General features: G+C 32.4%; 2 protein-coding genes across 2 annotated transcripts; one reads left to right on the top strand and one right to left on the bottom strand.

The window, feature by feature from the left end:
- Positions 1–1828: 1828 nt before the first annotated feature.
- On the top strand, positions 1829–25260 carry LOC114333961 (uncharacterized). Its single transcript, XM_028283961.2, has 2 exons — positions 1829–1990; positions 24186–25260. Exons 1-2 carry the CDS (start codon positions 1939–1941, stop codon positions 25157–25159), a joined length of 1026 nt encoding a protein of 341 aa, XP_028139762.2. The 5' UTR covers positions 1829–1938; the 3' UTR covers positions 25160–25260.
- Positions 25261–26946: 1686 nt separating this feature from the next.
- On the bottom strand, positions 26947–94135 carry LOC114333959 (tyrosine-protein kinase Dnt). Its single transcript, XM_028283959.2, has 6 exons — positions 93840–94135; positions 86180–86310; positions 78043–78608; positions 69307–69735; positions 56472–56768; positions 26947–44321 (listed from the first exon to the last, which is right to left on the bottom strand). The coding sequence occupies exons 1-6, from the start codon at positions 93949–93951 to the stop codon at positions 44210–44212; spliced, it is 1647 nt and encodes a 548-aa protein (XP_028139760.1). The 5' UTR covers positions 93952–94135; the 3' UTR covers positions 26947–44209.
- Between the last annotated feature and the right edge of the window lie 9025 nt (positions 94136–103160).

A 103160-nucleotide genomic window follows, 5' to 3' on the forward strand; every position in this document is an offset into this window, starting at 1 on the left:
AAAGCCGGTTTTTTGGCCGGTTATAACCGCCAGGTCATAAAGCCTTACGTGATATTTCGATCCTGATTATTATCTCTTCATCACCGTCGCAATTTCTATTTAATCAACTGCCAAGGTATTTAAAATGGTTTACCCATTCTATCTCCTCTCCATCAAGAGAAAATACACCTTGATCTACATTAATCTTTCCAACTGTCATCCAGTGTGTCTATGAAATATTGATATTTAGGCCTCTCCGATAACTTTCCGATATATTCCGATTTAGAATTGCGAGAATTGGGATATTCTAATGATTTAGTAAAGAATTAACAAACTGCTATATCTAATAAAACAAAAATTCGTTACAATTCAACAATTTAACGTAAATTAAAAATATTTGAACTATAACAGTTGCTCAAAATGTCCGCCATTTTGTTCGATGCATTTCCTTGCTCGTTTTAAAATATTTCGAATCGATTTTCTAAGTACATTGGGATTGTTCTTCATTTTTCTGGTAGCTTCTTGTGACCTTGACATAATTAATCAATATGATTTCAAAATTGCCGTAATTAAATTATCTGCGCAAAAATTTGACATGCACCTTTTAATGCAGTTTTTTGTGCTCTTTTAAAATAGACAAACAAATTCTCAAAATTTCAATATACAGGGTGTTGTTTCGAGGTCACAATTACTTTATATTTTTTTCTTAATCCGGACCTGGATTTTTCTTGTCATTAGGAATTGGGTCGGTCCAATGTGGTAAATATGTATTGGTTATTTTTAAAATTAGTATTTATTCATTAATTTTAGTAATTTATAACTAAAAGTTAATAATATCTGCTTTTTAATGTCAAAGTTCTTAAAAAATTCAATATAATTTCAAAATGAAAGTCATAAAATTGTCTGGCCGAAGAATTGAAGCGAACTATTAAACTTACTTTTTTGTGCCCTTTTCAAATATGCAAACAGATTTTCAAAATTTCAATATACAGGGTGTTGTTTTAAGGTCACAATTACTTTATAATTTTTTGTTAATCCGGACCTGGATTTTTCTTATGGTTAGTATGTCGGTCGTTTGGGTTTTGAATGAGACATATGTGTACCAAATATCAAAAAAATATACAGGGTGGTTCTAAAGTTATGGCTTAGGAAAGAAATGGGCAAAATCGATAAAACACCCTGTAACTCGGTTATAAAAGTCGTAAGGGCAAAAAATGTACTATATCTAAAACCGGCTCGGTGACCTCTATTCACCATTAAAGTATTTCCGTTTCCCAATGAAACACCCTGTATAAACAAATATGAGCGTTCAAAATTTGAAATTCATTGTTTATCTATGAAGCATAACGTAAACAATTAAAGTAAAAAGTGGAAATTATGTATAGTTCATATCATTAGCTACAAAAGGTAAAAGTTTCAAGTTTCTACATTGTAAAAAACAAGAGAATTTAAGCATTTTCCATTAAAATCGTTTTTTTTTTTTTATTTAAACAATTAATAAACATAAAATTTTTTTATTGTTGTTGATATTTATATTGTTGATTAATTGGTAAAACTACATAGTATCAAATAAGCTTAATTGTATCCGTTTAATTTATACTAATTAAATAAATTCTAATCCAGAAAAATTAAACTATGTTTTTTAATATCATACATTAGTCATTCAGCCAGAAAAGTGTGCTGCATATTGGTTTTGGTCCAATTCTCGTGTGCGGCTGGATTGATAGAAGGTTTAATGATTGTTATTTAAAATTGTGAAAATTTAATGATTGTAATTACAATCAAAGAACATTTGATTTGTAACCTTGACAATAAGATGAAGGTGACCAACATCTATTTTATAAAATTATAATCGTCTGAATATAATTGCTTGATCAGGATTTGTCACGCCAGGTATCTTCACGCTCCTACTATATCAGTGTCAAAATAGGGTTTAACCAGCTTAGACCTGGAAAAATAATGGAATTTAAAGTAGTGTGGATATTGGCTGTGTTTTTGTTTTGTTATAGATGTAAGTACTTTCAATCTGCCCATCTATAGGCTTTAAAGAAAATATTAATAGGTACTTCATAATATGATTCATATTAATATATTTAATCTATTTTTCTACGATGCAGTCAGTTTAATAAATTTATCATTTCTTCAATTTACTAGTAGGTATTATCGAATTTATTTTCTTTTTATATAATAAACCTTTTTACCATATAATGGTGTAAAATTTAATTTACTTTTTAACAAATTTATTCTTTGTGATTTCGTGTCATATCTTTGTGTCTGTCCTTGTCACTTCTCTTCTTTCCAATATCTTTCCAATTACTTCAACCCAAGTTTTTTAATATTTGTACTTCCCATAATTTTCTCTTTTCAAGAATCCCTTTCCTTTACTAATCTCCACATGTTATCCACCCTTAATATCTCTTTATCAGTTCTCACTTCGTCTATCCACCTCTTCTTTGGTTTTTTTACTGGTCAACCTCCCACCATAATTCCACTAAGCGCTCTACTACTAGGTATTTTGTTATTGTCCACCGCAATCTTCTTATTGGTATGGTATCTTTCATCCGGTGTAAATGACACCATCAGCTCAGCTGTATCTGGTATCAGTGGCGTACTGATAGATCAGCGGGCCCTGGTTCCAGTTGGGACGCGGGCCCGCTCGCCCAATAAAAACACACATTGTATATCAAAAGTTTTTAATAAACATTAAATATACAAATTATCATATATCATCATATATCATAATCATCATTATAAAATATCATATATTGTATCATAAAATATAAATATTATTTATTTATAAAAACTCAAGCTAATTTATAGTCCATTTACTCACGGCTTTTGTATATTTTAAAGAACCGCTTCGATTGACATGAAGAGTACAGGGGAAAAACAAGGAATCTCACATTTTATACATATTGAGATAAACACCAATAAAAGTTTAATTATGTATTATTATTTTTTTTCTTTTCACTGTATGTAAGCTTTGTCCATAAAATTGTAAAATTTTGTGTATTTCTATTCTATTCTATTCTATAATTCTTATGATATCTAAATAGTCCAGGGCCCATCTGTTTTGAGATGGACATTGAGAGGTGACTCAAATTTTTTTGCAGAAATTGCTTGAAAATAACTCAAATAATAATTATTGAGTTATCCTCCCTCTCAAAAAGGTCCGGAACATTGTTTAAATAATCAAAATGTCAAAAAATGAAGGAAAAATTCGATTTTTTTTCTTCGTTTTTTGATCATAACTTTAAAAGTATTCATTTTCGAGAAAAGATGTACTAACATAAAAGTTGCGTAATTAAATTTCCTACAATATAGAATTGGTTAAAAATTTAAAAAATAGTCACCCTTGTTGCAAAATAGCAATAATTGCGAAAAAACCATACAAAAACAAGTATTCGCATTTTACGTTTTTCAACCATTTTTGCTATACTTAGGACCTTCATATTTCACCCAGAAAAACTTTATGATACAGTTAAACAATACTGTAAATTTCATTAAGATCGGTTTAAAATATTTTGCAAAATAAATTTTGCAATCCAGCTTTCGCAAAAAAAATTCATTTTTTCAAAATGTTACAGGACTGAAAATAAAGCAGATAGCACGTTGAAATTTCTATTGCGTATAGAAATGTACTGTAGCTTTCATTTGCAATTTGCAAAATTAAAATCGATTAACTACCACAGCGTCAGGAATTTTTTTAAATAAACATTCATTATTGGTGCTACGCGCAGGACAGCGGTGTTCGATTCACACAAGTTGATTTCCACCAAAATTTCTTCCAATCTTTATCTAATATATTATTTTCTTACTCTATATTTTGTTGTATTTTAATATTTTAATTCCACAATAATCAAACTAATTTTATTATTGTTTGTGAAATATTGTTTAAACAATTGCATATGTTTAAAAATAATAAACTTTTATTCTCTAAATTAAAATAAATGAAGAAAGAAAGTTTTTGCTAAAAAAAGTGTTATTTTAAAGTATAGAGTATGTGTTTTTATTTTGCAATAAACAAATTTATTTATTTATATCGAAATGTAATAAAAATTAAAATGTATCAATCATTATCAAATGTCATTGGAATGCCCAATCAGAGCAAACTATCCGCTGTCCTGCGCGCAGCACCAATAATTATTGTTTATTTAAAAAAATTCCTGACGCCGTGGTAGTTATTCGATTTTAATTTTGAAAATTGCAAATGAAAGGTACAGTGCAATTCTATAAGCAAAAAAAATTTCAACTTGCTATCTGGTTTATTCTCAGTCCTGTAACATTTTGAAAAAATGAATTTTTTTGCGAAAGCTGGATTGCAAAATTTATTTTGCAAAATCTATTAAACCGATCTTAATGAAATTTACAGTACTGTTTAATTGTATCATAAAGTTTTTCTGGGTGAAATATGAAGGTCCTAAGTGCAGCATAAATGGTTAAACAACGTAAAATGCAAATACTTGTTTTTGTATGGTTTTTTCGCAATTATTGCTATTTTGCAACAAGGGTGACTATTTCTTAAATTTTTAACCAATTCTATATTGTAGTAAATTTAATTGCGCAACTTTTATGTCAATACAACTTTTGTTGGAAATGAATATTTTTAAAGTTATAATCAAAAAACGAAGAAAAAAATCGAATTTTTCCTTCATTTTTTGACATTTTGATTATTTAAACAATGTTCCGGACCTTTTTGAGAGGGAGGATAACTCGAAATTTCTGCAAAAAAAATTGAGTCACCTCTCAACGTCCAAATGTACTAATATTTTTACAGATGCGCCCTGGTCTAAAAAACTACTTGAGAGATTCTTAGCAGAATTATAGCAATTATTGGTCTATAATCTTAATATAATATTAATCTATATTAAGTTATTAATTTAATAATGCACCAAAAACCTGCTAAAATTCCTTATTTTTGTCCAGTGGCGTGCGGACAATCCTGGTCCTTCGCCTGGATACAAATTCTTAAAAAATTTATATAGACTGATCTTTCTGGTTATTATTCTGAATCGATAGTCTAGTCGATATTACTGTTTTTGCTACCACATGGCGAGAAAAGCCAAAATTCATGAAAAAGTGACATTCTTTGTTTTTCCCCTGTACTCCTCGACATGACATACACATGCCAAAAAAAGTGATATTGTGCCGATGTGTGCTTTTGCCCTCGAGTTGAGTTTCACCCTTCCCCCCCCCCCTAATTCTAAGCAACTTTAGGTTTATAGAGTTTTTCACTAGTCAATACTTCTCGAATTATTTGGGAGTGAATATGTTCATTTTTCAACAAAAAAACCACGTTTTCAGGGTTTTTTTCAAATAACCCAAAAAGTAAGTATTTTATCTAAAAAAATATTCTTAGTAGAAACATAGCTTATAAAAAGATGAAAAAAATAGTGTACCTATATACGAAGTCTGCAAACTCAGTAGGAGCAGAGTTGTAGGTAACTAATGAAAAGTAGGTTTTTATTCGTCAAATTTCAAACCGAATATTTCAACGTGAAATAACTAAAAAATGAAGGAAGCACTTTTCGGAAAACACTCATCATAACTTTTTAAAAGTGTTTAAAAGCTTTATTTTTTGGTTGTTTTTAAAAAGTTTGTAGCATTAAAATTAAGCATGTAACGCTCAAAATAAAGTTGGTCCCTTTTAAGATATTGGTGATACCAAAAATCGCAAGTAGTAAAAAAGTATAATATGTTTTGCTATTGCGTATTTTGGACTTATTGTTTTCCTGAAGACAAAAATTGGTTAAGATATGGCTGTTCAAAATTTGCATACACTCGTGATTAGTGACTGGTTCAAGCCCATTTAACTACATCCTTTTCAAAAATAAGCACTTTGAACGAAAGAATCTTACAGATCTTAGAAACAATACATAAGTAAAATAATTTGTGAAGCGGTAATGATTATTTTCATTTCGGATGCTAATTATTAGGAGGTGATTTTCACGATTTTTTTTTACCAACAAAAAAAGGACCTACATTCTTTTGATTGTAACTTACTTTTGATGTTAAAATAATAATAAAGCTTTTTTTAAATACTTTAAAAAAGTTAAAATCAGTTTTCACGTTGAAATATTCAATTTGGAATTTTACTAGTTAAGAACCCACTTTCCATTAGCTACAACTCTGCTTCTACTGGGTCTACAGACTACCATTTTTTTCACTTTTTTATAAGCTATATTTTTGCTGATAATATATTTTTTGATAAAATACTTACTTTTTGAGTTATTTGCGAAAACCGCCTGAAAAGGGTTTTTTTTTGTTGAAAAATAAATATTTTCACTTGCAAATAACTCGAAAAGTATTGACTTAGAGAAAAACAGTATAGAAAAGAAGTTGCTTAGAATTAGTTAGTTCATCCAATTCCGGACTTATCCAGTTTCCTGTGTTCCTTAATAAATTTTGTTTTTTGATGAATAGGTATTCTTCGTTTTTATTATTAGGGTAAGTACCTACAAAAAAATTAAAATTTATTAAGCAGTTACATTTTCTAGTGTGTAGGTACTTGTGTAGTTCGAAATGCCCCCATCAAATTAGAGACACAAGAAGCAAAAAATGCGTTAGAGCAGGCTTTTGCGGGGCCCGGGCCCTGGTTCCACGGAACCCGCGGAACCATGCTCAGTACGCCACTGTCTGGTATCTCCAATGTAGACTGTATTTTCAGTCATTTTCTTATATCTGTGTTCCTTATTCTATCAATTTTGGTAACGCCACCGCGCCGCCGCACAGTGTTCAAAATTGAACGAAACGTGATTGAAAGTCAAAAAAAAAATAAATCTGAGAATGCCGAAATTAAGGTGTTTGTTTGTACTACTCTTGATGCAACTTTTCAGCAAAAATTGATATTTTTTCAGTTTGTTAGGGCCAGATGTATTAATGATCAAAAGTACAAACTTCAATATAATTTTATACATCAAATTTAAATCCTCAGAATATGCCTTTTACTTTGATTATTACTTCATTTCTGTGGATAGCTAATGTAAAACTAATTATTGGAGATAAAAATACATACTTTAAAGATTAAAATGATATAGTTAGCTTCACGGAAAGGTGATTATAATTTTGATATAATCGGCTTTTTAAAAACGTATACAATTTTTGATAAAATTAATGTTTGACAGCGTATTACGTTTATTGTGCCATCTTGTGCCACGTTAAATCCTTCACTAGATGAAAGATTACAATGTAAGGAATAAAAAAATATATAACACAAACTGCGGAAAACTGCGCAACTGAGTACATGGCGCATTGCATCGAGCGCTGCGCGCGTTTAATCTGAATTAATTGCATTCGTACGTATTGTTTACATGTATGTCAAACACATGATATTTGTTGGGGTTGCGAAAAAAAAATTTTAGTTTTAATGAAGTAGTGTTTTTGCTTAATAGAGAATATATTGTACATTAGTTTTATAAATAGCTATATTAACAATTTATTGAAGTTACCTATATTTCTTTAGGCGCCATTGGGAAAATGTTGGGATTTGGAGTAAATGTAAATGTGCGCGAATTCATCAAAAATTGTTAGCTCTACGCGCAGATACGTTATAGGGTTTTTCAACGCTTCTTATTTGTTTCGAGCTTCCGTCATAATCTGTCGCATAATCCGTGTATATTAATACACGTGATAGCCATTTTTGATGTCTCGAATTTCCTAAATCTCTTGTCCGCTTTAAGTTATTTAATATGTTATAGCCTTATTCTTTAACAATATCTCCGTAATAATATTGTTGCTAGACGGGTAAGATGTCATTGTGTACCGGGTGTACCAATAATACTGTGTTTTTTTTTCTAAAATATTGAGTATTTCTTACCACTCATAACACTGTTAAAAATATATATACAGGGTATTTCATTAAGAATGTCCAATGTCTGAGTTGTAGATTCTAGACCTCGAGATATTAAGATTTAACCAAAATCACTTAAATAAAATATGGCTCCTTACAGAGTTACAGAGTGTGTTATTTAAAAATTTCAAAACTATGCTCAGTATTTTAAAACTATTCTACGTATCCTTCTCATACTTGACAGACAGTGTAGGTGCTATACACCCTATGAAATTATGTTAAATATTCGTTTCTAGTTAGTCCCAGAGGAGTACGAGATAGGGGACAATGAGGGGTTGACCCTTTCCAATTCCTACTCCACTGGCGGAATTTCCATTTTAGCGCAATTTTTCGATTCTCCGATACTCGCTATGTAAATAACATACTCCTCACACCTAACGATAAAATTATTCGTTTTCGAGATATTTGAACTTAAACAAGTAACGGCACAGAGATTTTGAATAATGTATTGTGTCGCTTAATTTTCAAACATTTCGAAAACTTATGATTTTATCATTAATAATGAATAATATACTCTTCAGTCTTAACGATAAAATCATTGGTAATAGAGATACTTGAATTTAAAATTAAGCGGCAAAATACATTAATTAAATATCTGTGCCGTTACATGTTTAACTTCAAATATCTCGAAAACTGATGACTTTATCGTTGCGAATGAAGTGTATGTTATTTACATAGATAGAATTGTAGAATCTAAAAATTGTGCTAAAATGGCATTTCCGCCAGTAGTGTAGAATTTGAGAAGGCTCAACCATTCACTGTCCCCTGTCGTACGCCTCTGGTAATAGGCAGAAACGATTGTTTAACATAATTTTATGGAGTGTACAGTACCCACACTTTTTGCCAAGTATGAAAAGGATACGTCAAATAGTTTTAAACCAATGAGCAAAAATATTTTTTTAATTTTTAAATAAAACACCCTGTAACTCTGTAACGAGCCACATTTTAGTTAAGTGATTTGGGTTAAATCCTAATATTTTGAGGTCTAGAATGTATAAATCAAATTGGACATTCTTAATGAAACACCCTGTATAATGATATTTTTTAAGTAATTCACCCCCTAATGAAGGGATGAAAACTAAAAAAAAAACGACCCCTGTTATAATGTACTCGTTATACGGTATAATACCTCAAATATTCCAAGTTTTCAGCCGGATCCCTTTTACAGTTTAAACAAATTTAGTTTCGATCACGTTTTGACCAATTTTGAACACTGCGCCGCCGTTAACTTATCTTAAAAACTTCTGCTCATCTCCGCTATATTTTTAACACAAATGTGCCTGACGTACAATAAATTGTACACCATAAACATGTTTTGACTTGTACATATACAGGGTGTCCAGAAACTCTACCGACAAACGAAGACAGGAGATTCTTCAGATAATTTTAAGTTAATTTAACCCAATTCACTTAGTCCGAAAATGCTTCCTAAGGGAGCTAGAGCTCTTTGAAGATGGCGTCTTGTAATTAGTTTTTCTTAAATACCTCCAGAACGCTTCCATTTAGAAAAACAAAAGTAGGTACGCGTATTTATCTTCAAGATATAAATCTAATCCATCCATTACAAATTTCTAGTACCGATCATAGGCGTCCGTTTTGGGTAGAGCAACGGTTATTTTATCACATAACTTTTTATCTTTAACTTTTATGCATTTCTGACACTGGATTATTAAATTATGGAGTATTCTAGTACTAAAAGGTACTCTTGTTTTAAATCTGTAGGACACACCGTTTTCTAGAAAAATCAATTTGAAAATTTTTCGCTCTTTGAATTAAAAAAATTTTTTCAAAAAAAAACTGTTTAGAAAGACCAAAACTGGTACATTTATTTATATTCCAGAGATAAATCGATTTCATTAATTGCGAATTTCTAGTACTGGTCATAGGCGTCCGTTTTGGGTAGGTCAACAGTTATTTTATAGCATAACTTTTTTATCTTGAATTTTTGAGCATTTTTGACACTAGATTATTAAATTATGAGGTATTCGAGTACTAAAAGTTACTCTTACTTTATGTTGGTAAAATACTTCGTTTTTTGTTGAAAAGTTCTTTTCATTTTTTTTTTCAAATTCCAAAAATGAAAAACTTCAAATCGATTTTTCTAGAAAACGGTGTGTCCTACCGACTTAAAGCAAGAGTACCTTTTAGTACTAGAATACCTCACAATTTAATAATACGGTGTCAAGAATGCATAAAAGTTAAGAACAAAAAAGTTATGCGTTAAAATACCCGTTGCTCTACCCAAAACGGACGCCCATGACCGGTACTAGAATTTTGCGATAGATGGAATCGATTCATCTCTGAAAACTAAATATGCATACCAATTTTCATTTTTCTAAATCTAAGCGTTCTGGAGGTATTTAAGAAAAACTAATTTCATGACGCCATCTTCAAAGAGCTCTAGCTTTTTCCATTTTCGGACTAGGTGAATTGGATTAAATTGTCTTAAAATTATCTGAGGGATCTCCTGTCTTCGTTTGTCGGTAAAGTTTCTGGACACCCTGTATACAGTATGTCCCTGTAAGTTGTATCCATATGGAAAACTTTGTTATTATTAATTTTACGAAAAAAAGTTATTCTTCATAAAAAGCTCTGCATGGTCCAAAACCTAAGATTCAACCATCAGATATCAAATTTTATGAATATTATACGAGGTATGTGAAAAAGTTTGAATTTCACTCAAGAGTAAAGTAGCTTTATTTTTCACAATATTGAAAATTGCTATTATGAAAAGTTGTTTGGAATTAAAAACTATATTCTAATATGCAATTACATCCTTCTAGTTAATTTTTTTTTTTTTTTGAAAAAGTATGGATAACTAACATTATTTTCAGTAATTTCAATTCTAATAACTCTTTTATTATTAATTTTACGAAAAGTAATACAAAGTTCTGCATGGTCTAAAATACTCTAAAACCTAAAATACAATCATCTTATGTCAATTTTATACGAGGTGTGTCAAAAAAGATAAATTTATATCAAAAGTAAAGTACCTTTATAGTTCAAAATATTTGAATAAGAAGGATGTAATTACATACTGAAACATGGTTTTTAATTCTTAATAACTTTTCATAATAACAATTTTCGATATTGTGAAAAATAAAGGTATTTTACTCTTGAGCCAAATTCATATTTTTTGACATACCTTGTATAAAATTGATAAAATTTGACATAAGATGGTTGTATTTTAGGTTTCAGACCATGCAGAATTTTTTATTGGGAATCACTTTTTTCCGTAAAATTAATAATAAAAGAGTTATCAGCATTGACATAACTGAAAATAATGTTAGTTATCCATAATTTTTCAAAAAAAAAATTTCAATTAGAAGGATGTAATTGCATATTAGAATATAGTTTTTAATTCCAAACAACTTTTCATAATATCAATTCTCAATATTGTGAAAAATAAAGCTACTTTACTCTTGAGTGAAATTCAAATTTTTTGACATACCTCGTATAATATTCATAAAATTTTATCTCTGATGGTTGAATCTTAGGTTTTGGACCATGCAGATCTTTTTATGAAGAATGACTTTTTTTCGTAAAATTAATAATAAAAAAGTTTTCCATATGGATACAACTTACAGGGACATACTGTATATGCACATTATTTATCTTGGTAACGTCTTAACCAACTATACGGTGTAGTTGTGAATTACTCACTTTGTGATATCTGGCGATAATGTTGTGATAAAGATTATTAGTTTTATAATACGGCTGAATTTAGAAAACGATTTGCTAAATAATTAAATATTTGTTATACTTATACAGAAAATTTATATATATTTTTGTACCGGTGCCGCCCAAAATCCCGACAGCCAAAATCCCGACAGCCAAATCCCGACGGCCAAAATCCCGACACGCCAGAATCCCGACAGGCCAGAATCCCGACACGCCAAAATCCCGACAGACCAGAATCCCGACAAATAAAAATCCTGTCAGATTTTCAAACCTATAATACATAGTATCCATCTATTTTTGTTACGTTACAGTATTATTTCAAACATGAAATTTATTTATATTTTAACTGGTACTAATATCATCTACTTTCAAATAAATTAATACTGATTAATTCGCAAACATTTTTCCATTATTGTTTTGATTGATTCCATAATAATTTTGGAAAAATGTGAAAACTTTGAATTATCCACGTCCGTCTGTCGGTCCGTCTGTCCGTCTGTCTGTCTTTCCGCAAACACAACTCCTCCATCATTATACCAGGTAGAATGACATTTGAGGTGTCAAATAGAATATATAAAAGCTTATAATCCGTTTTATTAATCAGTTTTAATTTATTTCCAAGTATCTAGGTGATATTAGTATAATTAGCTAAATATAAATATAAACTGCTCGTCAAAAGTTAGGGATATAGAAAATTCTGCTGAATTTTATAGTAGATTTTTTCGTGAACAGATTAACGGATTCCGCTAATTTTTTTTTATTTTAGACTTTTCTTTAGTATTTACACAGTTATGCAAAGGTTTACTCAAACTTTTTTTTTTTTAATTATACCGGGTGGAAGAAGAGAAATGTTTTTCTTATGTTAAGTTTGAGACGCCCTGTAGGGAGGACGAGGTACAAATGGGAGTATATATTGAAATCGTATTGTAGTCTTATGTTTTGTGAACATTTTGTTTTTTGAATGTCCCTGATATCTTTAGAAATAAAAAAAATAGACGGTTTTTTAATTTAACATGTGTTTTAACCGAAACCAAAGTTTGAGACACCTTGTAGGGAGGAAAAGGCAAAAAGGTGAGTATACCTTGATATTTTGTTGTAGTCTCATATTTTGTGAATATTTTATTTGTTTAAATTCTCTGATATCTTTAATAACAAAGAAACTAGACGATATTACTCTTTAATATGTGTTTTAACTGACGACATGCGTCACATCACACATGTGAAACATAGAAAAACATATTAAAGAGTAATACCGTCTAATTTCTTTGTTAGTAAAGATATCAGAGAAACTAAAAAAAAAATATTCAAAAAATATCAGACTACAACATAATATCGGGGTATACTCACCTTTGTGCCTTTTTCTTTCTACAAGGTGTCTCAAACTTTTGTTTCGGTTAAAACACATGTTAAATTACAAAACCGTCTATTTTTTTTGTTTCTAAAGATATCAGGGACATTCAAACAACAGCATGTTCACAAAACATAAGACTACAATAATATTCTGATGTATACTCACATTTGTACCTCGTTCTCCCTACAGGGTATCTCAAACTTAACACAAGAAAAACATATTTTTTTCTTCCACCCGGTATAAGTACAAAAAATAAGTTTGAGTAAACCTTTGCATAACTGTGTAAATACTAAAGAAAAAGCTAAAATAAAAAAAAATTGCGGAATCCGTCTGTTCGCGAAAAAATCAACTATGAAAATCAGCATAATTTTCTATATCCCTAACTTTTGACTAGCAGTTTATATAATATAAATAAATTTCATGTTTAAAATAATACTGTAACGTAACAAAAATAAATGAATACTATGTATTATAGTTTTGAAAATCTGATAGGATTTTTAATTTGTCGGGATTCTGGCCTGTCGGGATTTTGGCGTGTCGGGATTCTGGCCTGTCGGGATTCTGGCGTGTCGGGATTCTGGCGTGTTGGAATTTTGGCCGTCGGGATTTTGGCTGTCGGGATTTTGGGGTAGACCCGTATTACATTAGTAAGTAACACCTATGGTACCTTTTTGGTATTGCTGAAAAAAAGGAAAAAATAAGCTTTTTTTAAATGACAACCTAGGTTGAGTCATAATATATCATATAAAAGTATATTTTTTTCTCTTTTCAGCAATACCAAAAAAAAAGTACCATATTACTAATGTAATACACCATAATATCGTAATTTTTTCATTATTGTTAAATTACTGTTAAACACTGCAGATATCAAATACAAGTAAGACTAATTTAAAACTTGACATTTTATTGTATACAAAATGGTTTTTGACATTTTTTCAGTGCGTACTACTGGTTTTAGTTTTAGATTATCTGCCTATTAGTGGCGTACGCGTACCTACCAAGAATAGTGAAAAATAAAAATGGATTAATAAAATAGCAATGTAATAGAGTTTTTTATAAGTAATATGGTACTTTTTTGGTATTTCTGAAAAGAGGCAAAAATAAGCTTTTCTATGATATATCACTCGACCTAGGTTGCCACTAAAAAAATCAAAATGGCGGCGATACTCTAAACAGTGACGTCACATAAATTTGAAATGTTTTCTAAAAAATGCGGAATATCTTCTCATTTATGATTCTTGAATTTCATAAATATATATTTATTTGTTTCAAAGAAATTACCGTGGTTCCATACTTTTTCGCTGCCCTGTATTTATTGTTACCTATATCTAACTATATCTTAATTAATAATAATAGCAAATTCATTGTTTGAAATTTTGAGCAATACTGCAAATTAAATCACGTGTTCGTGACAGATGTTTGTTAGAAACTATAATATAACAGCAAAGCTCTACACTATACCTACCTTTGTTTGAATTTCGAATGGTAAAGAGCTTTAAATTAACTTCATTAAAATGATTTCACTTCTGAAGCTCTAGAAAGACAATGGTGTTCAACAATGCGCTTATTCTCATTACAAAGACGAATTTCGTTTAATTTATTTTTACGGAAGATTTATCATGCTTTGAAAACATCGAAATCACTTGGGGATAAAGCTAAAATTAATTATATCATCTTATTAAATTTAGCTCATGGCGAATTTAAGAAATGAAGAGTCATTAGCCGTTTTTAAAATACATAAATAACTCCTTTTGCCATTAACTTTCCAATAAATATGGAGATAATCTCAAAAAAGCTGTCTTATTGCTAATGAGATTTTCGCAAGTGAATGATTTTGATAGACCAGTCTATAAGTGAAAAAATCATTTATTTCATTGATAACAAAATATTTTTTGAATATAAATCGTTTCTTATACATTTTAGAGAAAAATACTTAAAATAAAAGTTTTGTAAATCCTAAAAAGCTTTTTATTTTTGATAGTTTCCAAATTAAAAAATTCCATAAGTATGTACATAAAAAATATTTCACCGAGATTATTGCAAAAACCTTTATTTGCTATTAAAAACAGTTTGAAAAAGGTCTGACTTGCTAGCTTATAAACATTTATAATAAGTTTGGCATTTTCATGTGATACTCTTGTCAGTAGGCTTTATGAAAGCTGGTGAAAAATCGCACGTTTCAAAACAAACAGAAGTTTCTATAATCAATAGGAAACCAAATAGCATTTTTTTTTCTTAAAATCATATTTCCATACGTTGTTAACATTAACAATTGAAAACTAAAAGAACTCTAAATGAAGATCACAAGTTCATCATCCAACATATACACACACCGAAACTTATATGGAATCACCATGTATTTGAAAGTAATATTTATTTCTTTTGAAAAAAACTTATTACTGTTGCGAAGAATAAAGGTTTTTATTGAAAATAAACAAATATATAAGACAATCGGATAGTACAGCTCGGTACGTATAGGTTATTTGCTTGAGTTGCAAATTGAACGAGAATAATTAAACTAACTTTTGCGTCCAAAAACGAAAATATGCCTAATGTGGGGTTATAGAACTTACAACGAGGAAAGATTATTGGTCTTGTGGAGAAAGTAATGTTCTCAGAGGGACATAGCTGTAGAGCTAGGAGTAATATAGGGCGTTCTGTCCAAAACCTATGCTAGGTAACAGGAACTAGGAAAGCTCAAAAATAAAGCAAGGAAAAGTCGCCAAAAGTAATAACGACTCTCCACGATCGTTTAATTGTCCAATCAGCTGGAAGACACTCAACCATTTATCACCTGCAGCTCCAAAGGCAGCTTTTGGAAGCTACAGGTGTAACTGTTTCAGTTGAAACGATAAGAGGAAGAGTTCGTACCAAGAAGTATACAGCAGGAGACAGTTATTGGTTCCCGAGTTATCCAGGCAGCACAAGATTGATCACCTAAATTGGTGTCTTCACCACCAAAACTGGAACATTGGGAATTGACAAAATGTGCTATTTTCAAAAAAAGTCAGGATTTGTGTAAAATCAGATGACTCATGAAATCGTGTACTTAGAGGTCGAGGAAGACAAGCAAGGACGAAAACTGTCAGATCTGTTCACAAATATACAAGGGGAAGTGTAATGTTCTGGAGAGGATTTGAGGGGGCCAGACGTAAAAGGGTTTAAGTGCAGTTTTTATAGTTATGAGATACCTAATCAGCTTCAAAGTTGTTTGAGTTTTATAAATTCTAGGAGTCATTAAACTAAAATATGTCTAGTGTACAATGTACTATAAAATGATAAAAATATAAGGGTATACTATTACTCTTACTATATCCTTCCTTTTTTTCCTTTATTAAAAAAATGTACTTGATATGTTGATAAATGTTACTGGTAAAACGGTTCAAGTGCAGATGTTAACTACATATTACTAATCATTTTTGTCCCAGCTGTTACCCACAGTGTAACTACAACTGGCACGTTGCATAATACTTAATTAGTCTTCAAAATTGGTCACAAATCTAATATTTATTTACTTGAAACTAATCCTGTATTAACATGTGTTTACACATTACAGAATACTAAAAATAGTTTTGTGGTAAAATGGTTCAAGTGCACTTAAACCCGTTTATTACTATTTGTTTTTACAGAATACTAAAACTAGTTTTGTGGTAAAACGGTTCAAGCGCACGGTTAAACCTGGTTACTACCAAAGCAAACTGCAATTGTTTTCAGTGAACTAAATGTAATGGCGATAGATGGCGACTGTAGGGCGAAATATGCTTAAATCGTTTTACAACCAAGTTCTAATACCATTTAAGTATGCGAATCTGTACTTAGAGTAAAATTTTAAAAAATTGCACTTAAACCCTTTTACTTCTAACCTTCTCAATTATGATCCGTAAAAAAACTCCTTTAATTTTCATCCATTCAACTTTAACTGCTCACAGGTATGTTGATAACCTGTAATCAGGCTCTGGAGAGGTGCAACAGGAGAACATTTAATTTTATTGCATGATAGTGTACCTCCACATACCATTAGAGTGACTACAGACATCATTGAAGCAGAAGGTATGCCTTGTTTGGAGTGGCCTGCTTGCTCACCCGAGCTCAATCCTATAGAGTATTTGTGGTATATGCTTCAAATAAAAATTAGAGCTCGCCGGGATAATTCACCGCACGGCTAGTACAAGCTGCTCTTAAAGGATGGAGCAACCTACCACAACGAAATACAGTAAAACCTCGATATAACGGACCTCTATTTAACGGACTTCGGATATAACGGACAAAAAATCCGATCAAATGTAAAAAAAATTGAATGCAAAAAAATACGAAAAATCGGATTCTGGAAGAAAAATCAGCAAGGACAGGATCTCGGCACTGCTTTTTGCTAACGCCGATGGATTGCATCGATTGACTGCTATAATTGTTGGCAAATCTCGAAACCTAGAGTTGTTAAAGATATGTATATGTATAATGCATCATCTTCTCGTTTCATATTATAGCTCTAATAAGGCATGGTTCACCATAGATATTTTCAAAAATTGGTTTATTAAAGAATTTGTACTTGCAGTGAGAAAATTTCAAGAGAAGAAACAGGAAATACCGCCGAAAGAGGTATAATGGATTTTATGGATTTTAGACAACGCTCCTTCTTATCCTCGTGAAAATATTCGACATTCATAAGATGACAACTTTGATTTTTTGTTTTTACCAAAAAATACATCGTTTATTCAATTCATGGATCAGTGAATAATTTTGGCAACCAAACGAGAATATTGTAGAAAGTTTTTAGATGAAGTAGAAAAGTAAGAAAGTAGCGAACAAGACTTGATAACTTTTTTAATTTACAGATGTGTACACTGTATCTAAATACAGTGGGTACATGTTATCAAAATAAATTTTTTTTATTGATTTGAAACCTATTTTTTATAGCGGACTTTCGGCTTTAACGGACATACCGTCTCCCCAATTAGTCCGTTATATCGAGGTTTTACTGTATTGATAATTTTATTGTGAGCATGCCCACGCAAACTGAAGGTTGCATAATATAAGGACTAGAGGTGATAACACTTACTACCACAAAATACTAAAAAAAATAAATAAAAACAATTTAAACATTATTCGTTTTACATTGAAATATTGTATGCTATTGACTTTAAAACAACTACTTTCAATTTAAAAATGTATAAACATTCTCAATTTCTTTGCAAAACGAAAATGCAGCAGCTGCATAATACTCTGGTTAAAGCGGAGAGTGCAGGAAGAGTCTATACCGGTTTCGGAGATCTTTTTCCCCTCATCAGTAAACCCATATCCTCTTCTCTCCGCTTTAACCATTTACCATAGCTTAGGGCCTTCCCGAATTGCAAAGAAAGAAATGTCACGGATGAACTAGGGCCATCTACCGGAAAACAAACTAAGTTATCAATCGAAGCAGCGCAGAAAACGACAATAAATATCGCCTCCGTACCACCAGATTGACAACAGGTGGAATACTTTCTTTGGTTACACCTCCTGAGACTTTTACAATTTAAAAGTCATACAGGTGCCGAGAAAATTAAGATGAGAGAATTTTAAATAATTCACAACTCATCTACTCAGCATGGTAAAGCTCCAACAAGAAAGATTCCTTAATACTCAAAAGAGTAAATGAATTAAAAATGTATAAACATTCTCAATTTCTTTGCAAAACGAAAATGCAGCAGCTGCATAATACTCTGGTTAAAGCGGAGAGTGCAGGAAGAGTCTATACCGGTTTCGGAGATCTTTTTCCCCTCATCAGTAAACCCATATCCTCTTCTCTCCGCTTTAACCATTTACCATAGCTTAGGGCCTTCCCGAATTGCAAAGAAAGAAATGTCACGGATGAACTAGGGCCATCTACCGGAAAACAAACTAAGTTATCAATCGAAGCAGCGCAGAAAACGACAATAAATATCGCCTCCGTACCACCAGATTGACAACAGGTGGAATACTTTCTTTGGTTACACCTCCTGAGACTTTTACAATTTAAAAGTCATACAGGTGCCGAGAAAATTAAGATGAGAGAATTTTAAATAATTCACAACTCATCTACTCAGCATGGTAAAGCTCCAACAAGAAAGATTCCTTAATACTCAAAAGAGTAAATGAATTAAAAATGTATAAACATTCTCAATTTCTTTGCAAAACGAAAATGCAGCAGCTGCATAATACTCTGGTTAAACTTTGCTGCATAATACTTTCAATTTGTTTGTTAAATACTTTATTGTTTTATTTTATTGTTATGTATTTGTTATTAAATTGCTTTAAAATAAATATTGTTTGGTTTCGTGTGTTCGTTTTTTTAAATTCGCACGAAATAGTAAGATATATCAGATGATTCCATATAAGTTTGGGTGTGTGTATGTGACATATTATAGGTACAATAAGGAAATAAAGATTCGTAATCCGTTAAAGGTCCATGGTTAAAGGTTAAAGTGATCGTACTCGCAGGGCCGCGGGCTTTTAAGCGCCCCGGGGCAAGAAATTTTAGGCACCCCTTTCCGCCTCCATTTGTAAGTAGTTTTTGCAACTTAGTGAATCGGCATACCGTATTCGCTGCGTGCGTGATTATGGTGGGGGTACCTTGAAACAATGCCAACGTGAGTACTGGCGAAATATGACAATATTGGAGCTATCTTTGTAATGTAATTGTCATTGTTTGTACACAAATTTTTGTCAAAAATGGTACATAACTGTTACCTATTTATCATATTCTTAACGTCAAATTGTGAGATCCAAAAATGTCAGATGAAGGCACTATAGGTGATGTCACGTCAGTCATGCACAAAGCGAAAACCTACAAACTATTTGTTTCATCCTCATTATCTTTGCCTTTATCTCTATGCGGTGTCAGCTTCATTATTTGCATTTCTCCATAAGTTTCTGTCTTGGATTATATCAATATTAATCCTCTTTACCGACATGCCCTGCCTAAGCCTCTCCGCCCAGGTCTTCTTTTGTGTTCCTCTCTTACTCCTTCCAGGTACCTGCAGTTTAAGAATTCTTCGTATTGGGTGACTGACGTCGCGACGTTGAACATGACCAAATCATCTTAACCTATGCTCTCTCATTTTGGCATCTATTGGTGTCAACCCTAGACTTCCCCTAATGTACTCATTCCCAATCTCATCCTTCTTTGTCACTCCAGTCATCCATCTAAGCATTATCATTTCTGTCACATGCATGAGTTATTCTTCTTTCTATTTAACTGTCCAACATTCATTTCCGTACATCATAGCTGGCCTTATAGGTGTTTTATAGAATTTTCCCTTCAGCTTCACTGGAATTTTTCTGTCACGCAACAAACCACTCGCTTCATTCCACTTCATCCATCACCTATCCAACTCTAATCCACTACATGCATCTCCATCTATTTTTCAACCGATTTTAAAGCCGTCACCTTTTAGTTGACATCCACTGATCCCGGACGTATTTCCCTTTAAAAATAATGAGCGGGGGATCTTTCACACCACTCCTGCGGTACTATAACTGTTGGTAGAATTGTCACATTCTCTTTTCCCGGACCACTTGTTACGCGTGAACATACTGCACCTTTTTCGTCCAACTACTTTTGTCTTTGCGGGATCCATTGATATTTCATATTTGGGTAGGATTATAGTTGAGTTGCAAGTAACCTAAGGTTGTCTTCAATAATTTGAAATAATCTCCAATAACAAATGGATCTGTCATGTTTTGACGAGCAAACTCCACGGCTTGTGGAGTTTTTATTGACAGATTATGGGGTACTTTAAAGGCTGTGAACCAATCAGACCCTGGGATATTGTTTTTAAAAGGAGTGTTTAGTTTATTTTGGATAACAAACTGGGACACTAGAAGAATCACTTCTTTCTGCGAAAGACCAAAGCCCCATCGCTCTAATGTTCGGAGACCATCCGCTAAAATTGCTTCTTGGACAAGTGGAATGGCCAGGTTTCTACCGAGTGATTGACTTTTAATACCAGTTTTTCCAGCTATAGGATCATGCAAAGCACTCTTAGGTGTTCCATATTTTCGTGAAGAACCATGAATAGTTAACACGGCTCTGTTTACTTCATCGATGGCAGCATTTAGATCGTCTTTAGTATACTTCTTAGCTCTTTCTGATTTTCGGACATATACACGAACCATTATGACTGCTATAAGAAAAAAAGTATATATTAGCCATTTTATTTTGAGAACTGTTCAAAAGAAATGATATATAATGCACACAGGGCAAGATCGGACTTAAAATATTTCCACATGCATATAACAAGTTCGATCTTGCCCTTAATGGGGCAAGATCGGATTTTTATGGAAATCTACGAATATTGTAAGGTTATGTTTTGTAAGCACATGGGACAACAGCTAAGTAACAAGATAGTCGGTATTAAATAGTTAAATGTGTGTACTTACCTCGAATAAGTATTTATTTTCTGTGGGGCAAGACCGAATAGCTAAATTTAATTTAAAAAAAAAACAGACTAAATCTAAGAATAGTCACTTCCTAAAATAAGTGTAAGTAACCACTCTCCAACTTTGGTACCATCCACATCAAACTAATCCATAAAGCAAGCGAAAGCACTACCGGTGGCATCTAAACATTCCGTATATGTATTTGGAACCTAGGAGTTTTCTATTGGTTCTAATGTTATTCGGTTCCAAATTCATATACGGAATGTTAAATATTCGTACACCGACAAAGATAAGTTTTTATTAGACTCTGTTTTTTTTATTTAATGGCATAGACATTATATAAAAGGAGATTAATTTTAAAATACTTGTTACTGTATTATTAAATAAAAATAAAACAATTATAGTATTTGGAATGTTATTTGGTGCGAAAATTATATTCTTCTTCATTCCCTTTGAGAATCATCATCATTATCTTTGCCTTGGTGCGAAATTCATATACGGTATGTTAAATATTCGTAGAACAAAAAGACGATTTTTATTAAAGCCAATTAAAATGAGACTGGTTATAGTACCTATATTATGCAACGAGCATTTAATGATGGTTATTATGAAGGGAGTATAAGGGATACGAAACGAGCCGCCTAGCGGCGAGTTTTGTGTAGATTACGAGCTTCATAATGATAATTAAATGCAAGTTGTTTACACGATTTTTTCTATGATAATTCACAAAAAAATATATTCAAATTTATTAATTTTGTAACGCAAACAAATTAAGTAGTTTGTCAGTCTGACAGTTTGTTTACATATTGAGAACTATCAAAGAGTATTATTTGATTCGCCATTGGTTAATGCGCGTGTGCTACCTTTATCGCGAATATCATATCGCGATTCTATTGGTTAAAAATCTGTATCCTAATGAAAATATGTATCATAATGAAGTTCATTATGATACAGGTAGTGACATCATAATTGATATATTATAGTATGAGAATAGAAAAATATTATTGTTAATGTATTATTAAAGATCCACAAGGGAAAATGTTTTCCTGTAGTTGGCTGTATACCATATAATACAAAATAAACGAATAAAGTCCTTTATAAAAAATCTATATTTAAAATTCCTAAAAAGGGCTACATCACAGAACTAGTTTTAGATTGATTGACCAACCATCATCAGTGCTTTCCTAAAATGAATGTAACCTGATAAAATGAAGCAAAGGTTTTAAAATTTTGACTACGTTTAAAAAAAGGCGTAGGTTATACCTACTCACGTGTCCTTATCATGCTAACCACCAAAATATAATATTACAAATTTTATTTACATATATTACATAATTATAAATATTTTGGTGGTTAGCATGTAAGATCACGTAAGTATAACGTACAACTTTTTTTAACCGTAGTCAAAATTTTAAAACCTTTGCACCATTTTATAAGGTTATATTCATTTTAGGAAAGCACTGATGATGATTGGTCAACCAATCAAAAACTAGTTCTGTGATGTAGCCCTTTTTAGGGATTTTAAATATAGACCTTTTATAAAGGACTTTATTCGTTTTTTTGTATTATATGGTATACAGCCAACTACAGGAAAACCTTTTTCCGTATGGATCTTTAATAATACATTAACAATAATCTTTTTATAATATTCTCATACTATAATATATCAATTATGATGTCACTACCTGTATCATAATGAACTTCATTATGATACAGATTTTCAATATGATACAGATTTTTAACCAATAGAATCGCGATATGACATTCGCGAGAAAGGTGGCACACGCGCAGTAATCAATGGCGAGTCAAATATATACGCTTTGACAGTTCTCAATATGTAAACAAACTGTGTCAGACTGACAAACTACTTAATTTGTTTGCGTTACAAAATTAATAAAACTGAATATATTTTTTTTTGTGAACGATCATAGAAAAAATCGTGTATACAACTTGCATTTAATTATCATTATGAAGCTAGTACTCTATACGAAACTCGCCGCTAAGCGACTCCTTTCGTATCCCTTATACTTGCTTCATAATGACCACCATTAAATGCTCGTTGTATAATATACTATTAAAAACCAGTCTCATTTTAACTGGCTTTAATAAAAATCGTCTTTTTGTTCTACGAATATTTAACATACCGTATATGAATTTCGCACCAAATAACATTCCAAATACTATAATTGTTTTATTTTTATTTAATAATACAGTAACAAGTATTTTAAAATTAATCTCCTTTTAACAGACTCTAATAAAAACTTATCTTTTTCGGTGTACGAATATTTAACATTCCGTATGTGAATTTGGAACCGAATAACATTCCGTATATGCGTTTGGGACCTCGCCGCCTATTGGTTAAAATATGACCGCGTGCTGCAGCGAACCAATAGAAAACTCCTAGGTTCCAAACACATATATACGGAATGTTTAGATGCCTACCGGTGACGTGATTTCACGAAGTAACCCGAATTACAGCGACAGTGGACGGTCTTCCCCCAGATTCGATCTTACCCATAAGCACCTTACATAATTTCTTGTAGAAATAAATATTTGAATAATCATCGCTGCAATAAAGATTAGATCTTTCAAATGAGGTATCATGTGACCTCGGTTTGTATTCAAAAAAATCGTGGATTACGTCATTTCGCCAACACTGATGACGTAATGTCCAAAACCTATATAGCAATTAATTGCCATTCAAAATTTAAAACTAACGTGTTTTAAGGCTTTTTAACAGTCGTCTGTGTCTAAAATAATGAATTTATTCGATACTTTTGCATCATTCTGTGTAAATAGAAATTAGAAATAAAAATATGAGTTCATTTTAAAAAACCTTTAAAATAAAAATCTTTTAACAAAAGAAATTAGTATCTACAAACAAGACGATATAAATGAAAATATGTAATTCTTACATTTTTATTGTAGGTTCTGCACTCTCTATTAATGACAAACTGGACTTTGGAGGCCGCTCATCAAATCATGCTTCGTTGACTGATAACCATCATGGAGTTCATATAAATACTTTTACACCAGTCACAAGGTCTTCAACGTCTTTAAACGTAGACAATAAGGATGCATTAGATAAAATATCTAGTGCTTGCACGTCTGAAGGATGTAATGTAACCAAATCCACGAATGATCCAAATGATACTATTAAAACTGATGTTGTAATACACATAGAATCAAATCTAGATTTAAAACCCAATAATGATAAAGCTATATCGTTAGGTAATATACCAGATGATACACCAGATGTACCGATAATTACAGGTACTGACAGTTCTAATCCCAATAACGCATTTAATACAGATCAAAAATCAATCTTTATCCCAGGTAACCAACCAAGCTATCCTTCAAATGTTTATAGAAACATGTATGGGCCATCATATTCATCTAGTACATCCCCCAATTTGTTTAATCCAAACAGAAGGTATGATTATCCCAACAATTACCAAGGTGGAAACTCTTGGAATTCGCCCACCACAATGCAAATGGCTGATCCTAACAGAAATATGGTAGTTCCGCATTATAACAATGGAATAGAAGTAACGATACCACGCTTTGATCCTACTCTACATAATCACTATTTTGGAGAACACCCACCTCCCCAGTCTGCCATTTATTCGAGGAGAACTAGTATAATGAATCCAGTTGAGTTTAAAATCATGAGACCTGTATGGCAACCATCTTCCTGGCAGCATTTGATGAATAACTATAGATACAACACCATGCCGCGTGCCATGAGCAGAGGAATCCATTGTGAATGTGGACATACCGCTGGGAATGTCCAGTTACAGTCAAATTTAAATAGACAGCTTAATTTACATCATTCTGGTGTAGGGAGTTCTATTACCGATCCAGGAGCTCAGATTAACGATAAACTAGGTTCATTAAATTAAGATCACAAAATAAACGCAACAAAAGAATTAAAACAAATGTTTTGTTAAACAGTATTAAAATATTGGAAGTAAAATTAAAATAAAGTGTAATTAAAAACTTAGATATTTATACATTTAATTAATTAAATATAATAATTGATGGATTCGACCGTTACTTGATGGAAGTTCATTTTATCTAACAATAAAACACTGAAAACGTTTGTTTTCTATACTTCCACAAAATTTATTATAACTATGTGACTACAGCTGTTTCGGCAGAGTGCCTTTCTCAAGTGATTTAATTTACTATGGGTTTGCCTTTTTAAAGTTTTTAACTGAAGAGGTTGAGGAGTGGGGAGCTCTTTGTCTCGAGTTGGTCATTCAGAATTATATCTGTATTTTTTAATTTATTAATTTTCATAGATTCTAATAAAGATAGCTTAAGGCCTTTATTTTAAATATGCAAAATTTGGAACTCTTCATTAAAATGATCTAGAAGGTGAAGTGCGTATGTAGAAGTGTCTGTTTTCTATTGTTGAAAGCCTTTTTGTGTTCTGATATCCGTTTCTCAAAGTTTCTGCCAGTTTAACCGATGTAAGTTTTCGGACAGTCACCACAAGTTAGTTTGTAGACACCACTCTGTAGTTGTTTTCTCTTCGGCTCTTATTGTTCTTAATATATTTGCTTAAGTTGCTGTTAGTTCTGAAAGCCGTTGTTGTTAGTTCTGAAAGCCGGTGTTGTTCCTTTCTTTTTTATGTATCTGCCTATTTTTGTTGTTATTTGTCAGTATATGTGATAGAGCAGAAGGTACTGGGTTATTTCTGTAGTGGTGGATAGACTAATTTCAGGGCTTTCTTATGGAGTTTTTGGTTTAAAATTTAATTAATTGTTTGTTCGTTATAGCCATTGTTTACTGCTATTTGTTTAATATTGTTCAGTTCCATTTTGGAAGTTATTTTTTGACATAGGAATTTCTGTCAGTCTATGTATCATGCTATGGTAGGCTGCTAATTTGTGTTGTGTAGGATGGGATGATGAATTGTGTATAGTTGTATCAGTATGGGTAGGTTTATGATATACACAACAAACATGAGTTCTCCGTACTTTGAACTAAATTGTTAATAATTAAAAAACGGACGCGAGCTCTAGGCAGGAAACAGGTAGGTTTTCTTCCTATAGGTCTACAATAACTAAAAAAGTAGTCAGCTACCTGGATCTTTGAGTGTCCTGAGAAAATCCTTATTACCCTGGACTATACCAACAATGCCTATACGAATAATTGTTGTGTATTTTTAAAACCATAAAATGAAAAATAATCTAAAAACGACATAAAAACTACGTTATTGATATCAAGTATGTTAAAACGTTATAAAAATGACGTCAATTGTGGTGGGACAACTTCACGTGACTTTCGACGTCGAAAAAACGTGATAACTGACGTGGTTTGATGATAATTATGACGTCTTTTCAACGTTGTGTAAACGTTATTTGGTTGCCTGGGTTGTGATCGCTTCCAATATTAGTTGCACTTAAAACATCTTGTGTCTAGTACTTGAGAGTGGTGGATGATTCTGTTCGTCAGTATATAATCAATAATAAATTTGTGTCCTCTTGTATTTTGTGTCCTATATTTTTGTTGATCTTTGTGTCTTAAGAACGTATTGTTTAATGGAAATTCGTTTTGAGAGCTAAAGTTAATAAGTAGTTCTCCTTTTTCATTTTTGAAGTCTTCATTGAATCGTTGCTTTATTCCTGGTATACTGATGTTACCATTCTGTAAACCATTTTGAAAGAGCAAAACAAAAATATATTATTAATATTTTATTTTTCTCGATATAAAAATACATTTCACAAGCTGCATCTGGTATTGCTATATTTAAATTCAATACAAAAATGTTTCCATCATTGTAGTTATTTTCAATATACGGAGATTCATATAAAAAAATCGAACAGTTAAAAAATCGCTAGCAATACCATGCTCATACTACATTTAAATAAATATTAAACGGCTTTAAAAGGTTTAAAGCAATACTAGAAATACACAGTCAAATTCGGTTGTGGCAGCAAAAAAAACATAAAATCATTTTTAGTCAAGAGTAACCTACCATTTTTTTAATTTCGGAAATTGTTATAAAAAAAATTGGTCACAGCTATAAACCATCTTTAAATATGCAATACATCTACTTTACTTTTGAAAAAATACATATCGCACGTTAATTTCAATAGTGACACTAAAACAAAATATTCGAATTTTAGATTTTACCGCCATTTATTAGCAAATTTCGGGCACTAAAGTGCATTCATATAGCAAATTCCCAACTATAAACAAATGTCATAGCCCTCTCATTCGTCAAGAGGCTATTAAATGTAATTTATTGCCCTAAATGAGGCGGATTCTCATTTTACAGGTCCAAACGTGTCAATCCGCAAATTCAAATCGTATATAAGGTGTTGGTTTTTAAGATAATATTTTGTGTTATATGTATTTTATAATAGTTATTGTTGAGTTATTAATACTGGTCGTGTTTTGGCAGTATGGTATTAGTCGCTCAAACGTTATACGGGATCTTATTGGGTGTTAAAATGAGCTGTCAATAATTGTTGGGAGATTATGGATAAACAAATGTTGTGTATATTAGTTTTTATTGTTGTGATGGCAGAGAAAAAAGCAAGTTTATAATTGTAGTGACTTTTTAAACAGTTTTTAAAAGCGACAGGTACGTAATAATTGTAAATGTTTCAGTATCCTAATAAAAAATTACATAGGTAGGTACCTACCTATTTGGAAAATTTAAAATGAACCTACCAAAATAGTATGTAATGCTTTGATTTACATAGTTTGATTACCATCAAAATTTCTGTCAATATTTACCTAATATATTGTTTTCTTACTCTACGTTTTGTTGTATTTTAATATTTCAATATTCTACAAAAATCAAAATAATTTGGTTAAATTCAGAACTGTCAAAAGTTTAAACCGTTTAGTTCATCGATCTTCCCACATGATGCATGTGTCTCCTGAATTCCAATACTAACTACGCAAACATAAGCGGGTTCGAACCCCAATAGAAACTTTTATTTTTTTATACATTTTAGGATTGTAAGTATATTTATTATATAATTTTTTTTTTTCAGAAAATACGTATTTAATTAAAAATTTGTCCAACAATTATTGTTCAGAAATCATTTGTGGCATTTTTCAATGTGTTTGTGTGTGTTTTATTCTTTTATTTTTTTAATTTTTGGTAATGTTTTAATAAAAATTTTTGAAACGTAGTAAGTATTAAAATTGGTTTAATTTTTAAATAAAATATAAATAACCTGTTTAAAGTATATTAATTTTGTTGAAATCATATAATAGAAGTATAACTTCTATACGTGCGTACAAAGTACACACACATTCTTTTTTTATAAGTTTTATAGTGTGTAGTCTGTTTAATGAACTTTTAATATACATAAACAAAGTATTTATTGTTCTAAAGTAAAAATAGCTTGTGGTAATCACTTTTATAAAGGTGAGAAAATCCAAAATTTTAATTTATTGATGTTTCAAAAAGTTTTATTTCCTTTTCTGGACATGAAAAATATACAGAATGCAGTTTCATAATAGTCCTTTCACTCACGGTAAAATATAATGATACACATCAGTTCAGTAGGACCCTGTTTAGCTTCCATGTGCACTTGTTTACAGTTGGGAATCTGTAAAATGAATACAGTTTACAACCTAGTAAAATTCGGTAAAATAATTTGCTGACGTGACTCGAGAATAGGTATCAATGTCACTATGACCTTTATAGCAAGTTGCCAGAGGCGTCAGCAGGGATGTTAACTCTACGGATTTTTCCGTAGATCTACGGATTTTCGAAATTATTTCGGATTTTCAGATATCGACCACATTTCTACGGATTTTTCAGCTGCAGCCATAAGAAGCTAAAATGAGGTTTTTTTTACTCTTAAGGTGTCATTCTTCTTCTTTTTTGGTCTGTCAAATGCCATTCTTCTTCTTTTTTTGGCGTATCAAGTGTCATTCTTCTTCTTTTTGGTCTGTCAAGTGTCATTCTTCTTCTTTTTTGGCCTATCAAGTGTCATTCTTCTTCTTTTTGGTCTGTCAAGTGTCATTCTTCTTCTTTTTTTGGTCTGTCATGTGTCATTCTTCTTCTTTTTTGTCTGTCAAGTGTCATTCTTCTTCTTTTTTTGGTCTGCCAAGTGTCATTTTCTGTCAGATTTCTGCACTACGGATTTCTACGGATTTTTGAAGCGCCATCTACGGAAATATTCAGTTGCGTTGTTAACAACCCTGGGCGTCAGTACTAAACTGTCATTAAAACGATAAGCCGTGACGCTACAGACCATCGCTTGTGAAACTACGTACATTTACGGTCACTGAATAGTTTACACCTTAATTTTTATATTGTAATACTGTAAAATTGCAGTGTCGTACGGATTTGATAAATGTCAAAGTCAAAAAATTTTAAGTCAGTGCTTGTCAGAAGTTTCGCGAGTGTTGAAAAATAAAATAAAACGATATCAAATTCCTCCAAAATAGTTAGAATGCATTTAAATGATGCTCAAAAAGCAACAGCAATTGCCAAACACGAAGAAGGTTTGGTCTAGGGTTACCGATGAAAAAGTATTTCAGTCAGATAGCAATGGCCGAGTAAGAGTTTATAAGATGGGAAGCAATTGAGCAGGCATGTGAAGAGTTTGGTGACTATAATATGAGGGAATTGGTGTTATCTATCTATGAACAGAAGACTGCAAAGTTGTATTGCAATAATGGGGCTTCCACCAAAAATTAATTATTGATTATTATTTATCATCGTTTGTCATTATTTAATGTAAAATAGATGTAAAATAAAATGGTTATTTTAAAACCAGACTTCCTTATTTTCGTTATTAAGACCATAATCTATTTTAGTCAAAAGAACTTCTTTCTATACTTTCGATTTTGTTAAGTTTTGTAAAATATATTTACGAGTATAATATTTAGGTTTTTTAATCTAATCAACCTATTCTAGGTACACCACTGGCAACGTCACTTTGACGTAAAAGGTGCGTTCAAACGAGGTAAAAATTTAAAAAATCGGCTCCTAGATACGTAAGCCTGTAAACTATTCAATGACCGTAACTGTACATGCTGCGTTGGTGATACGATTTTTTTCTAGTGCCGACTCCACAAATGAAGGTTGGTTATAACCATTGCAAATTCGTCTCTATCTTCTGCTTTTCTTAAAAGCGTCTGTGTTTAACCCGGTCCAGTCGCGAATGTTTTTCAGCCAGGATATTTGTCGTCTACCAGGGCCCCTTTTTCCTTCGATTTTACCCTTCATAATCAGCTGTAACAACTCGTACTTACCATTTCTAAGTATGTGTCCCAAATATGATATTTTTTTCCTTTTAATCTTCTTCTTCACGTGTCATATCCGCGACGGAAGTTGGCAATCATCATGGCTATCTTATCTTAGATGCTGCTGCTCTGAATAGTTCGGTTGATGTGCATCCGTACCATTCCCTCAAGTTACACAACCACGAGATTCGTCTCCTTCCTACACTTCTCTTGCCCTGGATTTTCCCCTGTATAATCAATTGAAGTATGTTGTATCTCTCATTACGCATAACATGCCCCAGGTACTGCAGCTTTCATGTCTTGATGGTTTCCAATATTTCCAGTCTTTTGTTGACTCTTCTCATGACTTCGTTGTTTGTTATATGCTCGGTATCTTCAAGATTCTTCTATACACCCACAGTTAAAATGCTTCCAACTTTTTAGTAGTCGATGCGTTAAGTGTCCGTAAAGCAGGGTCGAGAAAATATAACACCTTGCCAGGCTAACCCTCAAGTCTAATTTCAGTTCTCTTGCACAAAGTACCTTTCTCATTTTATTGAAGTTTGTTGTTGCTTTCTCTATTCGAACTTTGATTTCTTTGGAGTAATCGTTTGTGTGATTAATCATTGTGCCAAGATAGTTGTAGTTTTCAACTTGCTCTAAAGTTTTACCTTTAATTGTCAGGCTTTCATCATTATTTTGGGTTTTTGATATCGTCATAAATATATCTTCTCCACAGTCAACTATCTTGTTCGTTAGCTTTTGGAGGTCTTTAAGGTTGTCTGCTATTATCCGCTTCATACTTTCTGAATATTCTTGCACCTATGAAAATGTTTTGTGACATTAATCTGGTTAATCTATAGTCATTAAGTTGTAGGATAAGAGACAGCAACCAGATTTAGCCATACGGCTCACACTCCCTCTAAGGGGAAAATTGATTCATCCCAGATAGCTACGGTATCAAAAGGATTGAGCTCTGGTGGGACTCTTTCCATGTTATGGAGCCCTAGGTGACTTGGTATGCAGGTACCCTGCAAAAAAAATTTTCGTACACTTCTGGCCGTCGCGAGTAGTAAAGCTTTCTGCATGGTCTTATAAAGATGTTCATTGAGACCCAGCTTTTTTATGTTTTCGAGAAGATTTTTCGGAATGACTCCAGTAGTAGACATAATAATCGGTATTGTCTGGGTATTTTGCATTCTCCATTGTTTTCCTATTTGAATTTCCAGATTTCTGTACTTGGCGATCTTTTCAGTAAACTTATTACGTAGATTATTGTTAGGTATCACCACATCAATTAATGTTGTTTGTTTTGTTTAACTAGTACGAGATCTGGTCTATTATGTGCCACTGTTTGGTCTGTGAGCACAGGGCGGTCCCAGTATAGCTTGTAGTTACCATTCTCAAGCATACTCTCAGGGACGTATTGATAATATGGGAGATGGTCCGTTTGCAGAAGTCTCAGCTTGATAACTATCTCTTGATGAAGGATCTTTCCTACTGAGTCATGCCGTTCCTTGTATTCAGTTGCAGCAAATGCCTGGCAGACCCCTGTAAGATGTTGGATGGTATCTTGGGCTTGACATTCATATCGGCATTTGTCATTTTGGACCTGAGGGTCTTTGACGATATATTTGAGGTAATTTTTGGTTGGTATAACCTGATCCTGAATGGCCAGTAATGAACTTTTTGTTTCGGGGAATATCTTTCCTGATGTCAGCCAATATAGCCTTGGCTAACCTCATTGGGAAAGCCCGTGCAGAGGTTTACCCATCCAGTTGCGCATTTTTTCGTCCTTTGTAAGGTGGTTTATGCGCAAATCTGGTTCCCTCAGTTTGATCGGTGTTGTGTCATCTACTGCGCAGATAGCGCGATGTAGAGTAGACGTCCCAGCTTGCATCTCAAAATAAGTTCGTAAATTAGCAATTTGTTTATCTAATTGCTCACCTATATCCTATATCCATAAGTCCTCTTCCTCCTAAATTTCATGATAATGTCGTTCTTCCTACTGCACTTCGAGGATGGCGTTTTTGTGCCTTTGTGAGGTGTGTTCTTACTTTTCGCTGAAGATTTTCTATATCCGTTTTAGTCCATTTAACAATACCAAATAAATAGCTAAGCGCGGAACATGCGTAGGTGTTTAGTGCCTTAAACAAATTTCTACTGTTAAGGTGTGAACGAAGCAGCTGTTTTACCCTTCGTATAAACTCTGTAGTTATCTCAATTTTCATTTGCTTATGGTCAATTTTCAGCACTTGCTTTACTCCGAGATATTTATACATATCGTTTTCACCCATGGCCTCGATGTTCTTGCCATTTTGCATATCTAATCCTCCGGGCTGTACTTTTCCTCTGACTATATTTAAAACACGGCACTTGTGTAACAGGTAACTTTGTTAACAGGTTCTGGTAACAGGCCGCAACTATTATTTATCGTATTATTGTATTAAGCATACAGATGCCACGTACCGCGTTACGCTGTACGCAGCGTATGGCGTTTATTGAAAACCACCGCAGTAGGCTTTAGCAATGAGTTACTTTATACACATTATTTTTGTATTCTGAATGTAGGATTATGATTTAGACCAATATCTAAACCTCACCTTGTATATTATGTGTATTGTCACGGACCCAGGCCGGCCCTGTCAATTCGGGAGCCTTCTGGCGCCGGACTGTCTGAGACCCTTTCTGTGGGCGAGAGAAACTTGTTTACGATCGGCGTATCTAGAAGAACATCGATACACCTTTTTTTATTGCTCTGTAAATAATATGTACTTTTCGATGTTTCTGGAAATCACTAGACTATATAACTATATAAATAGTGAATTTAAATACGTTGCGTCGGTGTATTTTGATATGTAACGAGTGCGGTATATCTTTCAATTTGTAATTGGATAAATTAGATTTGGTGTAATAAATAAATTAGATATCGTAGTTTGTAAAATAAAATATATAAATTCAGTGTCTTTCATTTGTTTAGACGTAAGTTATTAAAAATAAATAAAGTCAGCTAAAATTAAACTTAGTGCTAAAAGAACATAAACTAAATTAGAAAAGTCAAGTCAGTTTTTATAACAGTATATAAAATAAAATACATGCGTGGTAAAATAAAAACTAGAATCAAAACGACTTTTTTGGTGGTGATTTTCGTTACCAAATAAATATTATTTAAATAATTACTTCAGTAGAATACCATCATGAGGGCAGTTAATATTAAAAAGTACTATTTGCTACCACAACTAATATAATATACATATCTAATAAACTAAAGTATATAAATATACGAAGAGATCACAACAGTTTAAGTACAGAATAAGCCCGATCGAGTGAACACTAAATAAAATAACGTATATATACATGTCTGTTTTTTGGTAAATATTCAATTGCCTTACGAAATCAGACTTGGTGGTCTGATTTTGTAAGAAATATGATTACAATACCAATAGCTGCTATCTCAACAATAAAATTAACTCGGATCAACCAAAAACTTTGAGCAAAAATAACTCGGTCATGTTTAAAATACATCAGCTACAAATCTAGAAAAACTAACGGCTTGGCACAAATTATCAAGAGGCATGAGAAAGCATTTTTTATTATCCAGCAATAAGGCCGGTTAAATAAATAAAGTTCTATCATTGTAAATATAAACTTATTTTGATTATTTTGAATTCGTATATATTCTGAGATCAAGAAAACTAGTTCAGCTTATAAAATATTAAGAAAACTAAGAATAAATAACTCCTTCTTAAAACTAACACACCAATAACATTTCTTAGCTATTTAAATTGAAAATTAGCTAAAATATTTCAAAAAAGAAAAATGAATTATAATTCTAAAGCAGGTCAGTTGGTGCTGGCATCAACTTTGCTGAATGAATCAAACTTGATGCATTGTAGTCGATTCACCTTGTTAGATTATTTACAAACAGGAACTCGCATAATGATTTTTTAATAATCCTGTAACGATGGCCTCGCCGCTGCTAGACGGCGCGGCGACTTGTCATCTATCCTCATGCCTGCACTACTCTAACGACCTACCACTACCATATAATTTCAGTGATTTTTTGGAGAAGCTTGTATGTATCTTCAATAAGGCATTTCCTTTAATTACGATTAAGCCAAAACGTCGCAAACCCTGGACTACCAAAGGTATCCGCATATCAGCAAAAAATATGCGTTCACTACTTTATATCAAGAAATTTACTACCAACGTCTCTGTCACTCAATATATCACCAATTACAAAGTCACATACCTAAAACTCATCAAATCAGCTAAAAAAGCCTACTATCAAAATCGTCTGGGAAGCTCCAAAAGTGTTGCAAAAGAAACTTGGTCCATAATAAACGATCTTCGAAATAAAACCCACGCAGTTCAAACATTTGCCCTTCCAAACCCTGAAAATCTAAACGAATACTTCATTAACGTGAGTAAAAATATAACATCAACTATTCAGTCTCAACAAGATCCCATTTCCTATCTCCCTAATTCAGAAATTGTCTCGAATTCATTCTTTATAAGACCAATCTATAAATCTGAATTAATCCAAACGATCAATAGTATCAAAAGCAAATCATCTTGTAGTACTGATGGACTATCCATAAAAATCTTCTCAAATCTCACAGATAATGTGTTAGAACTCCTCGTGTCACTAATTAATGATTCCTTTGAAAACGGTAAATTTCCAGAGTGCCTAAAGACAGCCATTATTATTCCTCTTCATAAAGGTGGCGAAAAATCTAATGCCTGCAACTATAGACCTATTGCCCTACTACCGGTGCTCTCCAAAATTATTGAGAGGCTCATAAAAACCCGACTTATGTCCTTTCTCTTTGATAACAATATTTTATCACAAAATCAGTTCGGCTTCTTAACTAATAAATGTACAACTGATGCCATGTTTTCTGTACTTCACGAGGTTTACCAAGCACTAAACAATAATCTTTATACTGCCACTGTTTTCTGTGACTATTCCAAAGCTTTTGATTATGTAAATCACAACATTTTGATTAAAAAACTTAATTACTATGGAATTCGAGGTATTTCTTTGAATTGGTTCAAATCTTACTTAGATAATAGGAAACAATTGGTTAGAGCAAATGATACTGACTCTAGTCTCAAAAACATTATATGTGGAGTACCACAAGGTTCAGTATTGGGTCCTCTACTTTTCCTGATCTTTATAAATGACATCACTAATTTAAAAATCGATGGAAAAATTTTTCTTTTTGCTGATGATACCAGTATCACTTGGAGCAACTCAACTATTGCAACTCTTCATGCAACTATAACTTCTGATCTTCTTACGATAAAAACCTGGTCTGACTCTAATTTACTCTCCTTTAACGTGGATAAAACGGTAGCATTATCATATAAAGGTGCTCTTCAACCCCTGCTTGTGAATAGCAGCCAGATCTCTACCGTTGATTCTGTAAAATTTCTTGGTATTCTTTTAGACAGCAACCTCAAATGGTCCCTTCATATCGATTTGTTAAGTAAGAAACTCGCCTCGGCCTGCTACGCCATAAGATCTGTTTCGAAGGAACTCAATTTAGCATCTTCTAAAATAACATATTTTTCTTTATTCGAGTCTCATCTTCGATATGGTCTTCCTTTTTGGGGGTCTAGTACAGCTGCCCAATTTGATGTTATTTTCAACTTACAAAAAAGAGCAATAAGATATCTGTTTGGCCTCAGAAGAACAACCCATTGCAGAAGTTACTTTAAAGATCACGAAATTTTAACTCTTCCATCTTTGTATATTTTAGAAACTGTTTGCTTAATTCGTAAACACATGCATGTCTTTCCAGCAAGGCCTCATCATGACTACTCCACCAGAAATTCAACTTTTGATGTCTATTTACCGATCCCGTCTTCTGAGTTAGTAAAGAAATCTATACTATATTCCGCAAAAAAACTATACAACCATCTCCCTTTACAACTCAAATCTGCAACATCCTTTCTCAAGTTCCGTAAAATGACAAAAGCTCATTTATCTAAAAGACCATATTATTCAGTAGAAGAGTTTCTTAATGACTAACTAAGAAATCACAGTAATGTACAAGTAACAAAAGTGTATTTATATATATTTGGGTGTCACATACAGCAGCTTAAACTTATTAGTTCCTTTGTTTGTGTTTTATTATATTATGTTGTATGTTAAATTTTGCAATATATTGGTTTTTGTTTTTTATTTCACTTTTTTAAATTGTTTATATTTTTTTTATTGACGATTTATCTAATTTTATAAAATTGTATTTGTTATTGTTATGTATATCTTTTTCGTGAATCTATGTTAAGCTTTGTCCATAAAATTGTATAATTTTCAGTGACAATAAAGCATATTTCTATTCTATTCTATCCATGCGCTGGAGATGGAACACCGCCAAAGATATAAAAGGCCGTAAATCAAAACCAGATCTTCCTTCCAAAGTCTTTTTTTTTTTTGTTGGTATGTGAACCTATCTTTGAGTATTGATCAAAGACCAACCGTTGTTGCCGTTCCTCATCTGCAACCGAGTATTGATCGACTATTTTTTTATTTGGAAGATTTGACCCATGATACTATAAATAACAAGATAGGATCTTCCCGTAGCACAAATACGTCCGAATCCGCGCATCGCATGACGTAACTGGAGACTGGAATTTTAATTCTTGTTGTTAGCTTATAGTCGAGGCTGTACGTCGCCCCCGTTAGAGAACATATTCCGATTCAATTTTGTTGCACAAACTCACATAAAAAGAGTTCCTTATAACAAATACACAGAGTGCCGGGAGGTGCCGCGGTCGGAAAACTGTTTTAACAATTTTTTAAAACAAATTCAAAAAATCAAATTTTTTCATTTCGTATAATTTTTTTTGATTCTTCGGGTCTTTATGAGCCAAAAAGGTCTCTTGTAATTTTTCTCTAAAATTGACTGTTGTTAAGTTATACCTACTCGATTTAAAATTTGAAAAACGCGAAAATGACCATTTTCAAGGCTTACTAACTCGGTTAAAAATTATTATTATGAAAGTCAAAAAGTTACTGAATCAAAGTTGAAAGCCCCCTACAGAATCCTAAAGAAATTTTGTCATTATTTTATTACTGAGCTGTTATTTTTAATTGTTAATCATGAGCGCTCATGATACAATAACCCAAGATATGATATGTAGCGTTCCTAATTTCGGTCAGGTCGCGCATGACGTCACGTTGTGAGTAGATCCTTTAAATTTCGAATGCATTGCCATTATGATTTGGAGATTTTAGCTTTTAATATCAGTTGTGAAACTTTCTAGAAGTGCTGTTTTCTTTAGTATGATTAAATATAATTATTGAGAACATATTCTAATAATAAAAATCAATCAGAAACATGATTTTTTTATTATTAGGCAACATACGTCTAATTATACAGTGTGCAAGGCACTTGTAGAATAAAATGATTTCTGTCCTTGTTTCGAAAAATTATAAAAAACGCTGATACTTGTCGATTTTTAAATAAATATCTGCACTTTTAAACACAAATTTAAATTTACAGGGTGATTCATAAAAGTCAAACAGAGTCCATAAGCTTTATTTTTAATAGAACACCCTGTATATTTTTATATTTTTAAAAACTGCTTAACAACCTGATTTCAACTAACTATATAATGTAGGGTGAATTATGAACAATACAGGATGAAATTTTGAAATTATTAACTATGGAATCCACTTATGGAATAAAATTGTTTGTGTCCTTATTTTAAAAATTATAAAAAATGCCGGAACAGGTCAACTTTTAAATTTAAATGGGCGCTTTACAAACATAGATTTAAATTTACAGGGTGATTTACGCAAGTACAGCATAGTCCATGATATTTAGTTTTAATGGATCACCCTGTATATTTTTATGTGCTTAGAAGCTAGTTTATAACTTCATCTCAAAAAAATGTATTCGGGTCCATTATGAATAATACAACGTGAAATTTTTAAATTATTCATAAATTTCGTTCAAGACATTAAAAATACAAAACCAAAAAAAATAAATATTATTTATACTTAAATATACTGTTTAAATTTACATTTAGGTTTAAAAAGCCCACATTTATATATAAAAATGAATGGGTTTCAGCGTTTTTTAAAACAAGGACAGAAATAATTTTATTCCATAAGTGCCTTCCACCCTATATATAATACATGTATTATAGACCCTGTATAATACATGTACCAACGATGAAATAAAGGTAACAATAAAGTTGTAATGTGTTAAATGATAAAAAAAGTTAAAGCTGCGATAGTCATGAAGCCCATCAGTTATATTTTTTTATTACTTAAATTCTCTTATTCATTAATTATATTTATGATCACACCCCCTAAGGACTATTCAAATCTAACTATGAATATAATATTTTTGATAAAAGTGTAACAAATTATAAGTAAAATTCACCTTAAACACAAAAATAAACAGTGTTTACTATACGACAACACTGAATATAATGCTGATCTACTCACAGAGTGACGTAGCTACGTTGGCCCCGCCTACCTGCTCCATGTCATATCTTCTGTTATTGTATCATGATGAGCGCTAAGTGAGGCGGCCGTCAATGTGAGTGTAAGTGAGATGCACCATTAGACGGCCGGAATGATGCATCTCTTTCGCACTCACTATTGACGGCCGCCTATATGCAGTTAGCGCTCATTGTTAATAATTAAAAATAAAAGCTTAGTAATAAAATAATGACAAAAATTTCTTCAGGATCTTGTAGGGTGGACTATAAACTTTGATTTCGTCACTTTCTAACTTTCATAGTAATAATTTTTAACTGAGTTATTAAGCCTTGAAAATGGCGATTTTCGCGTTTTTCAAATATTAAATCGCGTATAACTCGACAAAAATAAATTTTAGAGAAAAATCACAAGAGACTTTTTTTGCTTATAATGACCCAAAAAATCTAAGAAAATTGAACGAATTGAAAAAATTAATTTTTTGAATTTGTTAAAAAAATTGTTACAATTTTCTGACCGCTGCACCTCACGGCACCCTGTGGATTTGTTATAAGGAACTATTTTTTAGTAAGTTTGTGCAAAAAAAAATCGAATCGGGATAATTTACCTAACGGGGGCGACCATACAGCCTGGACTATACAACCGCGAGCAATTCAAACTAATCGGAAATCATTCGGACATTACGAACCATTACGAACTTGGGTCTCCACTTACGTCACGACTCCCTTCTCTTCGAGATGCGCAATATATTATCTTGTTATTTATAGTATCATGGTTTGACCTAAAGATAATTCACAGAGTAGTTTTGCCTTATTCCATATTTGGCACTGGTGCACAGATCTTCCCTCCAAAGTCATTTTTTATTGGTATGTGAAGCTATCTTTGAGTATTAATCAAACACCAGCCATCCTGGCCGTTTCCCATCTGCAGTAGAGTATTGATCGACTATTTTTATTATTTGGACGATTTGAAGTAAAATTCGGAAAGATAATTCAGAGTAGTTTCGTCTTATTCTATATTTGGCAATTATGGACAGATCTCTCCAAAGTCTTTTGTTTTGTTGGTATGTGAACCTATCTTTGAGTAAAGTAATACAGAAAACGACAATAAATATCGTTCCCATACCACCAGATCGACAAAAGGTGGAATATTTTCTTTGATTACACCTCCTGAGATTTTCAAAATTTATTAATCATACAGAATGCCGAGGAAATTAAGATGAGAGAATTTTAAATAATTCACAACTCATCTGCTCAGCGTGGTAAAAGTTCTAACAAGAAAGATTCCTTAATACTCCTACAATAGAGTAAATGAATTAAAAATGTATAAACATTTTCAATTTCTTTGCAACACGAAAATGCAGCAGCTGCATAATGCTCTGGTTAAATCGGAGAGTGCAGGAAGAGTCTATACCGGTTTCGGAGGTCTTTTCCCCCTCATCAGTAGTCCCATATCCTCTTCTCCATGGGCTGCGAACTCAATGGAAAAAATTGGTTCCATATATATAGTGAGCTTCCGGAATTAGAGATGGCGACACATAATGTGGATCGCTAATATATGTGGTACAAGGCTAATTGAAAAGAAGAAGAATATTTGACAATTGAATTTTGAGTTTGACAGTTGTGTTTATTTTGTAACAGCGTTGCCACATTCAGCAGATTTCTACTTTTTGGATAGATTTTTGATATATTTTTTTTAATTCTAGTAGGCAATATTTTGTAGTAGGTTTTTGGTATAAAGTGATGAGCACGCTAATAACCGGCCAAAAAGCTCAAAAGATGGAAAACATAATACATTGCGAAACAAAAAGAGATGAAACTAGTGGAGGTGGAAATTATCGTTATAAACGTATTAATTAACATTACATTACATAGTTTTCCACCTGTAGACGTCTGTGACAGGAGTATTTTATAAAATTCTACTCTCACAGTGACAGTTGTCATACCTCTGATACGTCTAAAGGTGGGAAACTATGTAATGTAATGGTATTTTAGACGTTTATAACGATAATTTCCACCTCCACTAGTTTCATCTCTTTTTGTTCCGCAATGTATTATGTTTTCCATCTTTTGAGCTATTTTGCCGGTTATTAGCGCGCTCATCACTGTATATCAACATTTTCTGTGCTATGCATTATGACTAAAATGAAATTAACTCTAATAGTATTTACATTACATTTGACATTTTGTTACAATTTCCTAATGTCATTACCGAAAATAAGATTCAGGACGTAGGTATGAATACAGAGATTAGAGAAATGAAACTGGAGTCTGATACCAAACTTTCTTGTTTCAAGCAGCAGTGCAGTAGTGTTTCGGGTAATATTTATATAACGAAGAGTTTTGACATTCGGTGAGGCTATTAAAATTAAGCTAACGACGGAAAACTAAAATATGTATGTAAAATGTAACTTTGCAAAAATAATGTGTTTACCCGTTTCTATTAACGTAAAATGAGAAAGATTTTTTTCCGGTTTTAATCGTATTACAACTGATGATCGCAATAAACTTTTGAATAAATAGTTATTTATGATATAAGTGTTAAAAGTACACGTTTAAGGCACGCATGTGAAAGTTTGCAGAATGAGCGAAGCGAGTTCTGCAAATTCACATGAGTGCCTTAAACATGTAATTTTTAACACGCATATCATACAATATTTTTTCTACAAACGTAATTACAGGACAATATCTACAAAAACTTTTACTTGAACTTGACTGACATTCCATTTTTATATTTTTTTGACATTACATCAAATTGACTATAGGGTCAATACGAACTGCAGTGCCTTAAAATTTTTAAAGCACAATAGTTTATTTTTTAACCAGGAGGAGTAAACTAAAAAGACAGATTCACACCTAAGAAAGTCACTAGAATAATAACCAAATACATCTTCTTTTTTGGTTGATGTAGTCGGCCCTCAACGGCAATCCATAAATATTATATTAAATTAATACGTCGCGAAAGAGTTAAAAAAAAACTGCTTTTAATATAAATGCAGACTAACAATCTAAAACTTAAAGGAATAACACAGAAAACACAAAAAATTGCCGATATAACTTAATTAACCTATGAAATGTCACTAGTGTCAAAATTTGACAAATGTCACTAGTGTCAAAATTCTATAACAGTGGAGTAAACTTGCCTGCGGTTGGACCAATTACAAACAAGCAATACAGCGCGGTAAATTTGAATCACTCCTCTTGGTTAAAAAATAAACCATAGTTCCTTGAAGTAGCATTTTTAACGCTCGTATGGAGTGCTAAAAATTGCATTTTTAACACGGTTGTAGAAAAAAATGTATTTTCATGATTATTTGTCAAAGAAGGTATGAATGAGGTTGGGAATTGTACCAAATTTGATCCAGACATGCATATGTTAAAATCAATGGATGACAAAATATTATATAAAAATATTAAATATAAAACTGATAAAAATTAATTAAGTACCTAGGTCATTTTGTTTCCCTGTTAAAATGTAAAAAAAGTTTGGTTTTTTTACATTCACGTTATACTTATTTATTTCTAGTTGAGTTAGCTGCTGTTTTTATTATAAAAAAACCTAAATTATATTCAAATAAGTTAATAAAGTTTTAATTCTTGATTTAGTAGATTTTAGCCAAACATGCAATATATTTCCTAAATAAAATACGGCAACGTTGTCTTGTATTGAATTGAGTGCGTCATTTTGTAATTGTTGTGTTGGGTATGCGTTTTATATCAATTTTATTTTTGTGTATTAAGTTTTTATCCCGTACCCAAGTGATTAGTGAAGTGAATGTTTCATATTTTAGTTATTAATAGACATTTTTTCAGTGTATAAATTATTTTTCTTCCCTCAACTGTACCTAGTTGTTTCCAGGTAATGTTAATAATTCCTAAGGTAGAAAGACAATTATTTTACATTATATGTTATGAAAACAATGAATTCATGTCAAAATTTATATAAATAATAATTATTACTGTCATTTGTTGGTTTCATTATTGTTCTTACATACATACTCATCATTTTTTAAATATAATCGCTGCTCATGCTAAATTCTATGTTTGTGTATGTTATTAATTTTTTGTTTTTGCAATAATTATTTTTATTTTTATGGTTTCTGTAATAAAAATATTTTTATTGCAAAAACTAAAAATTAATAACGTGCACATTATAGAATTTGGTATGCCTAGCGAAGCTTCCAAAACGGTACAGATATCTTCCAAAATGTTACAGAGATCTTCCAAATCGTTACAGAAATCTTCCAACTGTAAAAGCTTAGTTGGCTTCCAAAAATATCGACGGCGTTGGAATACGGGACCAATTTGGCCTATAGAGTTCCCTATCTACCCCACCCCCTCATCTATGCTCTTCTCTCCGATTTTTCCAGGCATCACACTTTGGGCCTTTCCGAATTGCAAAGAAAGAAATGTCACGGATGAACTAGACCCATCTACCGAAAAACAAAGTAAGTTATCAATCGAAGTAGCACAGAAAACGACAATAAATATCGTTCCCATGCCACCAGATTGACAACAGGTGGAATACTTTCTTTGGTTACACCTCCTGAGATTTTCAAAATTTATTAATCATACAGGCTGCCGAGGAAATTCTCTCATCTTAATTTCCTCGGCAGCCTGTATGATTTATAAATTTTAAAAATCTCAGGAGGTGTAACCAAAGAAAGTATTCCAAAAGAATAAATTAGCAGCCCTCATTGTTCTAACAATCAGAAGCCTTTTAAATGAAACGGAATGAAAGTAAAGAATGCCAGCAACAAGTCATTACTTACCAGAGAAAATTTAGATTGCTGTAACTATTTAAAATGGTGCTATAATTTTTGTCAGGAGTTTCTAATATCTTATAAAATCTTTAACTTTGATTTTAGTTTTATGTACATTCTGCATACTCTGAAATAGTCTAATTTTTTTAAATATATTGAATTTCTATAATTCCTCTATCATTAAATACGATATATTTTGCTACATCACTTAAAACTTGGAGCATCAATTTGGCCCCCTAAGATGATATAGTGACAACGTTACACAAAAACATGTACACAAGTTTCGATAAAAATGGAATAACGGTTGTTTTGATCGTATCTGAAGTATCCACGGTAAAATCGGAAACCTCAAATATCAAAATAATAATAATAACTTGTGCTTTTATATGCTGGTGGTAGTGCAATGAACTAAGCAATAAAGTTCAGCACTACCAGTTGCATCTTTCAGCATATTATTAACCAAAATGGAGTTTGTAACGTTATCACTATTAAAGTTTGGCAAAATTAACACAAATATTTAAATCACACATATCTAGTTAATTGTGTATAGAATTCTTGCAAGCATACATGTAGTTGGGTAAATGTTGGCCTTTCTTCAGCACTCATCGCCCAACAATAAGCCATTACTGCAAATCTAAAAATAAAAAGATTTATTAATTACATATAATTTCGGGCATAGGTAAATTGAGTCCCGTATACCTGAATTAAGAAGGGTCAAAATATTTAGATGGTCGAATTGAGTCCCGGGCATCGTAATCCTTCTAATTACCTTTTAATAGCTTTTTGATTTTTAAGTATTTATTGGTTATACATTTATGGTAATCAAATAAAAAGTAATATGTATACCACAAAATATTTAGTATAGAGTGCGATCTATCTGTATACGATACAGTGTTAAGTTGATTGCCAATGAAAATCGTTCTTAGTGAAAAAGAAAAACAATAATTGATTGTGTTGAATGGCATCAAACATCGTTTTCAAAATTATTTAAATAAAAAAATATGAAAAAAAAGTTTTTAGGAAACGCTTTTCTTTAGTTCCGGGTGACTAAAATTATAAATATTAAAAAATCAACTAAAAAGCAAAAAATTAAAAAATTGAAAAAATCCAACACATTTGTCGAAGAAAAGCGTGGGGCGTCTTCATCGAATAAACGGGTTTCGCCCCACGCTTTTCTTTAACGAATGTGTTGGATATTTTCAATTTTTTTATTTTTTGCTTTTTAGTTGATTTTTTAATATTTATAATTTTAGTCACCCGGAACTAAAGAAAAGCGTTTCCTAAAAACTTTTTTTTCATATTTTTTTATTTTTTACTTTTTAGTCTTACACTTTTCAAACATTAAAATATATCGTCATGTTTATTAAAATATGTATATAAAACATATGATATACAAACATAAAAAGTAGTCGGAATCGGCAAAAAATTTGAAACTTTATTGTTTATTTGTGAAGCATAACGTAAACAATTAACGTAAAAAGTGAAATTATGTATAGTTCATATCATTAGCTACAATCCGTAAAAATTTCAAATTTCTAGATTGTAAAAAACAAGAGAATTTAAGCATTTTCCATTAAAATCGTTTTTTATAAACAATTATTAAACATAAACAAATTTTTTTTATTGACTATTCGTGTATTGTTCCCGCGAATGCATATGTCTGCAAATTTTCATTCATTTGCATTGATGAAAAGGCAGGCAAATTGACCTCTAAAGATTTGACGCAAACTATTGAACTAAAGAAAAGCGTTTAAAAAAAGAAGAATGTGTGTAACTTATTAAATTTAAATTAAAATACATTTTACTGCTGTCATAAACCTGACAAAAATGTTTATATCACAAATAATCATTGCCTTTCGCTTAAATTGAATGTTAAAACTTCCAAGAGGCAGGTGGCTGGCGGGAGCTGGCTTGAATATTTAATTTAATCGAAAATCAATGTTTATTTCTGTAATACACATTTTTTCTGTTTACGGGCAACTGTAAAATGTATTCTGAGTTAAATAAATTACATACATTCTTCTTTTTGTCAAATAATTTAATTAAAAAATTATTATTGGACACCCTGTACAAATAATTATATAAATTTTTACATTACTGATAAAGAATTGAATTGCCTTTCAAATGAGCTATCGCATGTCCCCTATTCTCATTTAAAAAAATCGTCGATTACGTCATCGCGCCCAGATGGATGACGTCACTAGTACGACATATATGCCAAAATATCGTAATTTCAAAATAAAAATCGACCTCTTTCGAGATTTTTCCTTAAAGTCGCCTTTTTACGAAATAACGAATTTATTCCTTTCATTTGCATCGTACTGTATAAACAAACATATGAGTGTTCAAAATTTAAAACTTTATTGTTTTGTAATATAGTTGGGACAACCTATATAAATTAAGTTGTAAATATCTTTATCAAAATATAATGTAGTGTATTAGCCATGCTCGAAGACAATGACTCCTGACCGTGAATTAATACGTGAGGTTTACATATTAGGTAGTGTATAAAAATGCAGCATAGGTAAATTCAAGAGTTGTTATAATTAGATACTTGATATGTACAAATGTGTGGTATAGGTAATGATTTGTATTTGTAAACAATTATGGTTGAATCACCGTTTATACGATGTAAATATAAAGTTATCCAAACAATAGAGTTTTAATTAATTGGGACCAAAAATACATTAACATCACACTATTTAATACATGGCGACCCTGCCAGGATTCTATCTAAGTTCTATTCTAAGCAGGATCTGTTCAGGGAAAAATTGATTGATCTGAAATGTACCATGTTACAGTTAGTTAGCATAGTTAGGAAATTTAATTTTTCAAAATAGTATTAGGTAACCATAAACATTTTGTAAAAGGGAAAGAGAAATATATCTCATTTTAAAACAGGGAGATGTAATATAGTTGGGACAACCTATATAAATTAAGTTGTAAATATCTTTATCAAAATATAATGTAGTGTATTAGCCATGCTCGAAGACAATGACTCCTGACCGTGAATTAATACGTGAGGTTTACATATTAGGTAGTGTATAAAAATGCAGCATAGGTAAATTCAAGAGTTGTTATAATTAGATACTTGATATGTACAAATGTGTGGTATAGGTAATGATTTGTATTTGTAAACAATTATGGTTGAATCACCGTTTATACGATGTAAATATAAAGTTATCCAAACAATAGAGTTTTAATTAATTGGGACCAAAAATACATTAACATCACACTATTTAATACAGTTTATTTATGACGCATAACGTAAAAAATTAACGTAAAAAGTGAAATTATGTATAGGTTATATCATTAGCTACAATCCGTAAAAGTTTCAAGTTTCTACATTGTAAAAAACAAGAGAATTTAGGCATTTTTCCATTAAAATTGTTTTTTTTTATTTAAACAATTAATAAACATAAACAAAAATTTTTTGTTGTCTATTCGTGTACTGTTCCCGCGAATGCATGTCTGCAAATTTTCATTCATTTGAATGGAAGAAAAGGTAGTCAAATTAACATCCAAAGATTTGACGCAATCTATTGAATTAAATAAAAGCGTTTAAAAATCATCGATTACGTCATCGCGCCCAGAAGGACGACGTCACTAGTATGACATATATGCCAAAATATCGTAATTTAAAAATAAAATCGACCTCTTTCGGGTTTTTTCCTTAACCCTGGATTGCTACACTTATTTTCTAAACTCAATCTGCTACATCGAGGTACAGTGGTACCCCAAATAAAATCGACCTAAAATATTTATATATGTATGTTTTAAGAACTTATGACAAAAACAATCTTAAGATAACATGCTAAGAATTTATTTTGTATACAAAAATATTTTATTATATTATTATTCACAAGTTTATTTTCATATTTTCTACACCCACTACTGCAAATTGGTGTAACTTACAAACAAGGTTGGGGTACAAGTGTACCCCAGGTAGCATTCCAGGGTTCAAGTCGCCTTTTTACGAAATAACGAATTTATTCCTTTCACTTGCATCGTACTGTATAAACAAATATACGAGTGTTCAAAATTTAAAACTTTATTGTTTATTTATGACGCATAACGTAAAAAATTAACGTAAAAAGTGAAATTATGTATAGGTTATATCATTAGCTACCATCCGTAAAAGTTTCAAGTTTCTACATTGTAAAAAACAAGAGAATTTAGGCCTTTTTCCATTAAAATCGTTTTTTTTTTATTTAAATAATTAATAAACATAAACAAAAATTTTTTGTTGTCTATTCGTGTATTGTCACCGCGAATGCATATGTCTGCAAATTTTCATTCATTTGCATGGAAGAAAAGGTAGCCAAATTAACATCCAAAGATTTGACGCAATCTATTGAACTAAATAAAAGCGTTTAATAAAAATAACGGCAAGCGTTAGATTTGTTGTGCGCAGACGAAAGAAAAATGTAAAGCATTTTTAAAAACCCAAGGGGACAACGTAGTGACGGAAATTATGGATGACCACAATCATAGTTAATTAAACGAAGATGTACTCAATCGTCAAATGTTAGTAACTCCTTGAAGTGAAAGACCGTAGAAGATATCAGTGAACGACCTATGAAAATGGGGGATATGAAAATTTTGCATGAGGAATTAAGAAATGGCAATATTAGTACCTTGGCTACCAAAGATGTGGAATTGGTTAGAAAAATATGTATAACGCCCGACGATCTCTTCTGCCTAAATTGCCAAAAAGTATGGAAGAAACTCATGAACATTAAAACATTTCCAGTGAATACCAACAAAAAGGAGGATTTTCTAATGGTAAACGACATACAAAAACCAAATTATTGTTTTATTACAACAGCAATTGAACTTTTGAATATTGCTCAAAGTTTTTTATGCAAATGTTCTCCATCCATGATCTAAAAGAAGATCATTATATACCTTTGGTTTTCTTCTTATTGCCAAATAGAAAAAAAAACATACATATACATAGACTGGCATTTAAATACCTTACTTAGCACAGATTTAGCATGTAAATGTGGTTATATTGTTTACTGTAAATATTTTAGGATTGCATTTTTGTAATAAAATTATATGTTATAAAATAAATTATTGTTTTCTCATTCCTATATAAATATATTAGCTTACATGCAACTTACTACAGATAGACAAATTCAACCCAATTAACTCGACAGTTAGGAAAATAAAGGGAACCTATTGCACATGTTATTACCTGTCTTTTATGTAGTTTGGGTTATCTATTTGATATATTTTGGGGTTGGTGTTTTATTGTAAGTCGTTCCCCTGCCCCAAGGCAAATGTTCCGTAATTGTTAATGAAGTATCCTAATAGGTCGTTAGTTAACACTACATAAAATATGATGCACCTAAACAAAATCAGCAAAATCTTAACGTACAGATAGTCGAAGATGACATAAACCCGATTTTTCCGTAGAAGATTATAATTTATATTTCGCGTTTACCTACTAATACGTATGTACTTTGTTTTTCATTTCGGATTGAGATCAAGTCCATTTAATCTACTCATATCTGATATGCTGAAGACTATTCTTTGCAAATCATTTAAGCTAATGGCAAAAACTACGGCTTCGTCGGCATATCTAATGACTTTTAGAGGCACTCTATTCTGCATGCGTGAAAACGTGAGATGTCTTGTTCTGCTCTAGCAGCACTTATTGTAATCCAGAGAAATAAGGTTTTTTCCACCTACCTCTACCGAAAGTATACTTTTCCGGACCTGATTGTAGGGAGCAAAGTTGTACTTTTCCTCCCTAGGGAGGAAAATATTTTTCCTCCCTAGGGAGGAAAAGTAAAAGTGACGTCATAATATTTCATTCATGAAATATAACTTATTGACGCCCTGTATAATATCTATTTTCTATTACGGAGTATCTATACATTTTAACGTTTATTTATAAAACATCCTGTATTTTGCAGAATGGTAAAAAACAGTAAATTGTTATTTTTATTTAACAATGTTTACATTAATAATTTGACTTATATTTGACAGCTGACAGTTATATTGTACCTACTTGTTGTTTTAGTTCTAATAAATTTTGTTGGTTAGTTACATAAATAAATTAAGTAAAAATGACAAAATGACTTGTTATTTGAGGAAGGTGGAAAAACCATATGTATAACATGGGAGTAAAGTGCCTTTTCCTCCCTTGAATGATTACTGCCCTCCGCTACGCGTCGGGCAGTAAACTTCATTCTCGGGAGGAAAAGTTACACTTTCCTCCCTTGTTATACAAATAGCTATTGTCGGGACACTTGAGCAGCCAGGTTGCAAATGGGTTTTTTGGGTACTATATACTTAATACATTATAAATACAAATTTTAGTTATTAACAAATAAGTTTAAAAAATGGCAGTTTTTTCGTTTAAATCGCTACAGGTAAAAATAGGATAATTAAATATCTAATTTAGACCATTCATCTTTTAGTAGATGAGCAAAGGTTCAAAATGGCAGTTTTTGAATTTTGGACCGATCATTTGTTGCTTCGCTATTGCGAAATAAGACTAAAATTTCGAAAATAAAAAATTTGCTATAACTTTTGCGAAAATGAACTTAAGACTTTGATATTGCATGAAAAGTTGAGACAATCAGTATATATCGTGCACAAAAAATTTCAAGACGATTCGTCAATTAGTTTAAATTTTATTCAATTTGTTTATCCCAAAGAGCTTTTTTTGCAATGTTGTTCTTCAGAAAATAATAATGATACAGCAATTATGTGGAGACTACATGAAAGAAAAACACTATGTTTTCAAATAATTTAAAAAAATCAATCAAAAGTCATTTTTGTCATTCCGAAAACATTTTACTAAAGTAGAGCCATTTTTGGCTTAAAAAAATTTGAATAAATTTGGTAATATTAACTGGGATAATATTAATTTGGTAAATCCACTTTGGGATTTCAAAAGCTGGAATTTTTACACGAATTTTCAAAAAAAAAACTTTTCGTCTAGGTTAAATGCGGTCAAAGTTAGCCACTTTTATTATTTAATTCACAGTTACTTCTATATATGTACATAAAATTCTACTATAACAGTATTAGTTACCATACTCCTCCGAAACGGCTTGGCCGATTTTTATGAAATTTTACACGAATATCCTGTAGGACTGAGAATAGGTTTTAATCTATTTTTCATACACATAAATTATAAGGGGGGTTGCCCCCTGACATTTTTTTGATTTTTTTGGACAAAATTGTCTACCTTAATTTTATCTGGTGTAGAATTAAAAAATACATACAAACCTTAATTTTCACTCTTCTATCACCAACCCCCATTTTTTAATAGTCGTCTATATATTTACATCTATAAAATTCTCCTGTCACAGTGTTAGTTGCCAAACTCCTGTGAGGCCGCTTGACCGATTTTTATGAAATTATATATGAATATTCGGTCCTAGAATCGGTCGTAATCTATTTTTCATATCCCTGAGTGATAAGGGGGGTTCCCCCCTAACAATGTTAATGTTAGGTGGGGATATGTGTACATAACGTACTCTACAAGACTACGAGTACATATAAATTGAAAACATTATGATCAAAATCCATCAACAAGCTCCAGAGATATTAATCGCAGTATATGTTTGAAGAATCAATTTCATTTTTTGAGTGCACGGATTTTAATAATTCCCCTCCACCGACCACGAATCGATTTCATTAGGATGTAATTTTTAAAGCTTTATTAACCACTTTGTTGAAGTTCAAAGTTTACTCAGACTTTTACAGATAAACTATATACCTTGAGCTTCAAAATGGCGCTAGTTATGTTGCTTAATTGTTATAAACAAAGTAGCTGTGAATTAAATAAAAAAAGTGGCTAACTTTGATCGTGATTAACCTAGGCAAAAAGTTTTTTTTGAAAATTCGTGTAAAAATGCCAACATTTCAAATCCCAAAGTAGTTTTAATCTAGAGTCTATATTAACAGTTATTCAAATTGTTTATAAGCCGAAAATGACTCTACTTTATTTTAATTTTTCGGAATGATAAAAATGACTTTTGATTTTTTTTTATTTGTTGAAAATATAACTATTCTTCTTTCACGTGGTTTCCACAGAACTGCTATATCTTTCTTATTTTCTGAACAATAATATTGCAAAAAAAGCTCTTTGGGATAAACAAATACTTACTTACTTAATCCAGAACTCGTCTACCTTTCATTGTGAGTTGTTACGGAGTTAGGTTCTCCGTCGTTTTCTTCCACATTTCCTTCCATTTCCTTCTATCCATGGCCAATGCTTTTGTTTCCTCCCATTTTATTCCTCTTTTGTCGGCCGCTTCCCTCACTTCTTCTGTCCACGTCTTTCTTGGTCGTCCTCTCTTCTTTCTTCCCATATCTCTCGCTTCATATATCTGTCTTACTATTTTTTCGTCTCCTCTTCTCAGTACATGTCCGAGCCATCTAAGTTATCCTTGTTCGATTGTTATTGTAACTGGGTGTATTTTCAGATTTTGTCTAAATGTTTAATTTCTAATTTTATCTTTCCTTGTTTTTCCCTCTATTGTTCTCAAAAATCTCATTTCTGTGCTTATTAGTCTATTCTTTTGCCTTTTTGTTAATGCCCAAGATTCACAGGCATAGGTTAGAGTGGGTTTCACAATCTTTTTTACTATTTCGGTTTTTATATTCTTAGGTATTTCTTTCTTTTTTAAAAAGTTACTCTTAATACTATTGCTTACCAGTACCAGCTTAATACTATTACTTAATACAGCTTACCAGTCTTTCCAATTCTTTCATTTATCTCATCTTCTAATTTTCCATTCCGGCTTATGATTACCCCCAAATACTTATATCTGTCTACCTGTTCAATTTTGTGTTTTCCGTTTTGTCTTCCAATTATCATTGTTTTTGATTTTTCTTTATTTTCATGTATCTGATTTTTAGCTCTTCATACAATATGTTTATATTTTCTTCTAATTGTTTTTCTGACTCCCCAATGATCACCAGGTCGTCTGCGTAGCATAGTTCTGTCATTTGTATCATTCTTAACTTCCAATATCCTACATTATATTTTCTCCATTTGTGTTTGCATTCTTTTATTACGTCATCTAGTACTAGGTTAAAGAGTAGTGGACTCAGGACACAACCCTGTTTTAATCCAATGTTGCTGTCGAATACTTTTGATTTTTCATTTCTTGTCCTTACATAGCTTTTCGTTTTTTCATATAAACTCTGGATGCATCCTACTAGACCTTGTTCAATTTTTCTCTTCTCAAGTATTTTCCAAATATCTTCTCTTTTAATTCTGTCGAAAGCTTTTTCCATATCTATGAAACATGCATGTATTTCTTTTTCTGTTTTAAGAGCTTTTTCTATTATTTGTCTGATTATGAAAATCTGATCATTCGTCCCTCTTTTTTTTCTGAAACCACTCTGGCTCTCCTCAAAAGTGTTCTCTAGTTTTTCTCTTAGCCTGTTTTCTAGTATACTAGCATAAAATTTTCCTACTGTGCTTCCTAGTGTTATTCCTCTATAGTTTGAGCATTCTTTGCTATCTCCTTTTTTATACAATGGTGTTATAATGCCTATCTGCCAGTCTAGTGGTACTTTCTTTTCTTTTTTAGCTTGGTTAATGATGTTTAATAATTCTTGTTGTCTTTCTTCATTCATATATTTGACAATTTCTGCAGTTATATCGTCATGTCCTGGTGCTTTTTCCAGCTTGATTTTGTTGATCGCATTTGTTAATTCTTTTTGTGTTATATTTTCTATCTGTTCTTGTTGCTCTTGTGGGGTGTGTTGATTTTTGTTTTGTTCTAACTTATTTCCTTCTACTTGTTCCACTTCCAAGAGTTCTTCAAAGTATTCTCTCCACCTCTCCATAATCTCATTCTCTTCTGTGAGTATGGTTCCATTCTTATCCTTCACGTTTTTCAATGTATTTGGTTTTGGTTTTCTCATGCTCTTAAGTGGGGATAAACAAATTGAATAAAATTTAAACTAATTGACGAATCGTCTTAAACTTTTTCGTGCATTATATGGACTGTTTGGCTCAACTTTTGTTGGTCTATTTGGTTAAGTCTAAAGGCAATTTTCGCAAAATTTGTAGCAAGTTTTTTATTTTCGAAATTTTAGTTTTAATTTGAAATTTCCGAAACAACAAAATGATCGGACCAAAATTCAAAAACTGCCATTTTGAACATTTGCTCATCTACTAAAAGAAGGATACTACAAATAAGATGTTTAATTACCCTATTTTTACCTGTGGCGATTTAAACGAAAAAACTGCCATTTTTGACACTTATTTGTTAATAAACTCGTCCGAACTGTGACGGGTAATTTTGTATTTATAATGCATTAGGTATATAGTACCCAAAAACCTATTTGCAACCTGGCTGCTCAAGTGTCCCGAACGTGGTATATTTTTGCCTTATTTCCCTGGCGTATTGTGGTAGTTCCTCAATTTTATGAAGGCGCTTCAGTAGCAGTGGCGGAACATTTGCCTTGGGATAAGGGGCGACTTCCAATAAAACACGAACCACCAAATACATACAATAGATAAACCCAAACTACAAGACATGGATAATAATAAGTTTGTTCCAACACGACTGAGAACCGTCATGTAACGATCACATTACTATACAGGGTGTTTCATTAATAATTGTCCATATAGTAACTGGAGAAACCTCAGCACAAAATACGAAGATTTAACCTAAAACACTCAAATAAAATGTGGTTCCTTACTGAATTACAGGGTGTTTTATCTAAAAATTTAAAAACTATTTTTGCCCAGTATGTATTTTAAAACTATTCGACGTATCTTTTTCATACTTGGCAGAAAGTGTGACTACTATACACCCTACTAAATTATGATAAACAAACGTTTCTAGCTACTACCAGAGGAGTACGGCAGGGGATAGTAAATGATTGACCCTTCTCAAATTCTACGCCACTGGAGGAATTACTATTTTAGTGCCGTTTTTAGATTCTCCAATACTTTTTACGTAAATAATATGCTCCTCATTCGTAACGATAAAGTTATTAGCTTTCGAGATATTTGAAGTTAAATATGAAACGGCACAGTTATTTTGATTAATTTATGGTATGATTCATATGATTAAAATTTAAAAATTATTTGTACCCAGTACTTTAAAACCATTTGGCGTATCCTTATCATACTTGGCAGAAAGTGTAGGTACTGTACACCCTACTAAATTAAGATAAATAAACGTTTCTAGATACTACCAGAGGCGTACGACAGGGGATAGTGGCAGGTTGACCCTTCCCAAATTCTACGCCACTGACGAAATTGCTATTTTAGTCTAATTTTTTATTTTTCAATATTTTTTACGTAAATAATATACTCTTGATTCGTAACGATAAAATGATTAGTTTTCGAGATATTTGAAATGAAAATTGAAGTGACACAATACATTAATCAAAATAACCGTGTCGTTTCATTTTTAACTTCAAAGATCTCGAAAACTAATGACTTTATCGCTACGAATGAAGAGTATATTATTTTCATGGAAAGTATTGGAGAATCCAAAAATTGAACTAAAATAGCAATTTAGCCAGTGGCGTAGAATTTGGAAAGGGTCAACCATTCACTTTCCCCCGTTGTACGCCTCTGGTAATAGACAGAAACGTCTGTTTAACATAATTTAGTAGTTTGTATAGTACCTATACTTTCTGCCAAGTATGAAAAGGATACGTCGAATAGTTTTAAAATTCTGAGCAAAACTAGTTTTTAAATTTTTAGATAAAACACCCTGTAACTCAGTAAGGAACCACATTTTATTTAAGAGTTTTAGGTTAAATCTTCGTATTTTGTGCTAAGGTTTCTCCAGTTACTATATGGACAATTATTAATGAAACACCCTGTATAATTATCGTTCCATGTGTTCCATGGGAACAAAATAATACGTTCCATGGTACTGCGCAGGACGGTGATCGTTACATGGACGGTTCTCAGTCGTGTTGGAACAAACCTAACATGTGCAATAAGTTCCCTTAATTTTCCTAACTGTCGAGTTAATTGGGTTGAATTTGTCTGTCTGTACTAAGTTTCATGTCAGCTAATATATTTTTATGTTTCAAAAATTTTTCCTTTAATTCTGGACCGTGTTACGGGGGGAACAGATACGCCGATACCCATTGGCAGGGTTGCCAATGGGTATCGGCCTTTCGGTTGCTGTAAACTATACATTGTCATCCAAAGTATACAAAATATAATGTGCAACATCTTCACGTCTGCCCCACCCTAAAAATTTTTATATGGGCGCCCATGCGGGCGGAGGGGAATTACTATATTCTCAGCTACTGCAGCTATGCTGGTATTGGATAAGTCTGAACCATTCATGAAAACATGATAATTCTTATGTCCTGCAGCAACACGTTTTTATCGCACTTCTTCAGTTTTCTGAGTCCTTTTCGAAGATTTTCTGAAGACTAAAATACGATGCATCTATTTTTAACCACGAATTCATGTCCAACACGCAAACATGTATGAAGAAAAATCTCTTCTTTAAATAATAGATATTTTCATTCACTTGACCGTGAATTCGTGCACTTAACGTAAACCGAGTACCTGAATTTAAGAACTTCAGAAGGCTGTAGCTCGAGAATAATAGTTTTTCAGACCTAGGTGCCATGGATTTTTTTAATCTACTCACTGAGAACTATCATTGACCAAAGTTTCGTTAAATTTGACCGGGACCACTTTTCCATAAGGAGTGCAGCGGGGACCTTTTTTTTTAAATATGATAAGTCATGTGCCACGAATAATTCTACTCTCGAATAATCAATAAACAACGTAATATCCTGAAATACCAGAACTTACAATTCATCAGGACAGTTGATCGGCTGAGCAAGTCGGTAGCCATCCTTCAAATAAGCTGCTATCTCAAAAGGATCGATCTCTATGTAAGGTTGCTGGGCTAGTGTGGTCAGTTCCCAAAGCAACACGCCAAAAGACCAAACATCGGAACTCGGCGAAAAGGTCTTGTGTAAAAGACTCTCTATTGCCAACCATTTAACTGGTCTATTTTCATTATCACCAAGGCAGTGATAGTCGGAAGGGAATAAATCCCTTGATAAGGCATTATCAGCAACTAGCACGTTTAATTTGTCATCGACCCTAAAAATAAAATAAAATAAAGTTATCTATCTATTTTGCCACCCACCATTAGATGGTATAAGTGGCTCCTGATTATATATATATATATATATATATATATATATATATATATATATATATATATATATATATATATATATCTATTTTATTGGACAAAAGGTATTGCTGGAAATGGAAAGGAACTACACTTCTGAATACCATAAATAAATTAACAGCAATAATTAAAACAACCGATTTTCAAACAGTGTCGAACCAATGTTAAGGAAGGAACAAGCCGGGTTCAGACCAAACCGCTCATGGATAGACCAAATAGGGGTAAGTTTTAATCCAAATTTAATGCTGTTAAATATTCAAAGCATAAATAGTGATAAAATTTGTGATGTTATTTTAGAACTTAATTCTCATAAGAGCTTAAATATTATCTGTTTAACGGAACTATGGGAATCAAATGATTCTATTGGGAACGTCAGCATTGAAGGTTTTATCCTAGCAAGTTATTTGCGAGGTAACTCAATAAGAGGAGGAGGCGTAGGAATTTGGGTTCGAAAAGGTCTTAATTTTAATAACAAACTCAATTCTAGGATAAAGCAATATTGGGTTGATAAACATTCTGAATTTTGTATTATTTCTTTCAAAGACAAGAAAATAACTCATATTATGTTATATTAAATTATTACAGATCACCATCTGGTGATTTAAGTATTTTTTTGAATAACCTCGAAGGTATTTTAAATTATTTATATAAACCATATATGTATAAGTTTTGTAATATGTGGTGATTTTAATGTAGATACCAGAAATATGACTAACGACCATGTTAATCTACTCAATGTTTTACTGAATTTTAATATTAATTTTAATCTTGTTAATTGGCCAACTAGGGTCACGGATACCAGCGTTACAACATTAGACAATGTATAGTTGAGTCCGCGAATCTTTACCCGTGCGTCATCATTTAAAGCATACGAAATAAGTCGATGATAAGTCGGAAATTGAAATTTACTAAACGCAACAGCAAGTGACAGTAAGTGATTTGCTGTTGCGTTTAGTAAATTTCAATTTCCGACTTATCATCGACTTATTTCGTATGCTTTAAACATGATGACGCACGGGTAAAGATTCGCGGACTCAACTGTATTTGTGAATTTCTCGAACGTGTACTTGACAACACTGTATAAGATCACAGAACAGTTTTGGTGGAACTTGACTTTGAAACGGAATTGTCATACTTTATACAAAAAAGACAATTTGGTGAGGACTCGATAAATCACTTTATCGTTAACCTCATTAACGAAAACTAGAATAGTGTTTATGGAATCTTAGACACTAATCTAGCATTTCAAGCTTTTATAAATATCTTTTTGTATCATTTTAATAATAGCTTTCCATCAACAAGGAAAAAAAATCAAAACAACTAAAAATAAATGGATTAATAGCGAAGTGCGAAAATCGAGTTTTGAATTAAGAAATTTACACGCATTATCAAGGGCAGTACCAATTCTTAGAGATTTTTATCAACAACAAAGGAAAAACCATAGAAAACTTTTGACCAAAACAAGAAAAGATTATTACCAGAAAATCATTACTTCGTCTGATATTCCTAATAAAATCGCGTGGAAAATTGTCAATGATTTTTCAAAAAGTGCTAATAACAATGCTAATACTTGTTTAATGTATGATGACAATAATATAATTACAGATTCCCAAGAGGTAGCATGCACTTTTAACACATTTTTTAAAAATGCACCCATTGATATCGTGTCGAAAATTCCATGTAATACAGTAGACAAAGACAGTCAGTCAATTATTACAGATCATGAAAATTTCTTTCAGTTGTACCCATTTACTGAGCAGGAACTAATCGAACTCCTGCAGAGTAAACTTAAAAACAAAGCCTCTAGTGATTTTGACGAGATACCTGCATTTTTGGTGAAAAAGGTTTTACCTTTTATAATCAATCCTTTAACTTATCTCACCAATTTGTCTTTTTGCAATGGGGATGTTCCTAACTACTTAAAGACATGCAAAGTAGTTGTTTAGACATTTTATAAAAATTATTTTGTTATATATTTTAATGTAATCTTTGATTTTATGATGGATGTTGCTATGGTTGACGCTAACAACTGAAGATAATACAGTAGAGCGTCGATAATCCGAACTAATTGGTACAGGGGTAGTTCGGATTATCAAATTGTTCGGATTATCGAACATATGTTCAAAATACATACAAAGCTCATAAAAATAGTACATATGTACATACGTTTTCGTTACAAGGAATAAAACACCTGCATAATAAAAAAACATATTGTATGAATTTCTGCATAAACAAAACAAAAATCCGCGGTCATATTTTGTCCATATTGTCATATTAAATCCAAAAATTCGGTCCGCGATCATATTTTTTAATTTTATAATTTTTTTGCGTTCGGATTAGTGATCGTTCGGATTACCAGGGTTCGGATTATCGACGCTCTACTGTATTAGAAAAACTAACTCTTGTCAAAGCAGCAATAAAAAACTCAAAATATATCATCCCTTTTTGCAAATGAAATTTTTATATTAAATTGATTAATTCAATAATATGGTCAATCACCATTGATTAGCCCGAAGTTTATACATAATTATTTTGGTCCAATTCGAGCGGATAAAGAAAATTTTTGCAGCAAATAAGGTTTACACGAGGTTACGACATTCAGTGCGAAGGAAGCCGATGTCCATTTGAAAAGGTTCACACAAGGTTACGACATTCAGTGCTAAGGAAGCCGACGTCGATTTGAGGTTTAAAAAAAACCGTATACGGTAGGTGACTTTTGATTCATTGTATTTTTTCATCTGTGCAACAATGGCTGAACAAGAGTTAAAGAGTTTAAAGGCAAGAAGGGGAGTAGTTAAAGGTAAACTTACAAGGTTTAAGAATTATTTTGATAAAATTGATAAGGATGATGTTTCTAAAAAATTGATCACAGATGTAGAGTTTAGGTTAAGCAAGGTTTTACCCTTGTATGAAGAGATTCATGTGATTCAAGAAAAAATTGATGAACTAGAGGTGAGTAAGGATAATGAGAATGAAATTAATACTTTTGAGGCTTAGTATTTTGAACTTGTTAGTGATATGCAAACATTTTGCGATAATTTTAAAATAGAATATAATGCAGATATTGTATCAGTTCATAGTGATTCAAATAAAGAGGTTAATAATAATAGTTTTCAGGCATTGGTTAAGTTGCCCCCTATTTCTTTATGTACTTTTAACGGGCACTATGACTCGTGGCTCGAATATAAAGATTGTTTTCTGGCATTGCTTCACAATAATGCTTCTTTAACAGATATTCAGAGATTTTATTATTTGCGATCTTCTCTTGAAGCAGGTCCTCAACAAATAATAAAATCTATAGAGGTTTCGTCAATAAACTATAAAATAGCTTGGCAAATGTTAACAGAGCGTTATGAGAATAAAAAACTTATTATTCACAACCACTTGAAGGCAATTTTTGATCATCCTGCTATTAATAACGAGTCTCATCTTGAACTAAGAGATTTATTTGATAATGTCACTAAACATTTACGGTCATTAAATAGTTTAGGCTTAGACACACAAAGTTGGGATAGCATAATAATATTTATAATGTGTTCTAAATTTGATGCTACCACTAGAAGGGAATGGGAATGTTTCAAACATAAAAATGACTTACCCAGTATGACAGATTTAAATATATTTTTAAAGGAAAAATGTCAAATGTTAGAGAAGCTTCAAATATCTTCTGGTTATAAAAATAATAAAGAAAAGGTTCGCAATGTAAATTCTCGAAGTTTTGCTTCTATTGAACGTCAGTCTAGTGTCAAATGTTACTTTTGTGAAAATGATCATCCGATATATAAATGCGATGCATTTTTAAAATTAAATATAAATGACAGAATCTCGGCTGCCAAAAGATTAAATTTGTGTTTAAATTGTTTAAGAAATTCACATCCTACATGGAAATGCAAGTTACAAAATGTATAAAATGTCATAAATTGCATAACTCATTATTGCATTTAAATAATCCCAACGCAAATGTTCCTAGAAATATGGTTACTACTGATATAAACGATCCGAATCAACATAGAATAGGATCGAATCCAAATATCGACATAATAGATAATTGTATTGAACGTTCAGACAACGATCAACGTCAGCTAAGTTCTTCTCTCCATATTTCCAAAGACGTTGCCAATTCATACGAGATTTCTGAGGTTTTATTGTCGACGGTCTTAGTTCGCATTGTAAATGGAAATAAATCGATTGTTTGTCGTGGATTATTGGATAGCGGTTCTCAGAGTAGTTTTATTAGTGAGAAAATTTGTAAATTATTAGATTTAAAATGTCAAAAGGTAGAACATTTGGTCAAGGGTGTTGGAGAGGCGCTAGCAAAAATTAATAAAGAAGCGATTGTCACTAAAAGTTCTTGCCAAGGAGATTTTATTATGGATACTCATTGTTTGGTTATTCCCAATATTACGGGAAAGTTACCGATCAGGTCTTTCAATAAAAATTATTTAAAAATTCCCTTAGGTTTAAAGTTGGCAGATCCAGATTTTCATGTATCTGATGATATAGATTTATTGCTAGGTTCGAGTATATTTTGGTCTGTTTTGTTAGGAGGTAAAAAATCTTTAGGTCCTAATATGCCGATTTTGCAAAATACAAAATTTGGTTGGATAATTGCTGGGAATTTATACCTTAATTCTCTAGAACCTAAAAATTCTCATACATTTTTTAATGTTAATTCTTATAATGAATCAATAAATAATCAATTAGTAAAGTTCTGGGAGATTGAAGAATTGGATTCGTCAAGAAAAATATTGTGAAATGAAGAAATGTTTTGCGAAAATTATTTTAAGGAAATGGTTAGAAAAAATTTTTCAGGAAGGTATGTAATTAAAATCCCATTTAAAGATACAATAAATGAATTAGGGGATTCTAAAACTATGGCGTTGCATAGATTTGACTTATTGGAAAAACGTTTAAACAAAAATAAAGATTTGAAGAGTATGTATGTTACTTTTATGAATGAGTATATGGAATTGGGACATATGTCGGAGACGGATTTTAACAATGATAACGGATATTTTTTACCGCATCATGCTGTGATAAAACATTCTAGTTTAACGACTAAATGTCGTGTAGTCTTTGATGGTTCTGCAAAATCAAGTTCAGGTCTGTCTATAAATGATGTGCAATATATAGGTCCATCTCTTCAACAAGATATATTTTCAATTCTTCTAAGGTTTCGTCTACACAAGTATGTTATAAGCGGTGACATATCAAAAATGTATCGTCAAGTTTTAGTGGACGAAGATGATTGTCAATTTCAAAAAATAATTTGGCGTGCAGACTCAAATGAAGAACTAAAATGTTATAAGTTAAATACTGTTACATACGGTACCGCATCTGCTCCGTATCTTGCTGTTAGGAGTTTGTTACAAGTAGCTGAAGATAATAAGCATGATTATCCATTAGCATCAAAAATAATTCAGCGCGACTTCTATATGGATGACTTGCTCAGTTCCTCAGATACTAAAGAAGAAATAATAAAGATACAGAAAGATGTTTCGAAAGTTTTAGCTGATTCAGGGTTTGAATTACGAAAATGGCTTTGTAATGAACCAAATATAGTTAAAGATTTTAACATTAATAATGATTTAGATGTTGCTGTACTTCCATTAGGTGAACAAAATAAAATGTTAGGGATCTATTGGGATCCACAGAATGATTTTATTGGATATAAAATAAATATTGATTTTTCTATTGAACCACGTCAATGGAATAAACGCTGTATTCTGTCGGTAATTTGTCAGATATACGATCCATTAGGACTATTAGGTCCTATTGTAATAAATGCAAAGTTAATTATGCAAGATTTGTGGAAAAGAAAAGTTGAATGGGATCAAGAGTTACCACAAGACCTTATTAAAGTTTGGTTAGAATTTTATAGTAATTTAAATTCTTTGAATGAATTAAAAATACCACGTCATGCTAGTATATCAGATTATATTAATATTGAATTACATGGTTTCAGTGATGCATCTACACGGGCTTATGGTTGCTGTATCTATATAAGATGTTTAATGTCGTCAGGAACTTTTATATGTAATTTGTTATGTGCAAAATCACGGGTTGCACCATTGAAATTGTTAAATCTCCCTAGATTGGAACTTTGTGCGACAGTTTTACTAGCTAATTTAATAAAAAAGGTTTCGGATTTTATATGTATTCCAGTGAATGGTATTTATTGTTGGACTGACTCCACAATTTGTTTGTATTGGATTAAGGGTGATCCAAGTACATAAATGGAAACAATTTGTTGCCAATCGAGTGCAAGAAATACAAAATTTGACTAATATTACTTCTTGGAATCATGTTCGATCAGAACACAATCCAGCAGATTTGTTGTCACGAGGAGTTTCGGTAGATAATTTAATGAATAATAATTTGTGGTGGTCTGGGCCAGAATAGCTTCTTCAAGATAGTAAAAAATGGAATATTTTAAATCCTGAACAATGTCAGAATGTACCGGAGGCAAAGGTTGTTTCTTGTGTTGCTGTTAATTACTTTAATTTGGTTAACTATTTGTTAGAGCATTTTTCTTCATTGAACAAAATTTTAAGGATTTTAGCATATATTTTACGATTTTGTAATAATTGTAAAGTTAATAATAAATCAAATAGAAAGACTGGTGTACTAACACCAGAAGAGATTGAAGCAGCTCTAGCATTAGCAATAAATTCTGTTCAAAGAGAATGTTTTCCATTAGAATACAAGCGTCTAATGAATAATAAAGAAATACCAAATAAAAGTAAAATTATTTCTTTGACTCCTTTTATTCATGAAAGGTTACTAAAGGTTGGTGGACGGTTAAGAAATAGTAATATTCCGTTTGACAGCAAACACCAAATTATTTTACCAAATAATCAGATTTTAACAAAAAGAATTTTATTAAATGAACATGAACGTTTGCTTCATTGTGGTGTTCAACAGTTAATTTTTTCATTGAGGCAAAAATACTGGCCTATTTCAGCTCGTAGCTGCTGTAAATATGTTATAAATAAATGTATAGCTTGCTTTAAAACTAAGCCAAAACCTCTAAACTATTTAATGGGTGATTTGCCCCAGAATCGGGTAAATAGTTTTTCAGTTTTTCAAAATGTAGGTACTGATTATGGTGGTCCTTTCCTTATCAAGGATCGCAAAACTAGAGGCGCTAAATTAACCAAAGCTTATATATGTATTTTTATTTGCATGTGTACTAAGGCTGTACACATTGAGTTAGTATCAGATCTTACCACTGATGCGTTTTTAGCAAGCTTCAAAAGATTTATAAGTAGAAGAGGAAGACCTTGTAATATTTATTCTGATAATGGTTCAAATTACATAGGTGCAAACAAGGAAATAAATACTGTTTATGAGTTTTTAGAAAAATCATCTGACTCGATTTCTCAAAGTCTGTTACATGAAAAAATAAAATGGCATTTTATACCTGCAAATTCTCCAACGTTTGGGGGTTTATGGGAAGCGGGAATAAAAAGTATTAAGTCTCATCTAAAAAGAGTAATGGGTTGTCGATCTTTCACTTTTGAAGAATTTAGTACATTGTTGCATCAGGTGGAAGGTATATTGAATTCTAGGCCTTTGTCCTATTTCCGGCGATCCTGATGATAGCACTGCCTTGACGCCAGCGCACTTTATCATTGGACGTACCTTAACTATGTTGCCAGAGTGTGATATCACTCATGTTCCTGAGAACCGTCTCGACAAATGGCAATCTATACAATTAATGGTTCAACAACTATGGTCAAGATGGCAACTAGAGTACTTGAACGAGCTACAAATGCGTCAGAAATGGAGATCTAATTGCCACCAAATGTTAAAGCTAGGACCTCTGGTGCTGATCAAAGACGATAGGGCTCCTCCACTTCAATGGCCTCTTGGACGAGTGACAGAAATGCATCCAGGTCCAGATGGAGTTACTAGAGTTGTGACTGTTAGAGTGCGTGGTCATGAAACAAAAAGAGCACTCAATCGTGTATGTGTTTTGCCAATAGACTGTTAATTTTATTTGTGTTTTGTATGTTAATTTGTTAGTTCTGTACGTTTTTGAAAGAACTGCGTCTTTTCAACGGGGCCGGTATGTTTAGACATTTTATAAAAATTATTTTGTTATATATTTTAATGTAAACTTTGATTTTATGATGGATGTTACTATGGCTGACGCTAACAACTGAAAATAATATTAGAAAAACTAACTCTTGTCAAAGCAGCAATAAAAAACTCAAAATATATCCCTTTTTGCAAATGAAATTTTTATATTAAATTGATTAATTCAATAATATGGTCAATCACCATTGATTAGCCCGAAGTTTATACAGTAGTTCCCATTTTTTAAAAAAAAAAGGAGATCCAAAACTGGTCAGCAATTATAGGCCTATAAAAATTCCCAGTATATTTTCAAAGGTATTTGAGTATGGATATTTAAAGAGATTAAAATGGTTATCTAAAAAACAATAATATCATAACTATAACTCAACATGGTTTTCAAGAAAATATATCTACTAATACGGCAGTCCATGCATTTTATGCTCATTTAACCAGTTTGATTGATGCAGGCGAATGTCCTATTGGAATATTTTGTGATCTCAGTAGCGCATTTGACTGTGTCAGCCATGAAATATTATTTTAAAAACTAAAACAGATAGGTATTACAGGAAATTCTTTACAGTGGATTATGTCATTTCTAAACAATAGACGGATCAAGGATTGTGTGACCAGTTGTAGATCTAGTCTTGTTACTACAAACATGGGTGTTCCCCAAGGATCTATAATAGGACCAATTCTCTTTGTAGTCTACATTAACGACATCGTACAAGTGGACGGAGCGCTAAATTTCACTATATATGCGAATGATACGTCAATTATTCTATCAAACAAATCCAACGTAATCCTACAACATCGATGTAATGATTTTTTTTCATCTTTATATTCTTGGTTTTGCGATAACTCGTTGCATCTTAACGCAGAAAAAAACTCAAGTTATACATTTTCACAAGAAACAAAAATACCTGGAAAATCTTCAGTTTATTTTTAACAACATGCAAATAGCTACGGTGACGTCAGTCAAGTTTTTGGGAATAACGATTGACGAAAGTTTTGATTGGAAGTTGCATTGTGGAGCGGTTGTTTCGAAGTTAAGTTCCATTAGCTATCTAATTAGAAATTTAAAATATGTTTTGACGGAAAATCAGCTAATTATGATATATTATGCAATCGTGGAGTCCAGGCTAAGATACGGAATATGTTTTTGGGGTATGTCTGGTTATGCAAATGGTATTTTCGTCATACAAAATAAAATATTGCGTTGTGTCGCTGGTGTCTCCCGACTAACTAGTTGTAGAGAATATTTTAAAAAATATAAAATATTAACATTGGCGTGTCTATACATTTTTGAATTATTTGTTTTTATTTTTAATAACTTACATCAGTTTAAAAGGAGTGGTGATATGCATAATTTAAATAGTAGATATTGTAATAAACTTTGTATAGCATTTTCAAATAGTAACATTAAATTTAAATCGCCCAGGGTATACGGGCTACAGGTGTTTAATCATTTGCCCACAGTTGTAAAGTCCACCAGTTCAATAAATGTATTAAGAGGAATCTTAGGCAATTTTTATGCGAAAAAGTGTTTTATACAGTCGAAGAATTTTTTAGATCTTAGATATTAGCTGTATTTCATTTATCTTTTAAATTCATTTCATGTCTTGTTTAGTCTAGTTTAGTGTTTAGTTTTTAGCAATGTATATTTAAGAAAATAAAGAATTTGAATTTGATATAAAAACACTTAGGCCGTGTTCTCACCAAAGCATCCGACGACTGCAACGCAATTTTAATGAGACCGCAACTTTAGTTCAGTTGCTCTTGTGTACTTACTGAAATCAACTGTTCAATAGTTCTCGTGTGCTCGAACGAGGGCCACAAAATTCAAAGTTCTTGCTGTCTCGTCCGCGATGAGTAAGCTATTCTTGACAACTGTAGAGGGCAAATGGCGTAGAGGGCCGCCAGCAACCAATGACCAACTGGAAGAGATGCGTTGAATTGCCGTTTATTTGGTAACAAGTGCATTTAAACATTAGCGTCGAGTCGCGTTGCTGTTGTGTTGCGGTCGCCGGTTGCTGTTGATGAGAACAGTCCTTTAGAGTAATCGTAGAATAGTCGCAGTAATTCAACTCTCCACTATTCATATGCGTTGTGGATTTCAACAAGAGAGCCGTCGACATGCTCACAAATATGGGCCATACGGAAAGCACTAAACGAAATATGAAAACCAGAAAAAGTAATAGATCTCATCAAAGAACTCTATAGTAATACATACAGTCACAACGGCATAACATTTGAGCCAATAGCTGTGCTAAACGGAGTAAAACGGGGCTGTGTTTTATCTCCTTTATTATCTCCAATATTGTATTGGACTGTATTACCAAAGATAAACTCTAACAGAGGAATCCTCATCATCAATGATGCTAGAAGGTGAAGTGCGTATGTAGAAGTGTCTGTTTTTCTATTGTTGAAAGCCCTTTTGTGTTCTGCTTTCCGTTTGTCAAAGGGTCTGCCAGTTTGACCGATGTAAGTTTTCGGACAGTCACCACAAGTTAGTTTGTAGACACCACTCTGTATTCTTCTCACTCTGTATCTCTTTCGGCTCTTATTGTTCTTAATATATTTGCTTAAGTTGTTGTTAGTTCTGAAAGCTGGTGTTATTCCTTTCTTTTTTATGTATCTGGCTATTTTTGTTGTTATCTTGCCAGTACATGTGATACAGCACAAGGTACTGGGTCCTTTCTGTGGTGGTGGATAGACTAATTTCAGGGCTTGCTTATGGAGTTTTTGGTTTAAAATTTTATTAATTGTTTGTTCGTTATAGCCATTGTTTACTGCTATTTGTTTAATGATGTTCAGTTCTATTTCGAAGTTATTTTTTGACATGGGAATTTCTGTCAGTCTATGTATCATGTTATGGTAGGCTGCTAATTTGTGTTGTGTAGGATGGGATGATAAATTCTGTATAGTTGTGTCAGTATGGGTAGGTTTATGATATACGGAGGACTCTTGTTTGTTGTGTACTGTGGTAATTGTTACATCTAGAAATTTTATGAACTTATTCTGTTCTGTTACTACTGTAAACTCAAAATTACTATGAAGTGAAGTAATGTATGATAGAAATTGGTCAAGTTGTCTGTTAGTTGACCAACTCGAGACAAACAGCTTCCCACTCCCCAACCTCTTCAGTTAAAGACTTTAAAAAGGCAAACCCTTAGTAAACTAAATCACTTGAGAAAGGCACTCTGCCGAAACAGCTGTAGTCACATAGTTATAATAAATTTTGTGGGAGTATAGAAAACAAACGTTTTCAGTGTTTTATTGTTAGATAAAATGAACTTCCATCATGTAACGGTCGAATCCATCAATTATTTAAATGAAAGAAAGTTGTTAAATTTTATGATTTTTTTTTGTAAATGGCTAATGATAAATAAGTAGGGAGGAATGAGATTAAATATTATTAGGTGTATACAAGAAGGGGATTAATTGATGTGTGGAATAAAGTGAAGCGATGACTTAAATCGAGAATGGAAACTTACAAGAAAGTTGGATTAATATGTATTATTGGAAAGCAAAAGAGAAAATGAAAGTAAGTCAAATGGATGAAGATTAACATGGGAGACGTACAGTGGTTTATAAGATTAAGGAAATAATTGACGATGTATGGGAGTGAAGTCACGATTAAAGGAAGATTGACGAACAACACATCACATTGTGTGAAATCTTCATACAAATCCAATCGGAGTCTGCTTTTATCTTGATATTATGAATCAAAGAAACCCCATCTGGGATATTAAGATGTTTTTTGTTAAAATGGTGGGAAAAAGCAGAAGTATTTCACGTTTAGAGTGTTCAGTAGTTCTAGTGAAAAGTGATCTGTATGTGCTACCTACATAGGAGGCATCACATTCAGAACATGAAAATCTGTACACACCACTACGATTCATGAAGTGAATTGGATCTTTAGTATTGGTTAAAATTTTGTTGAGAGTATTATTAACTTTAAAAGATATATGAACATAATTTAGTTATGGAATGGTAATGACCTCTATATGGAAGGAATAAATGAGTTTGAGTTGTAGGCTAATTGTTGAAGACGATTAGATTTTCTTTCCCGGATGAGTTTAGCAATAATGTCTGGACTATAGTGGTTGTTTATCGCTATTTGTTTGATTATGTTAAGTTCTTTGTTGAATTCAAGTGTGGATAGAGGAATAGTGTATAGTCTATTGATGAAACTTATAAAACCAGAATATTTGTGGGAGAGCCAAGCAAGGAAGATAAGCAACTGCCCACTGCTAAACCATCACGTTGTTAATAAAATTTGTTATTTTATAACACATTTGACAAATTTGAAGAATAAATTCATTAGTAAAAAATTTATCAGTAAAAAATATTTTTACTTACATGCAATTTCTAGCAGCCAAATCCTTATGTAGCAAATGCTTCTTGTGAAGATACTGCATGGCTTGTATAATCTGCAAAGCCATATCAACAACTTCTTGTGTTGTCAAAGTGTGATGAACTCCTTCCGAAGATACTTTACACTTCTGAAGAAACAGTTTTAAATTTGTGTAGTTTTTGTAAGGATACAGCAAAAACGGAGCCATATGCTCTTCCACTGTAACCCTGAGGATGCTTAATATATGTTTGTGGTTCAAGGCATACATCGACATTCCTTCTTGGAGCAACAGGGATATTTGTACATCACTAGCATGGTCTGCAACTGTTTTAACAATGACAGTTTCCTCATTGCCATCTTCTGTGGTGTAAGATCCATGGTAAATTTTGCCAAATGTGCCTTCATGAATAACACTGCTCAAACGAACTCTACATCTAAATTAAAAAATAACTTCAATCAATTCAATCAAGAAAAACAAACAAAAAATATTACAGTGGAACCCCGATAAGTCGGCCCCCGATAACCCGAAGTCCGGCTAACCCGGACCAATTTTCGTCAGACAAACATTTCAAATGTGTGTTTGTGTAATTTGAACTATACGATAGTAAAAATGCCTCATGGCACACGGCGCCGGCAGCAGAGCGACGCGACGTTATTATCGGAAACAACAAACACCTGTTATTCCTTATTTATTTCAAACTGTCTTAGCATTGTTTAAAAAAGACTAAAAGAGTACATATTTAAAAAATTATTTTTTAAACAATGGTCTTATGTTTTCACTGTTCTTAAATAACATAACATCGTTCCCATTGTGACTGTATTGTGTGTAGTACAGGTTTGTATTGTTCGCTTCCGTTTGCTTAGGTTTGTGTTTGCGTGTTTTTAGTAATTTAGATGTGTAGGCACTGTGCATATATTTCATGTTATTTCAATTATAACGGAGTTTATCTGTAAGTATACCGTATTTTATTAATTTTTACCATATTCTCCGGCTAACCCGGATTTTCGATAACCCGGATCGGCCGCGGTCCCGATTAATCCGATTATCGAGGTTCCACTGTAATATAAATTCCTGGACAGCATTAAAGCATAACTTTAAACTGTGACGATTTTTATAATCACCACATACATATACACATAGTTTCAAAAGTTATGCATCACCTAAAATTATGCTCATTTTCATAGTTGATTTTTTCATGAACACATTGGGATTCCGCTAATGTTTTTTTGAAGTGAAAACTTCTTTAGGGACGTTGTGCGATTTTTGGATAGGGGAAAAATCATTGAATTCGCGACCGTCATCGCGATCGTGTAACGATATGATGCCAACGGCAAGCGATGAGTTGATCTACCAGAGACGACCGGAGGAGCATCCGTGTTGGCACATAGCACCGCTGGGGGAAACAGAAGGAGTAGTGGCATCGAGAGCATATTTAAGGCCAGCCAGGAGAATGAGAAAATGAGTCGTTGCTAGCGAATTAAACTAGCAATGGCTCGATAGCTGCTGCTAGCGTGTTGAACTTGCATTAGCTGGCTTGGCAAAGATGCACCGTATATTGAGGTGGAACTATGCCTAGGCGGACGCCACAGTAGTGACGTGGAGTCTTGCCATGGTCGTTATCGCAGTAGGCTGTAGTAGCGAGGAACGAGTGACTGCATTACAGTGGAATGCGGGGTCTCCAGGCTACGTTGATTTCACGTAGCGAGATTGTTATTGTATATATTGTTTATCGTATTATTTTAATGTTGCTATTATGATCGGATGACTGTAATAAAGTCTAATATTGTTTTTCCTTTGCAGAAGATGGAATTGTATTTTATTTTATTTTATTTGTTTGAAACTGTATATAATTATCTTAAATATATTTACTTTATTTTTAACCTGTGTTTTACTGAGTCTGTCGTCTTTGAAAGAACTACCCGTTACAACCGTCATCGCGACCGTCATTGCGACCGCCATCGCTTATGCTATATATTATTTGTATGTATATATAAATTATATAGAAGTATTTAAATTTAAAATAAATGTAAAACCTTTTTTAGGATGGGTAAAAAGGATTTATTTCGCGACCGTCAGCTCTTTCTCGAAATAAATTTTGTACGTATCTATATTATGTGTATGTATACATAAATTGTATATAAGTATTCAAATTTAAAATAAATGTAAAACCTATTTTTGGGTAGGGAAAAAGGATTTATTTCGCGACCGTCATCGTGACCGTCATCTATTCGACGAAATAAATTTTGTACGTATATGTATTGAAGTGAAAACTCCTTTACGGACGTTGTGCACATTTTGGATAGGAAAATGTATTAAATTGGCGACCGTCATCGTTTCGAAAAAATAAATTTTTGAAGTGAAAACTTCTTGAGGGACGTTGTGCACTTTTTGGATGGGAAAAAATATTAAATTAGCGACCGTCATCGCTTTGACAAAATAAATTTTTGAAGTGAAAATTTCTTTAGGGACGTTGTGCACTTTTTAGATGGGAAAAAAGTATTGAATTAGCGACCGTCATCGCTTCGAAGAAATAAATTTCTGAAGTGAAAACTTCTTTTGGGGACGTTGTGCACTTCTTGGATGGGCAAAAATTATTAAATTAGCGGCCGTCATCAATTCGACGAAATAAATTTTTGAAGTAAAAACTTCTTTGGGGACGTTGTGCACTTTTTGGATGGGAAAATTAGCGACCGTCATCTCTTCGACGAAATAAATATTTGAAGTGAAAACTTCTTTAGGGACGTTGTGCACTATTTGGATGGAAAAAAGTATTAAATTAGCGACCGTCATCGCGACCATCATCGCTCCGATGAAATTGATTTTTGAAGTAAAAACTTCTTAAGGGGCGTTGTGCTCTTTTTGCATGGGGAAAAATTATTAAATTAGCTACCGTCATCCCTTCGACGAAATAAATTATTAAAGTGAAAATTTCTTTAGGGCGTTTTGTGCGCTTTTTGGATTGGGGAAAAGTATTGAATTACAGACCGTCTTCGCGACCGGTCGCGAATAAACATTAATTATTGGTGCTACGCGCAGGACAGCGGATAGTTTGCTCTGATTGGGCATTCCAATGACCTTTGATAATTATTGATACATTTTAATTTTTATTACATTTCGATATAAATAAATAAATTTGTTTATTGCAAAATAAAAACACATCGCTTTGAAATAACACTTTTTTAACAAAAATTTTCTTTGTTCATATATTTTAACTTAGAGAATAAAAGTTTATTATTTTTAAACATATGCAATTGTTTAAACAATATTTCACAAACAATAATAAAATTAGTTTGATTTTTGTGGAATTAAAATACAACAAAATATAGAGTAAGAAAATAATATATTAGATAAAGATTGGAAGAAATTTTGGTGGAAATCAACTTGTGTGAATCGAACACCGCTGTCCTGCGCGTAGCACCAAAAATTAATGTTTATTTAAACAATTTCTTGACGCCGTGGTAATTAATCGATTTTAATTTTGCAATTTGCAAATAAAAGGTACAGTACACTTCTATAAGCAAAAAAAAATTCAATTTGCTATCTGCTTTATTTTCAGTCCTGCAACATTTAAAAAAAATGAATCTTTTTTGCGAAAGCTGGATTGCAAAATTTGTTTTGGAAAATCTATTAAACAGATCTTAATGAAATTTACAGTATTGTTTTACTATATCATAAAGTCTTTCTGGGTAAAATATGAAGGTCCTAAGTGTAGCATAAATGGTTGAAAAACGTAAAATGCGAATACTTGTTTTTGTATGGTTTTTTTCGCAATTATTGCTATTTTGCAACAAGGGTGACTATTTTTTAAATTTTAACCAATTCGATATTGTAGGAAATTTAATTACGCAACTTTTATGTCAGTACATAAACTTTTCTCAGAAATGAATAGTTTTAAAGTTATAATCAAAAAACCCATAAAAAAAATCGAATTTTTCCTTCATATTTTGACATTTTGATTATTTAAACAATGTTCCGGACAATTTTGAGTGGGAGGATAACTCAAACATTATTTTTTGAGTTATTTTCAAGCAATTTCTGCAAAAAAATTTGAGTCATCTCTCAACGTCCATCTCAAAGCAGATGCGCCCTGGACTAAGATTATATCCCACAGGAAACCAGATATTCTCGCTACTTTCGTTGCCTGCTGTTTTGTTTCTTGTCACAGATGCCTGTCCCTAGATATTTCCACACTAAAGTATCTACAATACCAATTTTTTTTTTTTTTATTACGACCATATTTTGTGATGACTTAATTTTTTTTTAGTTGTAGTTCTCTATATTTTTGACATTTCTGAAAGATATTCTCGTTATTTTTCACATTTCAACAAATTTTATTGTATATTAAATACTACTGATCACTACAAATCGATTATTATTTATTCAAAGCAATCAAAGAAGAAATAATCTTTTTAAAAATACCCCTAGACTTTTCCGATGTGTGTATATGTTACAGTTCAAGTTGATTATCCAGTTGGAGTTGACTATTCCTAGTTCGAGTCAACTCAAACGGTTGGTTTCAGTAATTGTTGATTATAAATATAAAATGAAGATTTTTATTCAACATTTACTAGTAAAAGTAGACTCCAACTAGTTACAGTATACTCTTCCCAATGCCATTTAGTAAAAGTTGATTCACACAAACAACCGGTTCTATTTAGAAAATAAATGTTACTGGATATTAGTTCAGGAAATGAAGCATTTTGGCTCGCAATTTTTTCGTTTATCATGGATTTACTTGAAATCTTCACAGAAGGTAGGGAATAGCCCAAGGATCATTTTCTATATCATGCCGCTGTACGATGAAACCTTAGAGGTGGTTGCCACCCCATCTCAGGGGGCGGGAATTTTTCATTACATTTTAACCAGGGAAATCGATGGAAAATGCACTTCTAAAAAAATTGTTCCTTACGTTTTCTTCGTAAAACTAATATTTTTCGAGGTATTCGCGGTTGAAAGTAACAGTTTTTCGACAAAAAAATCGACTTTTTAGAGGGTTTTTTGAGAATAACTCAAAAAATTTACGAATAAAAAAACTGTAGCTTTAAAAATTGTATCTTTTAGAAACAGAAACAAAATCCTTTTTTTTATATAATTTTTCTACAACCAATACAAACTGAGATACGGCATGTTAAAGGTGAGCTTTTTTCGTCAAATGCATAATTTGAAATATTCCAAGCCAAATAACGGAAAAACTCTGCATTTTTAGAGAAAAACTTACAGAATATTTTTTTAAGTATAAAATTAGACCTTTCAAAAAAATTTTCTAGCATAAAAATTGAGCGACTTATGATCAAAATAAGGTCGGTACCTACTTTTTTCTACAAAAAAAATCAGTGAAAACTACCCTCCTAATTCAAATTGATCTTCGGCCTTTTGTAATTATTTTTATATATGTATTATCAATACACCCAAGAAGTTTGACCTATTTAAAATTTAGAAAAATTTGAGTTAAAAGAGATAAAATTGGAAATTGGAGATAATTTTTTTTGAAATTTCGTCAAATATCTCTTATTCAAAATAGCTCTTATCTTTTATTCAAAATATCTCCGAAACTATTACGAGATAAAAAAAAATTATAAAGTATGTATTCAATTGTATCTTTTTAATAACTAAAATTAACCTTTGCAAAGATTTTCTTTACAGTGAACATTTAGCGAGGTATAGCTGCTTAAAACCTCTATTTACAAGCAAACAACTCCTTATTCGAGCCCTTTAAACGCATCCTACTTAAAAACTAAGGAATCTTACGGAATTTAATTTACAAAGTCTTTATATATAATTTAGCTCTTATAGCTGTAGCTATAAGATAGCCCACCAGTTATAGAAAAAGACGAAGATGACATCGATCTCGATGAAGATGACTAAAAAACTATTTGTATTTGTATTTGTAAATTCGTATTTTTGTGTAAATAAATGTTTTTGTACATAATTCTACTTTTTTTTCTCTATAGATCTATTAAATTACTTATAAAAATTGCAAGTTATTAAGGGTGCTTTTTAAGGGTGGAAGTATTATATTATATCCTAAAGCATACAGTCATTATTTAACCAATCAAAACCAAATTTTACCCATATTAAGGTTTACAATGTTTTATATAATTTTTGACAATAAGGGGTGGTTTACACCCCTAAAAATAATCAAAGCCCTTGGGAATGATATAGAATATGAAGTACAGGGTGAGATGATCCTAATCCCAAATTTTTATGCAAATCGATGCAAGCCGAAATCATTTTAGAATAAATAATTTTTTTATATATAGCTCCAACAAGGGTGGTTTTAAGAGTTGAAATATTATAATATTATATCCTAAAATATAAAACAATGATGATTTAACCAATAAAAACTAAATGTTGACCATATTAAAGGTTAAAATGTTATTTTATAACTTTTTACAATAATTAGGGGTAGTTATCACCCTTAAAAAATCAAAAGCGTACAACGGCTCAATATAGAGGGTAAAATGAGCCTAATCCCAAATTTTTTGTACAAATCGATGCTGGACGAAAAAATTGCGAGAATTTTCCATTTTTTCAGCTTTATTTCCTGGCCTATATGTTCAAATCATGATAAGTAGTTCAAACGGTCAAAACAAAGAGACGCACAGTCATCAAAAAAGCACGTGAGATTATACTCGTATAATCAACATTTGCTGAATCGATCCAGGAATAGTCAACTCAAACTAGTAAAAGTTGAATTAAATTTTTCAAATCAACTTTTACTGCTCGTTTTAGTTGGAGTTGACTCGAACTAGGAATAGTCAACTCTAACTGAGAATCAACTTTAACTGTACCCAAGGTCCCTATACCATAGGTTGTATGGTAACTTTGACATTGACAAATGAAATATTGTCATCGTGACGTCACCCAGACGATCAATTTTACGAATTGTTTGTAAACATAATAGGATACGTGGTCTGGAGGCTATATTTTGTTATTAAATATCGTTAGTGTTTTAATTTGTGTTTATATCTTGAGATATAATGTATCTATAGATATCATTAAGGTGATACAGTAGCGATCAACAGGTAGCCAAAACGCGTTTCAAGATTGCGGCTGTAATTTTGAATATTTTTTCGAGATATTTGGCACACGTATTTGTAATATAATAAAGAATGGCGGTACAGAGCCCAATTTGAAAAATATATTAATATGTGGAAATTACTCTGTAATTAAATACAATATTAAAAAAACGAGCCTGTACCGCCATTAAGAAGAACAAAAAAATACACTTTCTTCAAATAAACTTTTTTATCAGATGCCTAGATTTTGTGTCATTTTGGAACTACTAATGAAATAAAACATTTTAGTAGTTCCAAAATGACACAAAATCTAGGCATCGGATAAAAAACTTTATTTGAAAAAAGTGTATTTTTTTGTTCTTCTTAATGGCGGTACAGGCTCGTTTTTTTAATATTGTATGTATTTAATTACAGAGTAATTTCCACATATGAATATATTTTTCAAATTGGGCTCTGTACCGCCATTCTTTATTATATTACGAATACGTGTGCCAAATATCTCGAAAAAATATTCAAAATACAGCCGCAATCTTGGAACGCGTTTTCGCTACCTGTTGATCGCTACTGTTTCCTCTTAAGTGTTTTTAGTATAATAACTTAAACCCAAAACTCTTTTACAAGTGTTAAGATACATTTTAATGTGGTTGTATTAAGTACCTACTTACTTACTGGATTTTCTTTCTGCTGTATTGTATAGTAAAGGACATTCTTGTATAGAGACATTACAGTTCTGTAATGTCTCTTGCGGTTCTTCACATCAAGTTTACATCATCTGTGTAGGTTACAATCTGCTTAGACTTATTGAACAATATATCTAATTAAGTCTATAGATAATAGATCTATTATATGTAATTGTTTCATATAAAATTATAACCAATATTGCAGCCATCTGAAGATAGTTTGAATAAACAATTATAAACTAAATGAATATATAAAATGGGGAAAATTCCCTTTATTGCACTGAAATTGTATTTTTTTTATAATTTACTGTTAATGTAAAACTTTACAGGTACCTATTGAATGGAATCATAATGTTTTAATAGTTTTAGATATTATAATCCAGTACCTAACGTAATCAGATGCTCTTATGTTAAACTTAAGGGAAAAACTACTAATTTTGATACATAAATCTTTAGTTGAATCTCTTTTTTACCATGGTTTACATGTTAGGAGGAATTTATAATATGTAATATACTACATGCATTATCCCCAATTCAAAATTATTATATACCTACTCAAAATCATTTAAAAAAGTAAATTGTATTCAACCCATTATTAATATACCTAGGATATTTGAAAGATTTAGTCCCATATATACACAAGAAAGAATCTCCTTCTGCTTTAATTAATAGTAATATTTTTATACTACTGCATACATCTAATATCTACTGCATATATTTCTACTATATCTACTGCATATATTTAATTGCAATTATATTCTATGATTTTTGTAACTCTACAGGTATCTACCACATTTTTTAAAGAATATATGAAATAAATAGTCATTAAAAATCCAAACGTATTTTTTTTAAATATACACATTTTCAATACATTCCTACTTTCCGAGTTCATTTCAATGAGTGAAGTGAATGAATTTGAATGCAGCATTCTGGGTGACGTCACTCCCGCCATTAGATTCTCGGCGCTGATTGGTGGAAAGTTACCATGCAACCTGTCTATTTATGAACCTTGAACTGTACCATAATAATATACTTACTTACCTTTGTATTGTAAGTTCCGTAATTTTATCTTGCAGGTCTTTGCATCTTTCATCTATAAGCGAGTAACTTGGCATTCTTCTAAAACTGCCATATGAGGAAGCATTTAAACTGTTCCTTGGTAAAGCTGCCAAAAAAGTTGTAGTCGTAGTTGTTGGTCCACTTCCATTTTCAGTTGTACGTCTAATCTTATTATCTTTAAAATAATATAAAGTAACCACAAACGCTAGGATCAAAATTAGCAGAACTGCACAACACACTGCTATATAAAAAATATTTGCCGAGTTTGCAAAATGTGGCAAAGTGTCTTTTGAAATGTACGTTGTTGATTTTTCTAATTCCAAACAAATCTTTTTTCGGCGAAATAATAGCGTCGTCACATTTTCTGATGTTACAGTCACATTCAACTTGATGGCTATATCTACCTCTCCTTCTATTACTCCAGAACATGGTAACGATATTTGGAAGGTTTGAACTGTGTTTGGGATTACACCGATATTTGATATGTTAAATGTTGGAAGAGGTAGTGCGTCAGAATTTGAAGTCTCTACTTTGAGTTCATAATGGACCTAAAATATTGTTTTATTTATTAAATTTAAAATGTCTAATTTCTGAAAAGGGGTCATGACAATTTAAGAGTCATAACAGCGATCTAAATTAAATGCTCAGATATGAGTAGATATAGTTTTTCCTTTGAACTTTTTCAGATTTTTTTTTCGTTTTTTATACAGGGTGTTAGTAAATAAGTATGAAAAATTTTACGGGCTAATTCTACATGAAAAATTAATACCAGTTTGCTCCATAAACATATGTCCGCAAATGCTTAGTTTCGGAGATACGGGGTGTTGAAATTTTTATTTCAAACTGCCAATTTATTTATTTCTCTAAGACCAGTTGAGCTATGAAAATGAAATTTGGTGAGTTTTAGGAGGTAGTTATTACGAATTTTTTGACATACAATTTAGAATTTTGTATTCATCATTGGCGCGCCTACGGGAAATGGTCTGAATTATTTTAAAGAAAAAAATAGTACGCCACTGAGATATTTCGAATTAGAAATTATTTTTAAATTCCACGTCTAATTTATGATAAAAAACCTCTCTTGCCTTTTTTTCATATGATGCACCGTTTTTATGCAGAAAAATAAAACATCTGGCGCGTATTTTTCATTTGTTAATACATCATCAAGAACTATCCAATATAATAATACTAAACTAGAACAATAACAGAAAATATTACTAATAAGATTTCAACTAGGTGCAAAGCTGCAAGAAATGTTTAAAATGATCTCCTTTACAGATAACAGAAAAATTTTATATTCATCATCGGCGCGCATACGGGTAATGGTCTGAATTTTTTGAAGAAAAAAATAGTACGCCACTGAGATATGTCAAACTAAAAATCATTTTTGAATTCCTCGTTCAATTTACGATAAAAAATCTTTCTTTCCTTTTTTTCATACGAGGCGCGGTTTTTATACAAAAAAATAAAACATCTTAACGCTTACCAAGTATTTGAGGTAGTTTCCATATGCATAGAAACTAAGTTCAAATACTTTGTAAACGTTAAGATGTTTAATTTTTTTGCATAAAAACGGCGCCGCATATGAAAAAAAGGCAAGAAAGATTTTTTGTCATCAATTGAACGAGGAATTCAAAAATGATTTTTAGTTTGACATATCTCAGTGGCGTACTATTTTTTTCTTCAAAAAATTCAGACCATTACCCGTACGCGCGCCAATGATGAATATAAAATTCTTCTGTTACCTGTAAAGGAGATCATTTGAAACATTTCTTGCAGCTTTGCACCTAGTTGAAATGGTATTAGTAATATTTTCTGTTATTGTTCTAGTTTAGTATTATTATATTGGATAGTTCTTGATGATGTATTAAGAAATGAAAAATACGCGCCAAGATGTTTTATTTTTCTGCATAAAAACGGTGCATCATATGAAAAAAGGCAAGAGAGGTTTTTTATTATAAATTAGACGTGGAATTTAAAAATAATTTCTAATTCGAAATATCTCAGTGGCGTACTATTTTTTTCTTTAAAATAATTCAGACCATTGCCCGTAGGCGCGCCAATGATGAATACAAAATTCTTAATTGTATGTCATAAAATTCGTAATAACTACCTCCTAAAACTCACCAAATTTCATTTTCATAGCTCAACTGTTGTTAGAGCAATAAATAAATTGGCAGTTTGAAATAAAAATTTCAACACCCCGTATCTCCGAAACTAAGCATTTGCGGACATATGTTTATAGAGCAAACTGGCATTAATTTTTCATGTAGAATTAGTCATTAAAATTTTTCATACTTATTTACTAACACCCTGTATAAGAGGCGTGATCAAAATATTCGAAATATCCTAGAAAGTGGGCAAAACCGCCTTCCAGCCTGTTATGCAGGATTCCTCCAGCGTAACCACAATAACATGCGAGAACGCATGCAGGCGTTGTTTGAACACCATCGCCGTCAATACGAGAGGCTACCTGCTAAAACTCCAATACTGCTCAAACTGCTCCAATAAAATCATGGATACAAGGCGGCTCAAACAAGACAACACATATGCGGAAACGAAATTTAAAATAAACGAGAACTTAAGGAAAGTCAAAGAAGATAGTGCGGAAACTCTGACTATTGACCAAAAATGGGGAAAAATTCAACATGTCTTAGTGTCAGTTGGGACAGAAACCCTCCAACCACTTTGAGAAATTATTGAACTTATGGAAGAACGAAGAAAACATAAAACAAAAGACCCGAATAAATACAAAGAAATTCAGAGAAACATCAGAAAGAAAATTCAAGAGGCAAAAGAGAGATGGCTCTCCGACAGATGCAAAGAAATAGAAGACCTGGATAAAAAGTATGACAGCTTTAATTTACACAAAAAAATCAAAGAAATGACAAGTTCTAGGAAAAACACAAGAACGAGTACCCTTAAAAATGATAAAGGGGATATTATTACTGACGTGAAGGAGAGATTGTGTCACTGGACCAATTACATCCAACAACTCTTTAATGATGAAAGAGGAGAACTGTCATTAGAAATCACAGAGGATACCGGACCACCAATATTAGGAGAAGAAGTCATCTATGCCATTAAAACACGAAAGAGGGTAAAGAGGGTATTGATATAATGGTTAATATGATATAATGGTATAATGGTCTTTAATCTAATATATCAGACTGCCACAATCCCCAGACAATGGCTGCAATCGACCTTTGTAGCAATTCCCAAAAGTCAAGTGCAACAACCTGCTCGGATCACAGAACAATATCTTTAATGAGTCACACACTTAAAACATTTTTGAAAATTATACACAGCAGAATTGTTAAAACTCTCGAATATGAAATCAGTGACACACAATTTCGCTTTAGAAATGGTATGAGTACACGAGATGCTTTGTTCGGCTTGAATATGCTGGCCCAGAGATGCATGGAAATGAATCAGGATATGTACTTATGTTTTGTAGACTTTGAAAAGGTATTTGATAAAGTTCAACATAAAAAGCTTGTAGATATATTAAAAAGCAAAAATATTGACAGTCGTGACATGAAAATTATCTCTAATATATATTGGAATCAAACTGCCAAGGTAAGAGTTGACAACCAGGACACCCAAGATATCAAAATACAGAGAGAAGTCCGTCAGGGTTGCGTGCTGTCTCCACTACTTTTCAATGTCTACAGTGAAGCGGTATTTCAAGAAGCGCTCTTAGATTCAATAGAAGGTATATCTCTACAGTGAAGCGGTATTTCAAGAAGCGCTCTTAGATTCAATAGAAGGTATATCTATCAATGGAGAAGTTTTGAACAACTTACGTTTTGCAGACCATACAGTAATAATAACGGATAACAACAATGATTTACAGAACGTAATGCAACGCCTTAATGAACGCTGTCATGACTGTCATGAGTACGGACTGAAGATGAATTTAAAGAAAACTAAATGCATGATAATAACTAAATCAGCACAAGCAAACATCCAATTAACTAATAAAGATACTGTGATTGAGAGTGTGGATTACTACAAATACTCAGGAACATGGATAACATCAAATGTAGACCAAACCAAAAAAATTAAGACACGTATTGAAATACCACGTGCATCATTCATTAAACTTAAAAAGTTTCTTTGTTGTCATAATATAAGGTTAGAACTACGCCTAAGGATGATTCGATGTTACGTGTTCTCTACTCTTCTTTATGGCTTGGAAGCGTGGACGTTGAAACAAGTCCATTTGAATAAGTTGGTCGCCTTTGAATTTTGGTGTTACAGAAAAATCCTACGAATATCAAGGATTCAAAGAATGTCGAACGTGGAAGTAACTAGAAGGATAGGAAATCAACCGGAAATAATACTAACTATCAAAAGACGAAAACTTGAGTACTTGGGACATGTGATGTGAGGGCAAAAATACTCATTATTACAACTTATTATGCAAGGCAAAATCCGAGGAAAGCGAAATGTGGGAAGACGAAGAACATCCTGGCTTAAGAACTTACGGGAATGGTCCGAATGCAGTAGTGCAGAGCTATTTAGAGCGGCAGTCAACAGGGTCCGCATTGCCATGATGATTTCCAACCTTCGATAGAAGATGGAACTTAAATAAGAAAAACACCTGCTAAAAAACACCCTCCACAACTACATGCCGGACCGCCCTGATTGGGACACAAGATCGGCACGGCATTCACTCACAATTCTCACGCATTCTCGCACTTTCTCTCCCCCCGGCTCTTTAAATCACCGCCTTCACGTGCTCTCCCCACCTTCCGTTTTGACTCAGAATTACGCCTAAATATCTTACGCACTTCTTTGGAACCACTGTCTTTTCTGCACATTCGAATGTTATCCCGTCCCTTTTTCTTGGTCCCTTTTGGAGCTATAACCAACAGCAAATTCTAGCCCATGCGCTTTCATCCACTCCTCGACTTGGTTGCATGTACGCTGCGCACCGAAGATATGGTCCTCCCTGTCCCGCGCCACTACCACCATAGCGAGGTTGTCCGTAAATACGAAAGCGGTTACATCCGCTCCGTATTGTTGGCTCAGAACCCCAGCCGTCACGTCAACCACCACTCCTTTTTCTACCACAATTTTCCTCTCTGAGAGATGGTGTTAAAAGCATTCCGGTCGTCAAACAGGAGTAGGATCGCCCACTTCTGGTTAGCTCTCACCCCGCGCATCTCCCGGAAGACTTATATCACCGCATCTACCGTGCTCCTGTTCTCTCTGAAACCGTACTGCCTGGATGATAGATAGCCCACCTGACTCTTCAATGACTGAATGGCTGTGTTCATGATACTATAAATAACAAGATAGAATCTTCCCGTAGCGCAAATACGTCAGAGTTCGCGCATCGCATGACGTAACTGGAGACCGGAATTTAAATTCTTGTTGTTAGCTTATAGTCCAGGCTGTATCGTCGCCCCCGTTAGGTAACATATTACGATTCGATTTTTTGCACAAACTAACTTAAAAAGAGTTCCTTATAACAAATACACAGAGTGCCGGGAGGGCCGCGTTCGGAAACAAATTCAAAAAATCAATTGTTCCACTTCGTATAATTTTTTTAGATTCTTTGGGTCATTATGAGCCAAAAAGGTCTCTTGTAATTTTTCTTTAAAATTGACTGTTGTTGAGTTATACTCATACTCGATTTAAAATTTGAAAAACGCGAAAATGGCCATTTTCAAGACTTTAGTTCGGTTAAAAATTATTATGAAAGTCAAAAAGTGACTGAATTAAAGTTGAAAGTCTCCCTTAAAGGATTCTGAAGAAATTTCGTCATGATTTTATTACTGAGCTGTTATTTTTAATTGTTAAGAATGTATGAGCGCTAAGTAAGGAGGCCGTCAATGTGAGCGCAAGTGAGATGCACCATTAGACGGCCGGAATGGTGCATCTCTTTCGCACTCACTATTGACGGCCGCCTATACGTAGTTAGAGCTCTTTGTTAATAATTAAAAATAACAGCTTACTAATAAAATAATGACAAAAATTTCTTCAGGATCTTGTAGGGTGGACTAACTTTGATTTGGTCACTTTCTAACTTTCATAGTAATAATTTTTAACTAAGTTATTAAGCCTTGGAAATGGCGATTTTCGCGTTTTTCAAACATTAAATCGCGTATAACTCGACAACAATAAATTTTAGAGAAAAATCACAGGAGATCTTTTTTGCTTATAACGACCCAAAAAATCTAAAAAAAAAATGAACGAATTGAAAAATTAATTTATTGAATTTGATTAAAAAAATTGTTTAAACAATTTTCTGACCGCGGCACCTCCCGGCACCCTGTGGATTTGTTATAAGGAACTCTTTTTTAGTAAGTTTGTGCAAAAACCCACATGTTTTTTGTTACCCACATGTCTAAAGAGAAAGGTATTCGATCAGTGCGTCCTCCCAGTCTTGACGTACGGATCAGAAACACTTACCTTAACTAAAGCCTCGGCTACCAAACTAAGAGTCACGCAGAGAAGAATGGAGCGGTCAATGTTAGGAATAACTCTGCGAGACAAAATCAGAAACGAAGAAATCAGGAGAAGAACAAAGGTGACTGACGTCATCGAGAGGATAGCCAGGTTGAAGTGGAGATGGGCAGGACACGTAGCCAGAATGACAGATGGGCGATGGACGAAGAGGTTATTGGAATGGAGGCCAAGAGAAGACAAGAGAAGCGTCGGTCGACCGCCTACAAGATGGACTGACGACTTAAGAAAGGTAAATAAAAACTGGATGAGGGCGGCGCAGGATAGATGGGGTTGGAAACGAGGGGAGGAGGCCTATGTTCAGCAGTGGACTTTTGAGGCTGGATGATGATTGTGCAAAAAAATCGAATCGAAACAATTTACTTAACGGGGCGCCCATACAGCCTGGAATATACAACTGCGAGCAATTCAAACCACGCGAACCATTACGAACTTTGGTCTCCAGTTACGTCACGACTCCCTTCTCTTCGAGATGCGCAATACATTATCTTGTTATTATAGTATCATGACTGTGTTGATTCGCCCTCTTAAAGCCTCTCTTATAATTTACCTATGCATGATAGACGGCAAACAGGTCGATACTTGTCTTCTCACTATGGAAGTAGCATGAGCCTCGAGATTTTCTAATTTGCCGGAAATCGCTGTTCCAAGCAGCGCATTCATGTGTTCACCGCTTCTGGTGGTATCCCATCGAGTCCCGGAGCCTTTCGTGTCTTTTGGGAACTGAACGCTTCGTTGAGATTTTTTACTTTTTCATAAGCTACTGATACCCTGAAAGCTTCTTATTGTATTTGACATATTGACTCTTAATAAGTCAGTAAATTTTCCTTTTCTGGAAGGCGTCTGTTCTACACTGGCCATACTGCAGTCAATGTATATCTTTCAATAATATCGAACCATCTTTAACAATAGTAAGTTCTATAGAAGCTGCATTAGTGTGCTGAAGGTTCGCCGGTAGGTCCCCCATTGGGATCATTGAAAACTCTTTGGGCCAGAAACAGAATCCGCGACCACCACGAATATCGTATGAAGAAATGTAATTAGAGAAGCCATCCCCATGTAGGGATAAAGGCCAAACAGAATGATGCTTTTCTTGGTTTTTCTTACGATTTACAATGGAATTCATAGCAAGACAATTTTACTGTCATGCATTGCTATGATATAACGTGTGGTGTTAGTAAAAGTTAATCAATGAGTTCGTCGTGTTAATTACGCAGGTGGCGTTGGAAGCGGCATCGGCATTGATAATTTACTCCAATGTCAAATCTATAAGTATGCGAGAAAAGGGTTTTTTGTCCAATAGAATCTCAGGGGCTAAAGTTTAATGAGTTTTCCTCCAATGGAAAGCGTCTCAAAAAAACTAACACAAGAGCATTTCCAAACCAATCATATAAGAATTGTATACCTACTTAATAAAAACCTCGTTTTGACTCAGAGCTGTCAATACCTTTAATGACTATTTATTATAGATCTCTTAATAGAGAGACATCGAAGCTCTATTTAACGTTGTCCTTTTATCTCTTTGTCCCTTATTTTGCAATAACTATGCATGCTTATATGTCAAAAGTGGTAAAATAAAGAATCTTTTATTGGTGGACAACGGTTTCGATATCTCTCTATATGTATTTATTAATTTACTTACTGGCTGTCCTGGTGTTAAGCTTTCCCATGTAAAATACAATGAATCAATGTTGGACGGAATAGTAACAACATATTTGAATGCATAATTGTTTATCACGCCCTTTCTTATGTAAAAGAGCTCAGCGTGTAAACCTGAAACAAAAATTATACGTCAATCGTGCGAATATACAGAAAATACAGAGAATAACGCATGTTACTTGATTCAATACGAATATCATTTGATATATTTTTATTTCCAAATATTAGAATTGGTGCCAATATACACTACTCCAAGAAATTAAAGCACCACCTTAGAAATGGGTCATTTTTAATGTCTCGAATTTCCTAAACCTGTTGTCCGATTTAAGTGATTTTTTTAATATGTTATAGCCTTATTCTTTAACAATATTACTGTAATAATATTGTTGCTAGACAGGTAAATTGTCATTGTATACCGGGTGTACCAATAAAACTGTGTTTTTTTCTCAAAGTTCACCACACACTGTGGAATATTCTAGCATTTCTAAAATACTGAACTTAAAACCCAACTATAGCTTCAGAATTTCTTAACACTCTGTTTTTTTTTAATGAATCGCTTATTTTGGATAATAAAAAAGTTAGGTGCTTTAACAACTAGCCATGTTTTTCATCAATAAAGGGTGTGCGACAAACTTTAAGAGGTAATTCTCCATGAAAAATAAATGACAGTTTGCTTTGTAAACGTATGTCCGCAAATGCTTCGTTTCCGAGATACAGGGTGTTAAAATTTTTCTTACAAACTGACGATTTATTTATTGCTTTAAAACCGGTTGATATATTCAAATGAAATTTGGTGGGTTTTAAGAGGTAGTTATTGCGCATTTTTTGACATACAATTAAGAATTTTATATTCACCATTGGCGTGCATACGGATAATGGCGTATGCGCGCCATCAGAGAATATAAAATTCTTAATTGTATGTCAAAAAAGACGCAATAATTACCTCTTAAAACCCACCAAATTTCATTTGCATATCTCAATCGGTTTTAAAGCAATAAATAAATCGTCAGTTTAAAAAAGAATTCTGTACTTATATCGGAAGCATACTGTCCTAAGTCCAATTTTTACGTATTGGACTTATTTATGTAGGTTTGTTTACATTTTTACAATTTATTTAGTGGTATACAGGGTGTTTTATTAATAATTGTCCATATATTAACTGGAGAAACCTTAGCACAAAATACGAAGATTTAACCTAAAACACTTAAATAAAATGTGGTTCATTACTGAGTTACAGTGTGTTTTATCTAAAAATTTAAAAATTATTTTTGCTCAGCATTTTAAAACTATTCGACGTATCCTTTTCGTATTTGGCAGGAAGTATAGGTACTGTACAAACTACTAAATTCTGTTAAGCAAACGTTTTTGTCTATTACCAAAGGCGTACGATGGGGGAAAGTGAATGGTTGACCCTTTCCAAATTCTACGCCACTGGCGAAATTGCTATTTTAGTTCAATTTTTGGATACTTTCTATGAAAATAATATACTCTTCATTCGTAACGATAAAGTCATTAGTTTTCGAGATATTTGAAGTTTCGAGATATTTTGATTAATGTATTGTGTATTTTTAGTTTTAAATATCTCGAAAACTAATCATTTTGTCGTTACGAATGAGGAGTATATTATTTGCATAACAAGTATTGAAAAATTAAAAAATTACACTAAAATAGCAATTTCGTCAGTGGCGTAGAATTTGGGAAGGGTCAACCAGCCACTATCCCCTGTCGTACGCCTCTGGTAGTAGTTAAAAACGTTTATTTATCTTCATTTATTAGGGTGTACAGTACCTACACTTTCTTCCAAGTATGATAATGTTACGCCAAATAGTTTTAAAGTACTGGGTACAAATAACTGTGCCGTTTCATATTTAACTTCAAATATCTCGAAAACTAATGACTTTATCGTTACCAACGAGGAGTATATTATTTACGTAGATCTGGTATCTAGAAACGTATCATAATTTAGTAGGGTGTATAGTAGTCGCACTTTTTGCCAAATATGAAAAGGATACGTCGAATAGTTTTAAAATGCTGAGCAAACATATTTTTTAAATTTTTAGATAAAACACCCCGTAACTCAGTAAGGAACCACATTTTATTTAAGTGTTTTGGGTTAAATCTTCGTATTTTGTTCTAAGGTTTCTCCAGTGACTATATGGACAATTATTAATGAAACACCCTGTATAATACTAAGTCCATTTTAAATATAAAAAGAAAATAGTTAAAATAACATTGTCTTAAGTATGCACCTCCTTACAGGCATACAGTGTGTCTGCATAACTTGGAACCATATTTGAAACTTTTTTAATATCAATTTTACGAAAAAAAGTTATTCTTTATAAAATAAATATAAAATTTTATTTATAAATTGCTTAGAAAAAACTTATTCATTATTTACAAACAAAATGCACCACAACTATAAAAAAAATTATATGTAACCTAATTATTTAAAAACGATATAGCCTCATTATTATTACAGAAGAAATTTATGCACCTTAATTTAAGCTGTCGATTCTTCTTCTTTAACAAATTCGCGGACATATCTTGACACAGTCATGTCAGTTTTTCAGTATTCATTTGTAAGTTTGTATAATTATTTTTAAATAAAAGTTTTTGGCACGTATTTCTTACTTACAATAAACCTTGAAATCCCATATAAGGGCACGCCAATCGTCGATAAAAATTACAAGAAAAAACAAAGTATTTTTTGATAATTTTATAAAAAATTAAACGGGTGCCTGTTTTCGTGCCAGTGTGTGTATATACTCGATGCTCTGTTGGTAATTAAAACACAAAATAAAATTGACAATTTTAATTAATGAGTCCAAAGCACCTCAGGCACCGATCTATTTCTATAAAGAAATATAAACACCATTACCAACTAGAGCACCCAAACATATACAACTAACAACAGAGATAATGGTGAAAGATTTTATTGGAATTCTTAAAAATAAAACAAATAATATTCTAGGTAAACGGATCAATCCCGTGTCTGGTGGAATTCGGAATTCATGGTAATTTTTTATAACGAAACAAACACATTAGTTAAACACGAATCATGTTTTCGAATCGACTTTAGTTTTAGATAGAGAAATTAAGAATATTAACCCGGTCTATATAGACATTTGAAATAACAAAAATTGCCGGAGAGCCAAATTTTGGTGGAGAGCTAGGGTATACCATAACAACTAAAGTATTAAAAGTCCCCATCGATCCCATGTGTGCAACAAAAGTTATTCGGGGTCAAAGGTCAAAATTTGAGATTTTTTCGAAAACGATAAGTTTTATCAAAAAGGAACCTTTAACCAAAGTTGTAGATCTTAAAATTCTCTACAAAAATAGTCCTTACTATTTTTTTCCTAACAGTTGCCATTCCTGAGATATCGCGATTCTAAGAGTCACATTATACACGATTTGCACACGTTTCCACACCACCTTTGAGGTAGTGTACTCGGCGCGTTTTTTTTTTACCTTGGTTTCCCCTGTAGGCCTACTCCACTAACTGTTTTGACAATTTTAGGATAATTTAAGGAAACAATACCGGTCAAGTTGTAGATATTACTTTATTATTGATATTATTAGGTTAACTATTGTTTTGATTTCTTACTTCAAATTATGCCCGGGGCCCCGTCCAAGGGGGGCCCCTGTGGAGCCCTCGTTTGATTGGCCGTGCATAGATTTTAATGAGGAAAATAAAAATATGTATTTTAAAAGCCGATCCCAACGAAATAGTTTCAAATGACACAATTTTAAAAAGACCTTACAGATGCACCCTAGACCTCAACATAAAGTTGAGGGGGCTAAGCTGGGGCCCCCGAGACCATAACATAAAAATTTAAATTATCACTTAAGAAATTAGTTATTTTGGCATAATAAAACCTAAAATGCCATTGGAAGAGGAGGCCTGGGCTAAGCTGGGGCCCCCGAGACTTTTCGTAAAGATATAAAGTATTACTGAGAAAATTAGTCATTTTGACGAAATAAAAACTAAAATGCAACCGGAATATTGGCCATTTCATTTTCTTCCTTGTTTATATCATTTCATTATCCCATATAAATATCTATTTTCATATTACAAACCAATATTCAGTGAATTAAAGCTAGCCCGAATACAGTGGAACCTCGATTATCCGTCTCTCCATTAACCATCACCTCTGTTAACCGTCAGGGTCCGTACATAAGTTGTATTGACTACATAAGCAAAAATTGGGTCATCAATTCAGTTTGTTTGAGCATTGAGATAAGCAAAACGAAATTCGCTGAAATGTACAGTCTGGTAACAAATGAAGTTATGGCTGAATGGCTGTTTTGTTTTTATTGGCCGAAGATGACATAAACGAATTGTTAATTTGTGATAAGGACGCAAACGGCTATCGATTGCTGACAGATGATGAAATCATTGAAATGGCAAAAGAGACGGACGAAACAGTTTCAGAAGCTGAAAATGTCGATGATGTTATTGCAACTGACAAAGATTTGCGTAAAGAAGCTAGAGAAGCTGCATCGCACATGCAACAAATTATCGAGTAGTATTCTTGACAAGAAGAAGCCAATAAAGTAGATTGCATGATCTTACGAGGATTGAGAAAAATGTGAAGCATCAGTAAAACAAACAAAGATTTCAAAATATTTTAAACCAAATTGATTCGATGGACGAACAAAAATTCCTCATCTTGTAAAACAAAACATACATGTAAATAAAATTTGAGAGTTGTACTATCAATTTTCAATTTTTTTAAATGTTCTGTTAACCGTCTTTTCGATTATCCGTCATACCCTTGGTCCGGTGCCTTGACGGATAATCGAGGTTTCACTGTACTCACTTGAGACTTAATGTCTCTCTGTCCATTTGATTTGTTCTTCTGAGCTAAGCCACTCTTCATTAGTATCTTAAATCACTTCTCTTCCAGTTTTTTAATAGTTCCTCAGTTCTTCCTCTTCAAACCAATACCCAGAGTATTGAGGTTTCAATTGTCTTAACCAATTTACCCCAGGCCACATGTACGTGAAAGGAACCACATTGTAGCCGAAAAATGTAATTAACATTATAGTATGTATATTTTTTTATGAAAACAGAAAAGATGGTATGTACTTGCAAAATTATTTAGCTTAAAATAAGGTGATTTCAAATTTTTTTGTGTTGGTCAGCTAAAATAGCAATATGTAGGTACAAGAAACTTCAGTCATGGAATGCATTAAAATGAGTTTTCAAGGGGTTAAATATCAAACATTTTTCCGGTCCCCCCATTCCGCTGGGGGATAATCCCCAGGCCCCATGGTAGGGGCCCCCAGATCACGTTTGCCCCGGGGCCCCCAATATCGTAGTTATGGCCCTGGCAATATGTCGACTCTGCCAAGCCAAAACGGCATAAACGCCAAAAACCACTTTTTAGTTAGCTGCACTAAAAAATAGGATTTTAATTTCCGCACCAGACAGTCAACGTGGAATAACCGCAGAAAAAGTGAAATAGGTGTAATATAGGTTTAAAATTTTTATAAACGCCAGTCTAGTCACGCACGTGAACACCGACGTGAACACCGATTGACATAATCGCCAGTGCCCGTAAGATTATCATTGTGTACATTTCGGTCCAGTAATAATAGTAAAGGTATGTATTTTTACAATTTTTATGGATAAGTAACATGGTATTATCTACCTTTGCAATATTTTTAATTTGTATTGATTTTTGAAGCGTAAACAAACTGAATTTCTTTAAAAACTATGAGGCGTTTATGCCAAAACCACATATTTACATAGTGGTTGACACAAGTGCCATTCCTCAATGGTATTCTTATGCAGGTTTCTTATTTAAAAATTGCGCAAATAAAAAGTTTATTTTAAAATATTCTATTGTAACTTTGTACTAGTGTGATGAACAATTCATTTTGTATTACAGCATAGAGTTCAAATCAATTTTATATAGCTAAAAATGGCAATCGATTTTTGGCGTTTATGCCATTTTTTTGTTGCACATGAATAGCAGAAGTAAAAAAATAATGACCTTACTAAATGAAAATAAAACATATACCGAATCAGTACAAAATGATATACTGACTGACAATAATCCCCCTATATTTCCCTTAGAGGTTTATGACATTTATAATGCCAACATTGCAATGACATTATCATCTTTGAGGAACCACCAGACGTTGCAGTAGAAGAAGAAATATTTAGTCACGATCTCACATCATGTTTCAACTTAGCAGCAGATAATGGTTTGGATGACGGTATAAGTAGTGATCAAAATAAGGAAAATACAAGCAATCAAATCAATACGCATGTTGAACCAAATATTGACAGTGATTATGAATTAGAGTCCACTACTTATTATTAGATATCCACTTTTAAGTATTTCATATTTACTTTTTTAAGTATTTCATCCTAGCACCAAAACATGTTTAAAGAATTTAAGGTTTTGTTTTTAACTTAGAATGTATTTTTGATTAATAAAAAATAAACCCTATCAAAAATCTTCCTAATTTCATCATTTTTCTTGTTGGCATAAACGACAATTTTTGATTTTCGTTTCTTTTTTCATTAATGGCATATATCCCTTTTAAGCGACATATTGACTAACCTTACAACGATGTGATCGACACAAACGCCAGAAGTAAGTTTGGCATATTCACCAATGTTATATCTTGATTGGACATAAGCGCCATTTTATAGTTTTTAATTTATTTCAGACAGTATTTTCAGCCACATTAATGTTCACAATATATTAAAATTTGAAAAAAAAAATCACCAATTTTTTTGAATCACTGTGCAGATAAGCAGAATAGGGCTTTTCATCGATTGTCATTTGTTTCGAGCTTCTGTCATGTGTCACATAATATTATTATATCTACGTCATACGTCTTTGGTTTCTATCATTGGTATATACCAATAACGTATGACGTAGATATATTAACATTATGTGACACATGACAGAAGCTCGAAACAAATGACTGTGAATGAAAAGCCCTATTGGTAAAAATAAAAATAATCAGTTTTTTGTGTTTCCTGAAAAATCAAGTTAATGTCGTTTATGCCGTTTTGGCTTGACAGCGTCGATGTATATTTATTGTACAATAACATAGTGGGGAACGTTATTTAATCATCCCCTGTGGGAGTTTTTTGTCAGTTCTTCTATCAGGCGCGACCCCTTGCGCTATTTAATCATTATTATTTAGTATTTAGTTTACAGTATTTTTGTTATTATATTATATTTGTAAAAATGGTGATATCCCATGAATAAATAAATATGTAAGTTATTATTGGAGAAACATAAACAAAGCTGTATTATTTCTCAGCACCTAATTTATAGGTTAAGTATTAACAAATTAAATAAATATAAACACCTTCAAAAAAATATAAACAAAACAACAACCATGGTATTTCCTACCAAAATAAAATAGGTAAAAGGGTGGCATAAAAATGTTTTTTGCGAAAAATTGCTTAAAGAATAATAATACATAATATTATGAGTAATAAGGACCCTCATCTCTTTTGATTGACAGTTAATGTGGCGTTAATTTTTCCTGGGGGTTGCTCGAGGTTAATAACTCTACCCTAGATAACACTTTGGTCGATCCAAGCACACATGCGCAATTTTATATGGTTTCTATTTATAAACATTTAAAAAGAAAAAATAATTACTCACCAAAAAGTCTTTGAACTTCAGGAAGACTTAAATATAAATTTAAATAGCCACTGACCCCACAAAAATAAACAGTTGACAGTAAAATAACATTGTTTAGAGTACAACTCTTCATTTTGAACTAATTTAGGTCCTACATTTTAAAAAAATTATTATTTGTGACCATTTTTACACCTTATCGAACAACGGCACATCGTGTTTATTCTGTGCGTGTCTGTGTTAACTTCTTCCTTCTTCCCATTCTTTGGGTTTGTATGTTTTGCTTTTCGCTTTGCTAACGCCAAACAAGCAAAGCACAACGCCCCAGGGTTGCCAGATGAAATTTCAGAATATCCCTAGACGGGAGCTTCAATTTCCCCTAGAAATCCCTAAATCGTATTAATGTCACCTAAAAAAGAAGAAATTGACAGATGACAGCTGTCAATTTAATTTATAACCTATTAAACACTGTTTAATCCACTTTAATCATTGATTAGGTAATGTTTTAATGTTTACTTAGGAATATTTATGTCAGGGAACAATAAATAATGACAATAATAATAATATTTGAACAAAAAGATATTTAATAACAACAAAAAATGGCGCTAGCACAGTCTAATAAATCCCTAGATTCCAAAAAAAATCCCTCCAGAGCTCCAAAAGCTTGAAAAAATCCCTAGATTCGGGGAAAATCCCTAGACATGGTAACCCTGCAACGCCCGCCCGATTCTCACCATGTGCTGTATGAAATACGGATGTTGCCAAGTTTCTGAATAGAAAATCACATAAATAATTTAGGGGAGATCGGGGCAGAACAGGATACCTAAGAAAGAAAAAGACATTAGTCCAGAGAAATAAGGTTTTTGTCGGGACACTTGAGCAGCCAGGTTGCAAATGGATTTTTTGGGTACTATATACCTAATACATTATAAATACAAAAATGCCCGTCACAGTTCGGACGAGAGACTTAGTTATTAAGAAATAAGGGTCAAAATGGCAGTTTTTTCGTTTAAATCGCTACAGGCAAAAATAGGGTAATTAAATATCTCATTTATAATATTCTTCTTTTTGCAGATGAGCCAAGGTTTAAAATGGCACTTTTTGAATTTTGGTCCGATCCTTTTTTGTTTCGGAAAGTGTAAAATAAGACTAAAATTTCAAAAATAAAAAATGTGCTATAACTTTTGCGAAAATGACCTTAAGACTTTCATATTGCACGAAAAGTTGAGTCAAACATTCCATATAATGCACAAAAATTTTTAAGATGATTCGTCAATTAGTTTAAATTTTATTCAATTTGTTTTTCGCAAAGAGCTTTTTTTCGCAATGTTATTGTTCAGAAAATAATAATGACATAGCAATTCTGTGGAAACCACATGCAAGAATAATAGTTATACTTTTAAAGTATTGAAAAAAATCATTAAAAAGTCGTTTTTATCACTCCGAAAAAAGTTTAGTAAAATAGAGTCATTTTTGGCTTCTAAACAATTTGAATAACTTTGTTAATATTGACTATAGAGTAAATCTACTTTTCAAAGCTGGTATTTTTATACGAATTTTCAAAAAAAAAACTTTTTGCCTAGGTTAATTAGGTTCAAAGTTAGCCACTTTTATTATTTAATTCGCAGTTACTTCTATATACATCAAATTCTCCTGTAACAGTGTTAGTTACCATACTATTCCGAAACGGCTTGGCCGATTTTTATAAAATTTTACACGTTTATCCTGTAGGACGTTGAAGAGGTTTTAATCTATTTTTTATACCCATAAGTTATAAGGGGGGTTGCCCCTGACATATTTTTTATTTTTTTGGACAAAATTATCTACCTTAATTTTATATGATGTAGAATTAAAAAATACATACAACCCTTAATTTTCACTCTTCTATCACCAACCCCTATTTGTTAATAGCCATCTATATATTTACATCTATAAAATTCTCCTGTCACAGTGTTAGTTTCCATACTCCTCCGAGACCGCTTGATCGATTTTTATGAAATTATATAGGTATGTATATTCGGTAGGTCTTAGAATCGGTCGTAATCTATCTGAGTGATAAGCGGAGTTCCCCCAAACATTTCGTAATGTTAGGTGGGGTTGTGTGTACATAACGTGCTCTATAAGACTACGAGTACATACAAATTAAAAAAATTATTAACAAAATCCATCAACAAGTTCCAGCGATATTAATCGCAGCATATGTTTGCAGAATCAGTCTCATTTTTTGAGTACATGTATTTTGCTAATTACCCTCCACCGACCACGGATTAATTCCGTTCGGACGCCATTTTTAAAGCTTTATTCACCACTCTGTTGAGGTTCAAAGTTTACTCAAACTTTTACACATAACCTATATATCTTCAACTTCAAAATGGCTCTAGTTAGGTTGCTTAATTGTTATAAACAAAATAGCCGTCAAATAAATAAAAAAAAGTGGCTAACTTTGACCGTAATTAACCTAGGCGAAAAGTTTTTCTTTGAAAATTCGTATAAAAATACCAGTTTTTCAAATTCTATTGTAGTTTTAGCCTACAGTCAATGTAAACAAAGTTATTCAAATTGTTTATAAGCCAAAAATGACTCTATTTTAGTAAAATGTTTTCTGAGTGATAATAAATGCCTTTTTAATGATTTTTTTAAATGCTTTGAAAATATTACTATTCTTCTTTCATATTGTTTTCACAGAATTGCTGTATCATTATTATTTTCTGAACAATAACTTTGCGAAAAAAAGCTCTTTGGGATAAATAAATTAAATAATATTGAAACTAATTGACGCATCATCTTAAAATTTTTTGTGCATTGTATGGACTGTTTGACTCAACTTTTCATGCAATATGAAAGTCCAAAATTCATTTTCACAAAAGTTATAGCAAATTTTTTATTTTCGAAATTTTAGTTTTATTTTGCAATATCCGAAGCAACAAATAATCGGACCAAAATTCAAAAAACGTTATTTTATGCATTGACTCATCTACTAAAAGAAAAATATTATAAATAAGACATTTAATTACCCTATTTTTTTCCTGTAGCGATTTAAACAAAAAAACTCTCATTTTTGACCCTTATTTGTTAATAACTAAATTCTCGTCCAAACTGTGACGGGCATTTTTGTATTTATAATGTATTAGATATATCGTACCCAAAAAACCCATTTGCAACCTGGCTGCTCAAGTGTCCCGAACATGGTATATTTTTGCGTTATTTCTCTGGTGTACATGGAAATAAAACGAAACTGTGTATTAAAAAATAACAAATCGGAAAGGAACATTTGCTATTAAACTATAAATAAACTAAACTATAAAGTAAATATAACTTACTTTATTTATAATCTAAATTGCTTAGTTATTTGGTTATACATACATACATACATAATCGGTTGCCTCTTTTACCATTAGGTGTCGAGGATCAGGAACTTAAATTATCAGTTCTAAATGCCCCGTTTTGTCCGTTACGGGGCAAAATGGTAAATGCTACGGGGTAAAATGGAAATGTATTTTAGTCACGCTGGCAGTCAGGCCCGGCCCCAGGGGTGGGCGAACTGGGCGAGGGCGCCAAATTTAGGATAGGCAAATTTTAGAGGACAGCCAATTTTTAAATTTGAAGAAATAATAAATTATGTTTTTAATATGATAAAAAATCAATATTATGAACAAAAGGGGCAAAAATGCAGCTGTAAAAACGAGAATTAAATAAGTGAAACAATAATAATTGCAAGGTTTATTCGACGGGAAATCGACAACACCGCCATCTTCTTCATCGCATAATAATAGTGGGATGAGAACTTAATTAAATTCACTGAAATTCACTTAAAATTAAATTTACTGAAAATTGATATAATAATTGGAAACGTGTGGCTCAAGCTTTGTCCAGCCACGCTAAGTCTCCAGCTCATCTACAGTCACAGCGACAGTGGTAGAACTAGCAATTAGACTAGATTCGGGCAAACCCATAGACGAAGAAATACAAAAAGTTCTAAATTCAGAAACTCGTCATTGGAGAAATGTAATAGAACGACTTATATCAATAATACAGTTCTTAGCCCAATAGTGTCTTCCATTGAAGGGCGATTCTGATAGACTTTTTCATCACAACAATGGTAATTGTTTAAAGCTTGTTGAGCTATTTGGACAATTTGCTTCTGTTTTACAAGAGCACATTAAAAAAAACAAAAATAAAATTTTAAACTTTTTGAAATCAGCAAAGTATTATAGCATAATTTTAGATTGTACACCTGATATTTCTGGGGTGGAACAGATGATTATTGTTGTACATTTTGTCGAATAGGTTCCTGTTCACAAAGTGTTAAAATTTCAGAACATTTTCTTCGATTTGTGCCTGCACTGGAAACCACTGGCTTGGAACTTACAAACGTTATTTTGCAAGAACTGAATGAACTGAGAAAACCTTTGTAAGATATGAGAGGACAAGAGTATGATAATGGGGCAAACATGAAAGTGAAGAACTTTTTGTTCTATGTTCTAGCCATTCACCCAACTTAGTCGTGAACGATGCTACTAAAGCCGCACAGTTTGCAGTGTCTTTCTTTTCCTTAGCACTTCCTTAGTGACAAAAATTTACAACTTTTTCTGAGCATCTATTCATCGTTGGGCTATACTGAAAAATCATATATGTAGCATAACATTGAAACCTTTGTCCGCAACTAGATGGGAACTAGATGATCATTGATGCAATTTTCCTCCGATCAGATACCAAATTGAAGAAATCTACGATGCTCTTGTAGAAATCACTGTCAATAGAAACAATGATAAAATGGTTGCTCAGCTTATGCTTGTTGTTTAATTATTGTTTATATAATATAAACTATATAATTATTATTTATATAATATAAAACAATTTTTTCTTTAATTTTGGACCAGGTTTGGGGGAGGGAATTTTCCTATCCACCCATAGATCTGGTACTGTTTTAAAAAGCACGAAAGGAACGAATCAATGATATGGACTTTCATATCACTGGGGACAACATTTAGTTATTGGATCTGAGAAGTTAGCTATAAGTGATTTCTACAAAACGAAATTATTATTTAAGTTTGGCAGTGTTACCATGTGATTATAATGAATAATTGTATAATATTATTAGGTATGTTGTACGCTTCAAATATACAGAGAAAGCTTTGAAAGCTATATTTTTATTATATTATTTTATGGATTCTGCTACTTTTTAATTTATATGCAACGTGAACGAATAAACATTTGTTTTGATATTAATTTCAGTTAATTATTAGAAATTTTTTTGCCAATTGCCCTGAAAGAATAAATTAGTGGATATATTTGGCAACAGAGTCAGAACGTTTGAATTTTCTACAGGGTGTTTCATTGGGAAAGTAACATACGTTAACTATATAATAATATCGTATGGCATTTTTGCCGGGGAGATTCTTTCGGGCAGTTCCGGCGCCATTTACATCTTTAATCCTGTTTTAAGTAACTAGTGCCGATGTACATTAGTCCAGGGGGACCGACGGCTTTACGTGCTCTCCGAGGCACGGTGAGACGGCTCGTTCGTGTCATTATTGGAAATAAAAATGGTTTGTCTTTGGCAGGGCTCGAACTCACGTGCACTGGCGTATGAGGCCAGCGAATATGCCGTTACTCCACGGCTGCTCATATACGTTAACTATAGAAAGGGGATACTTAGGCGGTCTCAAAAATACCATACTTAATGGGTCTTAAGTCTTACGTCATCAATAACAAAGTTACTAGATGTTTTATCTACTTTGCCATTTTTTTTATTTGGTTCATAACTTTTTAACCACACTGTGTATTTATTTTATATTTGGCCCGCAAATATTCTTTAAGATGTCCAATCAATTAATTTATTTATTATTATAAATATCCAGGTCCGGAATAAAAAATATTGGAAAAATACTCCAATCCAAAAGCAACACCCTATAAATTAAATTGTTTAAAAATGCATTCTGCCACAGCCACCTAAAGCTTGTTATTTATTATTATAAAAATCCAGGTCCGGATTAAAAAATATTGGAAAAATGTTCCGACACAAAAACAACACCCTGTACATTAATTTTTTTAAATGGATTTTGCATTTAAAAGATGATGAAAAACTAAATTTAATGGTATACTTTAAATTTTCGGCAAAATATTTTTTCTGGTAAAATTTTGAATTTGAATTCTGAAATTATGTGAATGGCGCAAGCTCGAATTAGAAAAAAAAATTGGTGTATGACTTACAACTTTTTAACCACACTGTATTTATTTTATAATTAAGATGTGAATATTCTTTAAGATCTCCAATCAATTAATTTATTTATAATTATAAAAGTTCAGGCCCGGATTAAAAAATATTATCCGAAAAATTATCCGACCCAAAATCAACACCTGTATAGTATTTTTTAAATGGATTCTGCACCTAAAAAGAGGATGAAAAACTTAATTTACTGGTATATTAATGAATAAATAATAAAGAGTCCACAAAATATACATAACTTTATTCAACGAAGTATCTTAAAAATAAAAAAAAATTGCTGACAAATAACTTATTAAAACTAAAGTTATTTTTCAAAATGACCACCACCTTGTTGAAGGCAAAAAATCTTTTTGTAAATTTGTCTGACTTACTTCGCCTAATCTCGTCTGTGTTATTTTTCGCTTCTTGAAAGGCGTCTCGAATCTGTTCAAGAAGTTCTTCCTTACTTATAAACCATGTTAGTTGATATTAGGTTTATTCTAGCATCAGTTTCAAACAGTTTGAAACCATCAGCGAATAGTCGACCAGCGCGAGTAGAGGGGATAGCACTGGTGACTGTATTTGTATTATCCATGTTCTCTCACTGACCAACTGTTTGCTGACGGTTTCTGACTAGTTTGACTGTTTGCTAGAACAAACCTAATATAAACATAATAGTCGATAGGATTAAAATTACATGATCGTGAAGGCCAGACATGAGGACCGCCTCTACTAATTCCTAATTCATCTATTGGGAAAATTTTCGGATAAAAGATCTCTATGGTTTATTTTTTAACCAGGAGGAGTAAACTAAAAAGACAGATTCACACCCATGAAAGTCACTAAAATAATCACCAAATACATCTTCTTTTTTGGTTGATCATGTCGGCCCTCGACGGTAATCCATAAATATTATATTATATTAATACGTCGCTAAAGAATTCTAAAAAAACTGATTTTAACTATGCTAATTAACCTATGAAATGACAATTGTGTCAAAATTTGATAAATGTCATTAGTGTCAAAATTTTATAACAGTGGAGTAAACTTGCCTGCGGTTGGACCAATTACAAACAAGCATTACAGCTCGGTAAATTTGAATCACTCCTCTTGGTTAAAAAAACAAACCATAACTATGCGCCTGTAGTGTGGTGTGGTGAAGCAACATCATGAAAGTATTGATAATTTCATCATCTAGCAGTAGGCACTAGTACTGATAAAATATTTTCTAAAAAATTTAAATACCCTTCACCGGTTCGGGTGGGAGGTAAAATATATGGTCCTATTAATTTGTTAACAAATATTCCACACGTTTTTATGCCAAACGTGTGAGTCTTACAAATTGTCCCATCTATCTTGAATTTTGCTTCATTCGTGAATAAACATCTGTTTACATTTACAACCATTGAATTTCGGGAGGTCCACCTATTAAAATCAATTCTGAGTGCCAAATATAAAATAAACATACAGTGTGGTGTGTGGTTAAAAAGTTGTTAAGTCGTATTTCACTTTTTTCTACTTCGAGATCTTGCAATTCACATAATTTCAGAATTCAAATTCAAAATTTTACCAGAAAAAACATTTTGCCGAAAATTCAAAATATACCACTAGATTTAGTGTCATTTAGAATAAATTTTTAAAAAATTTAATGTACAGGGTGTTGTTTTTGGCATGATATTATAAATAACAAGATAGTATCTTTCCGTAGCACAAATACGTCCGAGTTCGCGCATCGCATGACGCAACTGGAGACCGGAATTTGAATTCTTGTTGTTAGCTTATAGTCCAGGCTGTATCGTCGCCCCCGTTAAGTAACATATTCCAATTCGATTTTGTTGCACAAACTCACTTAAAAAGAGTTCCTTATAACAAATACACAGTGCCGGAAGGTGCCGCGGTCGGAAAATTGTTTAAACAATTTTTTAAACAATTTCAAAAAATCAATTTTTTCATTTCAAAAAATCAATTTTTTTACTTCGTATAATTTTTTTTATTCTTTGGGTCATTATGTAATTTTTCTCTAAAATTTACTGTTGTTGAGTTATACTCGATTTAAAATTTGATAAACGCGAAAATGGCCATTTTCAAGGCTTAAAAAGAGTGACTGAATCAAAGTAGAAAGCCCTCCTGCAGGATTCTGAAGAAATTTTGTCATTATTTTATTACTGAGCTGTTATTTTTAATTGTTAACCATGAGCGCTAAGTGAGGCGGCCGTCAATGTGAGTGCAAGTGAGATGCACCATTAGACGGCTGGAATGGTGTATCTCTTTCGCACTCACTATTGACGGCTGCCTATATGCAGTTAGCGCTCATTGATAATAATTAAAAATAACAGCTTAGTAATAAAATAATGACAAACATTTCTTCAGGATCTTGTAGGGTGGACTTTAAACTTTGATTTGGTCACTTTCTAACTTTCATAGTAATAATTTTTAACTGCGTTATAAGCCTTGAAAATGGCGATTTTCACGTTGTTCAAATATTAAATCGCGTTAACTCGACAAAAATAAATTTTAGAGAAAAATCACAAGAGACCTTTTTTGCTTATAGACTTGGATCCCGCTTACCAAAAAAAGTTGATTAATAGCAAGCTGAAAATTTGTTAATAGCTTGACGGTGTCTAGTCGGACACACTTTGATATATGGGAACACTGGAACAGGGGAAGTTTTAATTGTGGAACAGTTTAAAAATTTGGAACGTCAGATTACGAAAACGTTCCATGCGTTTTGTCGGACAGCACTTCCAATTGATTTGTTACCATTTCATTAAACCCTCATGCAAAAATCAGACTGGTGTTTATCACCAACTGGGCATTTTAATAAGTGGAACACGAAGAACATGTCAAATGACAGAAATCATGTTGGTTAGTAATAGCAGTCCGATTTTTGCATGAGAGTTTAATTAAAGGGTAACAAATCAATTGGATGTTCTGTCCGACAAAATACATGGGACGTTTTCATAATCTGACGTTCCAAATTTTTAAACTGTTCCACAATTAAAACTTCCCTTGTTCCAGTGCATCAAAGTTTGTCCGACTAGACACCGTTAAGCTATTAACAGATTTTCAGCTTGCTATTAATCAACTTTTTTTGAAACGCGGGATCCAGGTCTATTATAATGATCCAAAAAATTTAA

The sequence above is a fragment of the Diabrotica virgifera genome, chromosome 10, assembly GCF_917563875.1.
Source record: "Diabrotica virgifera virgifera chromosome 10, PGI_DIABVI_V3a".
Taxonomy (NCBI): domain Eukaryota; kingdom Metazoa; phylum Arthropoda; class Insecta; order Coleoptera; family Chrysomelidae; genus Diabrotica; species Diabrotica virgifera.

Coding starts and splice junctions, on each gene's coding strand:
- LOC114333961 (XM_028283961.2), top strand. CDS start 1,939: ATGGAATTTAAAGTAGTGTGGATATTGGCTGTGTTTTTGTTTTGTTAT. Junction 1,991..24,185: donor GTTTTTGTTTTGTTATAGAT/GTAAGTACTTTC, acceptor TTTTTATTGTAG/GTTCTGCACTCTCTATTAAT.
- LOC114333959 (XM_028283959.2), bottom strand. CDS start 93,951: ATGAAGAGTTGTACTCTAAACAATGTTATTTTACTGTCAACTGTTTAT. Junction 78,609..86,179: donor GCTTAACACCAGGACAGCCA/GTAAGTAAATTA, acceptor ACAATATTTTAG/GTCCATTATGAACTCAAAGT. Junction 56,769..69,306: donor TTGGCTGCTAGAAATTGCAT/GTAAGTAAAAAT, acceptor TTTTATTTTTAG/GGTCGATGACAAATTAAACG.